Source organism: Ruditapes philippinarum, unplaced genomic scaffold (genome assembly GCF_026571515.1).
Source record: "Ruditapes philippinarum isolate M1 unplaced genomic scaffold, ASM2657151v2 ctg4444_1_1_1_1, whole genome shotgun sequence".
NCBI lineage: Eukaryota > Metazoa > Mollusca > Bivalvia > Venerida > Veneridae > Ruditapes > Ruditapes philippinarum.
Window position 1 is genome coordinate 1 of NW_026865408.1, and position 127734 is coordinate 127734.

The window sequence follows — 127734 nt, forward strand, 5'->3', positions numbered from 1 at the left end:
TTTTTTAATGTCATTGCCCTCGCAAATAGTTTGTCTTAACCATAACTTATAAAGCGTTAAAGATATAACATGTAATTCAAAATTTTATCGGAAGATAGGGAAATGCGGTTGACAAGAATGAGAACTCTCCACAATGTACTTTTGGAGTTATTGCCCTTTGTTATTTTTTTCAAGCTTAATTTGCAATTTTTATTATTTTGTGTGTGATGATAGCTTGAATCTTCATGGGCGAATAACTCTCTCTTACAAGCTTTGTTGTTGGGTTATTGCCCTTTGGCGTGATTTTCAATGTCAGTATATTCAAATGGATTATCCTCTTTTCTCCTGCCTTGGCAGTCTGAGACTGCATGCTGTTGTTGTTATTGTTGTTAATCATGATGATGTTGACACTTATTGTGATGATAATGATGATGAAAATTGATAATGAAAATAATTAATAAATGATGATGATTATCATAATTATGATGATGATTATTATGATGATTATTATTGATGATGATGATGATTATTGATGATGATAATGATGATTTATGATTATTGATAATGATGATGATTATGATTGATGATGATTATTATTATTATTATTATTGATGATGATGATGATAATGATGATGATGATGATGATGATGATGATGATGATGATGATGATGATGATGATGGTGATGATGATGATTATTATTATAAATGATGATGATGATTATTGATGATGAAAATGATGATTATTATTATTGATGATGATGCTGATGATTATGATTGATTATTATTTTATTAATGATGATGATGATGATTATTATAATTATTGATGATGGTGATTATCATTATTATTATTATTATCATCATCATTATTATTATTATTATTATTATTATTATTGATGATGATGATGATGATGATGATGATTATGATGATGAAGATGATGCAGTTGGCAAGGCTGAGGATAATAATGTCGAGTATGGTGTGTGTGTTGTTTTTTTGCAAGAAAAACATTGTAGTATTTTTGCAATATAAAATGCTGTATAACAGGGCTGGGTAGGGGTAGTATAATATATTTTAAATTTCACTTGATTATTTTAAACAAGTAGGAGTGTTGTTATCAAGTGTTTAAATTCTCCCCAGGAATTAAGAAATTTTGTAGTATTTATTATCTATCAATATCACCGTGTTTTTTTTTTTTGTTTTTTTTTTTACATGTATCCTATGATAACAAATGAGTGGGTGTCGTTTTCTGTTTATTATATATCGCACAAAGATACCGTGTGTCTTCTTCCATTAATTAATAACATAATTTGAACAGCGCATTAATTGATTAGGAACACTCGGATATCTTCGTTAACTAATTATCTAAAACCAAGGGGAGTAAAACCTTCAGGTAAATCACATGGTGGTGACGTCAGAAAGGGGCGAAGTTCACATGTAGCGTATATATCATGTTTTGATAAATTGCTGCATTGTACAATTTATACTCCAGTAAACACGATTTATACCTAAAATGGATTTATAAAAATAAACCGACATTTTGTGAAAAGTGAAAATAAAATATAAAATATGGACGTATTAACGGAAGATCCGACTTTTCCGTCGGTTCTAGGTAAGATTATGAATTAATTGTTCAATGAGGTAATCAGTTAATTAATTGTCATAAAAAGATAACTGACGTAAATGTTGTTAAATCTAGCTTGCAGCTAATCGATTATTTTCAGCGTGAAATAGAAAGTTAATTGTTTTATGTGATCGTCTCAGATATTTTTTTCATTCTTTTTATTTTAAAATATTATTTTGTTTTATTTTTCGGTAATTTTAAAAGATCAAATTTAGTTCCTTTTAAATCTAGTTCACTTCGTACACCTGTTGTTTGGGAATATCTAATTTCAAAGAAAAGAAAATATGTCATTGATATGTTAAAGATGTTCAGATGTACCTATATTAATGTTATATTATATAGATGTTAATTGATGACGAATAAAAGAAAACACTGATAAAATTGATGATGATGATGATTGTTATGATGATTTTCTTATGATGATTATTATGATAATGATGTTGTAAGTGGTCAAAATGATGATGATGAGGAGGAGGACGATGATGATGATTTTGATGATGATGTTGGTAGTGGTCAAAATGATGATGATGATGATGATGATGGTGGTGGTGGTAAGGATGATGATGATGATAATGATGATGAATAACATACTTGTTTGAGTTTTGTATTTTCTGTGAAAATTCTGAAACAGTTAACAATGTCTTAGATTTGATATTTTTTGTACAGAAAGGTATTAAAAACTGTAAAAAAAAGAATTCATACAACCAATAAAAGGTGTTCTTTCTTTCTATAAAGTGATTACATTGTAATACTTTTTTTTCAAAAGTTAGTATAGTTTGTATACAATGTATAATTATAATGTCAAGTTTGTATGTTTTATACACTGCTTAAGTTGGATCAAATGTGTACTACATATAATTACATACATTTTAACATCATATTTCTCAATATATTTCATCCATCTTCCTTTGTCTTACCTAACATCTGACTGAAGATTGTAATAGGTGTTTGAAATGTATCATTTAGTTATTCTGCATTTTGATATGTAAAATATTGAGAAAATTAAAATTGATCTTTGACCAATAACTTGCCTATGCTACCTCTCTTTAAGAATTTTTATTGACCTTTGACCAATGAGTTACCTGCCCCACCTTGAATATAGAGCCAGGTCCGTACATCTGTGTAGTCTGATCAACCAAATGTTTAGTGTTACTGTTTTAGCTTCATTAGTTCTAGTTCCTTTCATTAACTTTAGACAGCTTGAACTTCAGAGCAGGACCTTTCTACCCTCAGTCTGGTGGCAGCACCAGATTCTATCCATGCAACCAGTGCAGACCAAGAAAATGATCTGCTCCATTTCTGCTATTCAGCCATTACATATTTTGAAATGTTTCCTAGAAATGATGTATGGTTTTGTTAACATTGAAAGATTGACAAGTTCATAATAGATATTAGTGTGGTGAGGGTTAAAACAGACTTAAACTTAAGCTTTTGTTTGTTTTGTTGTTTTTCATCAGTAGTCGTGCAGTTTTAATTATTTATTTTTTTAGTTTCTTTTTATACTTTCTAGTATACAATGAAAAATGTAGAATGTATCATTGGAATAATGTGAGTGGTAAATATGGTGGCTTATGTACTTAATTGTGGTCCACAAGAGGGCAATTATACGAGAATGATAAAACAAATTAATTAATAAAGTTTTGGAGGAGACATTTTGTAACCACATCCGATGGGGGGACACTTCCTTGAAGAATAAGCTCTTAGATTTCTGAATGCTTTAGTTTACATCGTCTTTGCAAAATTACTGGGAAAATGCGATGAAAAAGTTTCAACACTAATGGAGAAATATAATATTTTTGTTTGTTTGAAACTGATACAAAAAAACAACATATTAATTGACCATCAGTCGTTAAAAAAAATTTTTTCTGGAATATATCTTGGATTTTTCCTGTAAGGTCAATATGGAATCCAGGCTCCAAGGTTAATTATAAAGAAATTTTCTCTAAGCTCCAAATTGGATCTTTGGTATTTGATTTATCAAAAGTCAGCATACTCGGAGAATGTGCATTGACCAATGAAAATCCTGAGATTTGAGTCTGAACTCAGGAAAAAAGTTTTATAACGTCGAGGCTGCTGCTGTTTTCTTCTCTCTTTTATTTTCTTTTGTTTATTTCATACCAGAAAGTCTGGTAAATTTTATAAAATAGTTACTGTAATTCCCTGTCACATTGATTTACTTGTCAGTATTTATAATTAGTCAATGAAAATTGTCACCAGATTTAAACTTAAGATATAATACAAATATGTTAGATGTTTTTGAAATTATAGGCCTGTTTTCTTAGAGGAAGCTAGGGCCTTATTTACTTAATTTATATAATTTACTGCTTCACCATGAATTGACGCTGCTAAAAATGAAAAAATATTACATTTCCTATAGAAATCACAGGAATTACTACAACAGATGAATGGATATTCTTCACTTTATGTTATATAATACAATGTATATAAAACTTATAGTTTTCTGCAAGAAAATAAATGATGTTAAAGGGACTACACTGAGGTTTTTGTCATGACTGGACTGGAAATAATTTTTCAGGATTAATGTTGCATTTGATGTAGGTCTAGACTAATAACTTGTGTGAAAACTTTCAGATCATTCACTCACTCTGTTTTTCCAGAATAATTATTTTAACTGTGAAAAATGACCCAAACAGGACTAAAATTAGCACAAAAATACAACTTTTAATTTATTTCGAGTATATTTTATGCATATCTATCTGAGTTATGTCAGAAAATAAAATTTTATGTCTAGGTTTTTGGACCTTTGTGGAGTTCCTTTAAAATAAAAAGAAGTTGTATAACACAAATCCTCCTCAATGGTAAAAATATAGTAAAAAATCAACAAATCAAAAAAATTATTTCATATAAATATCAATCATTTTGATGGGTAAAATAAAACCTGTCTTGTTGTCATAAAAGGGTTAGTGGGCACATTTTGTTGGGTAAATGTTATGGGTTTTCCCCACCCCCTGTTATATGAAACTTTAATAAAGTTTACTTATATTCTTGTACAGAAGTGATGTTTTACTCTTGACAGATGACTCATTATTTATATACAAGCATTTAATATACATGTAATCCAATCTGGCCTAAAAGTTAATCTGTGACATAAAACGCTAAAAAATTGAAATAATGTCGTTCTGTTTTTCATTAAACACATCAGTGTTTATTTCAATTTAAAACCATCACATTTCTTAAATCAGCTTTGATTTAAGGATTGGCAGGAGACGAAAAAAAAAATCACTTTTTGTACTACCGTAGTATATATAAATTGTATACAAATTTTGATGATTCACAATAAAGAAATAAAAATAATGGTGGAAAACTTTGCTCCCATCTTGACTCAGTATTTATAATTTTGTAAGATTATTAATACTATTTTTCATCCAATTGTGATTCCCCCCCCCCCCCCCCACTTTAATATTTTTAGGTCGAAGGCCTGAGACGTGGCGTTATGGCTATTAGATAAGGTGTCTGCCTCACCACTTGGGGGTTTTGGGCTCAAACCATTCAGGAATCATAACCTGTTATCATATTTTACACCAGTACTGGTTAGTCGCAGAGAACTGACTCAATAGATGATCAAATATTAAGCTTTTTGTTTTCATCGAAAGCCGAAATATATTACAGTAACTCATAATTAAAAGGCTATGAATGACAAAAAAATTCAGGGAATGCTCAAAAGTGAGGGTAATGGCTCTGTATCTTTTTTTTTGTGGACCGAAATTATAGCTCAATCACACACTATTCTTGAAACAACTTATAATACAAGTTGATTTAAAAGTAGTCCGCAGTTTGCCCAAAACACTGATGCATTGAGCCATCTATATTATTTACAATACTATACAAATAGTAAAAGTACAAGTTATCATGCAAAGCTCTCGTAAATATGAAATTTGTTATATATTAACGGAAACCACAGTGTACTCAATTCTATTAAAAATGTTGAGTCATTCAAAACAATTTTCATGCCTATAATCAAATAAAAATTAAATCTCAGATATGGGTATATTAAAATTAAAAGTCATTAAAGTTGCACGCCTCCAGATTCATGCTAATTTTCAAGGATGAAATTTTTTTAAAATGTAACAGTATTAAAAACTAAATATTGTTTAGTAAACAAAAAAAGTCATTTACGCTGTGAGTCATTGCAAAAGCTGCACATAAAATCTACAAATGTGAGCAAAAATAGGTCCAATACTGCGTTAGTGACATAGTAGAAAATAATGGTTATAGATTCTGCAGAATTAGTAATTAATGGTATATTACATGTATTAAATTATTTCCTAAATTGTGAATATTTTCACTGGTCTTAAAATCTCAATTAATTTCATTTAGGTTGATTTTCTTGAAATATTTTGACTCATCTGTATGCTTGCAGCTTTAAGCATTTGCCGCGAGTATAGATCTAGGCTAGCCGTCTGGCCAGTCTCTATACTGTTGGCAAAGACTTAAAGCTGCATGCCTTCAGATGAGCCAAAATATTTTAATAAGTTTTTTATTTCGATATTGAAATATAAAGTTCAAAGCTGGTCGAATCTATGACATAAATTCAGCAGATTATACCAGTCGGAGGGGTAAATGACCAACCTATAGACCACCTTAGTATAGCGTCTGGTCAAACTCCCATCAACACACGGTCAAATTTCTACCAACACAGCAGTATTAGAATCAATTGTAACGGTTGAGTGTATACTCTATATATTCTTCCTTCATTACTATGCGGGTAGCGGCTGACAACTGGGTCAGGAACTCCAGTTGCCGCGAGTTTGAATCCCAGGTGTCCAAGGCAGGATACATGTTCATCTTAATGTTGTGAACTAAAAATATTTGTAAGAGTGACAGTAAGACTCTAAAGGTAATTTTGGCTGCTCTAAAGATTTTGTAAAAACCATAAAGTAACAATGTATATAGTTCTGAATTCAAAAAACAGGACAATCTTAATACAAAAATACATTGGGCTAAAAATTATAAACAAAATCTGATCTTGACTTATATAAAAAAAATGTTTTTTTGACATGATTTTGTAAAGAAATTAAACTATTTACGTAATGGGATATATGATAAATGTAATATTATAATTTTATATGTAATTATATTGTTGGTTATCTTTTTAAATGAACTGAAATCTGTCAAATGATAAAAAAATTATAAAAGGGTGTGCTTTTATTCTTACCTATAGACAAAATAAAGGCTTCAAGATAATTTCTTCTTAATAATAATAGATAATTTCGTAAAAGGTTTTCATATTTTATTCTGACATTGATAAGGTTGGTTTTTGATATTATTTATCTATTTATAAATATATCAACCTATTAACTTGATAAAAAACACGGTTTCATGATTTGCTATAATTAGGAATCGGTCATTGAATTACCTCCCTTTAAGATTTTAATTTTAATTTTTTCAATTTGGACAAAACCATTCATCATTTTTAGGAAAAATTTCAAAATTGGTATTGACTTAATTTACTTACAGTACAGACTATGATCTGAGAGTTCATTCACTTGAATTTTGAATCTGATTATAACTGAACCAACTGAAATATTTGTCAATGGTGAAAAGATAGATGTTTTTATACCAGGCTGCATAAGTCTATTGGATTATTATTATAAGTTAAAAAGATTTTTTGACAGGTTATATGGCCCTATATAAATGGTTGTTTGGAAATATAACCCAAGCCTCTTTGTAGACAACCATTTATATACAGTCATATAACCTGTCAGGAATATTTATAACGAATTTATAATACAACAAACTTCCTTTTTTTTAGAAAAAAAAAAGTGAGATTTCTTCAGAAATTGACAGCAGCCGTGTATATAAAACTGAAATCTATATAAACGTTATGATTACCCAATGAGAAACGACATTACAAACATGCAGTATTATAATATGATATTATTGTAAACATAAAACATATCATACATCATAATTATACCTGTTTGCAGAAATCAATTACTCATGGTTGACTTCATTACAAATTGATTTATTTAAAAAATTTATCACTTTTCATATTGAAAAAATATTTTTATTTATGAATATCCATGGTTACCACGTGTGTATAGTCATCACATTATTCAACAAGAAGTTAAATTATTTTGTTTACAATAAACAATGTGTACACAAGTTTTAACAGCAATAAGATATTAACCCAAACCCTGCACAAATTTTCAAAACCTTGTTTTCTTTTTTTTTCTGGCATAATTGTTTATTTAAAATGCAGGATGAATTTTCTACATAGGTTTATAAATGATACACTGAAAATATTAAAATAATTGATTAAAGAAATATTCTCAAAATTAAATTAAAATCGATAACTAGTGCAACTTTTAGCCGGAAAAAGGGTTGAAATGTTTTTCATTTTTGGGTCATTTTGCACAGTCAAAAATGGTTATTCTGGAAAAACAGGGTGTTGAGGTAATGATTTGAAAATTTGCAGGCAATTTATTGGTTCACATGTACATGTAATAGTATACTATTCCCAGTCCCATCATGTCAATAAATCTCAGTGGAGTCTCTTTAATAGCCAACGGTACAGTCTGTAATCAGGCAAGAAGTTCAGGCTCGTCTGAGTCGCATTCCCCTGTACTTACAATATCAGGAATTTAAATTGTGAGTTCAAACTCCCTCAAAATCATCAGACTGGCACTGAGACTATAAGGTTACAATTTCTGATCAGACGAAAAAGTCAAGACCTTAAAGGTTCCAATCTTTTGGTGTGTCACTCTTTGCACATACACAAATGTATATATGAAGCATTGAACCATTTGTTATCCCCCGCGGATGGAATCGGGAGGGGGATATAGTTTTGGCATTGTCCGTCTGTCCGTCCTTCCGTCCGTCCGTCCATCCGTCCCTCCGAATTTCGTTTCCGGAGTAGTTCTCTGCAACAACTGGCTAGAATTCAACGAAACTTTATGGGAATCATCAATATCAAGAGGAGATGCGCATCTGACCGTCCGTTCGTCAGTCCGTCCGTCCGAATTTCGTTTCCGGAGTAGTTCTCTGCAACTACTGGCTGGAATTCAACGAAACTTTATGTGAATCATCAATATCAAGAGGAGATGCGCATATCGTCGGCTTGTTCCGGTCAGACACTTTAACTCAGAGTTCATAATTGCCCTTGATTAGTTATGTAGTATGCATATAGAGTAAAAATCATTTCCACGCTACTTCTCTGCAACTACTGGCTGGAATTCAACGAAACTTTATGGGAATCATCAATACCAAGAGGAGATGCGCATATCATCGGCTTGTTCCGGGCAGACACTTTAACTCAGAGTTATGGCCCTTGATTAGTTATGCAGTATGCATATGGAGTAAAAATCGTTTCCGCGCTACTTCTCTGCAACTACTGGCTGGAATTCAATGAAACTTTATGGGAACCTTCAATACCAAGAGGAGATGCGCATGTCGTCGGCATGTTCGGGTCAGACACTTTAACTCAGAGTTATGGCACTTGATTAGTTTTGCAATATGCATATGGAGTAAAAATCATTTCCGGAGTAGTTCTCTGCAACTACTGGCTGGAATTCAACGAAACTTTATGGGAATCATCAATATCAAGAGGAGATGCGCATATCGTCGGCTTGTTCCGGTCAGACCCTTAAACTCAGAGTTATGGCCCTTGATTATTTATGTAGTATGCATATAGAGTAAAAATAGTTTCCGCACTACTTCTCTGCAACTACTTGCTGGAATTCAACAAAACTTTATGGGAACCTTCAATACCAAGAGGAGATGAGCATATCATCGGCTTGTTCCGGTCAGAAACTTTAACTCAGTTATGGCCCTTGATTAGTCATGCAGTATCCATATAGAAAAATATTTGTTATCTCGCTACTTCTCTGCTACCACCGGCTGGAATTCAATGAAACTTTATGGGATACTAAGAGGAGATGTGCATATAGTCGCCTTGTTCCAGTCAGATACTTATAACTCAGATTTATGGCCCTTGATTAGTTATGTAGTATGCATACATCTCATTGGCATTTCCAGATTTTACTATTTAACACAAAATTATGGCTCTGTTATTTCCCTGAATATTTATCAAGTTCAAAGAATATTACTGTTTTTGCCATAATTAATATATAAATAAAGCCTTATGTCTTCAGTTGTTGTGTTAATAATAACCAGTACTCGGCGGGAGATATAAATTCAACAAATTTGCTTGTTACTTATAGAATTTGGAAATCTCTGTATTAGTGCATTATTTTCTCTAAAAAATACAATTTCTAAAATAATTGCTGAAATGGCTGTCTTAACATTAACTACACTGTTCTGTTTGAAAACTGCTGTAAAAATAATGCACAAAAGTGCACTTTAAGTCTTCCTACACTTTTACAGTACATGTGTTTATATACATGTATACATGTGCATAGTGAACAATGTTGGTGTGATCCAAAATTTGATTTCCTGTAAAAAAAAAAAAAAAAAAGTAATAAACGAGACTGTCACTGAGTCTTAAATGGGCAATTTGAAAGAAATATATTATGTATTATGCAAACTTTATAATATTTTAAATGTGCTAAAAAATATAACAAGATAATATTCAATGCCAGTATTGAAATATATTTAAGAAATAATATATCCCAAATTGTGATTTTATCGCTCAATAACATCACTGTTTGGAGTTCGGATGCGAGGAATTATATGACGAGGGCGAAGCCCGAGTGATATAATGATGCACGTCCGAACGACAAACAGTAATGTTATCAAGCAATAAAATCACCGATTTGGATATATTATTTCGATTCTAACACAACATAAACAAATAAAAGCTGCCGTCCCTGCTATTAAGCAAAATTGCGCCTGATTTGTTTCCGTACTTATTGTCAGCGCGTCGAATTTTATATCGGTTACACACACACTTTCGGTTCTTATATGTTCAATAGGGAAAAATGCGGGTCGTGTTAGAATTATATTCAATGCATTGCAGTAGTATTAAAATATATTTATGTGGAAAGCAAAAAATTTAAATAAGTTCTGTTTAAAACAACTGTGAAATCACTTTCTATTTTAATAACTAATACATGTACATGTACTTTATTGAATATAAAGTCAAGCAAAACAATGACTACGTATTAATTTTCCACCAGTATTTACTTAAGGATCAGTCTGTGAAAAAAAATCTGGCTATTTAACATGTAAATGACGGAGTGTCTGTAAATTGTTTTACCAATTATCTGTTTGTACAGTGTGTCTTAATTAAATTTACTTTATATCAGCTGGTTGGTATTTCATGAGTGATGGCAATTTTCAATTTCTGGGTCACCCGTAACATTACTACATCATCAATCAGATCACATATGCGCAAATGAAAAAAAAATCTAAAAAAAATGGAAAAAAAAAATCACTAAAGAACGCCCAAAACGTTGACATTGATAATGATGCAGGCTTAGAGTTTGATGGAGCCTGTCTTATGGACAGTATTGGTAAGAGAAAGTTTATAATCATCCACGTCACCAAGTTTCATGCATACTGGTGGTGATAAGAATTTATTTTAAGAATTGTGTGTACCGGGTACATGATTAAAAAAATATATTGGGGCATCCATGGCCTAGTGGTTTAAGTTGTTGACTTCAAACCACTTGCCCCTGACCGCTGTTGTTTCGAATTCTGACAGGACTATGGATTCATTCATGAGAGGAAACTATCCTGCTAGCTTACGAAACGTCCTTAAAGTTCTACTCACGTGCCTATTCGTGCCTGAAATAATGCAAGGAAGGGCACCTGAGGTCTTCCTCCACCAGTATAGATGGAATGTTGCCATATGACATATACTGTGTCAGGATGACGTAAAACGCGATCAAAACAAACATAAAAAAAATGAATCATTTTCATGTCTTTATCATCCATGAATATTTTTTTTTGTTAATTGATGAATTTGTAATGAAGCTGTAGGGAGGTGGATAACTTTAATGAAGCATCAATCTCTTTTATAATAAACACCTGAAATGATTGGCACTTGAAAAATTAGCCTAACAAATATTACATAGATTAAAACTGTTGAAGGTGGCTAAGTTTGATTCAGCAGTCATTATCTGACATGGACAACAGTTGTTGATGTCCAAGCCCCTTAGCTATGTTGTAACTTAGAATTAAAGCAACATACGCAGATGTGTAAATCTGCTAAAAGTAAAAGAAAGTAATAAAAATATAGAAACATTGTGATGATGGTGTACAATTGTTATTTATGTTTGAATTACATCAGCGTACATAATTGACACAGATTTTACAAAATGCAATAACTGTTTCATCCATCATATTAAATTTTGTCACCTTAGTGCAATAAATGGTTAACTCTTATTAAATTTTAAAGGACTTAATGTGTTACTGCTCTAAGACGATGATTTGTTCTATGCATGCTTGGTTTCAAGATTAATTTTCTTATATATGATTACTATATGTGTGACAATAATTATTTACTTGAATTGTGTACAGAATACAGCAATAAGTAAATGATTAAAAGTTTGATGACAGTTTTTCATTTTTTCAGCCAAAATTTTTTTTTATTAAACTTTTTTTTCTTTTTTTGGCTTTATAAATTTAATGATTTATTTGGAAGATTTGTTTTTCTTTTTCAGATCAAGATTTTGAATTTGACAACAATGCACTTAATGATATAGACACGTTCGATTTAGAGAATTTAGAAAAATATATATCTGAGGATGTGTAAGTATATAGACATTTATTTGTTAATTACAGTCCATCGTGATCTAATGAATAACTCGTCTTGTAGTATAGTGTCCGGTCCTGATTGCTTGGCGAGGGTTAACAGCCAAAACATACATACACATTCTGGTGTTTATTTATACAAGTATAGGGAGTCATTCTCGTAGTTAGCCTCCGGTCCTGATTGCTTGCCCATATGGTAATTTTTAAAACCTTGTGGTAAGGGTTAACAGCCAAAACACACACACATGTGTAAAGAAGTGTTTATTTATAATAATAATGTATTGCCCTGTTTCCATTTAAAATTTGCTCGTATCTTTTTGTTAAGTAAGAATTCTAGTGTACAAACACTTACTTTTATTTTGGAATATCTTTAAAGATTTAAACTAATAAGTGTTATGATATACATGTAATTACACTGTGACTTTTTCTGATATTTATTGGTGAAAAATTTACTGCATTGTATCAATTAAACTTTAAAGGCCCATTTTGCCTCAGAAATGCTTTTATTTTTATTTCTCAAAAGTTTTTTTAATTTTGGTGTACTTTTATAGTATCCAAAAAGTTTCTCATTGGCCAATATATAACCGGTACCATTTTTTTTATTTGTTGCTTTTAGACAATAGGTACAGTTATTGTGAATTAATATTTTGTATGCATGGAAGTCAAAGTACTACCTAGTTTACATTTTGCTACTTTTATGACAAATAATTTCACATTTATTGTTACTTTCTTCAGATTACAAGCATCTAATATTCTGTAAAATCATTATTTTAACGTTTTAAAGCACAGCTTTGCCTTTTCTAAAGAAGTCAAAATTAATTTGTTTCTGAGGCATAATGTGCCTTTAAAAAACTGATGCGAAGTTGATGATGTTACATGTAGTACATAAATGTAAACTAACATTATATCACAAAACCATATCCTGATACAATAACTGATATTGTGGTCTGAAACATGAAAATATACTAGTTTTATTTTGATCCTGGAAAGCTGTAAATAGAAAACAGAAGGTTTTTGATGAAAAATTTCACAAATTTTATCAAAAAACATCAAAAATTTGGGTTTTTTAATATCCCTGAATAATAAAAATTTTATTTTTTTACAAATTTCCTTTTTGGGCCATAAAAAATTTCCATTTTTTGGTTTGTTTTTTTTTGGTTAAAAATGTTTTTTTTAAATTCGAAAAACTTTTTTCCTTTTTTTTTAAAAATACACGTAGTTGCCCCATAAAAAATTAGTAAAAAACCGCTTTGAAAAGTTTTTTTTTCTCCCCTTTGGAAAAATTTTTAAAGGGGAAACCCTAAAATTATACCAGAGTAAAAAGCAAAAAAACCCCATCTTTTTTCCAATTTCTTTAAAATAAATAATTTTTTACGTAAAAGGTTTTTTAAAGGAAAAAAAGGGTTCCTCCGCCCTTTTTTCCCCCACGAAAAAAACCCCGGGCCCCAACACCCTTTGGATGCATTTTTTTTTTGGGGTTTTTTTAAAGGAAAATAAAAAAAAATTTTTTTTTTTTTTTTTGGGGGACCCTCTTTTTTTTTAAAAATTTGAAAACTTTTATACTTTGGAAAATAAAACCCGGGTTTTAAAGGGGGAAAAAATGTTAGGGTATGTTTTTTTTAATTTTGGCTTTTTTTTTTTTTAACATCCCCCCTTCCCCGGGTGTTTTTGTTAAAATTTTAAAAATTTTTTACAGTACTTTTTTGAAATTTTAAAAAAGAAATTTCCGGGTGTAAAAGATTTTAAATTTTTAAATATTTTTTAACCAAACAGAAAAAAGGGCAGAAATGCCTCCAAAATTCCCATGTAAATTTTCAGGGAAAATTTTTTGGGAAAATGAAATTTAAAAATTTTAAATATTTTTAAAAGTGAAAAAGAAAGGGTACAAAAAAGCAAAAAATTTTGAAAACCCCGGGAAACTAATCCCCAATTTTAAAGAAAAATTTTTTCAAAAAAAGGGGCCCCAAAAATTTTGCAAAATTACCCCTTTTTGGGGGTTTTTTAGTCAGGGTTTTTAAAAAATTTTTGGTAAAAAATTTACCCCCAAAATATCATTTAAAAAAACTGGGAAACAAAACCCAAATAAATTTTTATTTAAATATTACAGCCCCCTTGGGAAACCCTTTTTTTTTTAAACTTTTTTTTTAAAAATTTTCCCCGTACTTTTTTTTCTGGGGTTTTTTTAATTTTAAAAAATTTTTTTTTTAAAAAAAATATCAAAAGGCCCACCCGGGAAAGGCATGCAGTTTTTAAAAATAGCATCCCCCGGGGAACCAGAAATTGCCCATGCCTCTTTTGTTAAAACCCAAATTTTTATTCCCATTTTTTACCGTATTTTTTTTAAATATTTTTTGACATTAAAATTTTAAAAAATCCCAAAATTTTATCAAACAAAAGAAAAACCAAAAATTTAATTTTTTGGTTTTTTTGGGACCATGGTATAACAGGACAGACATTTAGTGCCAGTTGCTTTGTTGTCCCAGTCAAGGCAGCATGGCACGCCATTTTGGTCTTGTGATTCAATCACAGCTTTATTCATAAAAATAATTTTCATGAAAAAGGGCTCAATATTATTCTTTTTTGTATAAATTTACAACATTTTTTATGCAATAATCAAACTTTTTAAGCACTACACTTTACATAACTCAAACTGTCAAATTGGATGTTAAAATGGGGCAGTTTCAAACTTCAATAATAAGATGTTGCAGTCTGCGGTCTTCAAATTATATGGCTTTTTGTTTTCATTGCTTTTAGAGGGATGTCACCTTTCCAAAACTTTCATACAAACATGTATTTAATTAGTTTAACAATAATAAGTGATTAAATGTATTTGCTTTTTATATTTTATATAAATGTAAAAAGTGGGAGGGGTAGATTATGTTTTTACTAAATTTGAAATAAAATTGAAAAACCGAACTTAAAATTTTAAAATAAAATTTAAACCAAGGGGGCCATTTAAAATAATTTTATAATCCCCCCGGGACCCCCCGGTTTTGCCTTAAGGTATTTTTTTATTTGGGTTTAAAACAAAATCCCCACTTTTTTAAAACCCAAATGGTATAATATCAAAAAACATTAAAGTTTTTTTTTGGATACCCAAGGGAATTTACTTTATAAAATTTAAAATATTTTTGAACTTTTTTTTTTGGCCTTGGGAAAAACTCTTTCAAAAAACAAAATTTATTTGCCCCAAATAAATTTTCCCCATAAAAAAAATAATAGTACATTTTTACCGCATAATGTTTTTGTTTTTTTTTTTTTTTTAAAAATTTAAAATTATATTATAAAAAAAATTTAAATAAATTATGGCAAACATTAAAATCCTTTGGTCTTTTGATTTTTTTTTTGGGGTTTGATTTTTAAAAAATTTTTAAAACTTTGGCCCCCCCCCTATCCCCCCCCCTGTTTTTGGGCCCTTTTTTCCCCTCCCCCTCACCCCCCCTTTTTTGCCACTTTCTTACCCCCCCCTATATTTATGTAGAAACATCTTTAAAAAGTTTGATGTTTACTTTGGTGTTTTTTTCTAGTTTCCCGGAAAACGTCTGGGGTTTTCTACCCCGGGTGCCCGTTCGTGCCGGGAAAAAAAATTTCCCAAAAAAAAGGGAAAACCCCTGGGGTTTTTCCCCCAAAAACCGGGTTTTAAAACCCCGGGAAACGTTCCCGATTTTTTGGGAAACCTATACTGGGGGTGGGTTTTTCCCCCGAAAAACCCAAAAAACAAAAAAAAACAAACATGTATTTTTAAAAATTATTTTTTCCTTAAAATTTTAAAAGAAAATTTTCAAAAATATTTTTTAACTGGGGTTGACAAATTATACAAACAAATTTTAAAAATAAAAGGAAAAAAAAAATTTTCAAACAAAAAAACAAAAAACGGGTTTAAAATTTTTTACGAAAATTTTCCCTAAAACTATCTTTTTAATTTTTAAAAAAAAAAGTTACCCCCCCTTTTTAAAAACTTGGGATGCACTTGCCAAAAAATTTTTTGTTGTTTTTTAAGATGCCCAAATTGTTTTTATTACTTGTTTATTGCATTTTTTTTTCCATAAAATTTTTAAAAGGTCAAAGTTATAAAAAACCCAAAAACAGAAATTTTTAAAATTGATTTAATAAAAAATGGGGGGATTTCCTAATTTACCTAAATTTTCAAAATTTTCCCCCACCCGGGAAAAATCAAAATTTCATAAAAATCCCAAAATTCTCAAAAAATTTAAAGGGCCCAAAATTTAAAAGGGTAGGGCAAATGTTCTCTTTTTCATCAAAAAGTTTTAAAATTTTAACTTTACCAAGGGAAAGGTTTTTTAAAAAAATTTAAAGCAGGGAAAGTAGAGACTAAGGGTGGGGAAAGGTTTTAAAAAGTTCGCAGGGGGGGAATGGGGGGTGGGGGGGGTTTTTCCCCGGGGGGAAACCTTTTGGCCCACTGGGGGGTGGGAAAAGGGTTTTTGAAATTCAAAAACCCTTATTTTTTTTGTCCCCGGGCCCCCTTTTGGGGAAGAATCCTTTTCCTGAAAAATTTGGGGGACTTTTAAAAAGAAAAAAAAAAATCCACTTAGAGCTTAAAACAAAACAAATTTTTTGGTTTTTAAAATAGGGGGGCCATTCAAGCCTTAAAAATTTTGCACGAAGGGGTAAAATGAGGACTTTTTAAAAATCCCCCTTTAAAAAATTTTTCCCCTTTAAACCCTTTTAAAAAGTTTTTTGTGTCAAATTTTAGAAGTTTTAAAAAACCCCAAATTAAAAAAAACAAAAAGGGGTTTTCAAAACCCCTGTGGTAATTTTCCCGATCTTTGCCCAAACCCAAAATTTAAAACTGACTTAATTTTGTTTTTTGGGATTTTTTCCCCCATATAAGTTTTTTTTTTCAAAATTTTCTATAAAAATTAAAAAACTTTTCGGGAAGCCGGAAATGCGTCCCCATAACAGGTTTTTGGGGGATTGGAAAAACATATGGAAAATTTTTCATGAAAATTAAAAAATTGCAAACAAAAAAAAACCCCTTTCATTTTTTTTTTGACAGCCCTACTTTTTCCCTTTTCATATTTTGGGCTTAAATTTTTTAAAAAAAACCCCTTTCCACAAAAAAAAAGTTTGCCCTCGACTAGGATTTTGAACTTGGGCCTCTGCACACCCTAAACGAGCGCGCTACCTCAGCACCACGGGTGAAGTAAATATACATGTAGCTTGCATAATAAACAAATACATTGTTATTCTAAATTGAGAATTTCCATTCCGTGTTTGTAATCCTTAACTAATTTCGAGGTATTTTCTTCACTATAAACCTGTTGTTTAACACTGATGAAAATAATTTAGCGAAAATCTTGCTCGCCAAAACAGTACGACATGTATATATTCCACTACTTCGACAGTCAGATTTATGGTGTACTACGCTCTGGAGTATTCGGTAATCGACATAGCTAAAAATAGCATTTCATTGATTAAGCTTTACGGAAAATAGTCCGAACATTTTTCATTGGGTAAAAAGATATTCATCCGCGAAAAATTTGTGATTGTAACTTCATATTTCTATTGACTACTCTAAACTTTTAATGCACTGTAATTCGTTAAATGCATATATTAAAAATTATTCTTTATTTTAAATTGCTGGTTTTTAAGCAGTTCTGAGTGAGAACTACTTTGCGTTGTTAGGTCTGTTAGGAAAATTTGTGTTAGACCGTGGATGTTAGCTATGTATTTACTGATCTTGCGATCAGAAAATACAAATATATTAGTACTGCTGTATTTACTAGAGATTATGGTGTGGTGGAGTTATAGAGCTACTTAATTACTATTTTTTGCTAGAAGTGAAATAGGGGATTGGCACAATAATTACTTCCTTGTCATTTGTTTTTATTCAAGATGCAAAATGTTTAGTTTTAGTATACTGTATATCTACAGCTGTTCTAGTATCACACATTAAAATAAATTCTTAGAAGCCTAGTTCTACCAAATACAAGTATTCATGGATTTGATTATTTCTAATTATTTCATGCTTTCCAGTGTTTTATTGTAATATATCAGATGATTATATTCTGATAAACCACTAGTGAAATTTATAAAATATAATTTTCACTGTAACCGGACTATATCTGAATGCCGATGAAAAGAAAATCATAACTAAATAGAATAACAGGCAGAAATAAATGCTGTCATGCGTAAATTTTGCTTCTTTAGGAAAAGAAAGTCGATGTCACCATACATCATGTTAAAATGTAACCAAATTAGAGAAATTTAACAGAACTATATTTCAAAATTATTGATGTGACATCATGACGTGATGATGTCACAAAGGAGAATGCGCGACGCTACGCGGCAAAATCAGTAAAAAATACTTGAAATCACTTAAAAAGCATGAAATAAAAAGAAAATTTATTTGTTTTACATATAAGATTGAAATATATTTCATTCGTGAACACCAGCTATTATATTTTCACTCGTGGCTACGCCACTCGTGAAAATATTGCATCTGGTGTTCACTCAGTGAAATTATATTTCAATCTTACATGCAAAACAAACAAATATCCTCTATTTATCTAATCATTTTGATGAATCTCCTTGTTATTTGATATCAGTTTAGATTTTGTCTGAAGTAGAATTGAAGAAATTTACAATGATTATACTAATGATACCAGTCTAATAATTCAGCCCTGCCATTGGTTAGTTTACATTGTTTAATTCAAATCAGCCAATCAGATGTAGGAATTTTAGACTGGTCCACACTCAAGTTTTTATTGTCAAGAAATCTTTGTAACTTTGCTCTACTTCTGTAAATAAGGTTGCACAACCCTAATTGGAACTACATAATTGATATTTATTGATGACCATTCAATATGATTGTAATGTCAACAATTCAGAGGTAATGGATTATATCATAATTATCAAATCATGTAAAACTTCAGGTTATGATACTTCAGTGATTCCTTTAATAAATAATCTTCCACAATAAATACTATATCAGTATCAAAATAGGCAAATTAAATGTAATTACTTGATCTGAGAGATAGTTTTGACCACAAAATTGTTAAAAATGCAGCCAAATCTAGTTTTTATTACCCCCTGACCAAATATCATACCCTCCCATTAAATGCTATTATAAAAGGACATTATAAAAATGGTACAAGTTTTCTGAATGGGGAGTTTGAATAAATGGAAGAAATAAATCTTAAATGACCATTTCCTTCTGTCATACATAACTGATTCTTTGGTCAAAAATGATAGTGCACTGACAACAATAGGAAGAAAAAATGTTGGGGAAAGGGGAGTTTAAGTTTAATTTGTTTGAACAATTTTTTTTTCAATTGATGAATTTTGCTTAGTCAGTTAGGTGTTTTGTATATATAAATGTATTTTAATATTATGATGTATTTTTCAATCTTGGTCAGCACTTTAGTCACATGGGTAGATTTTGTCAATGCCAACAGGCTTAGAAACAAAAAAAATTGCCTATAACAGGTTGGGTCTTTGCAGGGTGCGGAGGTAGGTTACAGAAGACGATATTTATCATTGGTCATATAGTAATTTTCCGAGTCAGTCAGGTGCCCAAAAAGAATTATGTATTGTAAAATGTTAAAAAGAGTAACTGTTGTTTTCCATCTATTGATATTAGGGCAATGCTGAGACTGGTTTAGACATATTTATATAAGCTTGATTGCCAAACAAGTTCTTGCAACTTATAATAATCACTTTCGAGTCCAACACGTACTGGTGTCATATGAAGAAACATGGTTGTGACCCAAGTAGGGCTCGAACCCATGATCTATGGTTTAAAGGACCTTGTTCTCATACTTTAAACAAATTTAGAAATCTAAATAAACTGATTCTACACTTTATTTCCTAATTTTCGGAACAATACAGTTGAAATTCCCATGGGTAATGGGTCTTGCTCGGACCCCTAAAAAAATGGCTAAAAAGACTTGATATTCTGTACGATTACTATATACACAAAATACAATGCTATAACATGTTTTACAGTGCTTGACTTATTAAAAGTGTTACACGAGCAATATTATTTTAAGTAAGTTCAATATTACGAGCTTCGGTAAGTAAAGAAGCTATAAAGATTATGCGATTTACGAGCTATAAAGAGATTTTAAGACATTTACTTTTGATCAGTTTCTGCTTTTACGGCTTGTGAAGAAATTGCGTGTGCTTGAAAATAATTTATTATCGGCATTTATAGTTTGTAGTTTTGTTATGTTTTTTTGCGATATCTCGGTAAAAGATGTATTTTATTGCTTGTAATACGTTCATCTTGCAGTATTTGTTTGTATTGAGCATGTGTGTTTGCAAGTTTATGTAAATGAGTACACTGATTTCTTTATTCTATCAAAACATTGTGGTTTTTTGTCTGCAGATAGCCAAATCTGGGTTACTTATGATTATTGTAGAACCCTTTAAGTTGGTTTTACTAATAGACTTCTGCACTCATTATCAATACAGTAAGGTCAGACTCTGTACTGTGAATATTTTGATACAAAAATACCTAAAACTTCAAATGAGCATTTCATAATTCATGGCATGACAAGTTCATTATACAAATTAAGCAGCTGTAAAAAATGTTGCTGTGATCCAAAATATTTGACAGTACAACAGCCAGCACATTTCCATAAAAGCTTGCACATTGCCATGAAAACCTGCAAAATGCCCTGAAAAGCCTGCACAATTACATGAAAACCTGCACAATGTCATAAAAGCTTGCACAATGCCATGAAAGCCTGCACAATGCCATGAAAGCCTGCACAATGCCATGAAAGCCTGCACAATGCCATGAGAACCTGCACAATGTCATGAAAGTCTGCACAATATCATGAAAGCTTGCAAAATGCCATGAAAGTCTGCACAATGTCATAAACGTTTGCACAATGCCATGAGACCAGCATAATGTCATGAAAGCCTGCACAATGTCATAAAAGCCTGCACAACGTCCTGAAAGCTTGCACAATGCCCTGAAAGCCTGCACAATGCCATGAAAGTCTGCACAATGCCATGAGAACCGGCACAATATCATGAAAGCCCGTACAATGCCCTGAAAGCCTGCACAATGCCCTGAAAACCTGCACAATGACATGATCGAAAACCTGCCCATTTCCATGAAAGCCTGTACAATGCCATGAAAGATGGCATATTTGCATTAAAACCTACAACTGCCCCTGACTGGGACAGCCTGCATATTATTGGGAATTGATGCAGTTTTTACCAGACTCTTCTGATGATTGGCTGCTAAAGTTCAACTCTTTAATTTTTTTAAATGGCTTAAAATAACAAGGGACAGATCCAAAGTCAATGTACTGAGCAAGTTTATTATTACAAATGCAGCAGGGTTTATTAGGGTTAGATTAGAGAATTTGCTGTAACATGTTTTATTTACTATGCACATGATAAGAGCAAGAGGGATTCTTTATCTATCTGACTTACTTCAAAAGTGCTGCAGCATTGCTTTATCCAATTAATATTCATGAATTGGTTGTAATATGCAGATTAGATACTCGTGATTATGCAAATTACTCTTTATATGCAAATTATTGGAGTAAATAAGATAGACCAATTGGTCTTTATTTTTTCTTAAAATTTAATCTGTCAAAACTTTGAGGCAAGTGACATCAATTTTGTGACAGGGTTACACAAATATAGGGTTTCACTTGAACTTTTTGCACTAATTTTTACGGAATTCATTACTTTATTTTAGACGGGTCAAGCAAAACTGGGGCTGGGGTTTTCTGTTTATAGGAGAAAATGTTTTATGTGATATTTATTATGGAAACAGACAGAATTTTATTATCTGTACGTTGTTACCCTTATTTTGAAGCAGATTTCTGTTGCTTTTATTATTATTTTATTATTTTATTTTATAACATGATTATGTTTTCACTTGTCTCTGTAAAACTTTGAATGCAACACAATTTTAAAGGAAAGGAAATTAAGCTAAAAGTAGTTTTTGAATTGTTTGGAAGCAGACGGACAGACTGTCTCACTGATATTTTATTAGGACATTTCAATATTAAATACAGAAACAAAAAAAACATTAATAAAAAAAATATGAAATGAAAGATTTTAACTTTTATCAAGCTGGAAACGGGCAGAAATGGCTCTTGTTTAAGTTATATTTAGATATATTATAATTATTATAAATAATATAAAGTAATTATAAGAAAAATATTGTCAAAGTCAGAATTAGAGTACATGTATAATGTGTATGGCAATTAAGAAATTATCTCCCTTTAATGTCAAGAATGATATCAAATATCAATCATGTTATTATCTCCCTTTGATATAAATGGGATTATTATCTCCCTTGAATATTAATACTATAATTAGCTCCCTTTAATGTTCATCTTCTTTAATGAACGCTGGTGTGATCACTGTTTAGGAAACCAAAGGAAGTAGTCACCTGGTGTGACCTAAAAGTGCTATGTTTTGGTCCTCAATATCAGAAACAGACATTTGAACCTTTGGCTATATAATTTTAATGGACTTATATGGAGACACAAAAATCAGCTTTCCATTCCTAGGCCGCACTTTGATTATTTTAATGTAACACTGATTTATTAGGGCACAAAAAGTCATGCATGTAGGGACTTGCCCATTATTATGATTATCTTAAAACTATTAAATGTATTATAGCATAAGCAGTTTTTAATAATGGCAGTTGAAGTATGATGTTACTAACTTATTTAAATTCAAGTGTTTTACTATTTTTAGCTCACCTGTCACAAAGTGACAGGGTGAGCTTTTGTGATCGCTTTTCGTCCGGCGTCCGTCCGTCCGTCGTCCGTCCGTCCGTAAACTTTTACTTTAAATGACATCTCCTCATAAACCACTAAGCCAATTTCATCCAAACTTCACAGGAATGTTCCTTTGGTGGTCACCTTTAAAAATTGTTCAAAGAATTTAATTCCATGCAGAACTCTGGTTGCCATGGCAACCGAAAGAAAAAACTTTAAATATCTTCTTTTAAAAAACCATAAGAGCTAGAGCTTAGATATTTGGCATGAAACATCTTCTAGTGAGTGTCTACCAAGTTTGTTCAAATAAAAGCCCTGGGGTCAAAATTGGCCCCGCCCCGGGGGGTCATTTATTTTCCCTATATGCATATAGTAAAAACTTAAAAAATCTTCTTTTAAAGAACCCAAAGAGCTAGAGCTAAGATATTTAGCATGAAACATGTTCTAATGGGTGTCTACCAAGTTTGTTCAAATAAAAGCCCTGGGGTCAAAATGGGCCCCGCCCCGGGGGGGTCATTGATTTTCCCTATATGCATATAGTAAAAACTTAAAAAATCTTCTTTCAAGAACCCAAAGAGCTAGAGCTAAGATATTTAGCATAAAACATGTTCTAATGGGTGTCTACCAAGTTTGTTCAAATAAAAGCCCTGGGGTCAAAATTGGCCCCGCCCCGGGGGGGTCATTGATTTTCCCTATATGCATATAGTAAAAACTTATAAAATCTTCTTTTAAAGAACTCAAAGAGCTATGGCTAAGATATTGAGCATTTGAAACATGTTCTAATAGGTGTCTACCAAGTTTGTTCAAATAAAAGCCCTGGGGTCAAAATTGGCCCCGCCCCAGGGGGTAATTGATTTTCCCTATATGCATATAGTAAAATCTTAAAAAATCTTCTTTGAAAAAACCCAAATAGCTAGAGTTAAGATATTAAACATGAAACATCTTTTAGTGAGTGTCTACAAAGTTTGTTCAAATAAAAGACCTGAGGTCAAAATTGGCCCCGCCCCGGGGGTCATTGATTTTCTTTATATGTGTATAGCAAAAACTTCAAATCTTCTTTGAAAAAACCCAAATAGCTAGAGTTTAGATATTAAGCATGAAACATCTTCTAGTAAGTGTCTACAAAGTTTGTTCAAATAAAAGCCCTGGGGTCAAAACTGGCCTGGTCCCAGGGGTGTCATTGTTTTTAACTATATGTGTATAGTAAAAACTTTAAAAAAATCTTCTTTTAAAAAGCCCAATGAGCTAGAGCTTAGATGTTTAATAGCATGAAACATCTTCTTATGGGTGTCTACCAAGTTTGTGCAAATAAAAGCCCTTGGGTTAAATTGGCCCTGCAACGTTGGGGGGTTGGGGGGGCCTATATACAGGTGAGCGACCTCAGGGCCATCATGGCCCTCTTGTTTAATTATTATTATGATGTAAAACAAGAGAATGGTTTGGTACCATCTTTGGACTGGTTCTATCTGCTTGAACATGACCCGTTTTTGTACAAAACAAAAACACCCAAAACTTTTTGTTCTGGTTAGTTAAAGAGTTGAATTTTGAAAACAGTGGCAACACTGTCTGAACATGAATTATAGACTATACTCAAAGAAGCCTGGACATGCTGCATTACCGGTACACTGAAATAGCGAGGTTGAAGGGCCTGCTTGCAAAGCGAGCTTTACGGTAACGCGAGTACCTGCTAGATAGTGATGGTTTTGAAAACTTTCGTCGGAAGTACTGAATTGACACATCGCAACTTTTCAAATTACAAGATTAAGATAAACACCAAGGAATCTGATTGAAAACGGATGCATAGACTGGTGTCCTCAGGGAACCAGAATAAAGGGAAGCAGTGCATAAAATACCGAATGACAGTTTTAAAACAGAAAATGTAAAATAAAAAAAAATGAATGATTATTTTATACTATTTCATGGTAAAAGTAAATCAAGATCGCTTTTAGGCTTTGCCTTTTTCATATTAAAAAAATGATGTAATAAACAAAGAAAGAAAAGTTATTGGAAGTCAAAGTTCAAGTCCAAAAAATCAAAGAACAACAAAATGAAAGTAGTTTTATAAAGTAGATCGTACTCATTCATTTGTGAAATATTTCATTGAAGATGTTTGAATGATTTGAGTATGTATTGTATTCTGCGGTCAATGTTCAATGTTATTATGCTCTAGATTACGTACTTCTTGTGTCCATCAAAGAAATCATTAAATGTTTGGTGCACATGTTTTTCAAAAATTATGTACATCTCTATATCTTCCAGAAGTCTTCTGATACGAAAATTTTTTTATTCAAGGTTATTACAACTTTTGTATGATAAGTCAGGGGATTGTACATGTTTCAGTACCTAGCAAGGTTGACAAGCGCTGAAAAGCTTCATATGACTTTGTTTCAGAATTTTTATGCTGACCTCCCTTGCCACTCAAAAAGTTTTAATCACTATTATTATCCAGGAAAGTCTGTAAGATGGACCGACTGCCTAGGTATGAGCAACATGTGATAAAACTAGACTGAATGGTTTCCTGGAATGTATCTGCTTACTCTGTAAATTGATGCCAAAATGTGTTACTAGTTATCGCCCCTGAAAACCCTTGCAGAAGCTTCCAATAATTATCTCCCCTGAAAATCCTTGCAGCAGCTGTCAATAATTATCTCCCCTGACAATCCTTGAAGAGCTGATAATAAAGTAAGGCTGCTGGTTATCTCCCCTGGCAATTTTTTGAAGAGTTTATATTTAGAGTCGGTTGTCACTAGTTTTCTCCCCTTGTAACTTTTGCAGAGTTTATATTGTGTTAGCTGTCATAAGTTATCTCCCCTAGCAACTGTTACAAAGTTAATAATATTGTAGGCATCTACAAGTTACCTGGATTTTACAGTAATAATTATATGATTTTCTGCAAGTTACTTAACTGTGAACTTCTAAAATAAAGCTGTGTATTTTTGTTGTTGTTTTTTGTCACAAGTTCGGCACACATTTATAATAGGAAACATGCATACAACTACTGCTTATAAAAGTGCTGAGAACATAAAACAATTCAGTTAATTGGTATACAAGGCCACTTAATTGGAAGATAATTGCCTTAATCTAAAGTTCAAAAAGTCATGCGCATTTTACGTCACTGATGCAACATTGATATTATCATAAGTAGAAAATATATCAACTTTTATGAATGGTTTGTTTTAGACATAATCTTAGCTGTATAAAAAAGTATGTAACTTTCGATAAATAATTTTCAACATATTTAAGAAACAAGACACAATATGTCTCAAATTTAAGACGGAGAATAACCAATTTGAAATATTTAGCTAAAACCTCACTGTCACTTGCTTTAACACTCTGATATTTTTAGAGTTATGCCCCTTTTTTACTCACATTTTTGTCAGATTTTCTTAAATTTCACACATGATGATTACAAAATTATCAAAGGTAACAACATGAAACTTGGAATTCTTGATTATCAAGACAAGGCACAGGTTGTTATCAAGGGGCTTTATCGAGAAAGCAATATTTTTGAGTTTTGCCTCTTTTAATGCTTGCACTTGGGTCACATTGATATAGATTTACCTTTGGCTGTCTGTCACACTGTCCTGCTGTCACACTGAAAAAAAAACAGTAGAATGTGTGATTACCTTTGTCCTATGGTCACATATCAAGTTAACTGAAAAATTTCTTGAAAACAATAAAAGATATTGCATTCATTCTTAGCATACTTGCTCATGATGACAAGACACAGGTCAAGGGACATAACTAAAATGATCAGTATATCTAGAGTAATGTCCCTTTATCATATGGAAAATTATTTTGAATATTATTTATACATGTACTAATATCTTGAACATTCACAATCAATCACAGGAGTTATTCATTTTATTACACCATAATGCTCCTATTTTTTGGTTTTTGCCCTCAACAGATACTGTTGTGTGTTGCTTTTTATTGAGTATTTCTATTTTCAAAATCCCTTTAATTAACCATAAGAGATTTTCAAAAATCCAATTTAAAGTTTTTTTCATAAAGGATGAAATTAAAAGGCAGTCGTATTATTACCAGTGTATTACCAGATTATCACCAAATATATAAAGACATTATCTAACCTTGCATGAAAATAATTTATTGACATAATTATGGTACTTGAGAATATCATTAGTTTATGATAAAATTTTGATTCACACTAAATAAACCATGCTTCGGTCTAACGTTAATGATTTCGACTACTGAAGAGTAAACACTTAAAGACTATCGTAATTAGGGATATTGCTGGTAGCTTTGTTTACAATTATTTGAGCCGTGTCACGACAAAACCAACATAATGGGTTTGCGACCAGCATGGATCCAGACCAGCCTGCGCATCCGCGCAGTCTGATCAGGATCCATGCTGTTCGCTTATCAACTCTATTACAAGTAGAGAAACTGATAGCGAACGCATGGATCCTGATCAGACTGCGCGGATGCGCAGGCTGGTCTGGATCCATGCTGGTCGCAAACCCATTATGTTGGTTTTGTCGTGACACGGCTCATTTAGTATTGAAACACTGAAATATTTTTGATAAGCTGCTATCGCATAACTTGAAGATAATTTACGCAGCCCCGATCATGTGGAGAATCAACTTGACCCCTTTAACTTTCCTGATATCTACGTCCCATCCCTGATTTCTTGATTTTTGAAATCATTCATCGATTAAAATTTGTTTAAAACCTTGGGAAAATAAGTTAGCTACACCCACTATAAGACCAAGTTAATATTGTGTAATTTTTTTTTTCAAAAAGAAATAAGTCAAAGGGGATGGTCATTCTTCCTTTTGGTCACTTGGTTGACTTTTGGTTCATTGTAGTTATCTTTTTGGTCAGTTTATTATCTTTTGGTTCATTGTTTGTACTTGTCCCTGATGTTCCTCCCATATTATAAATCCAAAACAAACAAAAGAATCCTTTCTAAATTTTGTGTCATCCTTGTTCAGTCATTAAAAAATACATTCGTGTTTTTAAATCCGAGTTTTTGATAGAAAAAAATCTTTACCCCCCCCCAGTTTAGAAAGGGATTTGGGTCTTTAAATAGAACAATAGTTGCTCTGTTTTTGTAATTAAACGGGATTCAGCTTTAGAGGGGCAATAAAAATAAGGTATGCAAAGCTGTCCTTGTCTTATACGGGTCTTTCATGCCAAACATTTAAAATTTGATTAAAAAATTTTAAAATTTTTTTTAGATAAGATAAAATCGTTTTTAATAAAAAAAGGGGCTCTGAAAAAATGGGATTTTTAAAAAAAAATAATGCAATATTTTAACTTTTTCAGATTACATTATTTATTACAGTGCCATTTTATTGTATGTATTAACAAAACCAAATCATTTGGTCTTTGCCCAGTCATGGATGTAGACCTAAGGTGGCTTTCAGCTGGTTTACAGAAGAGGGTCTCTTCTAGCTCCTCAGGTGACTTCTAAAGTCTAAGACAATGCATAAAGGGGCTTTTAAGGTTTTCATAGTTTTACAGAAATCGTCTGTGGAAGATGGGTGCCTACTTTTTATTTTCAACATAAAACTCTTAAATGGAAGAAAATGAATGAATAAGAAAATGATTTTTTTGTTCAAAGCATTGAGTATTGAGCAATGAGTGTAACTTTTTAGTTTCTTGCTCAAGGAAACAAAGACTTGCCCCTGACAGGGTTTAAACCCTTGCAGCTAGTGATCGTTAAATTACATGTACTAGTCTGAGGCATTAACCTCTGCCATGCCACCACACAAAAAAAATCCAAAAAACGATAATTGTGTCAATATAAAGTATTACCAAACAGTCAGTCACCCAACCTTGGGGATCAGTGGTTGTGGGGGGTGGGGGGAACAAGAAAATAACATTTCTTCATTATTATGCATTTTCAAAAAAATTTTATTTAACAATTTATCAGTATAAAAAAATTAAAATAGACATATTATGGAAATTACAAAACTTAAATCATCCTGTACATGACTAACTTATAATATTAAGGTCAAATTTTGGAATTTAGTTAAACCACACACAACTGTTTGCTGAGCATTTGTCTGATATTTGCAGAAAGTATTTTCACCAGGAATGCAAACATTATTTTAATCTTCATATTAAATATTACAGGTGAATAAATTTAAATATCACGCAAGTGTTTATGTTTTTTTATCAATAAAGTCATGCCGTTTGGGATGAGCTGGCAATAGGTGTGTTATTGAATGTGCACTTGTCTTTTGTCAGTCTGTCTGTGTAGCTGTCTTTTAACAGAGTTTCAGTTTTGAAAGTTCAGAATGACTGTGTTATAAGTCAGTGAATTAAAATATTAAAATAATAGCCAGTTACAGTACCAGTTCTGCCATATATAGTTCTGTGGTGTAGTTGAAATAATATGTATATATGTAATAATGTATATAGATGATGCCAAACTATCATGATAAATAAAATACTGCACATTATTTTGTAACGTCGCTTTTCATTGGAAAATTGTGACGTTAATATAGTGTTGTATACACGGCTGCTGTCAATTTATGAAGAAATCTAATTTTTTCTCTAAAAAAGAAAGTTTGCTATATTATATATTTGTCACTTTGTGACTGGGGTTATAATTTCCAAACAATTGTTTATATAGGGCCATATAACCTGTCAAAAAGTCTTTATAACAAATTATATAATTATTACAAATAGAGTTGTTAGGGTTATTTTTCATTTGAATCTCAGTACTTTTTTGATTGCAAATTTTTGACCAATCAGATACCCAAGATCCGAGTTTGAGCCTAGTGATATTCTTTATAACTTTGAACCCAAAAGTCAAAACCTAAAGTCAAAGTCAATTTCTGCCGTACAGTGGGATGGTTGTGATTTTAATTCACTGGAGCATCACTGTTGTTGTTGTTGCTGTTGTTGTTATTCCTGATCAAGATAATTAGGTTATGCTAAAGCAGTAAAATATAGGGTAGTTTTCAGGGTAGCTCATTTTAGGTAACAAATATTTATAACTTGTATAAATGTTGTAATGATTTACTATGGCAGGTATGTGTAAATAAATCAATGTAAACTAACTAGGTTGCTTCCTTGAACAAAATATATTATCAGCTTGAAATGTTTGAAAGGAAAACGTTCATAAATTACGAGCAAATAGAAATATTTTACCTTTCTAAACATTTCTTTATAAAACGTTAATAAATTACAAGCAAATAGAAATATTTTACCTTTTTAAACATTTTTTTATAATCAGTAAACTCTGCTTATAACCATATTCAGGGACTGCCAGATTTATATCGTTATATACAGGTAACATTATATACATGTATTATAGGAAACAAATTTAAACAAGAGCCCGGTTTGAGCCGGGTGATGCTCCCCGAATAGGTTTTGGACACAGGAAAGTACACCTCTTGTAGTTTCAGAGTTATGTCCATGGAAAAAGTTCAAAGTGCAATAATTCCAAAATTAGGAAAGGCAAAGTTACTGTTCTTTGCACTGCACTTCTAATCACTGTTATCTATCAACTTACCAAGTTTCTTGTTGATATCTCTTATGGTTTCCGAGTTATGTTCCGGACAACTTCAAAAAGTAAAAATAAACAAAGGGCAATAACTCCAGAATTAGGCAGAGTTATGATTCTCGTGCACTGCACATCTACCCATTGAGATACATCTACCTACAAAGTTTCATGTTGATATCTCTTATAGTTTTACAGCTATGTCCAGTACAAGATTTTTCTTAAAGGGGAGATAATTCAAAAATGAGGCTTAACAGATTTATGTTTTTTTTTGCACTGCACTTCTACTCAATGAGATCTATCTACCTACAATGTTTCATCTTGATATCTCTTATAATTTTAGAGCTATGTTCCGGACAAAGTTCACTGTTAAAATTAACTAAGGGCAATAACTCCAAAATTAGGACAAAAAGAGTTATTGTTCTTATGCACTGCACATCTACCCATTGAGATCTATTCACCTACAAAGTTTCATGTTGATATCTCTTATAGTTTTAGAATTATGCCCCGGACAAGATTTTTCTATAAGGGGAGATAATTCAAAAACCCGGCAAAATAGAGTTATGGTTCTTTGACACTGCACATCTATCTATTGAGATCTATTCACCTACAAAGTTTCAAGTTGATATCTCTTATAGTTTTAGAGTTATGCCCCGGACAAGATTTTTCTATAAGGGGAGATAATTCAAAAATGAGGCTTAACAGAGTTATGGTTCTTTTGCACTGCACTTCTACTCAATGAGATCTATCTACCTACAATGTTTCATCTTGATATCTCTTATAGTTTTAGAGTTATGTTCTGGACAAAGTTCAAAGTGTTGAAATTAACAAAGGGCAATAACTCCAAAATTAGGACAAAAGAGTTATTGTTCTTATGCACTGCACATCTACTCATTGAGATATATTCACCTACAAAGTTTCATGTTGATATCTCTTATAGTTTTAGAGTTATGCCCCGGACAAGATTTTTCTATAAGGGGAGATAATTCAAAAACCCGGCAAAATAGAGTTATGGTTCTTTGACACTGCACTCCCCCTCAATGCCCTCTACCACTGTATGAAGTTTAAACAAATTATCTCCAAGGATTTTCAAGTTATGCTCCGGACAAGAAAACGGACGGACAGACGGACGGACAGACGGACAAGGCGCCGACTATATGCTCCCCCGAAATTTTTCGGGGAGCATAAAAACAAAAGTCGGGACCATGCCAATAGTATTGTTATTAGCAGTATTTCGTTATAAGCGATATCATTGTAGGTTTAGTTTACTGTAATCTTTGGACATTTAAAATGTGTAAATTGGTCATTTGTGACCAAGTTGTTATTGTTGCAGATTTTAAATCACTTACTGATGGGGGATGTTGAACATGTTACTTTAGTAAGTTATAAATCAACAACATTTATATATAAGGGAGACGAGCAGTAAATCAAGTTTAATTATTTTCAGTATTTGTTATTTCCCTTTCTTGACTATCGTAAGGGAGCTCACTCATACATACATAAATTATATAGGCATGTATGATTAACTTCCCTTGGTAATTGATATTATGCCATACACTCCGAGATATTGTTATGATGAGTTATTGCAATGCATGCATTACTTGATAACTTTGATTAAATGTTTTTGGCATTTTTTCCTGAAAGTTTATGAAATTCTTTCACTAAGAAACATGCCCTTTGTTTTAACTGCCCTGGATATTTTGTCACTCTTTTTCTTTTGTAAAGATGTAAATGCTAAGTGTCATGCCAGCTTAAGATTTTACATTCATATCGGTTTGAAATTGAAGTTGCATAGTTATTTTAGAAAACATGGCCGATTACTAATTATTACCTTCATCCAAAGTTTTATGTGATTGGATTGGCAGAATGATAATTGAAAATGAGCTGTATATTTATATAAGAATATACTTTGTAGTACTTGATGAAAATATTGGGATAACTTGTTTCTCTGTTACTACATAAGGTCTTTTAATCTATACAGGTGCAAAGATTTCCTGGAAGGGCTGTCTGAAGTCTCCTTTTATATGCATTAAAGTTGCCATGTGACTTTCATTGAGTCCAATCAACTTAGAATTTTTTACCTTTATACAAGATTTTTCTTGTCTTTTTTTAAAGTAAATTTTTCAAAAACTATCATGTGTATCCATTTAATACTTTGAATACTTGTTAACTATCAAAATGGGAATAAATTTGAGAAGGGCAGGCAATAAGATTAATTTTTACCCAGTTATGCCCCTTTTTTGCCTGTTCATGGTATGATTTTTAAAACGCTATCAAAGATATTCACTTTAAACTTTATACATTTGTTCACTGTCAAAATTGAAATGCTTTTGAAAAGGGCTGATAACCCTAATTTCTTTTTGCTTTATTATCTCCCTTTTTGAATAAGAATATTTTGTTATATTTGTCATTCACTTCAAACTTGAAAAACTTTTTCACAATCAAGGGGTGGTAAATCTGTCAAGCATGTTTGCAAAATTATGTCCCCTTTCTACTTTGATAATTATCCGGCACTGAGAAAAGTGGAGCCAGGGATCAGTCTTAGAAAGTGGAGCTCGGACTAAGTCTTAGAAAAGTGGAGCCAGGGATTAGCCTGAGAAAAGTGGAGCAGGCACCAGTCAGGTTTTTAGTTGTTATTAAATTTCATTGAAGATCACAGTTGGTTGGGTTTTTTTTGCGATATCAAAATTTTACTTGATACCTATTTATCCATGTTAAGTGATTAGAAATCAAATTTAATAAGTTTTGCCACAAAATTATAGAATTAATGAAAAAAAGAAAAAAAGAAAAATTTCTCCCAAGTCTTTCAAAATAAAAATTAAAGTGAAAAAAGAAAAAAGTATAGGATATCAGTTTTTCAGAGATAATTAAAGTGTAGGATTCACCAAATATAAGCATGTTATGTCTGAATTGTTTGTTCGTAACACTGGGTGCCGACTGCCTTGGGAAATTTTCCCCATTTTATAATGTTATCTTAAATAATGCATTTAATCAGAGTTGATTTTGGCGGATCAAACGTACGGAGACAGTGGGTTTTAAATGTTGCTTTTATACAGGTATTGTTGAAATATTTTCTATTTAATTTTTCAATATTCAAGCTTTTCTTATTCTAATAATGCTTACATAGTAAATGATATTGAAACATTTTCAAACAGGGCAGTTAAATTGTATTTTTTCTTTTGTTATAAAAGTACTGTGTATAAGATTTTTATTTTTCTGCCTTTTATGATAATTAAGTTTGCGTAGTTTTTTTATTTTCCCCCTTACTGCTGTTTGTTTTAATTCCACCTGGGATTTTGGATCCTTGCATGCGAGGAAGCTATCCAGCTAGCTTACAGAAAGTTGTTAGTTTTATTTAGGTGTCTGCTCATGCCTGAAATAATAAATGGAAGCGCACCTTCCTCAACCAGTTAAGCTGGAAAGTTGCTGTATTACCTCTACTCTATTGTTTTGATGTAAAACAAACAAACAAACAAAATAAAGAGGGTTTTTTTTTTAAATTTTCAAAATAATTCTATAACAATATTTTCATGGAGTAGTCTTCAATTAAACTTTTAATAAGATTTTTTGTTTTAAGCAAAACAAAATAAAATGTACAACAGTCTTTTCTGACATAGACATTGTGATTATTTTAACCATTTTACCACCCTATATGTTTTAAATGGACTTGTCCATCTTTCAATATGGACAAAACCATTCATTATTTTTAGTGAATTTTTTTTAAAATAAGTACTGACTGAATAATGAGCAGTGCAGACCATGATCAGACAGCATGGATGAAACTTTACCATGGATATTATTTCAAGGGACTTTTCCTTGTAAAACTATTCATTACCTTTTATATTATTTAATTGATTTTTCTATGCAAAACTATTCATTACCTTTTATATTATTTAATTGATTTTTCTATGCAAAACTATTCATTACCTTTTAGGGAAAATTTTCAAAAAAATATTGTCTGAATAATGAAAAGTGCAGACGGATGTGGTAGTCTGGCTGATCGTGGTCGGCACTGTTGCTGCCAGCAGGCTTTAAGTTTACATACTCCATTTTGTAATTTTAATTTTTGAAATCATTGACAAGTGCTGAATAGAGATGAATTAGTATTTCATTATCTACAAAATTAATTGTTCCTTATCAGAAGGATACTGAAAAAACATTGTATCTTCTTTTATTACTATTTCTTCATTTCACATGCATTAAACTTCTCTAAAGAATATACATGTATATAACACTTTGATATCTTTTTCTTCGGGCCTTGGTAGCTGGGTGGGTAACAGTTGCTAACTTAAAATTTACTTGCCCCTCTGACAGACTTGTGAGTTTGAAACCAATGAGACTTTGTATTGTTACACATACTGATGCTATCCGGCTCAACTCCGGTTCCTGCTTGTACCTGATATAATGCACACTAGAGGTATCTAAGGGTATTTTCCTACCAGTAAAGCTTGAAGGTTGGTGTATGACCGTTTATATTAAGTGTGACTTCAGTGTATTTTTCTTGTTCTTCATTGATTAAAATTTGAGTACTGCTCAGGCCGGTGCTAGGGGGTGTGAGGAATGTTACACTTTTTCATTATCCCTCATGTACAGATTTAATCAAACCGAGTCTGCAATTTTCATGCAATTTCCTTGTGATTAATGCTTCTGAGGGATCACCTTTCACCAGATTTTTAAAACACAACAAATAGCAAAATTAAGATAGGATTTTGCTAATGGATAACACTGGAACTAGCATGCTTTGGCTGATGCCATTCTACGACAACTATGAACAAGTTATGTTCATGATTAAGTTGTAAAAATATCAGTTTTTATAACCAAGTTTATGATTGGCCTTGGCTAGATGGGTGTGCAACAACCTCAATTGATTCCAACCATACTTTCCAAAAAGTATTGCAAGGAAGTGCCCTCGGGCGCAATTATTTGTTGTATTTTGTGATTTTATCATTTTTTACCTAAATTATGGCCCTTTGTTTTATTTCTATATTATTTTATATTTACAGAAATATTCTTCTGTGCACAACTTATACATATTTCAAGAGATTCTGACTAAAATTCTCATAGAATTATCATAAACTAACAAGTTTGGAATGCTTTATGTTTTGCCCCTGATCTTGTGACATTTAGGGGCCTAGTGTTAGACTGTGACTTATTATTATAGCTTCAGCGCCAGCAAAAAGTGTGTTCTCTGTACCCATAAAAAAATTTGATTACAAGAAATAATATAATGCGGAAGTATTTTCTAGTATAGAACTGTTTATATATGATCAAGCCATATTGTAATTCTTCTCCGTTTGAATTATTGTTTATCCATTGTTAAAGTTACATTTAATAAATTTCATAAAAAACTAAATAGCGACATTTCATTAATAAATTTGGTTTTATATCGACTCCAGGTCTTATTTTAGTGTCCAAACAACCAAAATGAGTTTTATTAGCATAAAAATAGGTAACCTCGTTGTGGCGAAATGGGAAGTACAATAATTATTTCTGTTTGCATGAGAAACTCCGCCTTTCGGATCATCCGTACATCAGTATTAAATCAACAAACATGACTATAAGTGGCAGTCCTAATTTAACGGTATATTTCCGCATCATAACGGATGTTTTCATACAAATTTAATCTTTTCACGAGATTATTACTTTTACTGAACACCAGGTTTAGTGCACCGTGAAGCTTAAACGGTTAAAGTGTGTTTGCACAAGAAAATATCACATTCCGGGTAGCAACTATAAAACTGTGACGTAGCGCATACACAAGCTCATTATAGTCTTCATTTGCATGTTAAAATTCGTATACGAACTTTAAGTGTTACCTTGGGGTTTCCCGTTTAAAATCCTTATTTATGAACAATATTTGATGAGATTTACAACAAAACTATTAAACAGGTTAATGAAACTGTAGAATGTTTGATTTTTAGGCCGACGGCAAAATATTTTTACATATTTATTTAATGTAACTTTAAGATTAAAATTGTATCACATGGGTATGGGAGAAGATATGCACGTTTCTCTCACCCTGTGACGCTTGAATTCAGTAAAAACTTAAACAAATTTCAGTCTGAATAATTGTTAGTTTTGTTTATTGTACATGTAAGAAGAATATAGAAATACATATATTGTATTTAATTTACACGCTAAAATTATTTGTTGAAAGATCATCTTTAATACTGGAACGAAGGGAGATTATACTAGCTTTTTCGTGTGAGATCCTCTATTTTCTATAAGTCTCCAAAGAGAGGATAGAGCCCACTCAATTCCTCCTCATAATCCTCAGTTTTATCGGGTAATTGGTGGTGGCCACAACGTTGAAAAAAAGCGCCAGTTATCGAGATTGCTTTCTTGCAGTTTTTATAATCGTATACTTCCACATCCTTTTGCATCTCTAATAACTGGTCCCTCATTTTCTCAAGTTCTTTTAAGAGATGAAGTCTTTTTGTATCATTACTGCCATAGTTTTCTTTTTGTTTGAATAATTTTGGAAAGGTGGAGGTTTTTTCATGTTTACACATGTCATTCAGAACATCTACCAAACATTTACCTATTTTTTTTGTGTTGGGTTGCACACACATATAATGATGAAAAATCATCACTGTTTTTATCATATATGATGAGTATAGCTTTATATCTAACGTACTAGATAACTTCCCGTGCTCCTCATTATTTCCATTTATTAAATATTTTAGAAGACGGTACACGATTTTATGATTTTGTGAAAGAAGATCTCGCATGACGTGAACTTCTGTTTCTGTGAATGTGATACTGTCATGTGCCATGAGAATAGTTCCAGTTTGTAATATTTCTTCTCGGAATGGTTCTAGAGGACAATATTTATCCACGATCTGTCTTAGATTTTCATCTCTAATAACAATTGCAGGGACCACGTCTACATTAACATTTTTTCTTTCACCAGATTCGTTTTCATATATGAAATTCATTGTCAAAGCAGGACGAGATTTTCCGCTATACCTATCAAAATAAATTTTTCTTGCTCCAACTTCAAAAAAAATTCTTCTGTTCTTCTTATCTTCCCTTGTCTTAAAGTTGATAGCACATTTCCTTATTAGTTCACTTGTCTGGGAAATTATTCGTACAAAATGTTCTTTGAGCTCGCCATTCATGCATTTTGTTTCTTCGCAATAATAAAACAGACAAATGATATCAAACTCATCGGGAAAATTATTTTTTGTTCCCTTGTAAAAACTGCCCACTTTGAGTATGTCTCCCTTCCTTTTTGATATTTTCCCGCCATCAGAATGAAACAATTTTATGATATGTTCAATTAACCTCCAAATTGGGTCATCTTCTAAAACCCTTTGCACAAGTTTCAATACTATTGACTCTACACCAGTCTGAATAAAAGCCGTTTCTTGCGAATCAATTTTGAATTTACATTCACTCTCAAAAACATCTTTCAAAAAAAGTTCAAGATTATTCCTCTTTTCCGCCATATTTTATTATACAGCAGTCATGTTTACAATCCATTCACATTGTGTTTTAGGATTACTGAGAAATTTCAAGCATAAAATAATATATAAACGCTTGACTTTCTGTGGTTTTAAATGTACAATGTATATCATTATGCACAAGCATACGTCTTGTCATTCATGTCTGTTTGTCAATTGTTAAAAAACAGATTAGCATATAATAATGTCCTCTTACTCACACCATAAAAAAAAAACAAAAAAACAAAACACTTATCATATATGCAAATGATTTTAACGAGGTTATAAACATTATTTATAACGGCTGTTCTAATTATACATGCATAAAAAAATGTGTATTATATAACTGCTGCATGGGAGAAATACAAGATTACTGCTGTCTGTTCTACATCCATGATTGTGTATATGTTTATGGGAAGGAATTTCATAGAATAGAAATGTAAAAGCAACAAAAAAAATAACAACATTGCTGTCAGAATATTTCACTTAATTAAAGTAGATAACTTTTGCAGCCTCAACAGGTTCAGAATATTGGTCTTGGAGAAATAGATGGTTTAATTCAAGCATTTGATATATATGGTCATAATCATAAATGCTGACATATACTGGGGTCAGAAACATGGTGACATCTACTGGTGTCATATACATTGTGACAGCTACTGGTGTCAGAAACATGGTGACATATACTGGGGTCAGAAACATGGTGAGATCTACTGGTGTCATATACATTGTGACAGCTACTGGTGTCAGAAACATGGTGACATATACTGGTGTCAGAAACATGGTGACATCTACTGGTGTCATATACATTGTGACAGCTACTGGTGTCAGAAACATGGTGACATATACTGGTGTCATATACATGGTGAGATCTACTGGTTTCATATACATGGTGAGATCTACTGGTGTCATATACATGGTGAGATCTACTGGTGTCATATACATGGTGGCATCTACTGGTGTCATATACATGGTGAGATCTACTGGTGTCATATTCATGGTGACATCTACTGGTGTCAGAAACATGGTGACATCTACTGGTGTCATATACATGGTGGCATCTACTGGTGTCATATACATGGTGAGATCTACTGGTGTCATATACATGGTGGCATCTACTGGTGTCATATACATGGTGGCATCTACTGGTGTCATATACATGGTGAGATCTACTGGTGTCATATACATGGTGAGATCTACTGGTGTCATATACATGGTGGCATCTACTGGTGTCAGAAACATGGTGGCATCTACTGGTGTCAGAAACATGGTGACATATACTGGTGTCATAAACAGGGTGACATCATCTGAACATGTAAGCAGAATATGGAAATATTGTATTTAATTTACACGCTAAAATTATTTGTTGAAAGATCATCTTTAATACTGGAACGAAGGGAGATAATACTAGCTTTTTATGTGAGATCTTCTATTTTCTATAAGTCTCCAAAGAGAGGAAAGAGCCCACCGAATTGCTCTTCATTATCCTCAGTATTATCAGGTAATTGGTGGTGATCACAACGTTGAAAAAAAGCGCCAGTTATTGAGATTGCTTTCTTGTAGTTTTTATAATCGTATACTTCCACAGCCTTTTGCATCTCTAATAACTGGTCCCTCATTTTCTCAAGTTCTTCTAAAAGAAGAAGTCTTTTTGTAATATCTTTGTCATAGTTTCCTTTCTGTTTCAATAATTTTGGAAAATCGGAGGCTTCTTTGTGAATACACATGTCATTCAGTACATTTACCAAGCATTGACCTATTTCTACCATGTCAGGTTCTGCGCACTTATAGTGGTGAAAAATCATCATTGTTTTTATCATAAATGATGAGTATAGCTTTATATCTGACCTTTTTGATATCTTCCCGTGCTCCTCATTATTTCCATTTATTAAATATTTAAGAAGACGGTACACGATTTTATGATTTTGTGAAAGAAGATCTCGCATGACGTGAACTTCTGTTTCCGTGAATGTGATACTGTCATGTGCCATGAGAATGCTTCCAGTTTGTAATATTTCTTCTCGGAATTGTTCTAGAGGACAATATTTATCCACAATCTGTCTTAGATTTTTATCTTTTATAACAATTGTCGGGACCACATCTACATTAATATCTTTCCTTTCACCAGATTCGTTGTCATATATGAAATTCATTGTCATAGCAGGACGAGATTTTCCGCAAAACCTATCGAAATAAATTTTTCTTGCTCCATCTTTAGAAGAAATACAAATGTCTTTATTATCTGCCCTGGTTTCAAAGTCTATAGCACATTTTCTGATTAGTTGACTTGTCCTGGCAATTATTCGTACAAGATGTTCTTTAAGCTGGCTATCCATGCATTTTGTTTCTTCGCAAAAATAAAACAGACAAATGATATCAAACTCATCAGGAAAATTATTTTTTGTACCTTCGTAAAAACTCCCAACTTTCAGGATGTCTCCTGCCCTTTTTGATATTTTCCCGCCAACTGAATTATACAATTCTATGTCTTCTTCAATTAAGCTCCAAATTGGGTCATCTTCTAAAACTTTTTGCACGAGTTTCAATACTATTGACTCTACACCAGTCTGAAAAAAAGCCGTTTCTTGTGAATCAATTTTGAATTTACATTCACTCTCAAAAACATCTTTCAAATAAAGTTCAAGATTATTCCTCTTTTCCGCCATATTATTTTATTATACAGCACATGTTTACAATTCATTCACATCGTGATTTAGGAGAAATTTCAAGCATCATATGATATATAAATGCTCGATTTTCTTTGGTTTTAAATGTATAGTGTATATTAATATGCACATTAGCTACATTCTCGTCTGTCAATGGAAAAAAACCCCCAAAAAACCTCGGCATATATGTCCTCTTATTCACACCAGGAAGAAAAAAGCAAACAAAACATTTATACAAATGATTTAGACAAGGTTTATAAACATAATTTATAATGGCGGCTGTTTTAATTATAGAATAACTGCTGCATGCCAGAAACATGAGATTCAGAAGCAGTCTATTTTACGTATAGATTAGTGTTTAATAATACGTATTAACAAAAATAATTGGTCAAGCCTGCCGCAGGCAGGCGACCAATTATATTGTTAATGCGTATTGATTTAAAATCCCTATTGATTTGCTCATTTGAAAAACAGTTCATTTTTTTCTGTGTGTCCATTTTCAATGAGTTTTCCAGTCAAAAAATGTAATCATTGTATTCTTAATATCAAGGATTGTTAATGCATTTCATTCCTATCAAGTGAAAGAAAATAATGTTTTGGTTACTTTTTCTAGAAAATATAAAGTTTAAAACAGTCAGCAATTTATAACAGACATTTTTCTTAGAGTTAAAAGGATATAAAAAAGTTACTATGTAATCATTTGTCTCTGCGTGCCCCACATGTATTATCTATGTAATAAATCAATTGATTGTATCCTCACATTTAGAAACCCCTGACCTTGCCTCGCGGACGCGCAGGCTGGTCTAGATCCATGCTGGTCGCAAACCCATTATGTTGGTTTTGTCATGACGTGGCTCAAATATCATAAACTTACATGTTTCGAATGTTTAATTTTATACCTCTGATCTAGTTACATTTGGGACCTTGTGTGAGACTGTGACTGTATAATTATAGCTCCAGAGTCAATGCAAAAAGTGTGTTCTCTGTACCCATAAAAAATTTGATGACAAGTTTCAATATAATTGTAGAGTATGTCACAGTCTAGCACTGTTTATATAACTTATTATGTGAAAATATGCATAAAACAGCCAGATAGATTATTCAGTAGAGCTAAGGAACAGTATTCTGAGGGTCCCAGGTTTGAATCCCTGTCAGGCTGTACTGTGATTTCTCTCACCCTGTAAGAACCTTAAAAAAAATTAAGTTGGAATTATGAGTTTTAAGTTTTGTTTTTTGTACAATGTCATATGTAAGTACAGGGTCTTTCAAATAGAATTTGAAAGACCCTGGTAAGTAGAATATGGAAAGACTCTATTTAATGTACACGCTAAAATTATTTGTTGAAAAATTGTCTTTAATACAGGAACAAAGGGAGATTATACTTGCTCTTTTATGTGAGATCCATACATGTGAACTCTCCTACTTTTAGTGGGAAACTCCCACTTTCTGCAGCCATATTTTCAAAGATTTTTCTTAAAATAAGGGGTATTTTCACAAACTAAACAGGGTTCGTATAGTTTTAAAAAGTGCTTTAGTTTGAGTCTCTTTCTTAAAAAGTGCTTAAAAATGTAAAAAAGTGCTTAAAAGTCCTTGAATTTGATTACTCCCTTGAAAAGTGCTTAAAAAGTGCTTAAATTTGCTAAAAATGTGCTTGAAAATGTTTGAATCACAGAATGACATAGTTTTGATAAAAATCAATTGTTAACAAAATAAAAAAAAGATCCAATTTAGTATCAAAAATCAATGAATTGTTTACTCAAGGTAACAGTAAGTAGACAAATTGCAGTTGTTTTGAACTAATCTGTACTTGATGCACCCTTAGTTGTTCTTCTATAATGTTAGAAAATGTGTATTTAACAAAAAATGGTGAACAAACTATCCATCATAGGTTGAAGATTGTGTCGGTATATGTGCAACAAATGTGCTTGAAAAATGGGAAAATGTGCTTAAGAAGTGCTTAAAAAGTCCTCGAATTTTGGCATTGGATGTCTGTATGAACCCTGCTAAATAAATCTCCCTATTTTTGATGTCAGAACTTTCTTCTTTGCTTGTTACAAATTCTAAAATCTCCCTCTTTTTGAAGAAAAATCTCCCACTTGATCATCGAAAAAAAGTTCGCATGTACAGAGAAACTCTTTTTCCTTTAAGTCTTATAGGAGAGGTGATACCGCACTCAGTTCCTCGTCGTCATCCTCAAAGTTGTCAGGTGGACGGACATTTCTACAACGTTGAAAAAAAGCGCCAGTTAGCGACATTGCTTTCTTGCAGTTTTTATAATCGTATACTTCCACAGCCTTTTGCATCTCTAATAACTGGTCCCTCATTTTCTCAAGTTCTCCTAAGAGATGAGTTTTTTTGTACTATCGTTGTCAAAGTTTTCTTTCTGTTTCATTAATTTTGGAAAAGTGGAGGCTTTTTTGTGAATACACATGTCATTCAGTACATCTATCAAACATTGACCTATTTCTTCCGTGTCAGGTTCTGCACACTTATAGTGATGAAAAATCATCATTGTTTTTATCATATATGATGAGTATAGCTTTATATTTGACGTAGTAAGTATCTTCCCGTGCTCCTCATTATTTCCATTTATTAGATATTTAAGAAGACGGTACACGATTTTATGATTTTGTGAAAGAACATCTCGCATGACGTGAACTTCTGTTTCTGTGAATGTGATACTGTCATGTACCATGAGAATGCTTCCAGTTTGTAATATTTCTTCTCGGAATGGTTCTAGAGGACAATATTTATCCACGATCTGTCTTAGATTTTTATCTTTTATAACAATTGTCGGGACCACATCTACATTAATATCTTTTCTTTCACCAGATTCGTTTTCATATATGAAATTCATTGTCATAGCAGGACGAGATTTTCCACAATACCTATCAAAGTAAATTTTTCTTGCTCCATCTTTAGAAGAAATACTTATGTTATTCTTATCTTCTCTTTTCTCAAAGTAATCAGCGCATCTTGTAATTAGTTCACTTGTCCAGGCAATTATTCGTACAAGATGTTCTTTAAGCTTGCTATATGGATCCATGCAATTTGATTCTTCGCAATTATAAAGCACACAAATGATATCAAACTCATCTGGAAAATTATTTTTTGTACCTTCGTAAAAACTGCCCACTTTGAGTATGTCTCCCTCCCTTTTAGATATTTCCCCGCCATCTGAATTAAACAATACTATGTCTTCTTCAATAAATGTCCAAATTGGGTCATCTTCTAAAACTTTTTGCACGAGTTTCAACACTATTGACTCTATACCATTCTGAATAAAAGCCGTTTCTTGCAAATCAATTTTGAATTTACATTCACTTTCAAAAACATCTTTCAAATAAAGTTCAAGATTATTCCTCTTTTCCGCCATATTTTATTATACAGCACATGTTTACAGTCCATTCACATCATGTTTTAGGATTACCGAGAAATTTCAAGCATCATATGATATATAAACGCTCAATTTCCTGTGGTTTTAAATGTACAATGTTTATTTTATGCACAAGCTACATTCTCGTCTGTACATTCTCATCTGTCAATTGGGAAAAAAACAATAAAACTCCAGCATAAATGTCCTTACTTACACCATAAAAAACAAACAAACAACAAAACATTTCACATTTATACAAATGATTTAGACAAGGTTTATAAACATAATTTATAATGGCTGTTCTAATTATAGAATAACTGCTGCAGAGATTGTTGCAGTCTATTTTACATATGAATAATTGGAGAAATGGATGGTTTAATGCAAGCGTTAAATTTTGATATACGGTAATGATCATAAATGTCTCTTTTTATAAATTTTGACAATTTCTGAAATTTTCAAAACCATAATCAGGTTCTTGAAATGTTCAAGAATTAAATTTTGTTAAAGAGATAGTTCATGAACTTTGAAAGATGGATATTGTGTTCATAATTCTAAGCAAACTTCTTTAAAGGTTCATGAAGTTCATGAACCATATACCCTAAACCCTTATGCTTTATCCCCCCACATTTTTATCCCCCCACATTTTTATCCCCCCCCCACATTTTTATCACCCCACATTTTTTATCCTCCCCACATTTTTACCCCCCCCACCCACATTTTTATCCCCCCATTTTTCTTTCTCCCCACATGCTTTATCCCTTCCACATTTTTATCCCCCCCCCACATTTTTATCCCCCCCCCCAATTTTTTTCTCCCCACATGCTTTATCCCCCCAGATTTTTTCTCCCCACATGCTTTATCCCCCCACATTTTTACCCCCCCCCACATTTTTATCCCCCCCCAATTTTTTTCTCCCCACATGCTTTATCCCCCCAGATTTTTTTCACCCCACATGCTTTATCCCCCCACATTTTTTCTCGCCACTTTCTTAGCCTCTCCTTAACCCCCTTTAATTCACCTTACCACTGATTATTACTGTACTGTCACTTGATTTAACGCCCCGGCGCTAATAAAAATTATAAATATGTGCTTTATAAAACATGATAATCAAATAAATAATTCAATTATAAAAATCATTATTTATTATTATAATCTAATATATAACACAAGATTATAGTTCTCTAATGATTTGACATAACGTGGGTGTCATTTATTGTTGTTTTTAAATAAAAAATATTTGGATGTTTTGGATTGCTCTGAAATGGATAATGAATGTATAAGAGTTTTTTTCCTACAAAATGTGGTTGGGGTGCTAACATAAGTAATAAGAGAGGGTGGGTGCGTTAATTGGAAACAATGTGGTGTGTATTTGAAAATTTACGCATGCAAACTTCAATTCTTATTAAAACATATTTCAAGGTCACAGTTATAAAATTTAACTGCTATCAGTCTGGTTGGGAGTCTGCTGCCTCTGACATTTACAACAGGTGTTGTTTTGAAACACATGCAAAGTTATTGTTACAGCTGGAAGTCGTTTTTTCTTTCTTTTTCAATAGGGGAGATTACTAAGTCTTTTAAAGTGTACTGAAAATCACAAATTTTTTCATATACACTTAACTTTTTCTTAAAACAAAAGATGATTTTTAAACATATATTAAATATTCCAATGTATTTCTATTTCAAAATCCGTACAAAAATTTTGTAAACTGCTGCAGCAGAGATATTCACATCATTTGAGAGCTCATGATTGTCAAAAAATATCATGAATTTATTTAAGCTGAGGATTGTCAAAAAATATTCATGAATTTATTTAAGCTGAGGATTGTCGAAAAATAGTAATGAATTTACTTTTGGTACCAGCAAGTTAAAGTTTAATTTCATAATTAAGTTTTTTGTATAATTGAGGCAATAATTGTATTCTCAATAGTGATTGGTCATATAGTTTAGATGTGAGATATTCCCTCAGAATATTATGAAAGTTTTGTTCAGTATTTTAAAGATGGTTGGCAGTAATATTATTGCTCATTCATAAGGTACATGTACTTATTTTTTTATAGTCCTACTTTCTGGTGTCTAAAATAATACATGTGGATCACATATAACTAATCTTAAAAAATTGCGCAAATGTAAAACTGGAAAGTTATTTGACCTTTACAAGTGTCAATATGACCGAAATATCTATAGAAAATATAAATGTTTAAATGCTTTTAAAAAACGATAATGTTTCAAAACAACTCTTTGCAGTCAGACAATTTTTGACTTTTCCATTAAAATATTTTGCCGTAGCTAAATTGCCTTTTAGAAGTAGTTTTAAACAGATATCGTAGGTTTTAAAAAAAATGAATCACCGTTGATATATAATTTATATACTTTGGGGTAGATATCTATGCGATTTTAATTGAATGAGTAACAGGTACGGCGATGCACCAACCTAATATTATCCTTTCAAACCACGGAGGTAGCCCGGGGCGAGAAAGATCGACTATAATACGAAAATGACGATCAATTACTCTACACGGATAATCGCCCCAATGGTACTATGTACCTACAAATACTGTTAAATATTTCACTATTTCAGATGAAGAATAAAAAATTTGACAAGTATTCATCCGTGAAAAAAATCTCAACTTTAATGGTCATTATTTATTTTTATACTGCCGACGATTTTTTAATGCTAAAGAGGGTGGCTTAAATGTTTATCATTCAATAGATCTAGTAACGAGAACCTTCGTAGATGTTTTCGACAACTTTTCTAACACATTTTGTTATTTTCGGATGTAAAAAAAAACAACGTATATTACTTTAAATGTACTCTTTCGGCAAATGGATTCTTACACTCATAATACGTATATCAAGTTTTTATTAGTGTATATAATTGGAGCACATATATCTGGAAGTTACGTCGGCTTGAACGACTGTGAAACTAGATCTTCTTGTACAAGTGACTTTTTCCTCTTGGCGTTTTTCTTTTTCTTTTTATTTTCGAGTGGCATTGTGTCAAAGTTTTCATACTTATAGCATAAAGGAACGGGTTTTTTTTTATTTGTTTCGGTGTTTTAAACAGTGTTAAGAATTAGATTTGTTGTTTGTAGTTAGATTTGCGCTGATACGAAGATGTATCAATTTGGCTACCCGGAGGAAAAGATGCTAAGGTATTTAGATTAGTTATTGCCCCTTAGGCAGCTGTGATTAATTAGTTGATTACTTTTATAAATAGATTGTTTTTTTCTCACTCAATAATCGAGGCCAGTGAATATAAAAATTTGATAATAACGATTAAATAATATTTTTGATAGTTTTTTTTTTTCATTTTGAATTTGTATTAAAAGTACATTCCTTTTAGATATTACAATTCCTTTTTATTTTTATGCCATGGTTTAAAGGCGCCACTGAATTATTTTCTTATATACCTGTACATGTAGCTTAAATTATGTTATGAATGATGCCTTAAAGGCCCATTAAGTGTCAAAAATGCTATTATTTTTATTTCTCATAAGCTTTTTATCTTTGTTTTAAAAAAAAAAATTATTGGCGTCATAACTGAACCTCTGTTGTTTCTCTTGCATATTATTTTGCAATAAGTACCGTGTAGTGATTTAGTATTTTAAATTTGTATAGATTCCTTAGTTAAAATAATCATTTTGTTTACATGTTTCTACCTTAGTACCTTAGAAGTTATTTCACATTCAGCACTATATACTGTATAATATAAGCATGTCACAATGTTCTTAATCAGGTATTACAACATTATAAAACACATATTTATCCCTTTCTTTCAAATGAAAAAAAAAAAAAAATCTCAGGTAAACCTGCCTTTAATTTGAAGAGTAGGAACTGTCTTTTGGTAATAGAATTAATCCACACATTTTTTTTTTCTCTCTCTCAGCTAATCCAGAGGCTGGGGGGGGGGGGGTATACAAACATATAGAACAAGCTAGTGGAACTTTATATTGTGACCAGTTCAGCACTTTGAAGCTGTTACAGCAGTAAAAGTTTTTGTTTTGTACCCCTGGATTAGGTGTGGAAAACCCAATATTTGCTTAGTCTCAAATAACTATTTTTGGGATTTCTTGTTTAAAATATCAACAATTTGTATACAACTGGGTCATGTTGACCTGGATCAATAATGACTTCTAATACTGTGTGGCAGTGTGGCCGATGGGTAACATGTCGGACTAGTAATATAAGGATTGATGGCTGTGTGGGTGCAAACCCCGTCAGGGGCAAGTCGTTGTTTCTGTGACCAAGAAACTTTACACTCATTGCTTAGTACTGGTTGGTTCCAGGAATGGATTCGAGAGTATTTCAATAAGCTTAAAGCTAATACTGTGCTTAAAGTGTCTGCCTCTCAAACCCAGAGATCAAGGGTTTGAGACCTACTTGGGTCATCACCATGTTTCCTCATTTGACACCCAGTCTCGAGGTTACAAAACTTCTTTCTCAGCTCTGTCTTGTCTCATTGTCATAAAACTCAAAGCAACCCCCCCCCCCCCAAAAAAAAAAAAAAAAAAAAAAAAAAAAAACACACACAGCCAAAAAACCATAAAACTTAAGCAAACCCCAACCCATCTCCCACCCCAATCCCCCCCCCAACCCCCCAAATAAAAAAAAAAAACACAAAAAATAAAAACAAAGTAAACAAAACAACACAAAAAAAACAACAAAAAACAACTACAATAAAACAACATGCAAAGCAAAAAGCAAATTATTATTATCATGTTGGATAATTTATTTGGATAAATGTATTTTAAGAGGTGTTTGCTTAAGAGAGGTAAAATTTATTGTGAAGTAAAAAAATAAGAACTCATCTGAAAATTCTTAAAATTCCTTTTATATACCAACATTAAACAGCCGTCTTCAGGGTACTTTTTGTAGTCTTACAAAAGGAAAAATCTATACTCTTTTGAGAGGAGGTCAGTTAACAGAGGGCCATTTTACCAAGGTTCTACTGTATATATATTGTATATTCATTGCTGATATTAATTTAAAGAAATCTCAATTTAGAAATAATAATACAATGTAATAAAATAATAATGAAATTAGGCAACCTTAATAGTATTGAGTGTTTACATGCAAGCTGGGCTGACTTGAAACCTTATAGTCATGTGACGTTTTCATCGGGGATGTCTTTCATATTTTATGTACTGATAATTTGATAATGTTTTGAATTTATTTACCCAGTAGGTGTTTCTGTCAAAACGATTTTAGTAATATTTCCTACTTAATTATATTTTGACACTTTTGTATTTATTGACATTTAATGTTTAGATAATCAAAAGCATCTAACATGGCAGGTTGTCTCTTTTCTAGAGACCTTAATGGAAGGCAAATATAATCAATAATTAGAAACAGCAAATGTAGAAATGTTTTCAAATGTCATTTTTGAGATATTGAAAACTTTATTCAAAATTTAAATTCGGTCAGTTCTTATCTAGAACTCAGAATATATGTTTTTTTCTGGTACAAACAAACTTTTACAGATAGCTTTACAGTGCACTAACGGTCACAATAGATAAGCCCGTAACTATGTTTTGCTTATTTTGGAAGCTGAAACTGTAAAAGTTTTTTTGTTCCCCCATTAGCTGGGAAAGCCAGATGTATTCTTAATTCCAAAATAAGTCTATTGGATGTCTGATCCAGGCTTTTGAATAAAATTAATTGATTATGACATCCTTTGTTAACATTGTTTATATTAAAGGGAATTTTCAATTCTGACATTTCTGAGTATATTTCTATAATAAATCTTTTTTTGAATGTCCTAGTTGATCTATGAAAGAAGGTCAAATTTTATGGTTTTTTTTTGGCTTTTGGACCTCAGTCGAGGTCAGGGCTTCCATTGAGTTCCAAACTTTGGAAGTCAGAGACTGCAAAATGTGTGACATTGGAAATCACATTATATAGGTAAAGAAGGAAAAGCGCTACATTTTTGAAGTTACAAGCTAAATTCAAGGAGTAAATTACTCCCAAAACTCCATTAGTGGAAGCCCTGCAAGTTCCTTTAAAAATGGACATTTTTTAAATAAGGCATAGATGCCTTTAGTTTGACATGTTCAGTATGGAGAGGATTATGTTATTGATGGTGATTGCCGTTTGCCAATCTTATTTATCTAATGTTGATCTATATCTGCAATCCTCATTGTGGCATGTTTGTTGAACCAGTCATGACTCATGGAATATGGTACCTACTTAAAGATGAAGAAAAACAAAGGAAACTGCCAAAACACTCATTATCTTTTTAAATAGTTACCAGCAGCTGACATATATACACTTTATATCACGAGATGCTATGACTATAAGATGTGGTTTCTTGTATAGTTTGTACAGTTTTTATACTAAGAGTTTTCCTTCAAAAGTAGGTCAAACTTTTGCAATTATATAACAGCCGTCTGTTTCTTTTACAATTTCAGATGCATGCCGGAGGAGGCGATTTCAGCCATTGCCTATAACCATCCTCACCCCAACAGTAATGGGTTCAAGATTAACAACCTTCATTTACGGGGTCTTGGATCTCATCTGGGTACGCAGCAGACGACAGTTTCACAGGTCCAGAGCTCACCACCAAACAGTATGTACTGTAACCAGCAGCAGCAACAACAACAACAACAGAGACAAACAAATATGAACACAAGTTTACCATATATGGATAATCATCCAATATTACACACGTAAGTTGTTGGTGTTTTATAAGCTAATTTAACAATGTTGAAGCAACACATTCATTACTAATTTCCACTTTATTTAAAGGCACATTATGTCTCAGAAACAATTAATTTTTCCTTATATAGAAAGGCAAAATTGTCTTTTGTAACATTTAAAAAATTGGGTTTTGCAAATGTTAAATGTTTTTCACTTAAGCAAAGTAGTACAGAAAGTGAAAAGTAGCAAAATGTAAACAAAGTCGTATTTGCAAAATAATAATATAGGTTTAAGATTAAAAATTGATATATATTTTCACTACATGTAATTAATCTATTAAAAATAACAAAGCCCAATAAGTGATATAAAGTGATAAAGAATGGGCTGCTTAATTTAAGAGGGGCAAAGAGAGCATTGGAGATGATGAGCGGCCTGGGCGGGCAAAACAGGCCACTAACGATGAAACTGCGTGCACTGACTGATATCAGTCAGAATTGCCTGAACTGAACCAAAGTTTCATCATTAGTGGCCTCTTTTGGTCGTCAAGAATTATATCGGGCAGAGAACTTTTTGATGATACCTCGTATTTTACATATTCTTGGATGTTTGAAAATTGTTTTAGAAAAATAATTATGTACATAAATGAAACTTCACTTAACTGTTTTTTTACATCCTTAATTACAACATGCAGGATCTTTAAAAATAGAATATCAAATGTTGGGATTATCAATGTGCAGGAGTTATCTCCCCAACAGATATATATATTTATACTATCAGCTAAAACTTACTTTGTTTTTGTCATTATTTTGTCATTATTATAATTACATGTTTTTAGTGTGTTTTCTAATTTTTGAATAGGCTTGGTTTGCTTTTTAACTTTTTTATCTGAAAAGTTACTTAATTGATTACAATTCATAGGTACCTGTATAATATATCAATACACATGATTGTATTTTAATATTTAGTAAGTAGTGTCAACTATTTTATATTCATATTAATTACTCGGTTATATTATTTTTTTTACTTTTTAAAAAAAAGAGTATGAAATCGATAAATTATTAACAATTATTCATAAAAATAATTTATGCTTTAGAAAGAATCGAAACGTCACATCTGATTGATTGATAAAAAGTTTTTTTTTACGACGCAAGTGTAGGGACAAGACGAGTGTCTCTAAAACTATTAATACAGCTTGTCGATGAACGTCAGTTATAATATTCAACAAATATACACGTCGTACCATGTTAAAATTTGTTTAAATCAGATTATAATTATTAGCGAACACATTATTTATGTTAACTACTCTAACCCAAGGCTATTATTTTAAAAGATTCTTATCCGTACTTAACTCCCCTTGTTAAGTGTCGAAAATAAATTAGTCTTTGCAAATTGAACCCAGATTTTGCGTATTACTTTCCTCCAGGGTTATTTATGCATATATTTTTTTTCAACTTTAAAGTACTAATGTATTTGATAAGCAGCTATTGCTTTATTTTAAAATATTTAAATGCTGTCTGTCATAAATTTATTTTCGAAAAAAAATACAACACTTTCTATAAAAAGAAAAGAAAAGTCTTTGCATATGTTGTCATGATTATTATAATTTATTCATATATATTTATTATAATCATACATTAAAATCTTTTTCGTAAAATCTTTTTTCTTGTTATGCTGGGATGCAAAATGTTTCAAAGTTTATTATTGTCACAATCTGTAATTTCTGTGATCACCTTAAAAAGATAATGAGTGTTTTGGTGGTTTCCTTTGTTTTGTTCATCTTTAAGTAGTTACCATATTCCATGAGTCATGAACAGTCTCTGTATGAAGCACTGCTTAGATTTATTCTCGTCCTTACCTAATACAATGCACTGCACGAGGGGCATCTGCAGTTTTCCTTCACAAAAAGGTGGGAAGAGACAGTTTGACCTCTGCGTCTTATGAACGTATCAGTGTCACTTAAAATCCAATGGTTTTGCAGTTACTTAAACCATTGTAATTGTGCTGAATGCATTTTTATTTATTTTCAGAACTCTACCGGACAGTCCACCAGATTCGGAGCCGTACTCCCCACCGGACGGTCATCCTCATACAAATGGACAGACGAACCATCACGTTCACTCTAGCAACCATTCGCTCACAAATAATCATCATAATACTCACCAAGGTTGGTACCAGTTATTTATTATACCGGTCAGAATGGTAGCAATGGGTTGGTACCAGTCATTCAATATACCAGTCAGAATGGTAGCAATGGGTTGGTACCAGTCATTCAATATACCAGTCAGAATGGTAGCAATGGGTTGGTACCAGTCATTCAATATACCAGTCAGAATGGTAGCAGTGGGTTGGTACCAGTCATTCAATATACCAGTCAGAATGGTAGCAATGGGTTGGTACCAGTCATTCAATATACCAGTCAGAATGGTAGCAATGGGTTGGTACAAGTCAGAATGGTAGCAGTGGGTTGGTACCAGTCATTCAATATACCAGTCAGAATGGTAGCAATGGTTGGTACCAGTCATTCAATATACCAGTCAGAATGGTAGCAGTGGGTTGGTACCACTTGTATAAAGGACTGCCTCTGAATCCCTTTAATTGAATGTGACACTGTACATAATTGTATATAAAGGGGTGGATGGTGGCATTGTAACATTTTTGTAATGAAATGACTCAAAATCATCCATCTTCAAGCTATGTCAGGGTCATGACTTGTTCAAACCTGAAAGAAGCACCTCTGAGGTTTGAAAGGCTTTAAGCATAAAATTTTGAATTCTAACATATATCATCTTGGGCACTTCACAGGTTTTCATGGTTTTATCATATTATTTGAGCCGTGTCATGACAAAACCCACATAATGGGTTTGCGACCAGCATGGATCCAGACCAGCCTGCGCATCTGCGCAGTCTGTTCAGGATCCATGCTGTTCGCTAGCAGTTTCTTTACTTGTTATAGAGTCTGTAAGGGAACAGCATGGATCCTGATCAGACTGCGCAGTGCACAGGCTGGTCTGGATCCATGCTGGTCGCAAACCCATTATGTTGGTTTTGTCATAACGTGGCTCATTTATAATTAGTGTCAGGGCAACATCTTTTCTAATTTATCTTCAATCAGTTTTTGTGACAGCTTGTAAACCCTTTGTTTATAATGTCAGTGATAAAAAATAACTACTTTACTGCTTTCCTGTTTTGATTTAAATGTCAACATTTAAAAGGGACTCCACTGAGATTTTTTGACATGACGGGACTGAAAATAATTTTTCAAGATTGATGTTCCATTTGATAGGTTAGACCAAGAACTTGTGTGCAAAATTTCAAATCATTTGCTTACACTGTTTTTCCTAAATACCTATTTAAATTGTGAAAAATGAGCCAAAATTGAAAAGGGTTGCAACACTTTTCGCTCAAAAAGGGCTAAGAATAGCATGACAGTACACTACAATTTTCAATTTATTTCTGAATCTATTTCTTATTTATCATTTTCATATCTTTCTGTTTTAATAAGTGCCCTATGTAAGAAATTCAAATTTTATATTTCTTGTATCTTTAATGATGAGTTTTACTGTAATCAAACTATATCACCAACGGACAGACTGTAATATCTTTCATTATTAACATCTACAGTTTTAATGAAACAAAAAAGAAGAGTGAATTATAATTAATAATATTGAATATATCTCACTTTCATCAAAATATTTCTTATATTTTTCACTTCCATTTTAAGATTTCTTTATGTTTCTCACTTTCATTTGAAGAATTCGTACATTCTTCACTTTCATTTTGAAGAATTCTTGTATTTTTCACTTACATACATAGCAAAATATCTTCTTTATTTCGACCGTCATTTACATATTTTAAAATGTTCGTGTATGTATAGGATTCATTAGTGCAAACAGATTAGTAATTTCATGTTAATCTTGAAATAAAATCTATGAAAAAATGCAGACAAAAAAAAGAGAGGTCGACGCTAAATTAGGACAAAATTCTATAAAAAGGTCATGTGACGTAAGAGATTTTGATATCGCGTGCATTTCTGTTGTCAAAAGTCATTTAAATTGTGTAATAATACATGTAATGTACGACTTTGAAAATAAAGGATTGGTAATCTTAGCGTTGATAATCACCAGACAATGGTAGCAAAGAACTTAAAGTAACTCCACTGAGGTTAAAAAGCATAAAAACACAAAATTTAAATTTCTTACATAGATCAGCTGGGGCACTTAAAAGACTAAAGAAAGATACGCGAAAGATAATTAAGAAAAATACCAAGAAATGAATTGAATTTCATTCAGATTTGAGTAAAAAGCGTTGCAACGCTTTTCAAGTTTGGAGATATTTTCACAATTAGAATAATTATTCTGGAAAAACGGAGTGAGCAAATGATCTGAAATTTTCCACACAAGTTATTGGTCAAGATCTACATCAAATGGAACATTTACGTTGAAAAATTATTTCCAGTCCTGTCATGTCAAAAAAACAACTCAGTTGAGTCCCTTTAAGATAAGTTTTTAAACCCTTAGCCTATTAGCGACAACAGATTCTACCCAGATGACAAGTGCAGACAAAGATCTGCTGGTAGTCATCCATGCTGTCTGATCATGGTCTGCACTATTGACAATTCAGTTAGAAAATATTTCAAATAGATAAATAGTTTTGACGGAATTGAGAGAGTCTGACGGAAAGTCCATTTAAGATATTAATTAAGTGTGGTAAGAGCGTATGATTAACATTGGACAGTAAGATAATGGTATGGTGTTTTTAACTTAATAATAGAAAATATAAATAAATGAATTTTTCTTCTAAATCAAAATGTGGGCCACTATGGTCAAGTGGTTAAGGTTGTTGACTTTGAACTAATTACCCATTATTGCTGTTGGTTCAAATTCTGCAAAGAATTTTTTTTTTATTGGGTAGGGGTTTGGGTGGTTGGGGATGGTATGTTTGTGGGATTATCCATTAAGAGGTTATATGTACCTGAAATAATGTATGGGTAGATACCTGAATTCTTCCTTCACCAGTTATTCTGAGACCTTTATAAGTTTTATTAGGATATATGTCACAGGGTAAGAAAAATGTGCGACCTGACAGTAACTCACCTGACAGTAACTCGAACCCGTGACCATCGGAATACCTTTTCAGGGCTGTACTCACTGACCTATCTAACTGCTTACACATCTTCTCTCCTATATAATGAACTGTTCTAAACTGTGACATACTCCCCTGCTATATAGAAATTCATCCTCGAATTTCTCTGGGTTACAGAGCATTGTAAATTAAACTCTGAACTTCATGCTGTCACTGTCCCCTGTTCCTGGTGCCAAATGTCAAAGTGTGAGAAAAATATGCAGCCTGACAGGGACTTGAACCTGGGACCCTCAGAATACAGTTCTGCGGCTCTACCGACTGAGTTATCCGGCCACTAACACTTCTTCCTTTAATAGTGAACAGTTCTGAACCGTGACATATAACCAAATGCCCTCTCAAAACAATCTTTTATTTATCAACTGAAACTTGAAAGAATTGAAGGAAATGAGAATGGCTAAAAGATAAAACTTTTATGGCAGCTGTGAGCAATTAGCATACTTTTGACTTTGGATCAAAGAAAAACTTCATTTAGATAAGCTCCATTGACCTCTTTGTTTCTAGAAAATTTAATAAAAGAAAATTAAACACATTTGATTCTAGTTTCTTTTTCTTCTTTTGGTTGGGTTTTATAAATAAAATGCATTGACATAATATGGCATGGTGATTCGACTACTTTCCATACTTGGTTGATTTCGCATATATTTCTTGTCCGATATTTAAAACCTTAAAAGGGACAGGCACAGGATCTACACCGTTAGCTACCTTTTTCACTGTGCTAACAAGTCTATTTTTCTACAAAATGAAGTACAAATGTAATTTGATGGATTGATTCAACACTGTTTTTATCGCAATAAGAAAGCGCTAGGGATATAACGAGGGCTCCAGCCGTAAAAAAAATATAACCCCACCAACAAAAGAAAACAAAATTTCGTTAATTGGTTTTTGACTTTTAATTATGAAATTGCACCTGCTTAAATATGCACAGTCGAGGACTCTTCAGTCATTAATTATTAATTACTTATGCATATGATAGAGGTTATATTTCAAAACAATTTAAAAAGAGTGTCGCATTGCGATGTATACATTTACTCCTGTTACTGTCAGAGTATTCAAAATGTCAACACAGTAATGTTGAATGTAGAATATTTTAATATCGGGTAGTCTCGTTTCATAAATAAATAAGAGAAATTTGGTATTAGGCACTGTCAGTGCCCCAAAAAGCCGTTCATCTGATAACGTCAGTATAACTAATGGTGTGTTCGGACCTCACCTGGTACGGACATTTATTCTTAAGCCTCATTATTTACTCATAAAAAGATTTCAAGTTTACTTTTTTTCGCCTTTTCCCATTTCCTTTTCTGTTTATTCTCCCAATTTAATAGTTATAAATAAATCTTAAGATAGCTGTGTAGATTTTTGTATGTTTTCAATTCTATAATGACTTATTGAACATTTTGTTGTTTTTTTTTCCTAATGTAAAGTTCTTATTTTTCTTTTGAGAAGAAATTATTTTTAAGTTTCTATTTGACAGTTCTTTTTTGGTTCATAAGCAGAACTTTCTTTTTGTTTCTAGTCAGTAATTCTATTTGTTTCTTTTTTACAACTTCTTTTTGTTACTTTAAAGCAGTTCTTTTTGTTGGCTGGCTTTTGTTTGTTTCTTTTACAAGTTCTTTTTGTTTCTATTTTTAGTTGGAAGTTCTTTTTAATTTTCTATTTCTAGTTGGAAGTTCTTTTTGTTTCTTTTTAGTAGATTTTTTGTTTGTATTGAACAGTTTTTTTTATTTGATTCAGCAAGGTTAAGTTTGTAAAAGGTCTATTAAAGTGGATACATGTTGTAGGTCTAAAATGGGCACATTTTCCAATAGTATTTTAAATATTGATAAAAACAATAGAAACTGCATCATTTGGATTTTCTTGCTCCTTGAAAAAAATATTTCAGTCCCATCATAAGTCTAAAAAAACCTCAGTGGAGTCCCTTTAAGGTGAAAAACTTTTTACTTTCACAATGTTGAAAAAAACAACTAATAATTTACTTTTTTTTTATCAGTGAGTTCATTAAATTACAAATATGATTGTATTGAAACATCAACACGATGTTACATACATCTACTATATTGTCAATCATTTGTTATTAAATTATTTCACACTTACAGTTAATTTAATTTTTAGCTAAACGAGGCATAAAATTTACACGCCATTCGTATAATCGGCTTTTATTTATGTGATATGTGCCGTACTTATGACTTACTACGAACAATGGGACACGTATAGCATTTCAAACAGCATTTATTAAAGGCAGTTACGTGGAAAATCAGGACGTCTAACATTACAAACCAGGTTGAACTATTGACTATTTCATTCAAATTACCAACTGGTAAGGTTTTGTCAGGCTTGTCAAAAATAGCCCTATTGTGGCGGCCGTCATATCTGTTACACGCAATTAACAGTAATTTTTTAACGTACTGCAATTTTAGTCCTGAAAAGGCAAAAGAATAATGTCTAAGTTATTTTTTAGATACATGGTTGGTTACGATTGTAATGATTTTGCGGAAATTATTTGATTTAAAAGAGTTAAGAAGTAAGACAAAATGGCCGAAAGTGGTCAGTTTTTACAGAACGGGCTCGATGATTGGGAATATGGGATTGATTTTGGTGAAAATGGTAAGTTAAAATGTAGAAGTGGATGATTCGTTGCGATTGAGTGTTTGTTTTGTCGCAAACACAAACATGTACAGTAGGTACGCTGTGCATGTTGATGTCAACGTAACATGCATGTTCGTGTAGCAAACTAAAATTATTATTGTCTTCAAAACGTTTCTTTATTAAAAATGAATTTGATCGTATTGTTCTATGTACATATACTAGCATTTCAGGTTGGTGGTACAATTGTTCACTTTTATATTTATAAATAAATTATAAATTTTGTGTTTTCCGATTGAAACCGAGAACATGCTGACGTGCTAAAGGATTCATATATTTTGCAATGTGATCATAATTTATAAAAATATTTAACCGTCAAAAATAATAATACAAATATTTATTTATAAATAATTAAATATTATAGAAAATAGTGCTTACATTTTGTTAAATTTTGTCATAAGTACAAGAATAAAGAAAAAATAATAAAGTTAAATCTGAAGAAAAACCCGACAACAGATCCTATATGTTTAGTGTCGAGGATAAATAGAATGAGCGATATTTTTCAGTAGAAAATTACATTGAAGGTTTTTTTTTATATACCTGCCATATATTTGACCTAGCTATTTTCTTTTGAAATTTGGAAAATACGATTTCAACAGCCGGCGACATCGCAATATGTTACGAAGTTTAGTGCTGTAGCGGGATCGTATGTCGAAGGTCAGGTGCTGTGTGATGCATGCTTACAACTATAATACGCTGATTATTTATATCCTTCAAATCATATTGTAGAAAAATAATACGAATAAAGAAAAAAAAGAGATCGTTAAAAAAAGGTGGAAAACCCGTACGCGCCTTCCACTTAGAATTAATTACGGTCTTTTAGGAGATTACGGATGGATGTTCATTATATTGCATTTTGAAAATGTTTTAAATTTATCTCATAGAAATTGTTTATAAGAAATTTAGACAGGGTAATGATTTTCAAGTCAATATGGAATTATTATATAATATATGAAATTCACGTTGAAGTTAAGGTAATTGATACTTACTTTCACCTTACTTTATGGAAAAAAGCGGTACAAAAAAGGTGCATAGAATATTATTTAGTGTATAAAATTGAATTGACAATTAAGAATATTGATTGGAAGGAAAGAAAAAAAAAGAACATGAAAAGAATTTTATTTTTTTTCATGATTGTTTTTGACATATTTATTGTTTAATTTTGAATAAAATTATGTTATGTTAAAAATAGATTATTTTTCAAGCTTTGATATATTTTACTTTCAACTTACTCAAAGGAGATACAGAGTTTTTTATTCATTTTTCTGTAATTTTCTATCTTTTACCGTAAAAAATGTTCAACAAGAAGTGAATTACATTAACCAAATAAAAAAATAATGGTGTAAAATATGTGTCAAATGAAAACACCGAATATTTGGTAATGGAAATTAGATAATATAAATATTTCTTTATTTAAAAGTTAAAAATATTTCTAATAATTGTAATTAAGTAAAGCTTTTGATTTTGAAATAGATTTAGTTTACATTTATTTATATATCTTGGTTTTACATATTGAATATATTTTCAAAAAAAACAAAACGATGCAGATATTTATTTCAACCATACAAGGAAATTAAATAATGTTCACTGTTACAAGAAAATTATAAAGTAATTTTTTCTGTCTTTAGAAGTAAATGAATTTAAGTCATTTCTAACCATAAGTTTTAGGAAATAAAAAAAAAAATTTCTTACCATTATAGGAATGAAATAGTAATTTAGTATTAGTGGGCATGACCATTACGCTAATTCAACAGGGTTATAATTAGGTTAATGAATATTCAATACCCTGACATGCCATTGACCTTTAACCCTTATAGATACTTAAAGAAGTCATAATTTACTGTAACAACTGCTCCAATTTATTATAGATTATTAAATGAAAATAAATAATTAAAGTAAATAATAAAAAATAAAATAAATATAGATAGATAAAAAATATAATAAAAAATAGATAATAAAATAAGATAATGGAAATAATGATGATAATGATAAAATTTTCATTTCAAGAAAGTTACTTTCACAAGTAAAAGACATGAATAGAAAACTGTTGAAGAGGAAAACTAAATAAATATGTCATGTTTTCATCATACAGGCATCAGACATAAATAAACAAAATAAGTAAATAAATAAATAAATAAATAAATGAATAAAATAAATAAAATAAATATAAATAAATAAATGAATGAATAAATAAATGCATGAATGAATGAATAAATAAATAAATAAATAAATAAATAAATAAATAAATAAATAAATAAATAAATAAATAACATTAAATAAAAGAAATAAACCAGCGATAAATAAATAAATAAATAGAAAAATAAATAAACAAATAAATAAATAAACCATCAATAAATAAATAAATAACATACAAATAAACAAAATAAAAAAGATGTTAATATATGAAAATTACTTTATTTATTTAAAAAACATGTTGAGAAATAATCAGTTCAAGTGGTATGATAATAATCAGTCAATCACTAGATAATAGAACCTTTCATGTAAGCACCATCTCGGTTTCCACTACAGTAAAATTCATTGTATCATTGTTAAATTTTACGAATGGCGAGGAATATTTAAATGTTATTATCTCGGCCAAATATTCCAAATATCTTTCATCATAAAATTTGTATTATTTCCTTACATCTTAAACATAAAAGTGTTTTCTTTGTCATTTTTTTGTAATAAAAAATTGTTAGTCGGTGGAGTTTTTGGTTAGATTGAGAACAGAAATATTGCTCTTAGATATTAAGATGTATGAATATGCGGAGGTGATTTTGATGATGTTAAATGGCCATTTCATTTAGACTGTGATAAGGGTTGTGAATGTTTTTGAAGTTAAAAATAGGTTCTTCGTAAATAATGTAGCTTGTTACAGTGCTTTATATGCTTAGAGGATATTTTATTTATGACCAGAATAATTATATTTTGTAATCTGACACAAATTCTGGTAAGCCGTTCTTTAATAATTATTAACAATAATTATTCATGAGCTAGGAAAAAAAAATAGTTCTATCAAATAGAATTGCACCAGGTGATCTCTTTGTATTCATGGGCAACAAAAAAAATAGTTCCTCAATAAAAATAGTTCTAGATTACATTGCACAGTATGGCCGTCGATCATGTTTTGAAACAAAACCTGTAATACAATAAGCTTTATTTAACTTTGAATTTTGTCATTGTCCCAAGTACTAAAGCGCAGTAATTAAATCACAAAAAGCTGTTTCAGGCCATTTGTTAAATGTAACAATCATCAAACAAACATACCTTTTATTTCAATTAACCATCGGAAAAACTATAATCGTGGAGGGCTTTTTTTTTTATTTGAAAAAAAAACATGCATAATACATTAGTCTTAGATTATTGGTTATTTAACACAGTGTCCCAAAGTCAGAAGAAATTTTTAATCTATATATTGAATATTGGATTCAAAGTCAAATGTTAAAATGTTAACATTGTTTCTATTCTAATTGTAATGAAAGACTTAAAATTATAAAGCTAATGGCAGAAAAGTGGAGAATATTAACCCGTAACCTGCCAGAATTTCTTGAATAGATGTGACAAGTTTCCAATTTTTTTAACTGTTCTTAATCAATTTGTTTAAATGAAAATAAAAATTTGTAAAAGTTGGTTAGCCAGCACAATAGAGCCTGGTCAGACTTCACGGATGTTCACTGGCTGGCCTGGCTCTATACTCATGAACAAGGCCAATCACTTGTGGTTCGAGTAGGTTCAGGATTGATATAGTCAGATATGAGTAGTTGCCCTTGTTTTTTTGTGTGTTTGCTTTGTTTTTGGTCGGGTTTCATTTTGCACCAACACAGTATAGGTCATATGGCAACTTTTCAGCTTTACTGGTGGAGGAAGACCTCAGATGCCCTTCCATGAATTATTTCAGGCATGAAATAAAGGGTATTTACCTACGTGACCCCCCAAAAAATAAATAAAGCCCAAGTATTCCAAACATATTTAAAGAACAATGACTTGCTTGACGCTGAGTAAAATGGTTAATCTTATAATAGCTATTTGCCTTATACTCTAAGACTTGTGTCTTTTGACAAATGGTTAAGTTCTACGAGTATTTATATTACTTCATTATATTTCATATAGTAGCAAGTCAGAGCCATTATAGCTTCATCTAAATATATACATGAAGGCTGAATTTTGGACAGGTCTGGGGCGATGCACCATCTAGAAAATTATGTTTGCTCTGGATTGTTGGTTGTGTATTTTGGCATATCTTCAGTACAAAATATAAAATTAATCATTGGATTGTTATAAAATGCAGGTGGACAAATAAATGATTTGTATTTTTTCTCTTACCTGGAAAAGAGCGTAGGCTTGTGGCCTACATGGTCAGAAAATAGGAATAGTTGTATAGTTATAAAATCAATTTTCTGACTAAAAGAGATAAGATTTATGTTTTCTTCACTAGAATTCACTTCTTTAAAACAAAATTAAAAGAAGTATAATTAGTACTTTAATTTGAAGATCCTGTTGTAGTTTTATTTTTATGTTTTATTTTAAATTACCAGTGTCAGACTTCGCTTCAAAATAACCAGTGACCTTTCATGGTATCGGATTTCCAAAATTTCTGCCATTTTAAAATAAAAATGAAAATTTTATGTCGGTAAATGGGCTGAAAGAATTTTGTAATGAAAAGTTCTTATAGTTTTCTATAATTTTACAAAATATAGATTTTCTATTCAATTAGAAGAGAGGTATATATGTAGGGAAATTTTGACACGTTTTGTTCAGCGAAGATTAGCTGGATATTTAGATAGATACATTTAAAAAATTGGCTCTAATCAAATATTGACAAAAAAAGTTGACTGTAAGAAGAGAAAATTTGAAATATTTATTCTTGCAGAAAAACAAATAAAAGACGACTGGTACAGACTTAGCCATAGACTGTGACTCAATAATAACTATTTTTAAACCCAAAGATTTTTATTTACCCTTTATCAACATCCTGAGGAGAATATAGGGGGGAATTTGATTTTTTTTTCATCTATTATTTTTTTTAATGGTTTTATTCTTAAGGAACGAATATTGTATGTTAATTGTTACTTTTTTAATGAAAAATAAAATAGTGTTTAAAGTCTGTTTATTGGGCAATTATTTATTAAACATTCTTTTCTGGAGTTTCTTTGATGGACTTAAAATTGTTGTCTTTTGTTTATATTGATTAAAAAAAAATAAGGTCTATTTGTAATAAAATCTTTTTTTTAACACTTTAATTGCATATTTGAATTAATTTTGAACTTAGCCAGCCAAAACAGAGTTCTAATTAAAATATTTATTGTATGATTAGTTAATTATTTCAAACATTTTAAATTATTTACATCATTCTGCTTTTAATATTTAAATAAATTTCGAGTATTTTATTTTTTATCGATACTTAAATTTGTCAGCTATTGCTATATTACAAAAAAATACTCAATCAATTTTGATTTATTGATTTAACGAGAGTAAAAAAAATTATATTTATTGTACGTACCTGTGATTTAATAATCATGGTCGGTTATCTTTGTTTTTACGCGCTTGATTTGTTCGGGCAACGGGTGTCTAATATCTGATAATAACACGCACAAAAATGTCAAAATTTGTGAATCTCCTCTTCCGTGAGACAACATATGTATCAATTACGCGACGATATGAAAATATAATTTCATTTTAGTCGCCTAATATTAATTCGGGGATGTGTGTAAACACAGTTCTAGTTCTCAGTACTTGGCGTAATTGATTGTTGAAAAACAGAGTTTTAAAAGAATAAAAAATGTGCTTGGATTTAATATTCTCTAAAATTTAACTGGACTTTTTGGAAATATACCGGAAAACAACAAGCTGCAGAGATGTACTCTTGGAGTAACGCGCATTATGAAGGTGGGTTTTTTACGATCAAAATAATTTTTTATAAATTGGAAACCGGATAAATTTCAAAAAGAATTTGATTAGAAAAGTCACATTGACATAGAAATAATGATCTAAAAATATTTGGAAAATGGGAATAAAACTAGTCTAAGAATATTTCCCTTTTTTCCAACCTTTTTGTTGTTTTATGAAGAAAAAACACTACATCAAAATAAACAACAAAGAAAAAATAGATAAGAAACAATTTACATACCATAGTTATATTATCTTTATCTTTATAAATTTTTCAGTGCATTTATTTTGAATTTGAATGCAGGAAAAATTGCTCTTTAAAGCAACATAAATTTTTATCTAAAGGGACTCCACTGGGCTTATTTGACATGACAGGACTGGAAATAGTTTTTTCATTAGATGTAGGTCTAGCTCAATAACATGTACACAAATTTCAGATCATTTGCTCACTTGGTGTTTCCAGAATGTTTATTCTTATTATGAAAAATGATCGAAAATGAAAATTGTTCCAACCCTTTTTACCCAAATCAGGCTAAGAATTAACCCTTTTCACCCAAATCAGGCTAAGAATTAACCCTTTTCACCCAAATCAGGCTAAGAATTAACCCTTTTCACCCAAATCAGGCTAAGAATTAACCCTTTTCACCCAAATCAGGCTAAGAATTAACCCTTTTCACCCAAATCAGGCTAAGAATTAACCCTTTTCACCCAAATCATGCTAAGAATTAACCCTTTTCACCCAAATCATGCTAAGAATTAACCCTTTTCACCCAAATCATGCTAAGAATTAACCCTTTTCACCCAAATCATGCTAAGAATTAACCCTTTTCACCCAAATCATGCTAAGAATTAACCCTTTTCACCCAAATCATGCTAAGAATAGCACAAAATATGATTTTCAATTTAATTCTGAGTATACCTTCTTATTTATCTTTTGCATATATTTCCGTTTTAATTGCCCGAGTTGATCTATGTAAGAAATTCAAATTGTATGTCCTTTAATATTATACAGTTTATGTTGTAATATTAAAGAATTATTGCCAGAAAAAAATTCTCTACAACTGCTTGCAAAACATTGAAAGATCACAAGTCATTTTAGTGGAATTCGCAAATGCAATTTTTGATTATTTTTATTTTGTTACTACATTAATTATATATCTTTATGATATTGTTATTATCTTACCATAATATTGAATATATTCAAATTTATATTTTCTTATTTATTTTAATTCTTTTTCTTGAAATTTTGTTTAGTTAAGTTTTATTTTATATATTCACAAATTAGAGCTCATGCAGTTCTTTGAGGATGATAAAAGTTTCATATATTTACCTTCAAAGAAGAATTAGAAAATAGATTTGTTTTATGATTAATATATATTCAAAACCACGTAACATATAATTATTTACAGCTATAAATATCCAATTTTATAATTAAATTAATTTATATTTGAAAAACTTTAATTTAGCTTTATTTATTTTCTATTTTTTTCAATCATCAGTTCTGTATTCAGTGTAAGTCTGCCTATTTTCTTTTTCTCAAATGGTGAATATTTTCATTCATATACGGTAATTACTTAAGATATACGGTATATTTTTTTATTTGTAATAATGTAATGTACTGCTCTTCTATTGGAGGAAATAAAATTATTATTATTATTATCAGTATTTGTTGTTGTTGTGGGACAAGTTAGTAGTCCTGTTATTTAAGTTATTTTTCAAATATTGCATTACAAGGGTGTTGCAATATACTTATGGTACAGTATCTTATATTAGTCCATTGTTCCTTTATTAAATGTAATAGAAATTTGACGTTTCACATGATTTATTGCTCAACATTTAAAAAAAAAAATGACGTGAATGTCTTGCTCACACCACCGATGTAGAGCCAGGTTCATTCAGAGCCAGGTTCATTCGTACAACTTATACAGCCAGACTTAAGAATGGTATATTACTGTTAATGTTGGCTGCAAAATTTTAGCCTGTCACTAATTCGTAAATCTTTTGAACTAATAATTGATATGGCTCAATATTCAAAACATTAAAACAGGTATATTAACGCTTATGCCAGTAAATTTCTTAAATGGACTTGTCCATCTTTAAATCCTCAGACTAAACCATTCATTATTTAGGGGGGTGGGTGGGGGATTTTAAAATAATTACTGACTTGATTGCTGACCATGATCAAACGGCATGGACTTGCCCGCGGTAATTGTGGTCTGCACTGGTTGCATGGGTTATAGATCTGTTGCCACCAGGAGGCTAAACATTAAATAGATTAATTTGGCAATGGTTAAGAAAATAATTTTTGTCTATGTCATGGATATTTATGTGATTAATTCAAAAATACCAAAATACCAAATAAAAGAACTTGCTTGGACAATATAAATTTTTATATTGAAAATGTTAGTTTTACGTGTTTTTTTTTTACCAAAATAATAATATTTATTAGAATATGCAAAATATTTCTTGCCCTAAATTTTGCAATTGTTAGTTATTTAAAATAATTTGTCAATAAATGAATTTACATCAATTTGTGTAAATTATTTAAATATTTAATGAGCATCAAGAATTAATTTTTTATGGCATTATGTTAACAAAAATTAGCAAAAGAAATTTACAAATTTAAGTCCCTTTTATTCCTGTTCTCATGCGGCAAATACAATATTTTCAAGAAAATGTTTAAATAAAACAATATAGTTTTTAAGAAAATAGTAACTTTAATTAGTAGTATTTACTAGTTCTGGAAAACAAATTTTTTGTTTGAGAATGAAGAAAATTGATATAAGGGAAGAAAAATAAATCCAAATAATATTATGACAACCATATAAAAATCTGAATGTTACAGACCATATAAAAATCAGAATATAACAACCATATAAAAATCCAAAAATAACAACCATAATAAAGTTTCAAAAATTGTTCACATGTGATATATAGAGTACAGCTAGGTGAATTTAAAACAATAATTTTAACATTTCTAAACTTAATTTTAACTTAAATTTTGTGATACACATGAATGTATAATATTGTTATAATGTTAGAAAATGTCAGTATAAAAAGACAACAAAAATTTGAAAAACTAAAATGTTTTTTTCTCGCCTCTTTGGAAATCATCCACATTTGATTTTGTAAATCTAATAAGGTAAAAGAAATGAAATTAGGAGAAAGTGTAATTATGAAGCAAAAGCTTTGAAATCAATTACCATACATGATTTTGGTTTGTATTTTTTACACGCAAATTTCATGAATTAAATTTAATTGTACACACTGTGGCTTGTCATAATAATTAGACAAAATTAATTTACATTTAGTCGCAAAATTTGTATTTTAGTCTAGTATGATTGTACGATAAAATTGTTGAACATTTCTCAATAGAATTTTCAATTCCCATTTGCGTCTAAAATATATTCGAAAATTTATATTTTTTATGTTCTTATCTCAGACAGTTTTGATTTTATTTTTTAAAACGTGTGCAATTTTTTTTTTCAATTACAAGATTTTTTTTATTGATTAATTGAAACATAGCACATTTACAAGCTTATAAATCAGATTTGCCATGGTTAAAAATTTTTGTTGAAAAAAGAGTCCATAAAAGATGAATATCTAATTTTTTTATAGATTCATTCAGATTTTTTTTTTTAAACAGCTGACGTTTTTAAAATTAAAACATTTTTTTAATACTGAAGTTTGTATCACGTCTAGTGCCTTGATACATTGAGTTGCAAATGCAATAATTGTTCATATACCTATTAAATTAAAACTTAAAACTTGAAGGTTGATTTTAAAAATTATAACATTAGTAATTGAAACGTTAGGTTGATTTACCTAAAAAATACAAGTAAAACAAGATGCTTATTTTAAAAAACGGAATACAAAAATCAAATTTATTTCCCTTATGAATTTTATTTCAGTATCTGTATTTCTAATAAGTACATGTACATAATTTTTATGTCGAAGTTGGAGAAATGGTATATAAATGGTATATTAAAATAAATATTTTATAATTTTATTATGGTTTCTTTCAATTTTATATGTCTGCCAACTGTTTTTTTTGAAGTGAGTAAATTATTATTGAGCTAGTCCATCTAGATTATGATTTATTCTTCTGAAAATTGACCATTTTATTAAACCTGTTGACTTTATTTAATGGACTATTTGTGACTACTGCGGTCTCTATATGAATGTGTGTCATCTAAATTTTAACTGTCAAAGTGCCAAGTCATCTTTTCAAATTGGCAAAACACGTAACTATAATAATTACATATAAAAATATATTGTTTGTTGTAATTAACATTATGTTTTCTTTATCACATGGAATTGCCTGTTTTCCATATAATATAATCATTACATATTTTTTAACGTTACACATGTGTAATAATAATATTTTTATCATACAAAAGTGCCCGCAAAATGTCGAAACAATAAGTTTATTTTCATTAATTTCAACATGTTTAGTCGTGCTAAAAAAAGATTCTCACATTCATTGTTATATGATACATTTTTTTATCATATAAATTTATAAAGCTTGTCAGAGGCTTGCTTTGTAACAATTTCTTGAGTGCATTTTTTGGCATTTAATAAAATTTCATATTAGAATCGGGTAACTCATGTGAGATCCTACCTATCAATAAGTTTGTACAGTCATGGAATGACATCTTCAAAAAAAAAGGTGAATAAAGCTATGTTACCCCCCCCACTCTGTTTATGTGTGTCAAGAACAAATGGATCAGAAAGATATGTTTGTAGATATAAAGAAATAAAATGGTGACATCTTATGTATAAATCTAATGTAACTGTGTTGTCAAAAATGAATTTTGTCAAGAAAAAAAAGAAAAAAAAAAAAAAGAGAATTGAAAGGATTGACGAAAAAAAGACAGTAATTTTTTTATAAATGAATCACCGGAAAAGAATCCTACATGTATGTATCAGTAAAAATGTAAAGTTTGTAGAATACTTACAGGTATAATGTTGTTTTTACTTTACTAAAATGACTTTTTGTCAATGAAATTTTTCTTTATGGAAATTTTATAGATTAGGCACTCTTTTTCCAATGTACAATTTTGATCTTTATAAAACCAAAATAATTGTTTTTGTAGAGAAAGTCATGGAACAAACAAAAATTTTTTTTTAATCACTACCATCATAAGAAAAGGCATTTTTACAATGTCCAATTTGGATTTTTATTTAACCAAAATGATATTTTTTTATAGAAAAAAGTCATGGAACAAACAAGAAAATAATTGTATTCACTACAGTGATATTGGAATTTTAATTTTTGTAATATGAAAAAAAGCTTTATACATGTATATAGAAATTCATTGATGAATAATTATAATCTTGATGTAATGTTCAAATTATTTTGCAATTGTAATTTATTAAGTCTTTGCCACATCTGTGCAGCCTGGGGTACTGTTGTTAGCTAAATTTTAGTATTTTGATATTGAACTCCCTTAATTTTCAAATGGACTGTTCCTAATTTAAAGGTGGGCAAATCCATTACACAAATTTAGGAGGTTAAAGGTTAAGTTAGTGTATTCAGAAATTATTTTAGTTCAATGACTGTGTAAAAAGCTATAAGGTTGTACACACATGAATCAGTACAGGTACTAAGCAAAAGATGAAAAGTTTCTTGCTTATTAAGAAACAATGGCTTGTCCTTGATGGGGCCTAAAACTTAGACCCACAGGGCTGAGTACTCTGTAAATAACTAATATGATATTTTAACCACTGAATTACTTAGATTAATTTTAATGCTTTGAGTAACTCATAATGGAAACATGTGATGTATGAAATTTTGATTATCAAAATAAAAGTTTTATTTCTGTTGACCAAAGACTTGTTTAGTTGAAAGTTACTTTATTTAAGTTTAATTACATGATTGTCTGAGAAAAAAAAATGTATCATAATGTAATATAATATGAAAACAAGCGTGTATGATGTAACATATTATTTTTATGAAATAAAAAATTTATTGGCCAGAGTATTCCTAATAAGAAAGAATTAACAAAGTACTAGTGTGCATTACTGCCTGAATATAAAAAAATTTAAATACGGTTTTGCGTGTGGAAAATAGGTCTCAACAATGTCTCATTTACAGAGCTAGACGGGTATTATTAGTCTCTCCCGACTATACAGTTACCTGTACAAATTTAATATTTCAATAATAAAACCCCCCTCTAACTAACAATAGAATGACCCAAACATTAAGATGGGCAAGTTTAATATACATGTACAAACCTTTAAATAGGGTACGGGTGTTAAATTATTGTTTTGTGTAAAGAAAAGGTAAATTAAACTTCGAGCTGATTTTCAAATGCTTCAAGTCTAAATCCTTGCTATTATTAAGACTTTTTTGAAAAGTATCGAGTTTCTAAAATCCAAATGATTTCATGCGTAAGCTCACGTAGGCGTGTCTAAAACGCCTGCTTAATAATTGGGTGTACTCTCGTAAAGTGGGGGTACTCAATATAAAGGCTTTGTTTAATTAATTTTAACTGTTTTAGGTGTCAAAATGTCAAAGGTTCTGTGGACATAGTCATTATATTGTTCAATAAATTGACATATAAGTACCCATAAATAAACCTGATATAAAAATTAATTTTCTTGGCATTGTTATCAATTGATTTCTAGGCATGTTGTTTTCTTCTTGATTGTTTTTGAGTCTGTCTTTCTGCATGTTATTGTTTTTTTTTAATTTGAACTGATTTCAGCAACTTTGAAATTTGGAACCTTTCTTTACTTTTTTAGTAATAATTTTTTTGACAGGTTATATGGCCCTATATAATATAAATGATTGTTTGGGAATATAGTGTCTCGGATTATATTGCGAACAACTGGTGTATATATGGCCATATAACAGTTTATTTATGGCCATATAACCTGTCGGAAATATCTATAACAAATTTATAAAACTGCCAGCATCTTTTTTTAGGGAAAAAAGTGAGATTTCTTTAAAATTTGACGGTAGCCGTGTATTATTATTAAACTATAAAAACGTCATGATTATTCAAATTGAATGAAAAGTGACGTTACAAACGTGCAATATTGTAAAGTCTAAATGAACAGTTGGTCATCTTTAAGTGCGGTGACCTGTGTTCACTCATAATAAATTATATAAAGAGTTAACACATTTTTGCACTGAAGTGAAAAGTTTGAAGTTATGAAAAAAAAAATCATTACATATTAATAAAAGGTTTTAACTTTCTGAATACTACTGTTACCAGGATCAATACTAAATATTCAACACAACATAATTTACTGTGTAACTGGCTATGGTATGGCATTTTGAAATTTTTTAATTGACAATTAACAAAACTGGCCAATTTTGACAGGTAAATGTAGCAATTCATTGGTTAAATCCGAGTTAAATTATATAGAAGTAAGGTACAAAACAGCAGTATAGTCTGCTGAAACATGATATATTCATGTACATGTAATTATGTCTGGTTTTTGTTATATTCACCAGACAGACAGATAGACAGACAGACAGATAGACAGACATACTAATTGATCATATCATATGACTACATAAATCTTTATTAATTTGGCAGTGTCCTAGCTTTTGAATTGTAGTCGTGCATATTTTAAATTACCGTACTAAATTATTATTATAATAAAGCAAATTTATAGAATATAACTTACGGTCAAAATTGCATTCTTTAAATACAATGTATTTTAATATTTTGTATACATTTCAATTGTTTTTGTTTTTTTATAATTAAAATGAATGGCAATTAAAATTCACAAAGCGTCAAAAAGTTTAATATATAAATTTAAAATGACAAAATAAATGTTACATGTTCTGTTCTTGCCTTGATTTCAATTAGTACTTTTCTATTTTTAATGTAAGGAAATTTAAAGAATAAGAAAATGAGTGAGGCACATCTCTGACAGTGTTTAATTTGATATGACATTTTTCATCCTGTTAACAATATAAATATAATAAATGAAATACAACATTTTTACCTTTAGTTTAGTTTACGAAATGTTGGTGTTCCTACTCAGGTGCCCACTTGTCCCTGAAATAATGCACTGGTGGAGATCTGACGTCTTGCTCCACCAGTAAGCTAAAAAGTTGCCATATGACCTCTACTGTGTTGGTACAACATAAAAAAAAAAAAAATTAATACATGTACTTACTTTAAAGTTATTATTTTTATTTTCAGAAAATTCAAAGTATACAGTGACATCAACACCCTCCAGTATGTATCACGCCCACCACCGTCCTCCAGGGATGGCTCAACCAAAGACGCTCGTCACTATGCCTGGGTACCATGAGCCTCCATTGCTCAACCATTTACCCCCCACCTCACTCCAACCCCAACTTCCCCCAGTCACTATGCCTTTGAATGTACCCCCACAAACAGGCATGAACCCTCAAATACTCACTCCCGGAAATCTCAGGTAAGCTCCGCCTATTTTAACTCAACATATAAACCTTACTTAATTGAATTTTAGGCTCCACCTTTTTGAACAAAATATATTAGCCCTACTTAATTGAATTTTAGGCTCCACCTATTTGAACTTATTATACATTGTATAAGCCCTTCCTACTTGAATTTAAGCTGCACCCATTCAACTTTTTTTTCCTACTTGAATTTAAGCTCCACCCATTCAACTTAACATATTAGTTATACCTCACTTGAATTTAAGCACCACCTTCAGGGTTGCCAGCAGACTTGAAAAGTCAGGGAAATCTGATATTTTTTCAAGGTCAGGGAATTGTCAGGGAATTTTGAAAATTGGTCAGTGAAGAATAAAAATCCTAAAAAGTCAGGGAAAAGTCAGGGAAAAATAATTTTGAAGAATTTTCCTTATATGTATAAAGTAAAAACTGGAAAAAAAACCATGTTCACCTCTTTTAAGAGCTAGAGCTTAGATATTAAGCATGTAACATCTTCAGTGAGTGTCTACCAATTTTGTACAAATAAAAGCCTTTGGGTCAAAATTTGCCCAGTCAAGGGGGTCATTGATTTTCCTTATATGTTTATATAAACTTAAAAATTCTTGTAACAAACCCAAAAGAGCTAGAGTTTAGATATTAAGCATGAAACATTTTCTAGTGTGTGTCTACCAAGTTTGTTCAAATAAAAGTCCTTGGGTCAAAATAAGCCCCACCCCAGGGGGTTACTGATTTTCCTTTTATGTACATAGTAAAAAAAACAAAACAATATCTTCTTTGAAAAACCCAAAGAGGTAGAGCTGTGATATTTGGCATGAAACATCTTTTAGTAAGTGTCTACCAAGTTTGTTAAAATAAAAGCCCTGGGGTCAAAACTGGTCCAGTCATGGGGGTCATTAATTTTCCTTATATGTATATATAGTAAAAACTAAAAAGTCTTCTTTTAAAAAACAAAAGAGCTAGAGCTTAGATATTTGGCATGAAACATTTTCCAATGGGTGTTTACCAACTTTGTTCAAATCAAAGCCCTGGGGTCAAAATTATTCTTGTTCATGGAGAGTTTTTATATTCAGATGAGTAATTTCAGGGCCATCATGACCCTCTTGTTATTAATTATATTGGCTATGGCAGTATTCTGTAGCTCAAGATAATAGTTTTGCTTCAGACTTGATCTTATCAAAAACATTTTACTGAACACAAAATACCAAACTTAGATGTATAAAGCATGTTTTATTGACCATATTGTTAAAAGCATTAAAAAAACCAACAAAAAAACTTATGGGTGCAGGGCTTTTTTTCACAGGTTGGGGAAGCAGCCCTGCCCTTAATTTTGGGGATACATTAATGGTATATTTGCAAAAGGGGAAGAAAAAACTTGATGTAAATTATATTTTGTGGGAAAACTGCATGATTTTAAAGAATTTCTTTTTGGGGAAACAGTCCTATAATGGCCCCTGCTATAGAAGGAAAAAAAGCCCTGGGGTGAATTGGACGGCTGTAGGGGAGGTGGAGACCGTTTAAGTTTGGTAGTTTTAGTCAGTGAAAAACCTAATTTGGTCAGTGAAAAGTCAGGGAAAAGTCAGGGAATTTTATTTATCTATGATGCTGGCAACCCTGACCTTGTTTAATTAAACATGAGTTTAAGCTCCTCCCATTTTAAAGTACTTTTTAATATAGCACAAATGTAACCTCCTTGGGTATTTTCATACCTTTTTATTTTAAATTTCGCATAAAAACATTTTATTCAGTTGCAATTTAGTTTGCATTGACTGTCTGCTCAAAAAGTCAGCTTTTGTTGGCAATTTCTTTAATTATTATGATATAATTTTCCTGCACTCCTTAATCATGACGACAATTTATTATTTATAGCTTTCTGTTATGTTTTGTATGTATAAATCTAAAATAATATTCGTGTTTATTTACAGCCCTACAAGTAAGAAGCGTAAACACATGGACTCACCCAATGCAGGGATGATGTTTAGCAGAAATGGACTCATTCCAAATATCAAACAAGAACCTAATGGTAAGCTATAGGGTTTATAACTAAATAGTTAAATTTAGTGGTTTTCAGCCTCTTGTTTTGATGATCAGTTGCAGGGATAGAACCTTTTCTTTGCAAAATTCAAAGAAAATATAATTATAGATATAATTATTGTTGGAGAATATAGATATTAGGGTTATTATTTAACATATCTTAGACATTTAATTGATTGAGTACCGTCCACCTTGAGTTGCTAACTTCTTTCAGCAAACATTAGTTCAAGTTATCTCCCTTGATTAATATACACACAGAGTTATCCTCCCTTTTTGAGCATACACTAGTTTATCTCCCTGCTTCAGTATGCAGTCTCAGAGTTATCTACCTTTTTCTGCATGCATTAGTTTTAAAAAGTAATCCCCATTTAGTGTTTACAAACATTGAGTAACATATTTGTTTTATTAAGTTATTCCCCTTCTTTATTGTACACACATACAGAGTTATCTCTCTTGTTTTCAGCATACACAAATTCGAGTTACCTCCCTGATTGTGAAGATGATAGTTACAGTAATTATGACCCAGATTCTAGCAACGGCTACGACAACGGTGTATATCAGGTCATAAAGTGGCAGAAATACGAGGACAACAAATGGGCGACACTCACTGATGCAAATTTAAAAGATTTGTAAGTAGCCCGCAATTACCATTACCATCCATGAACAGGCTCAATTGAACAGACCCTGCAACATTTTTTATTTGGCTGTTTTTTTTGGGTTTTTTAGGGGTTAACAATTATAAATTATTTTACACTTTTAATTGTACTCTCCTTGGAAGGGCATAATGCCACTTTTTAACAAATTAAGAAATTTGTGCTGGTAAGGGGAGTGGCATTTATGTTTATAAAGAGTATGTTTTTGAGGAAAGGATGTAGTTTTAAATAATAATTGAAATATAATTGAAAGCCTTGAGCTAATTTGAACCACCTTTAAAGTGGAATAAAGACTTAATAATGTCCCTAGTTTCATGGTAGTAAGTCTAATGAGAAATTAATGTATTTATTGATTAATAAACTCAATTACTTACATGATAATTTAATCAATTAATTACTGAAAGATTAATCAATTAATTGATCAAGAACATTATTAAATAATTGAAAGTAAGAGTCAGGGTGGCAGAATTTTTTTAAAAGAATTTCCAAGCCTGCTGACAGCAAAAAATTCTACCTAAACCAAGATTAGACATCACATCCATATGTGATCAGTATAAACCAAGATCAAACATCCATATGTGATCAGTATAAACCAAGATCAAACATCCATATGTGATCAGTATAAACCAAGATTAGACATCACATTCATATGTGATCAGTGTAAACCAAGATCAAACATCCATATGTGATCAGTATAAACCAAGACATCACATCCATATGTGATCAGTGTAAACCAAGACATCACATCCATATGTGATTGGTATAAACCAAGACATCACATCCATATGTGATTGGTATAAACCAAGACATCACATCCATATGTGATCAGTGTAAACCAAGACATCACATCCATATGTGATCAGTATAAACTAAGATCAGTCATCATATCCATATGTGATCAGTGTAAACCATTTCATCAGTTAAAAAAAGACTAGTTTAGTTCAGATGTGTTAGCAAACCTCAGACTTAACTACAGGATAAAGTTTAAACATTTATTTAAAAGGACAGATTTATCTTGAAACTAAAAACAAAGTCTTCTGTCATGCCTTACTGTTATTTTAACTTCTGTGTGGGCTAATTTAAATCCAACAACATTTTAAGGGTATTAGATTTCACTTTTTTTCTACCTTGTGCTTTGTGTTATAATAATTATCATGATTAAAGACAACAATTTTTAGGATGCGGAAACCATGAAATTAGATTTTTTATCCATTTTGTCTTGAGACTTTATTTCCTTAAAAACATTTTTGCTGCATCGCATGTTTTCATTTTAAGTCAAAATGTCATAAAAAGAGATATGTTGTTTTGTAGTGAATTGCTTGATTGAATTATCTCTGTCTGTGAATTAATTCAACTTCATTCTGTAATGTGAAAAAAGAATCAGAACTTGAAATGCTTATAAAGTTATAATTGTGATATTCTTTGTTAATTACTATCCAACAACTTTTTATAACTTTCTTTACAAAAACTTTTTTGTTCACTTTTTGTCCTTGGTTCCAAAATTATTTTTTTTTCGCTAAAAAATGGTTCAAAATGTACCACTTCTACAAGTATCAATTTGTCTGTTTGTTTAAAACTCATAAGAATAACTTATAACTCTAGATATTGCATTATTTTGCAAAATATTGTTAATTGAATAAAGGGTATCTCAAAATACAGGATTTTGGTGGCCATCTTGGCGACCATTTTGATTTTTAGGCTGGGGTCTTGATCCAAAAAAGCTAGACAGAGATCAAACTAGGATAATCCTAAGTTGCTTGTTGAATTAATATAATGATTATATGTACTTTAACTGACTACTGACATTTTAAATATATTATACACAATTTCATACTAAATATTTATTGAATTAAACACAATATCACTTTTATTTTCAGGCCTGCTCCACAGTTCCGTGTTGATGCAGACAAAGGTTTTAATTTTTCCGTGTCAGATGACTCATTTGTGTGTCAGAAAAAGAATCATTTTCAAATCACATGTCACATCGGGATTACGGGCGATCCAAAATATGTCCGCACTCACGAGGGCGTAAAGAAAATAGATCATTACTGTCTACATTTTAACGGAATCAAGGTACCTATGATTTCATAATATTTAATTCTGTTTTTGTTTGGTTAATTGATTTTTATGCCGATTTTATCACAGTCATTATCCGGTCAAATTTCTGCGGTTGATGCACTTAACGGACTTTTCTGTATAATAACTAACCAGATATTACCAATGCCCGTCTGCTAATCCCACATGATTTCGGAATCGGTAGTATCCAAGATTAATTGTGACGGTGAAATTGTGGTCTCGTTGGAGGACGTAACTCGCAACCTCTTGATTACAAAGCCGATGCTCTCTCTCTATTCAGCTTAGCTGACAAACAATGTTCTTGTTTCACTTAAAATATAGTCATCATATAATAAGTTATAAAGATTTTTGACAGGTTATTTGACACGGTATACAGGTTTTAATAATAAACTAAATAAAATTTCGAGGGTTGACCGCAAGACTGTTGTTAGTCCTTCTTTATTTAATATAAGTTACTGCAGTTTTGCAGTAAACCTGCAATATGTATTGTCAGATAAAATGAGATTATTAACTTTGATTGATAAAGGTTATTCAATTTTAATATCATCATTAGAAGGAAGTAAATTGTCTCTACATGCTTTTAGATTTTAAAGTAACAAAATTTCTTTGCGAGAAGGAAGTAAAAGTATATCTACATGTTCTATATTATGTGTGCTGTCAGTCAGTTAAAACTTATTTGAAGCTTACTTTTTTTTAGCAAAAAAAAATGTAAAATGCTTTGATATATTATTTCTTCATCTACTTTAATGGAAAAGGCAAGGCAGAGACCGACTGTCCTCTGCAAATCTAAGGCCTCGATGATTCTTCATCAGAATGATGTTAATACAGGCCCTTACCTTTAGGAAGACTGTCAGAGTTTGTGTGCTTTCTGACAGAGTTACAGAGGCAATATTTTGAGAGCTTGTTGGAAACTTTGTTACTTAGAATATGATGGAATTACAAATGATTTTCACTTAGTCTTCAGTGTTTATGTTCTCATACAAAAACTGCAGAAAAATTGACTGCTTGTAGAGAATTTCCCCTTACTTGTTTAGAAAATTCTCTGATTTGTGGAGAATTTCCCCTAACTTGTGGTGCATTTCCCCTAACTTGTGGAGATTTTCCCCTAGCTTGTCGGTAGAATTTCCCCTAATTTGTGGAGAATTTCCCCTAACTTGTCGAGAAAATTTACCCTAACTTGTCCAGAATTTCCCCCAACTTGCGGAGAATTTCCTTTTACTTGTTGAGTATTTCCCCTAACTTGCAGCTAACCTACTTGCTACAGGTTATAGTACATATGTGATGGTTTAATCATGTTTCGTTTGTTTTAAAGATAAACATTAATGTCTGAATATCATGCTATAATTTGCCACTTACACAACTAATCAATAATGATTTCTTTGATCTTGTGAAGACTGTGCAATATACGTAATTGGATATGTTCTGATACATGCTACATCATTCTGATAGATATTACATCGCTGGAAATACTTGATATTTTACATACAGAATGTCTGAACGTAGCTGGTTCTACTCAGGTGCTGATTTGTGCACGAAATAATGAAAAATCGCCATATTATCTATACTGTGTTGTAATGTTGCAGTGTAAAACCTAACAACAACAACAAAAAAAAAACACTTGACATCTGTCATGCTTTTGATAATGTATACAAAAATATCCATGACAAAAAATATTAATGACAAAACATATTCATGACAAAATCCATGACAATAAATATCCCTGACAAAAAATATCCATGATATAAAATATCCCTGTGAAAAAATATCCATGTCATAAGATATACATGACAAAAATATATACATGTGTATGACAAAAAAATATCCATGGCAAAATTATAACCAGTTAAAAAATCATAAATACAAATCTTTTTGGTATATTATATTTCTTTATCAAGAAATGTTTTTTCTTCATGCAATTTCAGGTATTTATTTTCCTGTTGTTTTTTGCCACTGGTGAAATATTCAATTATAAACAATTTGTAAGAATGAAATGTTATAGCAACTGATTGAAAAATAGATATTTCTCTTATCAGATACGTTGAGTAGAAAAAATGTAAATGTAAGAACATGAAAACAGCAAAATTGAAAACTTGCTGACACCATTTTATTGATTATTTGCATGCAGCGCCAAGATGGGATTTTATACCAGTTTTGGATCAAAGCTATGTCATTGCTCACCTGTTAAAGCAACCAATCAGATTCTGAAGAATTATGATATTTATAAAACACCCAACCTTATCTTATCTTACCTCAGACAGGGTTTATTTGTGCTTAACACTGGTGCTTGTGTGTTTTTTTACTTTATGGAACAGTACCCAAAGTCTTAAAAATGAAGGAAATTATTAAATAAATAATAAATACTTCTTTAATTTCAGTTGGAGTCACCAAGTCAGACAATTAAAATAGAGCAGTCACAGTCAGATAGAAGTAAAAAACCTTTCAAACCTGTCAGGTACAAGTATGATACTTTCTACACATAATTATATTCTTTACTTTTCGCTAGAATTTTAATATGAATTTCTTTACAAGAGAATCAGGAAGAGAAACAGGCTTTTTGATAATAATCATTATACTGATGATGATAATAATGATGATGATAATGATGATGTTGATAATAATGTTTGTAGCAGTGGTGATTTTGATGATGGTGATGATGATGTGTGATGATGATAATGGTGATAATGATGATGTTCATGATGATAACAAATCATGTCTGAAATAAATACGTGTTGCTTTGAAATATTGTTTTAATATAATTCTTGTTTTAATTTTCCATTTCTTAAAGTCACTTACATTTAGATAGATGAGATTTAATGTGAAATTTTACATATTGATTATATTATAAAGACTATATGTATGATGTTCCATTATTATGTTTCCCATTATCTCAGGAATATTATGGTATAATTATTAAACTGGTATATAAAATACATATATTATCAATACATTACAGAGTTGACATACTACCAGACAATGTGTCTAAGATGACGGTAGGAAGATTACACTTCAGCGAAACTACGTCAAATAACATGAGGAAGAAAGGCCGACCGAACCCAGACCAGCGATATTTCCAGTTAGTTGTAGCTCTTCACGCTCATTCTGGTGAAAATAGCTACTTGATAGCCGGAAGTGTGTCGGCAAAGATTATAGTTAGGGTAAGTGTGGTGGGGTATATTAAGGCCCGTAGCGGAACCAGTTAAGGCCCGTAATGGAATTAGTTAAGGGCCCATAATGGAACCAGTTAAGGCCCGTATCAGAACCAGTTAAGGTCAGTAACGGAACCAGTAAAGGCCTGTAATGGAACCAGTTAACTGTATTTTACCACATCATTCTTTCCTTTGACCTAGAATAATGTAACATATCGGAACCATTTAACTGAATTTTACCACATCATTCTTTCCTTACAGACTCGCAGATAAAATCTCTTTAATCAACAAACGGCAGCAATGGTCTAGTAGTAGATTATCTTCCTTATTTTAATGTGATCATAAGCTTTGTGGTTACACAGTTTGATAACAAATCCTGGGGCAACAAGTTTGTTTCCTAGTATTATCCCAAGTTTAAAATTTTAAAAAGATCTAAAAAACCGATGTCCTGTGAAATGGTCCTTCACAAAGAACGTATTTATTCTTCTAGAATGGAGTAATATCTGTATTTATTGACATGGAAGTGCGGAGACAAATGAAAAATTTAAATATATAATTAACTACTCCACAAAGTTTTTAACCTCCTTTGTGAAGTAGTTAATTATTAATAATTTGTTTCCAGAATGATTTTAAAAAGGTAAATTGAAACACAGGTTTATTTACACAGCCATCCATGACAAAAATTTTGGTATCACAAATTACTAGCGCATAAAATTGTACATTTTAAAAGATGTCGGTTGATTGTTCAATTCCCAGCAAAACAAAACAGATCTGGTTTCCCTAACTGAAAAAGACGTTAGATATTTTCATAAAGTCAACGAAATGTTTTTGAAATCTGCTAAATTATAGTAATTGATATGAAAATTAAAAACCATTGAAGGCAAGAACCATTAAATTTAAAGGAAAACATTTGAACTTTTGTTTTACTTATACTTATGCTCACACTGTGTACAGGGTTTTTTTTTAAACTTGATTTTTGTCTGTATAATGATTGTGTAGTATGAAATAATATATGTTACTTATGAAATGTTTTTGGTTACCTGATGTCTTATAAGTCAGAAAAAAGGGTGATGAAGCCCTATTTATAAGGTTGTTTTTTCGATCCAGGCATCGAACCCAGGTCAGTTTGATAGCGACATGGAAGCAACACACTGGACTAAAGGTTCCACGCCGGACTCTGTATATCACATAGGACGTGTAGGTGTAAACACCGACCATCCGGATGAAGCTGTAACCGTACATGGAAACATCAAATTATCCGGACAAATTCTTCATACGTCGGACATTAGGGCAAAACAAGACTTCCACGAGGTATTTTATCCTGTACCTGCTCAGTTTCTTAATTGGACTTGTCCATCTTTCAATCTGGACAAAACCATTTATCTTTTATAGGGAAAATTTCAAAATATGTAAAGATTGAAAAGAGATCTGTGCAGACCTTATTCATAGTTAGGCACAAAATTATAAATTACAATTAATAATTAGAGGGAGCATAATTGTCATTTAATTAGTACCAATTCATGAATGAGTAATTAAGGCTCTTCAGTCATTGTTTAAGATATTCCATAGATTTGAGAAAAGTTTTTCACAAAGTGCACCAATGAAAAAAAAAACCAAGTGAGAGAGGACTGGATGAGTGAGAGTGTTTGTTTTTAAGGTGTTATTTAATGGTTTTTGCATAGAAATTTAAATTACATGTTTGTTATTTCTAGGTTGATTCCAAAGAACAGCTTAAGAAAGTATCAGGTATAAAGATATATAATTACAAGTACAGCGAGGACTATGCGGATCACGTCGGTCTGCCAGAAGATAAACGTAAAGATACGGGTGTGATTGCCCAAGAAGTTCAAGAAGTTTTACCTGATGCTGTTATAGATACAGGAGATGTAAAGTTTGAAAATGGCAATGAGATTAAAAATCTTCTGGTTGTTAATAAGGTAAGTTGTTAATTGAAAGCAAAGATTAAAAAAAAATTTACTGGTTATTTATAAAGTAAGTGATTATTTGAAAGCAAAGATTAAAAATCTACCAGTTATTTATAAAGTAAGTGATTATTTGAAAGCAAAGATTAAAAATCTACCAGTTATTTATAAAGTAAGTTGTTATTTGAAAGCAAAGATAAAAAAATCTACTTGTTATCTATAAAGTAAGTCAACTGTTATTTAAAAGCAAAGTTAAAATAATGTACTGGTTATTTATAAAGTAAGTTGTTATTTGAAAGCAAAGATAAAAAATATCTACTGGTTATTTATAAAGTAAGTAATTATTTGAAAGCAAAGATAGAAAAATCTTCTGGTTGTTTATCAAGTAAGTTTTTATTTAAAAACCACCAAAGATAGAAAACTTCTCTGGTTTGTTAATAAAGTAACATGTAATTTGCATTCAATGAGAATCTGTAACATAACAGCTGTTCCATGACTTTGCAAAATAAGATGCATTACCACTACACCTATCATCTTTAATTTCCCCTAATTAAACAAAGAAATTAAGAATAGAAAACATAGAGAAAACATAAAAGAAATACAAGATATTTGCAAGATGAAGAGGTGGAGATGAATATTAGTTTATATAGATTTCATTTTAGTCCAATTGCGTAGGAAACTATAAGCTTATAGACACATTTTGGAACGTGTTCCTTGGACCAGTTCTAGTATTAATTGTGGATTTATTCTGTTTTGTCTGAGTAATGGCCCTTGACTTAGTAAAGAATTGCAATTTTCATTTTTTGTCGTGCATAGCTCAAAAAATATTTGACCTAGAGTCATGAAACTTAAAAGGACTGTCGATCGGCATGTATAGTTGTGCGCCTGGGGATTTTCTTGTGAATTTATTCAGTATTTGTAGAGTTGTTACCCTTGACTTAAAAAATGAGTGTAAAGGTTCTTCCTCAAGGATAAAAAGGCTTGCCCCTCAGATGCGATTTGAAACCATGTGGCTAGTGACACTTTGATTACAAGTCTGTTGTGATAGTTCATATGCACGCAGCTAATCCCAAATACTTGAGAAAACACATTGAATAAATATAAACCACTAAGAAAATTGATAAAAGTGGAACAAACAATCAAAACAGGATAAGTTTTAAGGTTTTATTTAATGATGATAACCCGAGTGAACTTTTTGACTCTCAAGAGTCTTCCTTAGGATTATAAGATTTCAGAGTATAAAGAAATCATTGTCTTAACGTATAAAAATTGGGTATACTTAAAGTCATGCGATGTGTTCTAAAAATAGATTTAAATATAAACAAGAAATGAGATTGATTAAAAAAATAACTGATAATAAAACAAAAAAATAACTGATAATAAAACAAAAAATAACTGATAATAAAACTGACAAAGATTTGTCAATAAATTTAAGTTTAGCAATACATGGATCCTTTCGACTTTTAATGAATAGTAATATTATTTTCAGGACCGTATTTTCATGGAGAATGTTGGAGCTGTGAAAGAATTGTGTAAACTAACAGATAATCTCGAGGTTCGTATCGATGAACTCGAGAAAATGAACACGAAGTTGTCCAAGTTGAAGAGATTTGATAGTCTTAAATCAACAGTCAGTTCAAAATCAACAAACAGCAATAGTACAGTCAACAGGTAAAGACGTGTATAAATGAAATTTTTTAAATTATGTTATTTTCGTTGTTACGGATTTTAAGTCGGGTCAACTCTTTGAAGATCATACGGTAATCTTTCCGGCTGTAGTGGTGGCGGATTCCTCTTCATTTTCACAGTCCTGAGTCTGAACACCAGAGTAAAAAGCACCGGTTTTATTTTATGATCTGGCTGGCTTATTTGCTTAAAGTGACTCAAATAAGGTTGTTTGGCATGACAGTTGTTCGGACTAAAACTTTTTTTTTGATATTTATGTATTATTTTATGTTTAATTTAAATATAGAGAGCTGACCGGTAGATTAGAGGTTTCGAGGGGTTTTCTTATTGTTTATGTATTTTGTCATAGGCAAAATCCATTTTACACCTTAATTCTTATGATTTAAAAGTTATATAAACGATTTATCTAAAAATAACATATTTAGACTTTAGAAAAGTTGAAGGCTGGCTTAATAATTCTTTTCTGTTGATGTTTTCAGTTCAGCACCACCTAAGAAGCCACACAAGACCCATCGTGCAAAGATTACACAACCACCACCACCGACCAGACCTGCTCAATCTTCAAACTGGTGTAGTAACCGGTTCATACAAATCACAATTATTATACTCATTTGCATAATGGCATTCTGGTTAGTAATGGATTTTTTGTGATTTTTTTTATGTCTTGACTACTAAAGGTGTGACGAGGGGGCCCATTTTCCGTCCCTCTGACTGTTGTGTTATCACACTGTCCTTTATTAGGCTGACAAAAGTAGTGAAATGTTGGGTCATCTGTATCTAATGACATTTCGATTTCATTTTTGCTTCTAACGTTTTGGGAATTTTCATATAGACAAATTATATGGCGGAATTAAAACTGCATGTTCAATACAATTTCTTAAAACTTTAAGGTTTTTTTATTTCACCTTGAAACATATACACATTATGATCATGAAAGACCTATTCCTTTAATGTGTGGGGTCCTTAAAAGGGGCTATGTAGTTGATAAAACATGATTGTTAACCTAATTCTTGGTTTTTAAAAACGATTGTGAAATCATGAATAGATTATCGTATTGAGTCATTTTGCCCACAAGTGTAGTCTATCTTATTGACAAATTATTATTCTGATTATTAGATCAAACTCATGTTTTTTTAATGTTTTTTTTCTTTGTGTCTATTTTTAGTCTCATCGCTATAACAATATTATATATTTTGGAACGACAGAAAGATAACTCTGGCTCGACTTACCATACCACAAATCATATATATCCAAGGTAGGTAACTCTAGGTTGAAAATTTGCTTGTTTATTCGTCTTATTGTTTATTTTACATGAATGCTTGACACTTTTAGATGAAAGTTTATAATGTATCAAGAAAAAAACAACAATTAAAGAATTTAAATGCATAGTACAATTCAGTATTCTTTTTTGAAATAGACATGTTTTAATTTGAATATTATTTTCTTCGCCAAAATACATATAAATCCTGGTTGAAAATCCCTAGTTTCTTACTTCAGATTAACTGAATTTTAGAAAATTATTTATAAGAATTCTTGTCTTTAATTTATTTTTTATGCTTGTAATTTAAGTGGACAACTGCAATCTAACAGGTGCTATTTTTAAAAAAAATTCTAACACACCTTTTTCATCCAATTATACCTTTTCATTTTTGTGAAATGTTCGTGTATTACACATTTACTTATTATAATATGGTACAAAAGGCATCAGTTTTTGTTTTTTTGCACTGCGTTCATCATGCACAAATTTCTCGCCATTCATTTTATCCTTACTCCTCAAAATATTCATAAGTCCTTTCTTCTTTCATCTTAAAACACACTTTATACATTTATTAATACACCAAGACACACTTTTGTATTATTTTAAAAGACACAGCTGTGTATACACTTAGATATACCTCCATTAAGATTACACTTTGAAAGACACACCCCCTATACAAACCTCTGTACACATACTATGACAAACCTCCATTCATACATAATAAGACACACCCAATACCAACACTAAGACATTAGGTCAGATATTTGAATTTTGTTTATGTTATCTTAAATTTGTCATTTATTTATGGAAAGAACAAAACAAGAAGTGTGACTAGGCAGACCTACATGTATCAAAATAAAAAAAAAATGAAACCTTTTTTTCTGTTCTTAAGGTTCGTTTAACCTGTTTATTTGTTAGCTTTTAGAAAAAGTAAAAAAAAAGACAAACGTTCAGAATAAATGCCCACACCTGGTGATGCCTCTTGTTATTTCATTCATATGATAATTGAAAAGTTAATCTCAGACATAAAAAAACATGATTACTATGAAATAATAGTTAAGCAAATACACTGCTAAATTTTTGAAGAGTTTTAATCATTTGAAATTAAAATGTAAAAAAAAAATAAACATGTGAATTTTCTTTTTATCATAAATATTACTAAAAGGTAATTGTCACACCTATGTACAATTTGTGTTTTTTCACATGGGTTGCTAATCAGTTGTATTTCATTCTGATGAATAATTTGTATCACAGTGGGACAAATAGCTCGGGGAATAAAGGAAGTTCTCCGTTACATATTCCGACAACTAGACCTACCAGTACAAGGTTCAATACTCCGGAGGATAATACCACCCCAGGTATACCATGAATATTTAATTTAACTTTACCAAGATTTCAATATGATAGTAAAACATGTTTCATCATATCTATGTAAGTATGTCACAAAAAAGAAATACATGTATCATAAAATTCCTATTAAATGTACCCTGTAAATTAAAATGGATTCTGATGGATTTGAATGAAATCATGGATTTACAGTTGAGTTCAGCACTGATGAGGGGATATTTTCCTTATCAAAAGACCTGGAGGGTGCATGGGGGGGGGCGTTTAATAGGAATTTTACAGTAGTTTAGCAGTTACCGATATACAACACATATAATAAATAAGTGAAGATTGTTTGCGGAAAATTGTTGTAATTAAGATCCCATAAGGTCAGTTAAGACCAGTGAATCTTTTGCTTGAAGGTATTTTAGTTCAATAGCTACCATTTGTTGCAAACATTTTTAAGTTTGTTACAAAAAGGTTCAAATGTATTAGAGAAAATCTTTACTGGGTCTTGAACTCATGATCATGGGCTTACAACTTGACCTTTTAGCAAAATAATAAATTCCAGTTATCATAGATTGCTCCTTTGGTAAGGAAGCTAGGTGTGCACTCGACAATGACATATTTTGATTTCATCAACAAGTTCAAAGACCCATCTTTAAGCAAGATTAATATAAAGATAATCAACTGCTTTCTGAGTCTTTAATCACTGAATAGCTAACAGCGCCTAAACCATGATGGGATGTGCCGGCGGATCTTGGTCTGCACTAGTGACATCTTAAATAGTTGCTGCCAGCAGGCTAAATGTTTAAAACTGTGACACAGCTTGCTGAATCAACGTTTTGGAAAATTTTCAAATTATATCCTATTTTAGTTTTTGTACTTTTTTCTTTTATTAATTTCTAGTCCCTGGAGTACCTAGTGTTGCGGCAATTCTTCAAGCTGCATGTAGAGGACCTCCGAATTGTGAAGAACAATGTTGTGGGCCGCAGAGTGACCAGGGTTTTGACACAAGCGGATATTCCCAGTTTCTGATAGACATAGAGGAGAGAATCCTCCAGGCAACTAACGCCCCCTATACCATTATCAACAGTAATGGAGGTCAAGGTCAAGGAAATGCTCCGGTGAGAGACTTTTATCATATTTTTAAATTATTACAGTTTTGTTACCCTCCTTTACTCATAATTTAGCAACTGAATTTATTGCCCTGCTTTGGAACAGTCCATTCAAAGATTTTATGAGATTGAAATATCAATTTGTAATATGGTGCTGCCAACAGTATAGGGCCTTCACAGACACGCATGCCGACCTTGTTCTGTACTATATGTGACTAATGTTAATCTTTTCATATGCAATTTGTTAAGGGTTAAAACAGTCTACATATTTTAATATGTAATTGGGCTTTTGTGACTTGGTAGACTAAGTTTCTGATTAAATCTTTGTCAATTTTATAGGACAGGTCGGACAACAAGTTTTTTTTTCATGTGGGATAATAATAAAATGAATGAAAGGTCAGTGGTGAGTCTGGTGACCTAAACTAGGTTCATGCTAATGTCTGAAATATTGATTTTATCGACGTGTCACGATTTTTTCTAAATGCTAGATATTCTTGTAACTTGCTGTTAAACATAAAAAATGTCAGGTTGACTAAAATGCAAGTGGTACATTTGTTTAAGAACCTCTGACACTGTGTGACTTATCTGGGTTGTTTCGTACTTCAATAAAATATTTAATATCACACTCACAGTGGTAAAGATAATGTACCTGACAGACGGCAGCTTTCACCTCTGTTTTCTGATGTCCCTTATTTTCTGCTGCGATTATCTTAAAAATATTACAATTTTAAAAAAAAATAAAATAATTATGTGCTGTTGTTTTCAGACAACTTCTGCGTCAGATAAAATACAAGTGGTAATAAACCCGAACAGTGGTCAATATATAGATAGTGGTATAGAAAAAGATAGCCAGAACAGCGTTGGGCCTTATTACAGGCGTCGTCGTCGCCGTAGAAACGCAATGCCAGGTAACATATAGTGTCACTTTAAAATACGCACAGGAATTAGGGAATAGTTAAACACTAATTACAAAGGATCAAATAATTTGAATAGCTCAAAAAAAGTGACTTTAGCTGTTTAATACATTTATTTTTTTTATCTTGTTAGCATCATACTAACCTACTCACTTAGTCCTTGACCTACTTTTTGAAGGTCAAATGACGAGTGTTAGTCAAATACATATTGCATTTAAATGAATGGTTAAATAAAGATTATTAAGAATTGTTTATTTGCAAAATAGGCTAGTGGAAATGATCAAACTTTGACCTCATTGGATAAAAAAAGTATGGCAAAGGCTAAATGCAGATCGTAAGATGCTGTACATAATATAAACTTAACATGGTTAATTGTTAAAGTTTGTGTCTATACATAAACACGTGTTTTCAAACATTGACAATATTGACAGTTAACTTATGATATAATCTGTGAGTAAATTATCACAATGATACCTAATGGTGTATCATTAATATAGTTTATAAAAGTTAAAGCAGCACGCCTTTCATCCTAATTTTCATGAAAATTTTGAAAATGTATTTAAAGGTAAAATATTGTGTAATGATTAATGAACAAAGAAAGTACTTGACACATTACAATCAGCACTTAAAATCCACGTAAATTACCAAAAAGAGCTCAAAATAAGCATAAATAGCCCCTACTGCCTTAGTAACGCAGTAGAAATATGGTGATAAATACTACAAAAAACAGACATTTATTGCACATAAGATATAAATTATCACTTGAATCTTTAATTTTTTTACTTTTCTTAAAGTTTTAGTATGGTTTTTCCACGTTTAATTTTCTTGAAGTATTTTGGGTCATCTGGAGGCATGCAGCTTTAAAGGCACATGATGTCCCAGAAAAAAATAAATTTTCTGACTCTAGATTGGACAATGTGTTTTATAACATTGGAATAATGGTTTTAGAGCATGTTAGATGCTTATCACCATAAGAAACAAGTGCTAAATGTGAAGTTGTTTGTCATAAAATTAGCAAAATGTCAACAAAGTTGTATTTTTGGTGCATATTGGGCCTTTAATAAAAGAGACAGTTTTATAGTTTGGGGATATAACTGATTTATTGCAGTACTTTGTAATTTGTAGTAATGAAAAAACAAGCATATTTTCCTTGCCAGTCAAAGAAAAGTTTTTCCAGGTTTTCGCAGTGAGTAATATACAGTGAGTGATATGTTTTATATTTCACTGATACACTTTATATTTCACTGATATAGACAGACACATATGATGTCATGTTTTTCAGATCCAAATGCAGCATTCCTTGCACAGATAACTATACCAGAGTTAAACTTCACGTTGACAGAGCAGTACAAAGACGTTGAATTTTCAATGCAGAACAATTTCACCTATAACATCATGTACAGCAAGTATTTCGATATGAGACCATACAAATTGAAGTTTGGGTAAATATACTATTCTTAATATACTGTTGCCTTTACACATACCTGAAGTTTAATATTACAGAGTTTATATAAGATAACAAATGTTTATATGAGTTAAAAGAAGTTCATATGAGAATACATAGGTTATTTGAGATTACAGACTTTATATGAGAATACAAATGTTATATTAGGTTGCAGACTATATATGAGATTACAGAGGTTTATATGAGATTATAGATTTTTATATGAGATTATAGATGTTTATATGAGATTACAGAGGTTTATATGAGATTATAGATTTTTATATGAGATTATAGATGTTTATATGAGATTATAGAAGTTTATATGAGATTATAGATGTTTATATGGGATTATAGAAGTTTATATGAGATTATAGATTTTTATATGAGATTATAGATGTTTATATGAGATTATAGAAGTTTATATGAGATTATAGATGTTTATATGAGATTACGGTTTATATGAGATTACAGATGATTATATGAGATTACATAGGTTATATGAGATCACAGATTACATGTATGAGATTACAAAAGTTTATATGAGAATACAGAGTTTATATGAGATTACAGATGTTTTATATGAGATTATAGTATCAAGTACCACTGGTATTCAGTAGATATACTGACACATATCTGTCATTCTAGGTATTCTGTTACCATTTTAATCGCAATGTAAAAAATTCACAATGTAAAAATTTACTTTACAATGCCGAGACAACAAAGATATAGCTAAGTATACACTTAAAAGTGTAGCGATTGTATGGCAATGAAAGAAGCTTTTTTTTATGATTTCGTTATGAAAAGATATGTCTTTTGTATGAGCAGACGTGTAATCATGTTTTCTGTGTTACAGTGTGTCAGAGAATATGAACGTGCATATGTGTCATCATGGTGTAACGAGGCTGTGTGATACCAATCTAGATGCGGAAATAGATTTACCTGACATTGCCGTGGAGGTGAGTGATGTGGTTATTTTGTTTGTTTGATTGGGTTTTATGTCACACTGACACAGTATAGGTAATTTGGCGACATTCCAGCTTTACTGGTGGAGGAAGACCTTAGGTGCCCTTCCCTGCATTAATTCAGGCACGAACGGGCACCTGATTAGAACCACTGACGTTCCGTTAGCTAGCTGGATAGCTTCCTCACATGAAAGAATCCAAAGTCCCTGTCAGGATTCGAACCCACAGCGGTATGGGGCAAGTACTTTGAAGTCAACAACCTTAACCACTCGGCCATGGACGCCCCGTGATGTCATCATATATATTATAATATCAATTACAAATGTTTCAAGAAATGTTACGATGGTTAAAAATTGATGAGACTAGGGTTGGTGTTGCTAGTGTTGGTAGTTTTCACACCAAATCACAGCAGTAAGACACACTGAATTAACCAAAGCACAGTTCAGCCACTGCATTGTTCCTGGGCACGCTGTCAATCAGTTACCTTCACTTTCGCAAGGAACTGAAAACTTCTGTACATGCCGCAGCAGAGGTACAGTGCAAATGACCGTAGAAAGGATTTCATGATCAATCACATTGAAACTGACATCTGAGAATTGAACCCGAATTTCCCTTTTCACAGTCCAACTCTCTACCTATTGAGCTTAACTGACGACTAAGTCTAGGGTTTTTCTTTTTTATTCCATTATCGTTACAACAAGATACTTTTGAATTTGTGAGTTTATTTGTTATGTTATATTTTCTAGTGGCAGATTCCGATTGGTCGATACCACACAAATTTTCTCCAGTTCAGAGTTACCACTCAGGTGAGATATTGTATTTGAGCCATGTCACAACAAAACCAACATAATGGGTTTGTAACCAGCATGGATCCAGACCAGTCTGATCAGGAGTTACCAACCCTATTACAAGTAGAGAAACTGATAGTGAACAGCATGGATCCTGATCAGACTGCACGATTGCGCAGGCTGGTCTGGATCCATGCTGGTCGCAAATGCATAACGTTGGTTTTGTTGTGACGCGGGTCATTTATTTTCTGAGATTTACTATCAAGACTTTTATCTATCATAATGAAATGATGATAAGGGGAACTTTCTATACTAAGAGAGTCATTATGACTTTTATCTAGGTCAGATGTATTGCTAAGGTCTCAGAGTTTAAATAATTAAGTCCCTTCACAGTTGTGAGTTTTTAATCAATCAAGTGACTTTCGAAATCTATTTTACTAATCTGTAGTTTAAAGAAAAATTTAAAACTTAAATAAGTTATTTTAATTGCCTTGAAGTTTATTTCCCCATTTTCCATAACTAGTGATACTTAAACCAATTTGGGCAAACAGTTTACTCACTACCCGATTCTAGAGTTGTATTTTTAACTTGGCATTTTAAATAAGAGTTAATAAGGCAGGCAATCCTTCTTAACGGAGCATCTCTGTAAAACGTGGCTTAAGATTTGCATTCACTTTCATTATAATCTCATTTACCATTTTAATATATTAAACTTTCAAAATGTACAGGGATCAAAATTATTTTTACACTCCAAGATCTGTAACTCTAGCTTGAATTTTATAACTGAATTGTCCCCTTTGCTATGCATTGTCCAGGCTGTATATTTATATACAGTCAAACAATGACAAAGTTTCGCAGCCTGCCTGATTGGCAAATGGTGTTACGTTATTTGTCTGATTGTACTCAAAAGCAAATTTTGTGTATCGATAATCAGCATTTTTTATGCAAATAATATTGTAAAATGAATAAATTATCATATAACTGACTGTATTTTATTTTCAGGATAACACACACGTATGTGCACAACCTGGTGAAGAATCTGTGGGAGTTTATGTACAGTACAATCTCCTGTTTGCCAGAAGCTGTAGCTAAACGTAGACAAAACTGTGCAGAAAAACACAAAACCTGCCGTAGATGAGGGAAATTCCCAGTACCATTCTGTTTACAAAACAAGGAATTGTTTGAATTTCTCTAAGTATAAGAATTGCTGTATAAAGCGAAGAACACTTTGCAGTACATAGACTGCAGATTATAATTATTCTTAGCAGCACAAGGAAAATATCAATTTTCTTTGAAAAAATAATGTGGGTAAACAAAACAATAACAGAATAAAGATATAATTAAGGAAAATGAACATTAAGTGTCTAGATATAAGACCAGGCATTAGACATGTTCCTCTTGATAGTCCAGACAAGAATATCTGGGCTTTTTTTCTTAATCTGGACCTTTTATAGATTATATAATTATAATGCTAGATTTCTCTCCAAAATTGCAATACATTTGTATAATTATACCTACACAAAGATAATATAAAATATGTAATAAATACATTTTTTGATTTCAAATGAACTGTAACACTCTAAAAGATATACATGTAGTGCTAAGATTTATTTGATTTTTTTTTGTGGAAACAATTATTATTTGTTTGGGTCGTCAGACCAAACAAATAATGGTAGCGAAATTTCAGAGTCTAATGTTCTTAATTGCAAATGCCGAAAGTAGTCCACTTTTTTGAAGCGGTTACTTCCCTTTTGTATGTACACTGAAGCCGAAAAATTCAGGGGAGATCACTGCGTAAAGATGGTCAACGACAGGCGCATCAATTTTCAAGCAAAGTAATTCCCGAATGGTCGGAGATTTCTAATATTGTTTTCTGGTATTTTCTGATCGAAAATAACTAAATACAAAGCGGACATTCAATCTCTGACACAGAAGTTTATGACAAACCTAACAACAAGTAGTTCTCAAAACAGCTTAAAACTAGCGATTTAAAAGAAAGAAATATTTTATTTTGTTACAAGTATCCAACAAATTACAACGCATTTAAAGTTAAACAATAGCGTTGGCTTATAGAATTGTCAATAAATGCACAATCACAAATTACGCGGATGAATATGATTTTATCAATGAAAATACTATTTTTAGCCATGTAGATTACCGAATACTACACAAACCGAGTAGTGGAATATATAGATTCTACATGTCGGACTGTTTGGGCGAGAGGATTTTCGCTAAAATATTTACTTCAATTTTAAACAACAGGTTTACCCTGAACAAAATACCTCGAAATTAATAAGGATTACAAACCTGAATGCAATGGAAGTTCTAAATTTAGAATCACTTGATATTATTCAGACATTCTGTGTATAACTTCTCCGTGGTACAGTGGTAACGCGCTCGCTTAGTGAGTGAGAGGTCTCGAGTTCGAATCCCAGTCGAGGAAATTTTTTTTTTTGTTAAATTCTTTTTTTAATTGTTTTTGTTAAGGAATTAGCCATGATTTACAAGGATAAAGTGTGGCTGTCGTAAAAAAGTACATAATGATTTTTTGATGCAACTCTAGTTATGCAGAATTCCGTATGTGCCTTACAAAATGAATTATAATACATAAAAATAAACTTATACAGGAAAATGCATACAGATATACAGTACGATTTAGATTGCAAAGATCAGAAAATACCAAAGAACTTGAAGCCCTTTGATTCTTTATAAATATGCTTATAGTAAGCTTCAGGATTATTTACATCTGTGTTAAACAACAGTTAAAAGTCGTTACAAGCCCTAATTTAGAATAATATGGTTTTCTTCAGGCCGTTCACATATAAATTTAACCGTGGCTGAAGGGTTTTCGGGCTCGCTTAGGAAGCGAGAGGTCTGGAGTTCAAATCCCAGTAAAGGTAACTCATTTTTTTAAAATTGTTAAAGTCAAATAAACATTGGATTGTAATTAGTCTTATAGCCAATTTACTACAATTAAAACGCTGGAAAGCATTGGTGGCACTAAACATATAATCTCACAACCTGCACCTTTCTTACATTCTGAGACCCAAACAAATTCAGCGCCTTCTGTGCTTTGATTAGTTTTAAAGATTCTTACCATGTGTCTTGTGCAAAATGTTTCAACATGTTAACATTCATTTTCTAATTAAACTATAAAAAAATTATACTATAAACGACAATTTGGTATAAATCGGTTCCTACATGTAAATGAGTACTAGGAAAGGACAGTGTTCTAAAGCAAGTCAGCCACAAGATTTTATGACATATTTTTGCACTCAATTAAAAAAAATATTGATTCTTATTAAGATGATTCCGAAATTGTTTTCCAAGGACTTACAGTTGTAATTTCTATACTGAAAAACTTCTTAAGATTCAGTAAACAGTATGGGTGATGCACTGATCTCACTTATTTAATACAAATAGCTCTACCATACCCATTCTGTTTAAAAAATCAGTTTTAATAACCAGTCAGAAATGGAGCACTTCCATTGGCTACATTCAAATTTTTGTAAATAGAATCGACCAATCATGTGCCAGCCCTTTTCAGACTGGTTTTCAAAATGTTATAATATTATTCAGTTCATTGTTACATTCCTTTTGTGTATTTTTTTTCACTTTTGTACATTTTTTAGTCAGTTTGTGTTACTATACATGTATAATGTATATTAATATTTGATATTGTTGACTTTGTAATGAATCATTCCTTTAAAGCCTTGTATATCATTTTGCATATGCAAAATCATTTGTTTTACTGTTAATTATTACATAATGTGCTATCATTTTTATATTAATATCATATTCTGTCTGAGTTAAGTTTTTGTCCATTCATCTTTAAAATTGTTACATAAGGTTTCTTTGCTTAATTTTTGTGAACACCAGTGTTATAAAGAGTTTTGAGAGTTTCAGGTTACAGATACCTTGTTGGATTAGTCTGTAACCTACTTGCCTGAATGGACTGGTCCAGTAACCAATTTTTGGAACTGTCCATTATCAATTTTTGGGGATATCGATATGGAAAGTTAAAGGTTCGTTCATCATCAGTATAAAGACTGGTTGGCTTGGCTCATGATACTGATGATAAGAGCGGGTCACTTTTAGTTCCATCAGGTTAATAAGTGTCAGAGACATAGATAACATTTCATCTACATCTCTGATAGTGTGACACTGCTAATTTTGATAGTTGTAGACTTTATGACTAGAAGGGAAGGAATTTTAGATTCACCTATTGTTTTAACACATAGATGGCATGTAAATATCATTTACATATATTACCTGTTAATTTGACTGAAAAGTGCAATAATTCATTTCTTATTATTACATATACTTTCATTATTTAGTACTTATCATATGCAGTGTCGTGGTCCAGTTTAGACACATGACTTGTTCCGACTCATTCAATGTTGTTGTTCTAAAACAGCCAATTTGTAAGAAAATGAGCTGTCAAAAGATGACGCACCTTGCATTATATTATCTACAAAATATTTAAATGTCAGAAATATTTCAATGAAAACGGCATTGAAGAAACCGGAACTGGTCCTGAACCGGAACGGATTACTTGACTGTATATATTCATCATTGCATATATACAAGGTCATCGAAAAGAATATACTTATTCTCTGTAATCTGGATAGTATGAAATTGATTTAGAAAAAAAAATCTGTGCATTTTTTTATTGAGTTAGAATTTAATTAAACAAGAATAATTTCAGGTATAACGTTGAATTTTATGTCACAATTCAAAAATCGAGTTAAACTTCAGTTCCTGAACGAGTAATATACTTTTCGCACTAGATATATAATTATTCGTGAATTTTTTAGTTTGTTTGGAGTTTTATATATTTTTTCAGGTATAACATTGAATTTTATGTCACAATTCAAAAATGCTATTCGTGAATTTTTTTATTTTGTTTGGAGTTTTATATATTTTTTATTTTTGGTTGTCGGAAACTTGAGAATAAACCATTGAATTTTTATAGGCACATTCATTTTTGTAGCAAATTTTGTATACAAGTCATTAATAAAATGATTTTCTGTTTATATTAATTTGATATTTATATATTTCTTTTGTGATTAATTTTACATGTAATTGATGAAAGTAGGTTGTTATGTAAATTTTTGTCTAGCATTCATTATTCCACCACCAAAGCAAACTATAGATGGGTGGGGTAATTTTACTGTTTTTAATATTTGTACTTGTGTTTGTTACAAAACTTTTATATTTCTCATATTATTGCAATGTTTATAATTTTGTATTTGTCCTGTCCCTTTTTAGGTTCAAAGATTGTAAAATTGGGTTAATTGTCCTACTATCTTACATAAGTTTTGAAACAAAGCATTTGATTGGTTGCTAAATATAGCACAAACAAAAACTGTGAAAAATTGTCTCATTGGTTATATTAAAAACATTTATTTTAAAAAAGAAAAGAAAGTGAACCAGGGGTCACACTGGCATGAAGTATTTTGGGATCTACTTTTAGTTCAAAAACAACTTGAAATAACTAGAAAAGCAAAATAATCATTTATAAGTTTTTTAATTGCAACAAAAAATTTAGATTATCTAAGTTAAAATATGAAAAAAATCCACAGTTTTAAAAAAAGTTGTATTTGACACCTATATGTTTCCATGCAGGTGGGAAATGCTATTCCTGTGTACCTAGGATTTATATTAGACCAGTTTTATAATCTCTAATCCTAAATTTTTCATTTTATATATTACATGTAGGGTTTCATGAAGTAACACCATTGTTGCGACAAACTCTTTAAGTTTTGTACTTTTAACTCATAGAACTTTGTCATGTATTTGACAAAAACTGCTGTATGTGAAGATGAAAATGATTGAAATAAATAAACTGATTTATTTTACAAAAGAATTTTTTCTTTTTTTTTTTTTTTGATACAAGATGCCTAAATAGTGCCTGCCTGTGTACTTTTAGCACAAACCGACAAGATTTCTGTCCTGAATAGTGCCTCGACACAAACCAAAAAGACATCTGTCCTGAATAGTGCTTTAACACAAACCAACAGGATGTTTGTCCTGAACTGTGCCTCGACACAAACCAAAAAAGACATCTGTCCTGAATAGTGCCTCAACACAATCACACAAGACATCAGTCCTGAATCATGCCTTAACACAAACCAACAAGACATCATTCTGTCCCGAATAGTGCCTTAACACAAACCAACAAGACATCTGTCCTGAAAAGTGCCTCAACACAAACCAACAAGACATCTGTCCTGAATCATGCCTTAACACAAACCAACAAGACATCATTCTGTCCCGAATAGTGCCTTAACACAAACCAACAAGACATCTGTCCTGAAAAGTGCCTCAACACAATCACACAAGACATCTGTCCTGAAAAGTGCCTCAACACAATCACACAAGACATCTGTCCTGAATAATGCCTCGACACAAACCAACAAGACATCAGTCCTGAATCATGCCTCGACACAAACCAACAAGACATCAGTCCTGAATCATGCCTCGACACAAACCAACAAGACATCAGTCCTGAATAATGCCTCGACACAAACCAACAAGACATCAGTCCTGAATAATGCCTCAACACAAACCAACAAGACATCAGTCCTGAATAGTGCCTCGACACAAACCAACAAGACATCTGTCCTGAATCATGCCTCGACACAAACCAACAAGACATCAGTCCTGAATCATGCCTCGACACAAACCAACAAGACATCAGTCCTGAATAATGCCTCGACACAAACCAACAAGACATCAGTCCTGAATCATGCCTCGACACAAACCAACAAGACATCAGTCCTGAATCATGCCTCGACACAAACCAACAAGACATCAGTCCTGAATAATGCCTCGACACAAACCAACAAGACATCAGTCCTGAATCATGCCTCGACACAAACCAACAAGACATCAGTCCTGAATAATGCCTCGACACAAACCAACAAGACATCAGTCCTGAATCATGCCTCGACACAAACCAACAAGACATCAGTCCTGAATAATGCCTCGACACAAACCAACAAGACATCAGTCCTGAATAATGCCTTAACACAAACCAACAAGACATCAGTCCTGAATAATGCCTCGACACAAACCAACAAGATATCAGTCCTGAATAATGCCTCGACACAAACCAACAAGAGACATCAGTCCTGAATAATGCCTCGACACAAACCAACAAGACATCAGTCCTGAATAATGCCTCGACACAAACCAACAAGACATCAGTCCTGAATCATGCCTCGACACAAACCAACAAGACATCAGTCCTGAATAATGCCTCGACACAAACCAACAAGACATCTGTCCTGAATAATGCCTCGACACAAACCAACAAGACATCAGTCCTGAATAATGCCTTAACACAAACCAACATCTGTCCTGAATAGTGCCTCGACACAAACCAACAAGACATCTGTCCCTGAATAGTGCCTCGACACAAACCAACAAGACATCTGTCCTGAATAATGCCTTAACACAAACCAACAAGATATCTGTCCTGAATAATGCCTCGACACAAACCAACAAGACATCAGTCCTGAATCATGCCTCGACACAAACCAACAAGACATCAGTCCTGAATAATGCCTCGACACAAACCAACAAGACATCAGTCCTGAATCATGCCTCGACACAAACCAACAAGACATCAGTCCTGAATAGTGCCTAGACACAAACCAACAAGACATCTGTCCTGAATAGTGCCTCGACACAAACCAACAAGACATCTGTCCTGAATAGTGCCTCGACACAAACCAACAAGACCTCTGGCCTGAATAGTGCCTTAACACAAACAAACAAGACATCTGTCCTGAATAGTGCCTTAACACAAACAAACAAGACCTCTGTCCTGAAAAGTGCCTTAACACAAAACAACAAGACCTCTGTCCTGAATAGTGCCTTAACACAAACCAACAAGACCTCTGTCCTGAATAGTGCCTCGACACAAACCAACACAAGACATCTGTCCTGAATAATGCCTTAACACAAACCAACAAGATATCTGTCCGAATAGTGCCTTAACACAAACCAACAAGACATCTGTCCTGAATAATGCCTTAACACCAAACCAACATCTGTCCTGAATAGTGCCTCGACACAAACCAACAAGACATCTGTCCTGAATAGTGCCTCAACACAAACCAACAAGACATCTGTCCTGAATAGTGCCTCGGCACAAGCCAACAAGACACCTGTCCTTAATAATGCCTCAACACAAACCAACAAGACATCTGTCCTGAATAGTGCCTCAACACAATCACACAAGACATCTGTCCTGAATAGTGCCTCGGCACAAGCCAACAAGACACCTGTCCTTAATAATGCCTTAACACAAACCAACAAGACATATGTCCTGAAAAGTGCCTAGCTGTGTAATTTTTAACACAATCCAAGCTGGAGGAAATGTTTCATAGAATAGATTATATTTTACATACACCCTATAGTCCTACATAAACAAAAAAAAACTTCTTTTTTTGGAAAATTTTATTTTCTTAACAATCCAATATGTTTTAGAACTGATAAAATAACATGCAATATAATATGAACACAGAGGGGGTAAACGGTAAAAGCCATTTAAATCTTATCTGAAATACAGATGTGACACTATCATGAAGCATCACTGTTAAAATACACAAACAAAATGAAAACAGGACTAAGGTTAAGACAATCTACAGTCAAAACTTGTGCAAAAGACCACCTTCAAACTATGATCACCCTGTAACTTAAGGCCATTCTTCGAAAACCCTTCATTGATAGATAAAGAACAAAGTAACCTTGCAAAAAAAGACCATTTGGCTATGAAGAACATGTTTGGTTTTTTCCCTTAGGTGGCGAGTGTTGACAGCTTTGACTGTATCTAATAAAATTAACCCTTTCACTGCCATAATGAAGGCATAAGCCGTCCCTATTATTTTTGGCGTATTTGCCATATGGACGGCTTTTGCCGTTTCTATAATAATAATCATAATAATAAAAATAATAAATAAATAGATAATTATACCATCGACAATAATTATTATTATACTAGCAGATTTGGAAATATATATAATTATTATAATACTTATGACAAATAATAATAATTATATTAATATTATGATATAGTAATTTCTTAGAAAACCCTCTGGCAAATAGGTGATCAATAAATAAATAACCCTCTGGCAAATAGGTGATCAATAAATAAACAAGAGCTGTCAGAAGGACAGCGCGCTCGACTTTTTTAGTGCTTGCCTATAAAACAAAACTTTGACAGTTAAGGGCACACAAGACTTTAACTAGGAATTTCTAAGTACAAATCAAGAAACATTTTCACAGAGTTATCTTCTCTTGCTTACAGATAGGTCTCATGATGGCACATAAGAACTCCAACTTCCAAAGTAATATCTCAAATGGTTAGGTCAACAAGTGGACAAGAATGAAAATTTTAACTGAGTTTCTAAGTCAAAAAGGGCCATAATTCAAATAAAAATCCTTAACAGAATTACCTTCTCCTGCCCATGTTTGGGACCATGATGGTAAACAAGTATTCCAACTTTCAATTTAATATCTCAACCAGTTCAGTCAAAAAGTTGACTGGTACAAAAAACTTAACCAAGATTCTAAGTCGATAAAAGGCCTTAATTTTTAAAACAAATCCCTGACAGAGTTACCTTCTCTTGCGTAACAGATGGGGGTAATGATGTGAAATAGCATTAAAAGTTTCAAAGCAATATCTCAAAGGGTTAAGGCAATAAGTGGATTTTACCCATATTCAATGTATTTTTCTAAGTCAAAAAGGGGCATAATTCTGTCAAAAACCTTGACAGAGTTATGTCCTCTTGTCTGTTGATGAAGGTCGTGATGGTAAACAAGTATGGTCAGTTTCAAAGCAATACCTCCAATGGTTTTGAAATAAAGTGAGGTGGTACAAAAAACTTAACCAAGCTCAATACACTTTCTAAGTCAAAAAAGGGCCATAATTCTGTCAAAAACCTTGACAGAGTTATGTACTCTTGTCTGTAGATGGAGGTTATGATGGTGAACAAGTATGGTAAGTTTCAAAGCCATACTTGTAATACTTCTGAAATAAAGTGGGGTGGTACGAAAAACTTAACCAAGGTGTGACGCCAACGCTAACGCTAACGCCGACGCCGACGCCGGGGCGAGTAGGATAGCTCCCCTTTTCATAGAAAAGTCGAGCTAAAAACCCTCTGGCAAATAGGTGATCAATAAATAAATAACCCTCTGGCAGCGAAACGGTTAATACAGCATGTGTCTTTCTGAAATGAATTTACCATCACTTGTATGAGACATTATTAGATGATAAATGACTAACAAATTTACAAAATACAGACATATGGACAGACATATGGTCTGAATACCAAAGCAAGGTAAAATATCTTTGGCATATAATGCCCTGAACTTGAAATCATTCATGCAAAATAACATCAAATAATACATGCATTAAAAAGTTAACATATAGACATAGGATCAAATCAATGTCAAGCATATTACAAAATTAACCTTTGATATTTACATGTAATTTCCTGAAATTAGGATCACTCCTCCAAGACATCAAATAATACATAAATTAAAGTCCCATTATGCCTTTAAAAATGCTATTATGTACTTTTCTTAAAACTTTACTTTTTGTGTCCAATTACAATTTCTTAAAAACCCTAATAATTGTCAAAAAGGTGAATCACGCACTGCTTTGTTTTTCCTTTTCAAAATTAGTTTGGTTATAGTTTTAGTATTTCAAATTTTTTGTTTTACACTATACTACCTAAATAACATTTATTTCACATCAATTGCTACTTACAAGCAATGATTAGCCTTAAATATGTTTTTAAAACATTATTAGCACATCATATCAAACACATGTTCATTTTTGAGGCATAATGTTCCTCTAAATAGTTACTAAAGCAACAAACAAATGGTTTGTTTTCAAATCTAAGCAACTTAAAATATTGCTAAACAATTAACATTAACAAAACACTGGGCATTTAATGCCTAGAATTTATGAATACTTGTACAAGATTTCAATAAATAACTCATGACTTAATACACAGTTTAAACACAACACATTATTATAGTTTGGTTTGAACACAAAGCAAAAGTTTAAACACAATACATTATTATGGTTTGGTTTGAACACAAAGCAAAAGTTTAAACACAATACATTATTATGGTTTGGTTTGAACACAAAGCAAAAGTTTAAACACAATACATTATTATGGTTTGGTTTGAACACAAAGAAAGGCAAAATATTTCATACAAGGAACATCGCAATGCGATGCAACCAGGTTTTCAGCAAAATATTTCACAGAAGCTTTGTCATGAAGGGGTATTTGTTTTTAATTGAATTTTTAGGAGGAATTATGGCTTTTTTAATATTCCTCAAACAAAAATGATTGAGAAATTTTATTTTGTCTATTCGCCTTTTTTCCCCAAATGTTTTAGAAAGGTAAACAGTACTTTATTTTTGCTTAATTTTTGAAGTTGCGCACTGTAGAAAATGTTCAGTATATATTCTGTATTAGGAAAAAATATACAAAGGGTCATAATTCGGTCAAATATTATCCAATCACAAAACCCCGACAATATGTGCCAGGCACTTGATAACAAAGCTTCTAAGAAAGTTTGGTCAAAATCCGTTGAGAAATGTAGGAGGAGTTGCGCACAGAAGAAATTGTTCACTATATATTCTGTATAAGGAAAAAATATACAAAGGGCCATAATTCGGTCAAATATTATCCAATCACAAAACCCCGACAATAAGTGCCAGGCACTTGATAACAAAGCTTCTAAGAAAGTTTGGTCAAAATCCGTTGAGAAATGTAGGAGGAGTTGCGCACAGAAGAAATTGTTCACTATATATTCTATATAAGGAAAAAAAAAACAAAGGGCCATAATTAGGTCAAATATATACCAATTGCAAAACCCTGGCAATATGTGTCAGGGCACTTGATGACAAAGCTTCTGAGAAAGTTTGGTCAAAATCCGTTGAGAAATGTAGGAGGAGTTGCGCACAGAAGAAATTGTTCACTATATATTCTGTATAAGGAAAAAAAACAAAGGGCCATAATTAGGTCAAATATATACCAATTGCAAAACCCTGGCAATAATGTGTCAGGGCACTTGATGACAAAGCTTCTGTGAAAGTTTGGTCAAAATCTGTTGAGAAATGTAGGAGGAGTTGCGCACAAAAGAAATTGTTCACTATATATTTTATATAAGGAAAAAAAACAAAGGGCCATAATTAGGTCAAATATTATCTAATCGCAAAACCCCGACAATATGCGCCAGGGCACTTGATGACAAAGCTTCTGTAAAAGTTTGGTCAAAATCCGTTGAGAAATGTAGGAGGAGTTGCGCACAGAAGAAATTGTTCACTATATATTCTATATAAGGAAAAAAAACAAAGGGCCATAATTAGGTCAAATATATACCAATTGCAAAACCCTGGCAATATGTGTCAGGGCACTTGATGACAAAGCTTCTGTGAAAGTTTGGTCAAAATCTGTTGAGAAATGTAGGAGTTGCGCACAGAAGAAATTGTTCACTATATATTCTGTATAAGGAAAAACAAGAGCACCGCTAGGCGGAGCATTATATGCCCGAAAGTGTTGTTTTTTTTTTTTAGTAAAGATGAAGCATTTGTAAGACATGGGACTAAAATAAAGTATTACCTCCTTCAAATAACAATCCTCCTTTGAAGTTTCAATATTGTGGTCCAAATGGAACTTTAAGTTATGCCCCAGAAACTGGTAAAAGTGACCTTGACCTTTGACCTTGTGACCCCAAAATCATTAGGGGTCTTTTACCCAATATGGACAATCATTCTATGAAGTTTAAACACAGTAGGCCAAATGATACTTAAGTTATATTCCGAAAACTATTTTCAGTTTTAAGGTAATAGTGACCTTGACCTTGTGACCCCAAAATCAATAGGGGTCTTCTACCCAATATGGACAATCATCCTATAAAGTTTGAATATTGTGGGCTAAATGGAACTAAAGTCATGCTCAAGAAACTGTTTTCAATTTCTAAGTAATAGTGACCTTGACCTTTGACCTTGTGACCCCAAAATCAATAGGGGTCTTTTACCCAATATGGACAATCATCCTATGAAGTTTGAACACTGTAGGCCAAATGGAACTTAAGTTATGCTCCGGAAACTGTTTTCAGTTTTAAGGTCATAGTGACCTTGACCTTTGACCTTATGATCCCAAAATCAATAGGGGTCTTCTACCCAATATGGACAATCATCCTATGAAGTTTGAACACTGTGGGCCAAATGGAACTTAAGTTATGCTCCGGAAACTGTTTTCAGTTTTAAGGTCATAGTGACCTTGACCTTTGACCTGTGACCCCAAAATCTATAGGGGTCTTCTACCAAATATGGACAATCATCCTATGAAGTTTGAACACTGTAGGACAAATGGAACTTAAGTTATGCTCCGGAAACTGTTTTCAGTTTTAATGTCATAGTGACCTTGACCTTTGACCCCAAAATCAATAGGGGTCTTCTACCCAATATGGACAATCATCCTATGAAGTTTGAACACTGTGGGCCAAATGGAACTTAAGTTATGCTCTGGAAACTGTTTTCAGTTTTAAGGTCATAGTGACCTTGACCTTTGACCTTGTGACCCCAAAATCAATAGGGGTCTTTTACCCAATATGGACAATCATCCTATGAAGTTTGAACACTGTAGGCCAAATGGAACTTAAGTTATGCTCCGGAAACTGTTTTCAGTTTTAAGGTCATAGTGACCTTGACCTTTGACCTTATGACCCCAAAATCAATAGGGGTCTTCTACCCAATATGGACAATCATCCTATGAAGTTTGAATATTGTGGGCCAAATGGAACTTAAGTTATGCTCCGGAAACCAAATTGCTAACGTTTTCAGTTTTAAGGTCATAGTGACCTTGACCTTTGACCTTATGACCCCAAAATCAATAGGGGTCTTCTACCCAATATGGACAATCATCCTATGAAGTTTGAATATTTTGGGCCAAATGGAACTTAAGTTATGCTCCGGAAACCAAATTGCTAACAGACGGACGGACGGAAGGACGGACGCCAGGGGGTATAACATAATATGTCCGAAATTCTTTCGGGCATATAAAAACAAAGGGCCATAATTAGGTCAAATATATACCAATTGCAAAACCCTGGCAATATGTGTCAGGGCACTTGATGACAAAGCTTCTGTGAAAGTTTGGTCAAAATCTGTTGAGAAATGTAGGAGGAGTTGCGCACAAAAGAAATTGTTCACTATATATTTTATATAAGGAAAAAAAACAAAGGGCCATAATTAGGTCAAATATTATCTAATCGCAAAACCCCGACAATATGCGCCAGGGCACTTGATGACAAAGCTTCTGTGAAAGTTTGGTCAAAATCCGTTGAGAAATGTAGGAGGAGTTGCGCACAGAAGAAATTGTTTACGCCCGCCCGCCCATCCGCCCGCCGACATACCTCAATCTAATAACCAGTTTTTTCCTTCGGAAAACCTGGTTAAAAACCACAACATTAGGCATGTAAAATACTAAATTCACTATCACTTGTAAATGACTTTAAAAGGAAAATATAGTTTGAAATTGAACATTTTTAGAACAGGTTATAAGACCCTGTCTTTATAAGAAAATAAAGTTTGAAATTAAAGATTTTTAGAACAGGTTAAATGACCCTGTATAAACAATTGTAAGTATATATTACCCAAATTTATTTCATGCTTTCCAGTGTTTGATTGTAATATATCAGTAATTATATTCTGATAAACCACTAGTGAAATTTATAAAATATAATTTTCACTGTAGCCGGACTATATCTAAATGCGGATGAAAAGAAAATCATAACTAAATGAAATAACAGGCAGAAATAAATGCTGTCATGCGTAAATTTTGCTTCTTTATGAAAAGAAAGTCGATGTCACCATACATCATGTTAAAAATGTAACAAAATTAGAGAAATTAAACAGAACTATATTTCAAAATTGATGATGTGACGTCATGATGTGATGACGTCACAAGGGAGAATGCGCAACGTTACGCGGCAAAATCAGTAAATAATACTTAAAATCACTTAAAAAGCATGAAATAAAAAGAAAATTGATTTGTTTTACATATAAGATTGAAATATATTTCATTTGTGAACACCAGCTATTATATTTTCACTCGTGGCTACGCCACTCGTAAAAATATTGCATCTGGTGTTCAGTCAGTGAAATTATATTTCAATCTTATATGCAAAACAAACAAATATCCTCCATCACCTAGATGATGGTTATATTGCAAACAACTGTTTATCCATATATCCTGACGTAAATCTTCATTATGAATTTATATTACAGCACGATAATTTTCGTTTCTTATGTGTGAAGTACAGCATCTTCTCGTGAAACAAACAAAGATTTTATACTATATTGCACAAAGCCCTCTCTTAACATTTTTTAATAATTTGCTTAAGTTTCATTTTTGTCTCGAAAAGCCACAAAAAAAAAATCCCTTCTATCACAGACCTGATAATTCATGTCTTTATAATGATCCGTTGACCATCCCGCAAAACTTGTAATGGAAAAAAGCCGAAGGACCGACCGGGAGATCACTACAATGCTATGAGATCCCAAGTACTATGTCTTATTTCTTATAACATATCGCACTTTACAAGAAACATAATGGTTAAAGTTCAAAGAGGAAACATATCATATTGTTTAGAAAATAGTATTTCTAATTAAATGTACTGAAAACTTTTGGCACTTGACCTGTATGGTGTGTAACTTTTGGCACTTGACCTGTATTATGCCTAACTTTCGACACTTAACCTGTATGATGCCTAACATTTGGCACTGAGGTGTATAATAAAATATTCTTCATTAAATTTAAGCTATTCAAGAAAAACACAGTAATGCTCAACTCAGGAGGTCACTAAATTTTTTGTTGGATGGCAACATTAATGTCAGTGTGAATATTACATTATTTGCTTACCAATCCTATTACAAGTAGAGAAACTGATAGCGAACAGCATGGTTCCTGATCAGACTGCGCGGATGCGCAGGCTGGTCTGGATCCATGCTGGTCGCAAACCCATTATGTTGGTTTTGTCATGACATGGCTCATTTAAAGGCATGCTAACACCTGTATAGATAAAGACGGAACACAAGGTATGATTTTAGAAGATATATAACACAGTTCACTGGTTCCTAAATAAATTCATCCAATGGAAGACTACAAATAACAAGAGCCCGGTTTGAGCCGGGTGATGCTCCCCGAATAGGTTTTGGACACAGGAAAGTACACCTCTTGTAGTTTCAGAGTTATGTCCGTGGAAAAAGTTCAAAGTGCAATAATTCTAAAATTAGGCAAGGCAGAGTTACAGTTCTTTGCACTGCACTTCTAATCAATGTGATCTATCAACCTACAAAGTTTCTTGATGATATCTCTTATGATTTCCGAGTTATGTCCTGGACAATTCAAAAAGTAAAAATAAACAAAGGGCAATAACTCCAGAATTAGGCAAGGTAGAGTTATGATTCTTGTGCACTGCACATCTACCCATTGAGATTTATCTACCTACAAAGTTTCATGTTGATATCTCTTATAGTTTTACAGCTATGTCCTGGATAAGATTTTTCTAAAAGGGGAGATTATTCAAAAATAAGGCTTAACAGAGTTATGGTTCTTTTGCACTGCACCTCTACTCAATGAGATCTATCTACCTACAATGTTTCATGTTGATATCTCTTATAGTTTTAGAGTTATGCCCCGGACAAGATTTTTCTATAAGGGGAGATAATTCAAAAACCAGGCAAAATAGAGTTATGGTTCTTTGACACTGCACCCCCCCTCAATGCCCTCTACCACTGTATGAAGTTTCAACAAATTATCTCCAAGGGTTTTCAAGTTATGTTCCGGACAAAGTTCAAAGTATTAAAATTAACAAAGGGCAATAACTCCAAAATTAGGATGAAAAGAGTTATTGTTCTTATGCACTGCACATCTACCCATTGAGATCTATTCACCTACAAAGTTTCATGTTGATATCTCTTATAGTTTTAGAGTTATGCCCCGGACAAGATTTTTCTATAAGGGGAGATAATTCAAAAACCGGGCAAAATAGAGTTATGGTTCTTTGACACTGCACTCCCCCTCGATGCCCTCTACCACTGTATGAAGTTTCAACAAATTATCTCCAAGGGTTTTCAAGTTATGCTCCGGACAAGACAACGGACGGACAGACGGACAGACGGACGGACGGACAGACGGACAAGGCGCCGACTATATGCTCCCCCGAAATTTTTCGGGGAGCATAAAAACAGCATCATTGCATAAATGTTAAAATAAAAATCCAGCAGTAACAACAACAACAACAAAAATTGTGAGCAAACAATTAATAGAGGTCAAGGTCAGAGAGATTATTATGGTAAACATGTTAATGATTGGCTTACAAGTCACACCTTCACAGTAAAGACAGTTCAAAATTTCAAAACAAGTTAGCAATACACTGCTTAAACTGCTTAAACCCCAATCGGATATACATATTGACCTGAAATCAAGCCCCTAATAAAACAAAATCTTACAAGTCTTCATATGTTCATTTAAATCTTATTAAACTACTTCACATAGGCAAAGTAAATTTTACAAGTTATCTACTTCACAAAGCCAAAGTAAATTTTACAAGTTATCTACTTCACAAAGGCAAAGTAAATTTTACAATATTAGTTGTGTAATTATTGATTAAGCAGTATGCAATATTATTTATCTGAAGGCATGTTATGAACAGTGTCTAATCCATTTTGAAATTTTCATTTAATTCTAAAGTTATAGTTTTACTTCCCCGTAGTGACAGCATAATGACTTCCTTTATAGGCGTAACATTGTTTCAAAGCCTCCTGACAATCATTAAAGTCACGCCAAGGCCGGCACAACAATCGGTCCATCAGTCGGAGATGATTCTCAAGAAAGATAATACTCTGATCAATATTGTCGCAGGAACTCAGAAGGACATCTTTCATTGCCATGCGATATGTCTCGTCTGATTGGCTGAGAGAAGACAGTCTTGGTCGCAGAGCGTGATTTTGTTGACAGAACGAACAAGGGACCATATCATATTTGTTCTTTAAAGGAAGGAACACTGGCCCTGAACAGTTGTCACATTTAAAGACCGGCATTTCAGAGGGTATATCATTATACTGAGGGTCGTCATCAATGCACGCAAGACAGTTACATGTAAAGAAATACTGAGGTGCCAGCTTATTCCTGCGTTCACTTGTCGGGGTTAGTGCACACAAAGCGCCATAATTATCCAAAACTTCGGAACCTTTCGGAATGTTACGAATGGCCCTAACAACACAAATATTTCCGTAACTATGACGAACCACGTTAGGATCACAGGAATGGTTTATCAAACTTAACACAGGGTAAATGGCTGACCCAATTTCTACAGTTACGGATGCGGGAAGGTTAGAGGGAATGTGCGACAATTCTGAACACTCGTGAGCATTGCAAGGCAACATCATCAAATTCCTTAAAATATGGCCGCCTATCAGACAGCTCTTTGATAGATCCTTCTTCTCTCCTGAGCCGAAAAATCCAGTAGCTTCAATGCACTTTTGAAGAAACAAGGCTTCAATTGAATATTTCAATATTTCCTCAACATCTCGATCCTCGCAGTGGTTCACAAGATCGTAAACTGTCCTGTAATCCTGACTGTCATAAATACCATTCTCATTCAACGCTATCTTTGTTTCATCCGTGTCCGATTTACCTTCAAACTCTGCAAGATACTGGAACCCGGCTTTAAGTACAGTTTTAACAGCAAGATGTCCAAGATTAATCTCTGCTTTGTGTATATTGTACAACACATCACACTCAAACTGGTGATAACTCGACCAAGCCTCTTTCTGACACTTTTCGCTGCAAAAAACCACAGCACTACAGGACAAACAAGGAGTAGGGGCAATAACTCTCTCACAACAATGGTGACAGTAACGTTCCTTGAAATCAGACAAAACTGTTGAAGCGAATGGTTTTTCAACAATCAGGACATCGCCTACTTCAAAATCTTTTTGTGCAAACAGCCCACGACCAGAGGCTTCGCGGTAGTCGACTTTAAGACCTTCTGACATAACAGGAATCTGTTTATCTGCTTTCTCTATACAAGGAATAGGGGAATTAAGTACAACAGTCCCTTCAGCACATTTGACCAGACCCTCGGTCATCTTTTCACACTGCCAGATCTGTTTGTCAAACTCATTAATCAGGTTCTTATGTTTTGTCTGATCTAATTCCGCTTTAGCTAAAGCTGTCTTGGCCATTTTAAAGGCGTCTATTGCCTCTTGTCTGTGGCCCATCTGATAATGACATTTTCCTCGCCTTTCATACAGCTTATATCTGCAATTAAAAAGAATGATGGAAAATCAGACAAAGTGATAAAAAAGTTTAAGACTCCACTCCAGAATATTCTTATATATATTTTTTTTCCAGAAGCAGCGCTGTTTCAAAAGATTGAATTTTATGATTGGGTATTCTGCATTTAATAAATAAAATAGTCAATTATGTAATTTTTTTTAAAGCAGGGGACAGGAGAGGGCAAGAGAGAGACAATTTAAGAGGTTTAGTTTTCAGTACTATGTTAGTCTTACATGTATGTCACTTTAACAACAGCTGTCAACTAGTGTATAAGTGGATATTTACTTATGCTGAAAAGTTAGCAAATTTTAAATTCCAGACATTTCACATGAGAGTATATTAGCCATTGTGCAAGGATAGCAATTAATGACAGTTGGTTGATACTTAAGCAACAGAGAATTTTAGTGCTTTCTCGACAATTTGCGGACTTCACCAATATTTTGGCATTGCTAACTTAACCTCTTATATAGTAGTAATTCAAAATCAGCGTTCTTGCCACTTTATCATATGAGCAGCGTCACGCCAAAACCAACATAGTGCGTTTGCTACCAGCATGGATCCAAACCAGCCTGAGGATCTGCAGTCTGATCAGGATCCATGCTGTTCGCTTACAAACCCTATTACAAGTTAAGAAACTGACAGCGTGGATTCTGATCAGACTGCGCGGATGCACAGGCTGGTCTGGATCCATGCTGGTCGCAAACCAATTATGTTGGTTTTGTCGTGACGCGGCTCATATATGTCCTGTTCTATTATTATGTGCAGGCTTAAAACAACACTAATGACACATGCTTTTATTGCTTTAAAAATTTGACATTAATAAAAGACTTTTTAATACCAAGAGACCAACCAAAACAAGTTTACAGGTATAGCTTGTTTCTGTAATATATATTCCTCTCATTGATATAAATTATATACAAAATATTTTAGAATTATGTCATGCCAAAACTTTGAATCTGCTTTTGAAAATTTTATAATAACGCCCTAGTTACCACTTGGATATATTCAAGCCTTTACTGCTGGATGATGACCTTAGCTTTCAGAGCATAAATTATTTTAGCCATAGTACGGAACCGCTGATCTGTCTGCCTCATTTTAGACCCGAATTTTACGAATAAAAAAAAATCTGAAGAAAAGGGCGTTTCCTCAACAGCAATGGAAATAAAGCAGACAGATTTTTTTTATTGCCATTTTTCGTGAGTCTGGAACATTTTTCAATTTTGTCTTGATGGGCATTTTTTAGGGATTCTTTATAAGAGACTATGAAATGTGCAACATCTTACAGGCCCCCTAGCATCAGCTTTTGTGGTATTTAATCCACAACACTAAGTTATACAGCATAACACTTTAATTCTATATCATTATGGTGTACATTTAATCTGTACATGTAAGTTATAGGACATTTCAGAGGAGAGAGGGAAACACTGAACAAAAGCATGTTTTCTGCATTGATTCAAAGTTTAACAATTTTTGTCAAACAATAGGTCATAACATTTTAATTTTGCTTGCTTTGTTTGTTTGTTTTGGGCTTTACCTCACATCGACACAGTATAGGTCATATCGCGACATTCCAGCTTTACTGGTGGAGGAAGACCTCAGGTACACTTCCGTGCATTATTTCAGGCACAAATGGGCACTTGAGTAGAACCACCGACGTTCCGTAAGCTAGCTGGATAGCTTCCTCACATGAAAGAATCCAAAGTCCCTGTCAGGATTCGAACCCACGGCTGTTGAGGGGCAAGTGGTTTGAAGTCAACGACCTTAACCACTCGGCCATGGATGCCCCAAATTTTGCTTGCATTATGTTTGTAGAATGTTAAATGGAATACACATTTACCTGAGATTTTCAGGATAACCATAATCTATAGATGACTGTATGTCCACAAGACAAGGTTTATACAACTTTATATGACACAATACAGCTGATCTGTTAGCCAGGGCAAAAGCTAGGGCAGATGTGTCTCCTGATGTCGGGGCAAGCATGACGCTACTGTTATAATGTTCTAACGTCAGTTTGTATTGTCTCTTCTTGAATGCTGCATTACCTCTTTCCCGAAGGCTAGCTGAGTCTTCTACATTTTTACCTTTCTTTACAGCTTTTACTGAAAGTAAAGATTGTATAAAGATGATTTATTACATGCTTTTATATCAGTGAAATATAAAACTGATATTTTCACTGTTTGAAACAGTGAAATTACCACTTTGATAATTTCACTGTTAATATGAATTTAAGCCCCTTTCGTTGTTTCAGTGAAATACCAGTGTGCTGGAAACCAATTTAATGATGTGACGTCGCAAATGATGTCACGTCTTATTATTAATTTTAATTTAGAATTAGGTTAAAACGTCTTTTTAAACGTTTTTTTGCATATAATTAAAAGAAAATTTGTTTAGTTTAGTGCAAGATCGAAATATATTTCACCTCGTGAACACCAATAGTTCATATTTCACTCGTGGCTGCGCCACTCGTAAAATATAACTTTTGGGGCTTACTCGGTGAAATATATAGAGGATATTGAATGAGTGTAAGTTCAATACTGAATTTATTGCACGAGTTGAATAAAATTATATTATGCGAGCCTCTGGCGAGCATAATATTATTTTATTCAACGAGTGCAATAAATTCAGTAATGAGCTTACACGAATTTAATATTCTATTTATCACATACCCAAAATAAAGACCATTTAAAGTGAAATAAGAGTCATTTTTCATTGAAGCGCCTATAGTATAAAGCTTACATTAAGCGCGTCGTTACAATATGTTTGTATAACGCTAATGACGTCACGTCAAAATATATGCACGGCCGTGCAATACCATATTTACGGAGTCGCAAAATCGGCACGGGTGTGTGATATATTCCGATCTTACACTGAACTAAACAAATATCCTCTATGTTATCATGTAGAGAAAAGGTAATACAGTAAACTTCACTTATAGCGAACACTGTTTTAGCGAACTTCCGGTTATAGGGAACAATTTATTTTGGCCCTAATTTTGGCCTTCTTTATTTAATATAAAAGTATATGGTTATAGTGAACACGGTTATAAGGAATTATCGCTTATAAGGAACTCATTTCTAAGTCCCAATTTAGTTAATAGTACAGAAAATTACACTTTTATAACGAACTTCAAAATATTGGCTATCCGTAAATAGATCCTGCATTTTCAACTTTCGTTTTCATTCGCACGGATTAAAACTCGGGCGAATGTACCGTTTATCGTTGTATGTACTTCAAAACATCTATTCAAATGAATTTGTATAGTTTTCTTTTTAGGATATTTTTAGCATGAGCTCTTTTCACCAAGATTAAACGGTTATTTATTTATTTTCTTCAATAGTTTTGCTCGAGTAAAATAATTATAATAATTTATAATCCGTTTTCAACATAATCATGCATGCTTGCAAGCATGAACCATTGCAAACTGCAAAGTACGCTTGATTTAAATGAAAAGAAATCTATATCTTACATTAGTTAAAGTCACCCTTAAATTATAATACAAGATATTCAATATAGAAGGAAAAATCGAAAATCTTGTTTATTCTCAATCATGGAAAGAAATTGAAAAGAGTTTAGAAACAGCATATTATATTTTATGTGAAATTGAGATAGGGAGTAAAACTGAAATAGCAATGATTTTCAAATTCCAAAAAGTACGCTCTCGGGTATTGTGTCTAAAATATAAATAAAAGACTAATATTACTATTTCTTAATCAAATGCTCTTCAAAAATGGCGGACAATGGTAAACAATCAGTTCGTTATATGTAAATCTGTTCGCTATAGAAACTCCTGATACAAGGATATAATTCGCTATATGCTTACAAGGAACTCCGGATATAAGGAACAGGTTTTGAATGTCCCAGTGAGTTCGTTATAAGCGGATTTTACTGTATTCAGTTTGATCTTCTTTTTTTACATTTCTAGAAATATCACCATTTCAAACTAAAGCTAGAAAGTGACAAATCTTCTTTTAATAGATAACATTGTATCTTTAAATGAACAATGTTTTAACTTCAAAAACTTTAAAAAAAAAAAATATTATGTGATTTAAGTTTAAGTTTTTTTACAGCATTTTTAAAGCATTTTCATATCCATAACAACAAGAGCTGTCGGTAGGACAGCAACGCTCGACTATTCTTAGTGCTTGATAGTAAAAGAGCCTTGATAATGTAAAATTTTCTACGTTAACAAAAGGGCCAAATTTTCCTTTAAATCCATGTTACTGTTATAGGCCTTGAAGACAGTCCTATTATGCTCTCAAAGAAGAGTATAAAATTTCAACATGTTTCAATAGTATATGAAAATATCTGGTATGCAAACTTAAACGTAAATTCAGCAAGTCAGAAAAGGGGTATAATTCTGTTAAAATGCTTGATACAGTTATCTCCTCCTGTCTACAGGTTGGGGTCATGATGGTGAACAAGTGTGCAAAGTTTCAAAGCCATATGTCAATGGACTTTGAAAATATTTGAGGTATTACAAAAACTTTAACATAAGTGGTTACGTCGACGCGGACGCTCGGGTGACTACAATAGCTCTACTTATTCTTATCGAATAGTCGAGCTAAAAATTTGTTTTGGAGCCGAAATCTTTAGAAATCTTACGAAAAGTACCATGATAATAGTTTTAAGCCTTACCTGTGACAAAGTCTTCAGAAATCTTATGAAACGTACCATGACAATTGTTTGAGACCTTTCCTGTGACAAAATCTTCGGAAATCCTATGAAATGTATCACAACAATAGTTTTAAGCCTTACCTGTGACCAAATCCTGGACCTCGTCTAAACTATTCAAAAGTTTCAAACGATCTTCATCTTTTCTACACGACTTGAATTCTTCCAGAAAATCAGCATATTTTCCTGATGTTTGTAATTTTGTTTTCAAATCTGTCAGCAAACCTAAAATAAACAGAAGCATGATCACTTAATGTTATAAATGTTATAATGTAAATGTAATTAATACCCACTAAACTGACATAAAAAAAAGTAGGCGGAGTGGAGACTGCATGCCAGGCTATAGACTACTATATTTTGGCAGGCAAAGACTACCATATTTAAAAGGAACATACTACACATTCAGATTGGTTTATCATCCGTATTCCATGTGCTTTTGCATTGTTGTAACAAATTTAAGTTCTCTTGCAAGATTTGCTCATGTGTACTGTTAACTGTTATAATAATATACACAGCAGTGTCATCAACAAATAACCAGACCTGTGAAATTATGCTTTCAGACAGGTCATTTATGTAGAGTAAGAAGTGGGTTAAGGACAGTGCCCTGTGGGACACCTGATGTAACAGATACCTCATCTGACTTATTTCCATTTAATAAGACAGGCTAAATTAGGCGAACTATGTGAAAATTTTTTACCAATTGAAGTGTGTGGTCTTGAATGCCATGCTAATGTAATTTGAAGAGTAACAGTCAAAAACTTTAAATTCTATCAAATGTGTTTAAAAATTTGAACAGTATTGAATCTGTTTGTTGACTTTGAATTAAGTTCCTTAATAGATCCTCAACCAGTCCTAAAAGTTGTGAAACACAAGATTTTTTTACTGAATCCATGTTGGAGGTGAAATAATTGTTGACCTAAAAGTGCTATGAAATGTTTGCTGCAACAATGTGTATAATAACTTTACAAAGAACATATGTCAAGGAAATGGACCTTTAGTCTGATGGTTACTTTTATTGGCTTTCTTAAGGGAAATCTAGTTCTTATGTATTGTCTTAAATCAACCCAGTAGGCCTTATGGATTAAGTGAATTTGCCGAGGCTTATTTTTATTTAGATGTTGTTTAACATCACAGGAGATTTGGACAATGTCATCATCAGAAACACCAGCTACTGATTTAATCATAAATGGATCCAACAAGAGAAAACATAAAAAATAAGTCTGAAATATTGTTTAGCCTTGTAGGAAAACTAACCCTTTGGTTCAAGGAAAAATAATTTATCATTTAAATTAAAGAAGGTCTACGTAAAGTTCGGGAAGTGAGCAAGAGGGCTCGATAGCAAAAACTGCATTTTGAGCATTAGTACAAATGTATGTGGATGGTAGTCCATCTATTTGTTCTACGCAACGAGATATTGCGTTCTTTTGTGTAGGTGCAATATCTCTGAACCCAGAACAGAAACATCAGACTCTCAGAATCTAGCTTTGGCTCATTTAACATAGAATACATAAACAAAACATGGAAATACCTCGACTTTTCCGTGATGAAATATTTTCCTGACTGTCCATAATATTATCCAACACTCTGCTCTTAGTCTTACCCTAAAATAACAATATTAATTCAACTCTTCATATTCAGATATATTTCAACTGTTAAATAGTTAAAATTCAGTATAAATCTCAATTAGACAGAAGTTTTAAATAAAAGCATTTTCAGATTCTACAAAAAGCACGTGTTTAGGAAATTGAATCTACAGTAAATATCTACACCGCGCAATTTTTTTTTTATATGTCTCTGATTTTACTACTGACTAACTGAGATACTGTTACAATATAATTTGTTTTTAACAATACACTTACTAAAATGGCATAAAATATTACTGTAGTAAAAATAACAATCATGCATTACCTGTCAGTTCTCACATTCAAAGATAATCTAAGAGTTTGTCGGCTTCCTGTCTGAATATATTCCAAATTTGGAAATATTTCCGTGAAAGTGTCAAATTTCAGTGTGTTAGAGTGACCTCCCTTCAATAAACGGTGTATCGTTCAAATAAATCGATGTGTATATTACTTCTTTTCTTTGACAGAACACCACCAATTTTTTTTCATCCTCCGAAGCTGGACCAGGATAGAGCAGAAAGTCTTACGAAATGAAATAAAATGACCTTAGAAGTACTCATCGAGAGTATAGTGAGCTTGTATAGGGATTGATACTGATGGTATATGATTAACTTTTAACCATGGCATGAGAAAAGAACATAACCTAGGTAAATAATGAGTACAATGTATGAAAAATGATTATAGACCCATTGCACGATGACATCACCAGCACCTGATACCAGAATTTAGCAGATTTACCCTTCGGCAAGAAAACCCATTATTTACATACATTATATAGCAGCAGAAGTTTTGATTTCTAATAACTTTTTTATTTGTTGATCGATTTTTTGTTTTGGATCCTTATATCATTTGAAGGTCTTTAAATTCATATTTTGGAAATGTAAGCGGATTTTTCATTTTTTACGTTAAATCAAAGTGCTGCAGCACTGAATGCGACGGACATGCAACCGGAGAGACATATTAAGGCTTCTTTTAGAAAAAAAAAAAAACAAAAAAAAAAACAACACAAAATATAAAACAGAGAAAATTTGTTCAACAAGTTCGAGATTTGTAGAGCAATATATTTTGTGTCCCAAATTGATATAATTCAGATTTTCTACTTTCAAGCACTTAAATACAGAATGAAATTTATGCCTAAAAACTCTGGTCAAACTTGTAAATCAGTGTCCTTATCGATTTATTTTAAGAAATGATATGTAAATAGAAAAAAAAACGAAATATTTCTAGAATAAATCCAGGCAAATAAACTTCAAACATAATACATTATACATTTGAGAATGCTATTTAGAATTGCTTCGTGTTATATCATAGTGGGCATACAGACAATAAAATATAAGTCATTTGTATTTTTATTTCTCTTGGATATGTCTCATTAAAAAAAAATTGGTTAAAATCATCAGCAATTAATAGTGTATTCCTTAGATTTTTTTATTTACAAGGTAAAGATGTAGAGGCCAGAGCACATCGTTTTTATTTTAATTTAAATGTCACTTAAGCACTACAGTGTTTAGTTGTCCTTTTCAACTTCACACTAAATTCCATTTTCAACTTGTTTGCTTCTTACAATTGTATAGCATTTCTAAAAGTATTGCATTACAATCCGCTGGTTTATTAATTACATGTTTAATGTGTACTTCCTAATCGCCTGTCCAAAAATCAGAACAGCAGTGCGTTCAGGTGATGCAGAATCTATTTTTAGAATAGCGAAGGTTAACTCATATCGTGACCTAGTTAAATATGTAAACAAACCACAAGAATCGGAAGTAGAACTGATATTATAACTTCCTTACCATGAAAGACTACATGGCGGTAAAGTGTCTTACATGCATTTTCAAAAATAGATATTTATACTAGCCATTGTACTGTATCTAATATATTAATAACTGCTGAATATTCAGCTAAACCCGCGGTATGAGTCACGAAAATAGTTCTCCTTTTATTAATGCGCGAGGTATCCTAGAGTCACGAAAAACTTTTGATTTGTTAATAATAATGTTTTGTATAATGTAGAAATATTTATTTCCTACTAATAATGTCTTGGAACTCAGAGGTTACACCTTTATTGTAGTATAATTTGCTGTCCTACTTTTTCGACAGCGGTAAATCGTTTCAGCAGTAATTTGCATATTGCGCAATAATACTACGGGACTACAACGTTTTTATCAATAATATACGTTCATATTTTAACTTGGATAACTTAATTTGAAATTGAAAAGGCTAAATATGGAAGACATTAAGATATCCAGACAAAGTATGGGAGTTTTGAAGGATCAAATTCATGTACTATTTCTTGGGCTGTTAATTGGTTTAGGACACATTGCGCGAGTGTAGCCAACGAAATCCCATGTGTAGATGACTTAGCTCTGAACGCGCCTGAGGGCGCGTCCGTCGCAAAAAAGAAAGGAAGTGGCTAGTCGTACGGGCCCGTACGGCTAGCCAAAAGTTCTAGCCGTACGTGAGTCACGTACGACTAGCCAGGACTCGCTGTATTGTCTAGCCGTACGGCACTTTTCAAAATTATATAGAAGTCGACCATGCATATGTTATTTTGTGCCTCATGATTATGATTTGTTGTTTTATTTGACTGAAAGATGTTTTTTTGTTAATTAAGCACATGGATCGAATAAATAATGATCGGAGTGAAATAAATAAATAAATACATAGAACATTGAAAAAAAAACGGTGAAAAGCAAAAATAATTGTATAATTTTCAAATACAGTAGATAAATATCGAACATAAAAGCACAAACAATTAATAAGCCATAAATAAAGCCTACCCAGGGACTGACAATAGAATTTTAAAATGCGTTTCACGGAACATGCAAACTTTCCTTAATGATGGACAAACTTCTATACCGTCGGTATTAAATTAACGCAAATATCAGAGCCTAACATTGATTTTTTTTCATTTTAAAGGTGTCGAAAATTAAACTTTATGAAACAAAAAAGGATTATTATCAAAATTTTGTAAACTATTTCAATTGATGTTATTTAACTGCGACCTAACGCTATTTTTTTCTCGATGTCTTGAAATGATAAAAATCGATATTCGTACTTCTTTTACTGTAGCCAACAAGGCGATTAATCTCTATTTCAAGTAAATATACGAAGACAATTACTATTTCATGGTTAAAATCCTCGCTTAAAGTCATGAAAAAACATATATGTATAATTTCGACTTCTATATAAATTTGAAAAGTGCCGTACGGCTAGACAATACAGTGTGTCCTGGCTAGTCGTACGTGACTCACGTACGGCTAGAACTTTTGGCTAGCCGTACGGGCCCGTACGGCTAGCCACTTCCAAAAAGAAAACTCGGCTATTTTTCAACTGTATTTTCAATAGTTTTTTAGCACCAAGTTTAACTTTTTACCAAAATAAAAAGGAAAAGGTTTTGATTTTTTTTGCTGTTCAAAATATGAGTTTACATACCTTTCTAATGATATAAAATATTAAAATTTTTCTTGAAAAATAACTGTCATTATTGATGTAAAATTTCTATATTTTAAATTTTACCGTCCACAAGTTACCTAGCTGTATGTCTTATCAGTTATTTGTTACTATTAATAGATTTCATAACAATAACATGCAATGGGCGTCCCAAGCTATCAGATTCTCCATGTAAATATATTATTATGATTCATACATGTATCTGAAAAAAAATCTTTTTGAATAAATACAGTGCTAGATTTGCCTTTTCCTGCAAAATGAAAATAAATGAAATAAGGCTGGACTTTATTAACTAAGTATTAAAAAACATTTTTTTTTTGTAATTGATATTATCACGGATTTATATTACATGATATAATGTACACAAATATATATTTTTACGACAATAATGTTTGCTTTTTTAAGGATTTGAACATTGCATTGTAATCATTTCTGAATATGAATTAAGCAAAACAAAATTAGGTTCATTGTTCTCGTCATTGAGTTTTCTGCCTCTGAATTTGAGCTTTCTGCTTCATTCAAGGGCAGATAATTCACAATAAAGGTAAACAATACCTTAGTTTTTCTTATTTTCATGTTATTTACTTTAGAGTAAATTTGCAAAATTTCAAGAATGAAAAAAAGTGCGGTCTGGATCCCGTCTTCTCCAAACCTTTGGCCTTTTTCCCTTAAACATGGTATATTCTTATAGAATTATGACATTCTCAATCCTGAGATCATGGGTTTGAGCCTTACTGGGGTCTCGCTAATATTTCGTCATATGACACAGGTAGAAAATAGTTCCAGGAAATCGCCTTGAGAGTGGTATAAATAAACTTCAAGTTTCTTGAATAAATATGTTTCAACTACATCATTTTTTTCATAAGAAAGCAGTATATATATTTCTTTTGGAGTAAATATTACACCAGTTTTAGAGAAGGTGGAGACACATTGTGGATTAACTCAAAGATTGTTGTAATTAATGGATGGGGAGCATGAAGCATGTTCGTTGCTGACTATCCTCAAAGATTAAATCATTTTCAAAACTTTCAAAGATAGCACTAAGTATAGTAAATCCAGTTCAACAACAAAATAAAGAATATGCATTTGAAAACTTTGCGGATTATTTGAATAGTGAATACCATTGAACAAGATGACAGAAATAAAATCTGGCAGCTGTAAAATAAGGCCACATTCATCATTTCTATGTTGTTATATTTTCTTGTTCTTCGAAATCATTGATTCTAACACTGCACAAATTGAAATGCTATTTAACCTATAACTTACTTAAGCCAAAAGTGATCCGCCTTTGCCAACAGTATAGAGCCAGGTCAGCTTGCTGAAACCGAAAGTAATCAGCCTTTGCCACGTGTATAGAGCCAGACCCGCCTGCTTAAACCGAAAGTGGTCAGCCCTAGTCACCATGTAGAGTGAAACCAAAAGTGATCAGCCTCTACCGCCAGTGTGGAGCCAGACCAGCCTACTGAAATCAAAACTGATCAGCCTTTGGTTTATACAGAATATATTTTAGTTCGATTGTGAAGGAAGCTATAAGCTTCGAATCCGTTCCTGGAACCAACCAGTACTGAGCAATGAGTGTAAAGTTTCTTGCTCAAGGAAACAACGACTAGCCCTTGGCGGGGTTTGAACCCATGCGGTTAGCGATCATTAGATTACAATTTCGACGCGTTAATCACTCGGTCATGCCGCAACTTGATCAGCCTTTGCCACCAGTATAGAGAGAAGCCTAGCCTTCCAAAACCGAAAATGATCAGTAATTATCGCATATATAGAGCCAGGCCAGCCTGCTGGAACCGAAAGTAATCAGCCTTTGCCAAGAATATAGAGCCAGACCTGTCTGCACATCCGTAGAGTATGACCAAGCTCTATTCGGTTGGTATTTCATTTCAAATGAATTGTTCAATATTTAAAGCAAGGCAAATAATTAAACAAACAGAAATTCAGCAGTTTAAGTGTTTTATTTATTGGAAAATCAGAAAAATACATTTACAATACTGAAATGAAAAACGGACAACTTTTGACAGAAGCAAAAGTAACTTTCATAATATATCTGAAATATCAACACTGTTAAAACACTGTTAAGTGTTTACTTTTACCGACAAGTAATAAAATAAATGATTAATTTCTGAAAATCCAAATCATGTTCGGATTAAATACTTATTCATATATCCACACAGATAATCTTAAACAGATACCTCTGGAGTACATGAATACATTACAAAAAATACAAAATATGTTCCTTACATTTAAAATACATGATATTTTAAGTGCTGATATACATAACTTGACAAAAAGTGTGTACAATTTTATTTATATATTATAATAAAGTGTTAAATACTGACAACAAACTTGTTTTACAATGTCATTACTGGAAATATTGGATCGAGCTGTTCGTAAAACACAGACAACATAAAAATATATATGCAATTTTATATGATATGACATCTGACCAAAATACATATAACAGACTGATAATAAATTGGTTACTAACATTCATTATTTATATTTCACATGTTTTCCAGTGCCTGACACTACTTATTTTAAATTTGTTTGTCCTAAATCCTTCGTTGGTCAGAATATTAGTAATCATCTATTATGTGTAAAAATTTGCTTTCTCTTTGTAAAAAATCCGTACGGTAGGATTTTAAAGTACAACACCAAAATAAAACTAAGATGTACAGACAAATCTTAATGTGTGAAGGCTACTATTTCTTGATTTCGGAAACCTTAAGTCTCGATGTAAAGGATAGGACATGTTCTATTTTGAAAATCTTGTCGTACAGAGTTTTACAGACCTCCCACAATGACAAGTAACAGATAAGCAAATTATCTCCTGATAATGGGTGTAATGAATGAAATTCCAGAACAATTAGGGCTAAAAGGTAAACATAGTAGTAAGATGGGGTAAAAATGATGTTAAAAACTCTTCAGGAGACCCAAAGTTGTGTTATGTTCGAATCCCAAATTATTCCGAAAATGATTATGTCACGGTATTGAGTTGTTCTCTAATAAGGGGAGGGGAGGAAGTTTGTAGGCGGCCAGATAGCTTAGTCAGTAGAGCCGCAGTATGGTATTCCGAGGGCCCCAGGTTTGAGTCTCGGTCAGGCTTCACATTAAAAAGTATGTATATTTATATTTTTTAAATGGAGGTGTTTCAATCATTACTCATGGCGAAAAAAAGTATTTAGTGAGTAAAGTATGTAAAGGATTCAATTTTTAGTTGAGATTAGGGGAAAACTAAGATGATTCTTACAGTGTAGAATTACCGTCTGAATGCAAGTGTTGTATAGCTTTGAAAATTGTACATCTTATCTCTAATTAGTGCTGTACAACTAAATCCTACCGTCTGTTGAGGTCTTTACAATGCCAGTGCGATTCTTGATAAAGTTAATATCACCATCTAATATTATTCAAAATTCAACAATGTAACGTTTTATTATTCATCTAAATGGACACGTATTATGTAAGATTATACTTTCACACGGATAAAAATGTTACTGTATCTGATATAACACCGACTACATGCTGAAATTACGTTGTGTTTGAGATGACAGTTAATTGGCAAAATTCTCCGCCATTAGTATTGCAATGATTAAACACTGATATATAATTTCAATTTAAAATGATAATGTCCAAAACTATAGAATAAGATACTTATACTAGATAGTTACTGGGCAAACATTGCGAATATTAAAATGACAATGATTAATATATACTGTACACGAATGTTCAGTGCTTTTTTCATCTGTCCCCCATGTCTATTTAAAGGTTTATTGTTTCTCTGTGTATTGTTATATATTCCTATTATCTTCCAAGATACCTTGTTTGCAAAACATAAATATAAATGAACTAATTTACAACGGCCAAGTTTTTCCAAAAGGTTTCTTTCCTGTTGAATGTAAAGTCTTTTTGTGGCAGTCAAAGCATATTGCTTGGTTATGAATAGTTTATCGTAACCATACCTACGCTGTGGTTATGTAGGTAAGCTGTGTATGCCCTTAAACATATAACTTATGATTCTAATTATAAACGGATGCTAACAGTCTAAATATTTGACATTTTTCGGAATTGTGTCTACTTTGTATCTTTAAGGACACCAGAAAGCATTCCAAAGTATCTTCCGTGCGGTGTTCTTGTTCCAAAACAAGTGAAATCTAGTTATTGATCAATTTGTTTAACAGCTTACAAATATGGACTTTTGCCGAATTATTTCGTCTTCTTATCTGAAGGGAACGCGCATAATATTTAAAAGCATTTTCTACATTATTCTCTTCTTCCATACACTGTCCTAGAAGATTGAGTGCTGTTTCCCTGTGTCCGAGATTTGGTTCAACATCAATGGTTCTGGCAATGTTAGAGAGAGCCCTCTGTTTATCATCTTGTCTTCCTAGACGGGAATATGTCTTGTACTGCAAGAAATAGAGATAAGGGAGAGAATCTACAACGGCCATGTCCATCAATTTATCATCTTCACTTCTGTAAGCAAGGTCTTCCTGTGTTGATCTAAACATTTCATGTTGAAGTTCTAATGGACAACAGTTAATTTCACATCGTATAAAACAGACACATGATGCTGTTATATCTTTAATCAGTGTGTATTCTTCACTTGATTCATAACATAATCTGTTGAAACTTTCTCTTGTTCGACCCTTTTTGAAATCGTAACACCCACACATTGGTTCAACAACACTTAGATTATAAAACTCCTCAATATTTTTCAGGACCAGTTCAGTCCTCTCAATATCTCCATTACAATAGAACATTGATGCTAGTTTCAGTTTGCCAGATGCTACATCAGAGTCAAGTCCTAATGACATGAATGAAAGCGCCTTCTTGTATGTTAAATGGTCTTGTTGGTTAATGATTAAAGATGCTAGAATAGACCCAAGTGTACTGCATAAATGTCGTGTTATTAAACGGTAAGCTTTTTTATTCTCATTTTGGTGATTTGCAATAATTGTTAAAAGTTTTTGCGTGGCAAGTCTTGGTGATAAATCATTGGTTTCACGTAAGAAGAATATGAAACTTTCATTCATAAAAAGGGCAGTTACTCCTAGCAAAAGTCCAGCAATTCTAGTTGGTATAACATGTTCATTTATTTGTATAAAACTGTTTAAACTTGATTTTAGATATAAACCAAAGTTGTCGCATTTAATTTCGAGTAATGCCCTTCCATTACTTTCGATCACATAACGAAGAGTTTCAAGTATTAACGGCTTCGATTCCGGAGAAAATCGCCCGCTCATTAAGTTGTTTTGTGTGATGAAAAAATGAGGACAGTATTCATTTTGTACACAACTGTAAAGTGTTGATAAACAAAAAGATAGACAAGTAAAGAGGGTATTTTCCTTCCATGTGTAAGATCTTGTATATGAAATACAATGTATCAAAACGGTTTTACACATGAAACTTGAAATCCTGTCGGGGAACATTTGAGTAATAAAAGTTTTCAGTATCATTTTCATCAAAACATAACATCTGATTTGTGTTATGTTTAGATTAAACATTAAAAATCTCTCTGCAAATGATGTGGATATTCTCCATTCAAATGCTTCATTTGTACTTCCTGATTTTCCAACGCCTACAACAAAACATCGTGTGTTATTGCAGTACTGTATCATATCACTTGTAGGCCAATGCTCTTCTCTATGTTGATTTAGCCAATGCCCTGCCTGAACTGGTCTTACGTGACATGGAAAGGCTGGAACGAGATCATTATCTCTGACTCCAGGAACATCTTGTAAAGAATGAGCAGGGCCATTTCGTACTACATTATGTAAACCAGTAAACATTGTATTTTTTAACAATATTCTCCCCATTCTGTCCCTGTATGTATTGTCATCAGTTTCAACTACGAGCGGAAGTGGAACATCATCTCTTAGCTTTTGTAACAAACAATATCCTGGTGAGACATTCTCATCTTGTATCATCAAAAAATTACGTTTACCATATTCCCATTCACTTCGGTCTTGAATCACATTAAATTTGTTCACAGATATAAGACTATCTATGTCAGAATGTAATCCTTGAGTTGTTGTACCTTCTATTGTACTACCGAAAAAGAACACATTCTTATCATTACCGCATAGCTGGTGCATTACGGTCAATAGTGATTCATTCAGTAGCATTGATGTTCTTCTTCTTTTCATCACTATCTTCTCGTTTACACCAATCATATCCATCACTTGAGACATTTTAAGTGATAAATTGTGAGCGTAATCTGGTATGCTCGACATTCTGAAATAAAACAGAAATTCATTTTATTCATAAAAAGTTCTGTATTTCTTAATACAATACATTAGAACATATGTTTTCACAATAAATAAACAACAATTAATACTTTGATAAAGATCCCTGCAAAACACGGAAGTGACACATTCAAATAATATATTTATAAAGTATATTTTTTAAGTGATGTAACTTTTTATAAAGGCTTATAAAATCAAACAAAAAAGGGAATTAAAGTGATATATATGTTTAACTTACATTGAAATTGTACAATACAAACACGAAAGTTGGAATTTCCAGTGGTTCACACCTTAATTGGACAGGTTGAATGGTACTTAATATTGAATCAATAAAGTACTATTTTTTGGTGAAATTACTCCTTACTTTTAAAT

General features: G+C 32.0%; 2 protein-coding genes and 1 long non-coding RNA gene across 11 annotated transcripts; 2 read left to right on the plus strand and 1 right to left on the minus strand.

Annotated features, from left to right (window-relative positions):
- The first annotated feature begins 1410 nt into the window (after positions 1–1410).
- Positions 1411–93140, plus strand: LOC132728907 (myelin regulatory factor-like). 9 transcript variants are annotated; one of them, XM_060714624.1, is made up of 23 exons: positions 1411–1586; positions 12185–12272; positions 50365–50622; positions 52621–52757; positions 72427–72529; positions 74588–74685; positions 75160–75325; positions 77227–77422; positions 79801–79877; positions 80379–80580; positions 81661–81882; positions 82284–82508; positions 83983–84164; positions 84659–84808; positions 85345–85434; positions 85749–85769; positions 86692–86795; positions 87670–87887; positions 88645–88786; positions 90075–90234; positions 91090–91192; positions 91945–92004; positions 92989–93140. In XM_060714624.1, the coding sequence occupies exons 1-23, from the start codon at positions 1544–1546 to the stop codon at positions 93076–93078; spliced, it is 3135 nt and encodes a 1044-aa protein (XP_060570607.1). In that variant the 5' UTR covers positions 1411–1543; the 3' UTR covers positions 93079–93140. The 9 variants fall into 9 exon arrangements, with proteins under 9 accessions (XP_060570607.1, XP_060570602.1, XP_060570603.1 ...); XM_060714619.1 differs by having other exon boundaries at positions 1412–1586; positions 72427–72664; XM_060714620.1 differs by having other exon boundaries at positions 1412–1586; positions 72427–72664; positions 81679–81882.
- Positions 93141–94983: 1843 nt separating this feature from the next.
- On the plus strand, positions 94984–97855 carry LOC132728905 (uncharacterized). Its single transcript, XR_009625540.1, has 2 exons — positions 94984–96694; positions 96833–97855. It is a non-coding gene; the product is annotated as an uncharacterized LOC132728905 (long non-coding RNA).
- A 10489-nt stretch (positions 97856–108344) lies between these two features.
- On the minus strand, positions 108345–118147 carry LOC132728906 (SET and MYND domain-containing protein 4-like). The gene is made up of 5 exons (XM_060714618.1): positions 117951–118147; positions 117571–117643; positions 116127–116267; positions 113206–113470; positions 108345–111350 (listed from the first exon to the last, which is right to left on the minus strand). Exons 2-5 carry the CDS (start codon positions 117608–117610, stop codon positions 109787–109789), a joined length of 2010 nt encoding a protein of 669 aa, XP_060570601.1. The 5' UTR covers positions 117611–117643; positions 117951–118147; the 3' UTR covers positions 108345–109786.
- Between the last annotated feature and the right edge of the window lie 9587 nt (positions 118148–127734).

Excerpts from the sequence above, each read along its gene's own strand:
- LOC132728906 (XM_060714618.1), bottom strand. The coding sequence starts at position 117,610 with ATGGACAGTCAGGAAAATATTTCATCACGGAAAAGTCGAG. Across the intron at positions 116,268-117,570 it reads TTCATCACGGAAAAGTCGAG|GTTTGCTGACAGATTTGAAA; the intron begins GTATTTCCATGT and ends TGTTTATTTTAG. Across the intron at positions 111,351-113,205 it reads GGTTATCCTGAAAATCTCAG|ATATAAGCTGTATGAAAGGC; the intron begins GTAAATGTGTAT and ends TTTTAATTGCAG.
- LOC132728907 (XM_060714619.1), top strand. The coding sequence starts at position 1,544 with ATGGACGTATTAACGGAAGATCCGACTTTTCCGTCGGTTCTAG. Across the intron at positions 79,878-80,378 it reads AAACCTTTCAAACCTGTCAG|AGTTGACATACTACCAGACA; the intron begins GTACAAGTATGA and ends AATACATTACAG. Across the intron at positions 87,888-88,644 it reads AAGGTCAAGGAAATGCTCCG|ACAACTTCTGCGTCAGATAA; the intron begins GTGAGAGACTTT and ends TGTTGTTTTCAG.